This window comes from Rhipicephalus microplus, chromosome 3 (assembly GCF_043290135.1).
Source record: "Rhipicephalus microplus isolate Deutch F79 chromosome 3, USDA_Rmic, whole genome shotgun sequence".
Taxonomy (NCBI): Eukaryota; Metazoa; Arthropoda; class Arachnida; order Ixodida; family Ixodidae; genus Rhipicephalus; species Rhipicephalus microplus.
The window spans coordinates 250,197,498-250,341,676 of NC_134702.1; the positions used below are offsets into that span (position 1 = coordinate 250,197,498).

At 46.4% G+C, this 144,179-nt stretch overlaps 1 protein-coding gene across 1 annotated transcript; it reads left to right on the plus strand.

Annotated features, from left to right (window-relative positions):
• The first annotated feature begins 13,681 nt into the window (after window positions 1–13,681).
• On the plus strand, window positions 13,682–81,035 carry LOC142803187 (testis-specific serine/threonine-protein kinase 6-like). Its single transcript, XM_075888281.1, has 5 exons — window positions 13,682–13,856; window positions 24,676–24,895; window positions 44,397–44,571; window positions 70,636–70,859; window positions 80,859–81,035. Exons 1-5 carry the CDS (start codon window positions 13,693–13,695, stop codon window positions 81,033–81,035), a joined length of 960 nt encoding a protein of 319 aa, XP_075744396.1. The 5' UTR covers window positions 13,682–13,692.
• Window positions 81,036–144,179: the final 63,144 nt, after the last annotated feature.

Below are 144,179 nucleotides of genomic sequence, written 5' to 3' on the forward strand. Positions count from 1 at the left end.
CCACAATCTCTCTTCGAACAGCGGGCAAGCTCGCAAGCCGAAAAGGAAACGCCGACGCCAGCCCCGCAATTCCCCATCCTGCCAACCCTAAGCCCCTGCAGTACAGGGGCCACGCAACACCTCAGCCGTCGTGCCTCGCCCGAGCCCTCCGCCTGCAGGAGAGTACTACCAGACGGTCGTCTCGAAAGCAGCCCGTAGGCGAGCAAGGGCACTGGAAGACACAGCCATTGCTACTGATCCCGCAGTGGCAGGGACTGCACTATACCGTCCCTCTACCTCTGGCGGCTTGTTCCCGGTATCGCCGCGCTTGAAACTCGCGGCGGCGCTCACCAAGCGGCCCGACGTGACGGCGGTGCGTGTTAATCACCGTCGGAACATCGTGGCTGCAGACGCGGCGATGCCGGTGTGTTTATCAGAACTCCTGACCATCAACGATCTCAACGGCATTCCCGTCGTTGCCAGGGAGCCAGCGGATCGTCGCAGCAGCGTCGGCTTCCTCCACGACGTGGATGGAGACCTCACATATTTGGAGCTATCCGCGTGACTCACGTCGACTGTACCGGTCCAGTCTGAAAGCAGGGAGGGACAGACGGCCCGTTTGCGGTTCGCCGGCAGCCAACCATCGGACCGGGTCACTCTCTGCGGTCTCCAGATGTGGCTTCGGCACGCCAGGTCGCGTCCGCTGCAGTGCCGGCAATTCAGGCGCTTCGGGCACGTGTCCGAGGCAAGCCAGCGCTCCGGCGCCGGCATGAGATACGGTCGTCAACACCCAGCCGCCACTACGTGCCGTGCCCGCTGCGCCAACTGCGAAGGGGGTCATTCTGCTGACACACCGACCTGTCCTCGCTGGCAGGAGGAATGGAAAGTGGCCGCGCTGCTGGTCACGGCACCAACACCGCTCTCGAGACAGGCGGCCAAGGCCGCAGTACGCGAGAAGTACCGATAGGTTCGCTCCTATGCTGTTGCGGTCAGGGTCAACCTTCCTGGGAGCACCACCAAGGGGCCCAGCCCGCAGCGCCCCATTCCAGCGCCGCGTCAATCCATCGAGCTATCAGTGAGCCCGTAATTACGAGCCCACTCCCTTCCCCACCCGCTGAGCCCGCCAAGGATCCGCGGGACACCCTGGTCGCCTCCCTGCTCAGTACACTGCGCGCCGTTGGCGACGCACTACTACCGTAACACCCGCTGCGTGCTGTGTGTCTTACCGCGTGCAACGGGCACTCCGGCACCCCCCTGCTCAACTACAAGCTCTGCTGCCGGGGCGGGAGTGCCCCACTACCACCGAGACGCTCCACTGGACTCTCGACTTCACCTGGCTGCTGTTCGTGCTGTGGCAGCTGCCCTTCCGTCCGAGTGTTGTGATCTGCGACCTCAGCTGTCTGCTTCTAACCCTACCTTCCTCTTTCTTGTTCTTTGTTTTCCTGTCCCCGCTCCCCTACAAGACGCTGCGCCATGCTCCCTTAAGGGCTGCAGAAATAAGCCTCTTTTTTTTTCTTTTCTTCACCGAACCACTACCACCACCACCTGTTTTTTCGTGTTTCTTCGACCTTTTTTGCGGGTTTTTTTTTTTCGCGTCGGGAATAAGTGTGCAGCTTCGTGCGCCATTTTGTCTTATTTCTTCAGTCGTGTACTGTAAATACCGAGGGCTCATATACCGCGCGTTCTGCTCGACGCTCCAGCCTAAACCCAGGTGCAAGGTGAGTGTGCTTATGTACTTCTTTCGTCTGTTTACATTCTCCGGTTGTTCATTAAGTTAACACGTCACCTAGTTGCGAGTAGCGAAAAAAGAAATGCTAGTTTTCGCGGGTTGTGGAGTAAACTTCTTTCGCGCGTCTGTGCGAATTTTCTTCTTTCAGTATGCATTCGAGCGACGTGCATGCACCCGACACCGCCGCCTTGGGAGGTGCTTTCACGCTGAGGTTAAACTACGTGCAGCGATTTTCAGCCGTCAGCTTGTCTAATGATAAAAAAAGTCCTATTTCTGTGAAAAAAAGAAAAAGAAAACGTGAGCGTACGAGGAGCATCCGCGCGTGATTTAATGCACTTATCGCGCACTTTTGATCGTGATTGAAAGTGGTTAACGGTGCAAGGACTGGAATCGATTGGTCGAGCGCGTTATCATCTTATGTACCGTTGAATACATTGAGAGTACCTGATGAAGATGTTTCGTAAGCACTTTTTGTTTTTCCTTTTCATCTGTTCGTTATATTACCTGTGCTGTAAGCCCATGATGATCATCAATTTTCTGAGGAACTGAATAATGTGGAAGATACAGCCACGAATTCGTAAAATTATACGTCAACCAGATATAGTTTTTTTTGCTAGTACTGTGGCTGAAAGCGGCACCTCTTCCGCAATTTCTTACTCAGGTTCACTACCGCTAGCCGACATGAAAGGCAGACCTTTGTATCTGATTGCAATCGGGCGATTCTACTCTGATTCGCGAATCACAATCAAAAGTGACCCTAGCTTGTAAATGCACACGGAAGCCTACATAAGTCGCGTAAAAAGGCCAACATGGGAAAAACAGAGTGTATTTTGGAAACATTGTACCCCAAGAGCAATTATGCACGTCCGCTGACTGAATTATTTAAAAGAAAAGTTACTGCCCATGAAGCCAGCAGATATCACTTCGTTAAAACTGACAAACTGGAGTTAAGTGCAGCGTTATCGACTTGTGCAAGCACTTAAAACGCAGTAGCTTTAGGACGAATCTAGTAGATGTGTCAAGTGCTTGCAAGTTTGTATGCAACTTACTGTATGCAACTAATAGAAATCATTACCTGACTGCTAATAGCTTCAATCGTCTTTGGTTGAAAGGCCTGGTCTGAAGGGTCAGCAGACACCTTCTGGCGTTGACGGGTCAGCTTCAAACATATTTGGTCATAGATGTCACTGTAACTTTCACACTGCCAAGCGAGGTATGTACTCAATATCTCACAATTTTCTTTGTTTAGTCTACTTGCTTTACTAGTTATGCTTACACGTGCATTTGTAAAGACAGACCAGATGCTAAATTATGTCTTCTAAACTAATACCTCAAATTGGATTCCAAGGCCAACTCTGCTCATTGGCCTCATTGTAAGGAAGCATTTATGGAAGTCGAAATCTCGTCTTCATTTTATCTTTTATTTTGTCATGTATTTTCTCCTCTTGAACAGTGTGTAGGCTTGTAATATGAACTGCATTATCAGGGGCTTATGTTGAACAATGCAAGGTGGCCCTTAGTAGTTTGGTTATGATGTGTGATTTAAATAGGTATGTCTGCTTAATACAATTTTTTTCTCGGGAAGCTTGGGAATTGCCAGCATGCAGGTAACAATAGCTTGGAGAGGATGCCAGCAACAGCTCTCCCAGCTGTCATTGGTGAGTATGTCATATAGATTTTTTTGCTCAAAACATGACTTCTGTACCTTAGCTTGTTATTCAGGGCAAAAGTTCTTGGAAAGATATAGATGGAAAATTCGAGAACATAGAGTGTCACTGGAACAAATATTTTGAGAAGTAAACTTGTCTTCCTCAAGGCTGCAGCCTTCAACAAGACAAGTACGCTTGTGAAAAGGCCATCTCAAACGACAATGTATGATCATGAAGTTTCCAACAGAAATATTGTTTTTCTATGGTCTGACTTGATCTGTAAAGTGTGTTATATGCAGATGGTGGGAGGGACTTTAGGCAGTCGCAACCTGCTCCACCAATGTATGTCAGGTAGGATGCACTTAAAATTTGAGAATGAGGCTACCTCAAAATGCAAATATTCAGTGTTTTTCTATTTATATGTGAGCATCATTCATGCGCGTCATCTTGTTATATGTACATACTCATCATCATCAGTCTGACCTGTGTTGTGGGGCAGAGGATCGGCAAGTAAAAGAAGTGTCTTGCAGCAAAAACGTTGCCTTACAAGTGGTGGAGAGTGCTTTCTGATCCCCTGTCCTCTCCCTGGCGCGCTTTTTCGTTATCTTCTACTACAAATCATCCAAGGATCTCCACTCGGGTCACCGTCTGCGCAGTCAGCCCATGGTCATGTCGCAAGACGAGCACAACAACACAGCTCCATCCACCTCGCCTACACCCCTGGGCATGCCTTCATGGACTGTCATCGCCCCTCGAAAAATTCCCCCGATGTTCGCTGGCCTTCGCGGTGAAGACGTTGAAGACTGGTTGGATGAGTACGACCGTGTGAGTGCGCTGAAATATTGGTATGATTCTGTGAAGCTGTCTCGCGTACCGTTCTATCTGATGGGGGTCGCTGAGACACGGTTTCTCAACCATAAACTGCATTTCCCGGACTGGCCTACCTTTAGGCAGCAGCTCCGTCAGATATTTGCCAACCCTTCTGTCCATGCAGACATAGCCAAACGAAAGCTTGCTGAACGTGATCAGCACTCGGGTGAGTCTTATACCTCGTACATTGAAGATGTCCTCGCCCTATGCCATCGCGTCGACAGCTCGATGGCGGAACATGACCGCGTTCGCCACTAGCCCAAGCGCATAGGCGCCTTCTCATTTAACGCTTTGGCGGCAAAGAACCCAACCACAGTCGCGGATATCACCCGTACGTGTCAGTGACTTGACGACCTTCAACTTATACGTTTACAACCTGACACAGGAGATCTCAGACCAACGCATGACAATGAGCTCCATGCGTTGATACGGTCCATGATCCCCGAAGAGCTGCAACTCCAGGCCACCTTGTTGTCTTGTGAGCTCCGCGTAACACCTTCTGCAGGCAGCCTCCGCAACATCGTCAGGGAGGAACTGGCATTCATGGCGTGTGAGCAAGTCCCGAGCTCGCATACCACTCCAAAGCCGACATACGCTCAGGTGGTTGCAGCGTCACCTTCTCAGCAATCACCACAGTATGTGTCAACTACGCAGCCCTCACTAAATGTCCACGCCCCAAGGGCACCGCCTCCTTCTTTCCATGCCTGGCATCCATCTTGACCGATTTGATATTATTGCGGAATACGTGGCCACATCTCACGGTTCTCTCGTCGACGTCAACAAGACAAAAGGCGGGGGTATGATGACTTCGAGAGGGATGAGTGCCCCTGCTCCACAACATCGCCACCCACACCAACTGTACCGACGCCGCTCACGATCTCCACAGCACTTCGATGCAGCCAGTACCTTCCACTCCTCGCGCCGTCGTTCCCCATTACCTATGCGCCGTTCCTCGTCACCACTTCGTCCGGCTACCACGGCGTCTGATCATCGCCCGGAAAACTAAAGAGTGCAGCTTCAGGAGGGAAAGCTGCATTTGGCGGACTGCATCAAACTCCTCCGTAACGCCCTTCAAGTGTACTTTCAGTGTGTTGAGGTTATATGGACTGAAGCCTTGGTGGACACAGGTGCATCACTCTCAATTATTAGTGTTGACTTGTGTTCCTGTTTGCGCAAAGTGAAGACACCGTATGATGGCCCTTCCCTTCGCTGTGCTAATGCGGTTTTCGTTCAGCCTTCTGGTGTTTGCACAGCACGAGTTTTTATTGAGGGCATCCTTCACCATATACAGTTCCTCGTTCTGTCATCATGTACTAATGCACTCATTGTAGGGTGGGACGTTCTCTCCTCAGCTTTGGCCGTGATATCTTGCCGTCAGAGGGTCATTCGCATGTTGATACTGCGCATTCGTCCAATAAAGATGCTCATAGCCAGCGCTTCGTCACCGCTGATGACTGTTTTATTGCTCCAGGTAATGAGCATATTCCGACCCTGACATCAGATAAGATCAGTATTGGTGATGTCTTCCTGGCACCGTGTGGACGCTACATCTCTGGTGGGATTACCATCGCTCCTAGCCTGGTGCGCTGTCATGATGGCAGAGCATTAGTTACGGCAGTTAACCCTACTTCTTTGCCTGTTGCACTGTCCCAGGGCACCAGTGTGCTTTGCTTCACACATACCGAACCACTTTCTTTTGTGCCCCGTCACGCAGACGCGCCATCTTTTTCTATGAGTAATGATGACGATGCTACAACGGCTGCTTTAACAGCCACAATAAATCCCGATCTCACGTCAGCGCAAAAGCAAGAACTTTTCGGTATCCTTCAAAAACACAGTGCTTCATTTGATGTCCATTCCAAGCTTTTGGGTCGCACTTCCGTCGGCACACGTCGAATTGAAACGGAAGGCAGTTGAATTGTACGCCGCTGCCCATATCGAGTGTCAACCGAGGAGTGGAAAATATTCGAGAACAACGTTGCTAATATGCTCAACCCGAGATGTTATCCGGCCTTCGTCCAGCCTGTGGGCATCCCCTGTAGTGATAGTCCAAAAGAATGATGGTTCGGTGCGATTTTGCGTCGATTATTGAGCACCTAATAAGATCACGCGCAAAGACATGTACCCAATCCCACGAGTCGACGACGCACTTGACTCTCTGCAAGGCGCTACATTTTTCTCCAGTCTTGATTTACGGTGTGGTTATTGGCAAATACCTATGCCAATGCACGAAGCGGACAAAGAAAAAACTGCCTTTGCAACACCAGACGGGCTGTATGAAGTCAACGTGATGCCATTCGGTTTATGTAATGCTCCTTCCACGTTTGAACGCATGATTGACACAGTTCTACGCGGCCGAAATTGGAAAACATGTCTCTGTTATCTAGATGACATCGTCATTTTCTCCTCTTTTTTTCGACAGCATCTTGATCGTTTAGACGAAGTTTTGATGTGTATTTCTAATGCTGGACTTCAGCTAAACACAAAGAAATGCCACTTCGCCAACAAGAACATTAAGGTGTTGGGCCACCTTGTCAACAAAGATGGCGTTCGCCCGGATCCTGACAAGCTTGCTGCCGTGATACGCTTCCCTCGGCCAGAAAATCATAAACACCTACGAAGTTTCCTGGGCCTGGCGTCCTACTTCCGCCACTTCATTAGCCAGTTTGCTGCCATCACGTCACCACTGCATAAGCTGCTGACATCCGGATCAACTTTCGCTTGGAACGACGACTGCGAGCGTGCCTTTCAAGCCCTCAAGCATGCTTTAACATCCGACCCTGTTCTGTGTCATTTCGACGAGAACGCACCTACATGTCTCCACACCGACGCGAGTGGCCAAGGCATTGGTGCAGTTCTTCTACAGTGGGATGCCACTTCAAGGGAAAGAGTTATTGCGTATGCTAGTCATGCTCTTACGGCTACTGAAAAAACCTACTCCATAACTGAGCAGGAGTGCCTTGCTGTCGTTTGGGCCAAACAAACATTTCGACCATATCTTAACGGACGCCACCTCACAAACTGCTATTACAGACCGTCACGCCTTGTGCTGGCTATCGTCACTGAAAAACTTGTCTGGTTGCCTTGGTCGTTGGGTGCTCTGCCAACAAGAGTACGATTTTGACGTGATCTATAAGTCTGGCAAAAGACACCAAGATGCAGATGCTCTCTCTCGCTGCCCCCTTCCACTGTCACCATCGAGTACGTCAGGTGATTGCTCGTCTGGTGGGCAAAACACTGCGTCACCCCTCAAATTATCACAACTTGCGGTTATCGACACGCCAGCTTCAAATCGCTACACCGAGTTCGCCACACGCCAGCGTCATTATCCAAATTTCAATAGCACTATTCAACGCCTAAATGGTATATCACATACTCCTAACGCTAGATTGCGCCGACAAATACGGCGATTTAAGCTCGATAACAATGTGCTCCATCGTTACGTTTACTCTACTGAAGGACACCGCTGGGTTCCAGTACTTCCGCGTTCTCTACGTCACCAAGTCCTCCAAGCCTTTCATGACGACCCAAGTGCAGGCCACTTGGGATTTCACAAAACACAAAGCCGCATCAGGAAACGTTTCTTCTGGCCTGGCATCTCTACTTTTGTGGCCAACTACGTTGCATCTTGCCATCTGTGTCAACGGCGGAAGCGACCAACTTCGTCTCCTTCTGGCCTTCTACAACCCATCCCGTGTCCCGAGACACCTTTCGCCATCGTTGGTATAGACCTACTAGGACCTCTCCCCATCACGCCAGCAGGTAATCGTTGGATTGTGACTGTTGTCGATCACCTGACACGGTACGCAGAGACTGCTGCACTACGCACAAGTTCTGCTTCACACGTCGCAGACTTCTTTCTTAACGTCATTGTATTGCGTCATGGTGCACATCGCATCGCAAGACGTTCCTGTCCACCAAAATCGAAACCCTGCTCACAACCTGTGGTACAGTACATAAGACGACGTCAGCCTACCACCCCCAAGCTAATGGGCTGACAGAGAGATTTCATCGGACACTAACGGACATGCTATCGATGTACATCGCACCAAACCACGACAACTGGGATACGATTTAGCCTTTTGTGACGTTTGCCCATAACACCGCTGTTAAAAGAACTGATGGCTACTCGCCTTTCTACCTCGTGTACAGCCTTACACCGACGTTCACCATCGACGTCTCTTTTCTAAATGTTCAAACGGACTCCTCGGCAACCGTATCAGAGCAGTTCATCACAAGGCTCGAGGAATGTCGGCAACGGGCTCGCCATAGTACAGAAGCCAATCAGGAAGATCGCAAGCAACGCTACGACGGCTCTCATCGCGACGTCTCCTTCAGTCCTGGGGCTGAAGTGTTGCTTTGTACGCCCATTCGTACTCCAGGATTGTGCGATAAATTTCAGTCACGCTTCATTGGACCCTATACAATCAACGAACAAACGTCACCAGTGAACTACCGTGTCACTCCCAGCGACCTTTCTTCGGATCGTCGCTGTCGTGGTTCGGAGATTGTCCACGTATCGCGTCTGAAGCCATTCGTTCGACGTTCCGTTTCCGTCTAAGACGCGTCCGGGCTGGCCGCTCAAGCGGGGGGGGGGGATAAGTGTGAGCATTATTCATGCGCGTTCTCTTGTCATATGTACATACTCATCATCATCAGTCTGACCTGCGTTGTGTGGCAGAGGCTGGTCAAGTAAAAGAAGCGTCTTGCAGCGAAAACGTTGCCTTACAATATGAATAATTAGGTTCAGCAGCACTTTAGCTTTAAAGGCCCAGCCAGACAGATTTCTGTCGAATACGTTTCCCTTTAAATTGTGCCATTTGACGCATGAATGGCTTGTCTCAAAACATTGTGCCTATGCCAGCAAACGATCTACATTCTGCATTCCTATTTCCTTTACTAATAAGGCTGTCTTTTTCAAGAAGCATATGATAGTTCGTTGCTGCTCAACGTTGTTTTCTTTTTATTTCTCTCGCAATATTTGTTTCAAAAGCTATTTCCACTGACAGGTGTTATGTGTTTATCTAAGGGTAACACCTTGGTCATTCTAAGCTAAGTGTCCCGACCATTTTGGTTGCCTTGTCAAATATAATGGGTCATTTTATATCAAGCTTACCCGGTCAATTTTCAACCATCTCCAATCATGCTGAATTAAGCAGGTATGCGTGAATATGAGTAGTAGTTATTCAGCCATTATATTTTGCAAAATAATTTTGTGTATTTTCGGTATATGGCACTTCAAGCTTTAGGCACCCAAATGGAACTGTGTCACACTAAATAATATATATTGCTACTGGTTCTATCAATAGTAATGCTGCAGTGTTTTCGTTATTGTCAAGTGCTACTCTTTCAAGACTCTAATAGGTTACTCATGTTATCTTTATTTTTACCCTTGGCAAAAAGTTGCAATAAGCTGCATGTTTAGTGTTTTTTATAAAAAAAGTGCAAATTTTTGCAATACTTTAATGTAATAATGTTTTCTATTTATACGTTCCCCTTTTTTCAGCATATGACAAAAACCATTACATTTGCGGCACAAATTTTCTGTCTGGTGTTCTTTAATTTTATAATGCAGTGTCTGTATCACACAGGTTAGAGCAGTTGGCACATTTCCGGCGTTTCACTTCTCAAGCCCAAGTATGAGATTGGCACAGTTTATGGAGCATGGATTTATTTTGTCATTCTATTTTTATTTTCAGGTACAAGACGCACATCATCCCGACTGAACGCTGTGGTAAAGGCAGAGTCAGCCTAGTAGCTCGAAGGGGACTCAGCCTTCTCAAAATTCTTTGAAGAGAAAATGTGCGAGTATTTACAAAAGCTTTGGTTGCATATTTTATGTAGTGCTACACATGTCAAATGACAGTGGCATGGCGGCATAGACTACACTACATTTCATAACAACACAGAATACAATTGTTCTCATGAGCCATTATCGACAATGCATTGACAGCCTGCTGTCACCTTACAAATAAAATGCTACATTGATGGTCTAATAATAGTTTTAATTGCCTAAGAAATGACAATTGACACTAATTAGTAATTACTTTATTCTGAAATTGACAACTTTTGACGTTCAAAGGTTGTCAATCAGACAGTTAAGTTCTCTATGAAGTTCACTAAAAAATGTCAATATGATGAAAAAATACCGTCGTTTGCAAATGACGACTTTTAGTTATTGTGACGTAAATGTTATCAACTTGATGGTTTGCTAGTATTTTGAAATGACAGTGAATACATCGAAATGATAAAATTGTGCCGTCGTTTGAAAATGATGGCCTGTCGTCATTTTGGCTGGCCATTAACTTGCAAATAGAGCTGCCGGTATAGTCTCTATCATTTTGGCAAAATTTTTTTAAAGCGTAAAAGTCGTACCGGCCAGATAGATCAATAGATAGATAGATAGATAGATAGATAGATAGATAGATAGATAGATAGATAGATAGATAGATAGATAGATAGATAGATAGATAGATAGATAGATAGATAGATAGATAGATAGATAGATAGATAGATATATAGATAGATAGATAGATAGATAGATAGATAGATAGATAGATAGATAGATAGATAGATAGATAGATAGATAGATAGATAGATAGATAGATAGATAGATAGATAGATAGATAGATAGATAGATAGATAGATAGATAGATAGATAGATAGATACGCTTAAAGCCGCTAAATTTCGCTAAGAATGCTTCGGCACTCAAAGCCATGACCTCTGAGACCGCGCCAACAGATGAGGAGTACGCTATCCACTGCGACGTGGTTACATATTTTTTGCGCTTGAAATGCGCCTTTTATACCTACCGCTGTTCCCTCAGACCGTTCTTGTTAAAGTGCAATAACGCATTATGACCATGGCCTCCGTGATTAGTTCCGCGAACGCGTCGTTTTTAAGTGTACACCCTATTCGGCGCTTTTCGACTGGATAAGTGCAATTTTTACCACACCCTCAGGTGGCAAGCTTTCCCAAGCGCCGGCGTCACTCATTAGCTCATAGCATCCATCTAACGGAACAGTGCTCCGAAATCTCTGGAACTTGCCTGTTTCTCCTGAAAGTAGTTTCGCGTTACTCACTTACGGCAGCCTTGTGAAGAATCACAGTCGGCTAAAGGAGAGACACGACGCGCGTTGCATTTCTTTTTGGTTGGCAATAGTGTTCAATAATTCCATGCCACGAGTAGGTGATTTAGCCTGAATATTGGTCCAATCAGTCAAGCTACTTCAATTGTTACATCGCTTTCTCTGGTTCCACTCTCATAGTTAATTACCGAAACTTCCCCAAGCGTCTATGACCACAAGGGTTTCTTTATACATCATCGATGGTCGTAAGTTCTTGGAATGAATATGTATAACTGAACGTCAAATTAATGTATCCACCAAAAGACACTTAGCAAGCTGTCTTATATCAACGTACAGTAAACTATCAACTACTTCAGTAAGGGCACGTTTGGCTGTCGTGTTTTAACGATCCCTGCAATGAAGGGATCAGCCATGTTTTTAGAGGCGAAGGTTTTTAGGGCAAAGGCAAGATCCACGTTGTCGTAGCCATCTTCTGTAGTTTTCAGAGTGTTCACTAGATGACGCTGATGTACTTAGTACTATGATTGCGAAAGAGGTGGTTCTCGCTGCGTAGATCGTCAGATGCCGCATTAGGGCTCGAATCTGGTTTGATGGAGGTTCATTGCTCTGGTTTCATCAGACACTGCTAGAGGCGCACCTTGGCTCGAATATCATTGGATGTGGATATTGTTCGAAATTGTTCAATACTGCGAAATATTTTCCCATTTGCGTGCTTCCACTTTCTCCAGTGGTCTGCGCGCTTGTAATATAAGTGACAATGTGAGGGATCAGAGGACTCGGAAAGTATCTGCAGCACGCACTCCCCGACAGGACGTGGAAGGGAGAGCCTGCGAAACCGAAGCTGCACAGAATCTCAGCCAACCGAATCACGAGCTGTGAGCCCACAGGCAGGTGGAAGCGTGCCCACAGGCAAGTGGATCCCAAGGTGGTGCGAGTGTGAGAAGCCGCGGCCAAGCACCTGAAGCGATGACTGCCCAAAGGGGTGGACTTCGTTTCCAGCGGGACTTTCTGGATCGTAGTTCAGCCACGGTTGCTAGGTTTCCTATCTCTTACGAACAATAAAATCATTTCGTTCTGTATATACAATGTTTGTCACGTCTTTGAGGAGGTACTGGGTAAGTTTTTAGTGAAGAGTAACGCTTTACCAATGAACCCTTCTAAGCTTCGCCTACTCAACATCATTCACCCAATGGATATGCTGTGAATTATTCATTTTGACATGAAAGGGGGTTACAGAGCGTAAAGCATACAGACATACAGACGATGGTCTGTGCATATTTCCGCTCTTGACCTTTGAGTGGTGCTAAGTTGTGGCCCAATTCTACGCAAGAGCCTCCTGAGCTACTGATATTTTAATGCTCTGAGAGGGTGCATACAGAACACCTGTTTTCCTTCCACGAGACTGTCGCTGCCGCAAAGAAGAGATTGTTCACGAACGTCGAATAAAGCTTTTAACAATGACTCCTTCTTCGCATTAAGTAGCGGTCCGGATGACAGCTCTCAGGGGGGTTCAGATTTAGTGTGCGCATTTATTACACACATCCTTGTTTTTCATGCATGTTCATGATCATGCATGTGTGTTGCTCATCATCGGTTGATGGCACTTGTCTGTGCCGTGATCGTGTCTTGGATGTGGTCACTTCGCCGTATTTTCTGGGCTTAATAAACGTGGCTTTAGCTGATGCTTCATAATGTAGGAGAAAAAAATGTCTTCTCAAGGTGAGATTTGATACTGCGCCCATACATCCGAAGGCGAGGGGCCAGCAGATCATTGTATAGCATTCTGTATTACAATGTAGCAAGGGGGTGGAAACGGAAAGTGAGGTAAAGGCGACTGATCTGAAGGTTAGGAGAAGAAATGAAGGAGCTGATAGATTAAAGTATGCAATAAAGAGAAAGAAAGTAGGGACATAGTTTGAAAGAAAGGAAAGATAGAAACTCCGGAAAACAAATAGAGACAGAAAAGAAAGTGACGGGTGCCCCGACCTTGACTGCCTCCTCAGCGTTAGTACTATTAGCACAGAGCTGCCCTGCTTTTTCGTTCGCAGTAATTTTGTCTTCGGTCGACGGCATAGAGCCCGGTGCGCCAGCCACGGCACCATTTTAACTGCTCTGCAAAGTTCATTAACACATCTGGAAGATTGCGCTGCGGGTGGTACCGACCACAGAAACTATTCCTAGCGTCATTTATTTTCTTGGAATAAAACTCTAGTAATATTTACTTACATTATGTCTATTTTTTTGCATTCTTAATATTATGTAGTGTTTGGTACTGTTGCTTTGCTTTCCGTGTTCCAGCTTTTTTTTCTAAACTGAATTTTGGCCCTTGTGGGTATTACCCAGTTTTTTAAGGCAATATTAACAACAACAGCGAGGATGGAAAGCACTAACGATAAGAAGAAACCATATAAAAGCACCGAGCAGCCGGAAGAGATCCAAGAAGAAAAGCCGGATGAAGCAGAAAAATCGAGGGAGCTACTGGAGCAGCACGGATACGTTGTAGGCAGCACATTGGGATCAGGATCATACTCCACTGTGAAGTAAGGCATCATTCTTTATTCTGAATCGGTTACCTAATGTCTAGTAATAATAACCGAATTCAAAAAGCAATCACATATTTACATATGCAGTACATGTACGCTAACGACTATGTTGCCGTTTCACGTCTGTGGTACCGTAAATGGTTTCGCGAATTTTTTTTCTGCGACAGGCAACCATGAGCCGCCGTGTGTGGTCTTCATTACACAGAACTGACGTAGGACTTTGTTGATTAATTTGTTTTAGGGAACGGCCCTTTGTATGGCTTGTGCAGGCATGAATGATTAAGAAAGGTAGATAAAAAATCACGCCATATCCACCGAATGAATGATGACAAAAGGGCGAAACTCGAGAGGGGTAGATTATCGTTAAACCGCAACTCTTCTGTTAAAGTAAGCTAATTACATCATTAGAAGGATGTAAGACTGTGAGTGTATTATACAAACCAACTTTCATTTCGAGTTAATCACAGCCATTCGCAAATGCAGCTGCACAATGTCAATACATACGTCATCAAACGTCACTGGCTCCCGGTGAAAGTCAGTCTATTACATCATCATAAAGACGTAAGGTCTTGCGTATATTATACAAATCTACTTTTATTTTGTTCTTGTTTTTGTGAAAAAGTTATTCATAATCGATGAAGTATTGGTCCGGTGATGAGGCGTTGTGAGATGTTTGCAAGGATGACGTAGTGGGCAGTTTGCAAAGGCATCTGGTTTCGAACCGGTCACCGAAAAAGGACAGACCCCTTGCTTTAAGATTTTCTCCCCTAAAACATCGTATTTATGAAGACATTCAATAGTATCCTTCGTCTTTCTAGATCGATATAGTGGCCAAATAGTCAATCACCGAAAAAAAACAGCAACTTGAGGGTGTCTTCTATTAGAACAAGAAAAATCGCACCTCATCTACGGAGTGAATGATGATGAGTTGGGCAAAGCGTTCATGTGTCCGTCTGTGCGACCGTCTGGTCGTCTGTGCTTCTGTCCATCCGACCGTCCATCCACGATTTCGTCCTTCTGCCCATCTGTGCGTCCATCCGTCTGTCTGTGTGTCTGTCTCTCTGTCCATTCATCCGTCCATCCGTCTGCTGGCTCTTCTGTCCATCCATCCATCTGTCCGTCCGTCCGTCTGCCTGTCTGTCCGACTGCTCATTTGTCTGTCTGTCTGTCTGTCTGTCTGTCTGTCTGCCTGTCCGTCCGTCCGTCCGTCCGTTTGTCTGTCCACCCGCCCGTTCTTCCATCTGGTGAACACTCCAAGTACCGCCATCTATCATCAGATAGATGGCTTCAGAGCCTGTCGGCTCGCCTATCTTCACCAGTGCTGCCTTGGCCATCAGCATTTCGGACATGCCTTCCGAGCAACGCAAAGATGCTTGGATTTCTTCTCTTTTGGACTTGCTCTCAAACCGGACGCCCGCTCCAGTTTCCAGGACGCTTCGCCGTCAAGCAGGACACTTCGCTATTCGGGATAACCTGCCTTACCGCCGAAACTAAAGTTCGATGGGTCGTAAGTGGTTGCTCGTCATTCCCCGACATCTGCGCTCTGCCATCTGTGCCACGTTTCACGATGATCCGCAATGTGGCCACGCTGGTGTGTTAAAAACATACACTCGCTTGCAGCTGCGGTACTACCGGCGCGGTATGTACCGTTTCGTTCGCCGTTACGTAAGGTCTTGCCTTACGTGCCAGCGACGCAAAATGCCCACTCAGCATGCCACAGGTCCCTTGCAGCCGTTGCCATTTCCAGCACGAGTTTTCGATCGTGTCGGAATCGACCTTTACGGTCCGCTTCCCTATACTTCGAGTAGCAACCGCTGGGTCATTGTCGCTATCGACCACCTAACGCGGTACGCTGAAACAGCTGCGTTACCTTCTGCTACCGCAAAAGACGTTGCGTGTTTTATAATGCAAAACCTGGTTTTAAGGCATGGAGAACCTCGAGAGTTACTAAGTGACCGCGGCCGCGTTTTTCTCTCCGATGCTATCAAAGCGTTGTTGAGCGAGTGTCGCATCATACACCGCACTACCACAGCCTATCATCCGCAAACTAATGGGATGACAGAGCGTTTTAATCGTACACTTGGGGATATGCTGGCCAAGTACGCTTCATCCGACCAGTCAAATTGGGATAGCATACTGCCTTTTGTGACATATGCTTACAACACTGCAACGCAAAGCACCACTGGATTTTCGCCTTTCTTTCTTCTTTATGGACGCGAGCCATCATCAACAATGGATACTATTCTTCCTTATCGACCGGACCCTTCAGAGATGACTACCGTTTCTCGAGCAGCAGCACACACTGAAGAATGTCGGAAGCTTGCTCGTGCGTTCACGTCACATGACCAGACGCACCAAAAACATCGCCACGACGCATCAGCCACGCCTATGAGCTTTGCACCGAACTCACTGGTGTGGTTATGGATTCCTTCTACTCCTCCAGGACTCTCCCACAATCTTTCGCCCAGGTACCTTGGCCCTTATCGAGTTATACGCCAAACATCCCCTGTCAACTACCTAATCGAGCCGCTGAATGCATCTCCGGACAAGCGCCGTCGGGGCCAAGAAATTGTACACATTTCTCGGCTTAAGCCATACCATGACCCTTCTGTGTACACCTGTCCTTAGGTCACCAGGATGGCTCCCTCGTCGCCCGGGGGTGATTGTAACGAGGGCAGTGGGCATGGAGCTCAAATATAAAAAAGGTAGAAGACTTGCTGTGATCGCAGGCTTGCGTTCAGTTAGCCCTTGCGCTCAATAAAGCTTTCATTCGCCGAACTCCTGCTGGTTCAACACCCTGTTTCATTTTCATCATATATTTATCACATACAAGAACCCCAGGTGGTCGAAATTTCCGGAGCCCTCCACTACGGCGTCTCTCGTAATCATATGGTGGTTTTGGGACGTTAAACCCCACAAATGAATCAATCAATCAAGTACCACCACCAATGGACGTAACGCCATCCAGCGGATTTAACGAGAGGTGGCTACCTACTACTACTACTACTACTACTACTACATACATTGGCGATACACGACCCACTGCTTAAAGAGCCTAAAAGCACGGTATACCAGCAATTTTGTTCTCATCAGATAACCGTTGTACTCGCCTCGATGCTAACCAAACAATGTCATTCGTGTCATTGAGGACACGGTAAAAAAGGCTAAATTAGACTTTTCTTTAAATAAAATCGAAAAATGCCTTAATCTGCTTTCAAGTGGTCAAACAAATTAGCACCGACACCGCAAAATGCTTATTTAAAGTTTGCAAATTGCAATGAGGTAGCTGGCAAAAGTATTTTGCAAACAGTTCGTGAGGTTAGGCTACTTATTAAGCGTCAGGATATATTTTGTGATACTTCAAATATGAATGTAAATATGAAGGTCAATTCAGAAATGAAATTTCCGGGGAGATGCATCCGTAAAGCAAGGTTCGAGGCGAAATCAGGTAACACCGCTGTGTGCGGCTCTTTCCTGGCTCTCGATTTCGCCCGGCTGCGCTTCGCTTTTGGTGCGTTCGCACTTGGCCTCGAAGGGAGTGAAAGTGGTGAAACTCTCCGGAAACTGGCTCGTTTTGCTGACCAGTTAACCCGAAAACCACGCCGCATGGCCGGCGCGCAAGAATCGGTCCGAGACTGATTTTACCGCCACACGAAAACAGATCCCGTTTCCACCTCACGGCTAAGGCTGCGCTAGATCAAACCACGTGACCTAACCAGCCGGCTGCAGATCCGACAAGGCAGCAAAGGCGTTGGTGGTGGCTCACATCGGCTCAAATCACCAACTTCCCAAGCAGCACGAAGAAGCTTGTCGGCCTCAAGGAGAACTAGTTCATCGTGAGCCTGGTTTGTATTATGATTCCCAAAAACTGAAATTATACGGAGCAGCAGCAGGGCGTTGGCATGCCCCAATGCGCCTCGCTTTTATGTACAGCTCGTCGAATTCGCCGCCGCTGCTGCCGGTGCGTTCAAGTCGTTTCTGCTAGCGTATCGCTCGAAACAACGTTAGAAATGGTGCGATATGTTTGTTATCAGTACTTTGCGTAAATAACTAAAATCAGGAACGCACATTTCTGAGAAAAACAGGCAAGATGTAAGGACGGCAGCAGTGGCGGGATGAGGACGAACAAATGTGAACATCTTTGACGTGCGCGATCGTGGTTTTCCAGCCACTCTGGTGTTTTCGTTTCCACTTCACTTATGAAGTTCGATTTTACCCTTACTAAAGTTGAAGCGTGCTCACGCACGGTGCAGCGACACTACGGTGCTTTCTGCAGCGGCCAGCTTGTGGTTTGCATGCTAGGTTCAGCATCTCCGAAGCAAACACCGACTCCGCATTTCATGCCTGCGCAACCCATAACCTGGGGCATGTGGACGACGCTTGTGGAAGGCTGGTGGGGTGCTAAATTCCTGTTGACGAGATCCGCGTACATGGGAGCGTTAACTGCGTTCCCAGACGAGAAAACTCTGTGTTGTGCCTTGGCGGGAACTGGTGCTGCGGTGCCGACGAAGAAAAATTTAGCCACCGAGTAGGCCTAGACGCCATCCTCTAGCTGTGCTTGGCGCGGTGGCAGACCAGCTGGTTTGATGGCCGAGAAAGCGTGAATAGTTTTCCTTGGCAGGCACATCCGGAACGCCCAGGATGCACTGAACAAGCATAGGTGGCGGCTTTCTCAAGGCTTCGTTTTTGACGACTGCGCCTTTGCAATGAATAAACGAGACAGAGACATCACCCTTGCAGCGGGTATGCTTCTTCTCCTCTTCTCACGGCTTTCACCCAATGCAGGAGGTTGGCCGAGTGTTTGGTGCATTTTTTATGTTTCTTCACAATTCTACTCGTATAAGCTATAAGAATAGGTAATGCGACAAATTTAATTACTCAATAATAATATTAGAATGAATAAAAGGATGAAGAATTAGGCGCAACATTTTTATGTAAGACTGATAAATTCCTCCATGACGTAGTTAACATTCCTGTGCCTGTAGCTTGGAGTAGAGGCGCCAATTGGTAGAACAACTGATTTGATTATTTCCAGACCCAAGTTTCGAAGAGGCGGTGCTATTAATATTCTTCTCAATAACGTATACCAGCGACTGAATATAAAGTAATGACTATTTCTTTCCTCCTCCTCCTTACAAAAAGGGCACAGAGGAGAAAGCGCTTGACTTGCTCAATGCAGGTAAACGTTGAGAGAGGTAACCCGGCAGCGAAGTTTGGTTATCGGCACTTCCATTATTCTCGACCGCGATAACTGACTGTTCCTGGGAAATAATAGGTGCTTATGTTGTGGAGAAGCCGTGAAGACAGTGTCTGATAAGTATTTTTTTTGTTTTGTTTTAGGTGAGGAATCGTGCAATATGTAATGTACGCTGTCAGTGGGAAAACTGGAATGATTGGCACCAATAGCGCTGCCTTTGCTAAACAATAGGCGCTTTCGTCCAAAGAAAAACCAAAAAAACCCTTGTGCCCTGGTACCCAAATTAAGTGGAGACGTTGAAGTGCGCGGGCACTATTATTCTGAAAATCTTTAGATGAGGCATTTCATCAGATGCAGAGAGAGAAGAACACACAGATAATTAGTCAGGGATAATTGCCACTACTGTATTTAAGCTGGATAACGTTTGGAGAGCGAATAATATGGCCATTATTTCAGCTATAAAAACTGGGATAAAATGTTGTAGTCGTAAATAAAAAGGCCAGTCCCGTTAAGGGCAGAATATCCATATTCCAGCTTTTCCTCAGTTTGCGATGCATTTGTTGCAATGACCACGTTTGTTGGCAGAATATTAAGATGCTCTTGTAAAAGCCCATTGAAATGTTTGTGAGGTAATAGTTTCGCGCTGTTTGGGAAAATATTGTAGTATACGATGTCTGTAAAATTCGGTCGTATGATTAAAGGACGCACATCGCGAATTTCTCATTTAGGGAATCGAGTAATATTTTAGAAATATGATTTGTGGCTTGAGGAATCTAGGCCAGTGCTCGAAAAAAATGAATCGGGATTGGAGATGGAAATTGTTTAGGTATGATTACACAGTTTTTCGTATAACCATAAGAAACTCTGCACAGTAAGTAGGTTTAATAGGCTTAACAGATGTGGTGTTCTCACGTTCAGGTATAATACTGCCTTCGCCACATATTTTGCAACGCCTAAGCACAACCATTAAGCCCCTCGCTCTATAGGACAAGTGGCCGCAGCTGGTATGCTGGTTCACTGGAAAAATGAATAGAGCCGAATTGTAATGCAGGTCGTACGTATATTTTGTAGACCACCAAAGGTACTACCCAATCTGCAGCTGCTCAGCCTCTACAATACACCCATTGCCCATGCTCCTTTCGTTGTGATATATTCAATATGAGGTTGCCAGTTTAGTTGTTCATTATATATTACTCCGAGGTATATAATCAATTCATTTGCGGGATATGCGGCCTGCAAATGCAGCCTGTCACGCATTCTATAAATCAAAGGTATTCTCACCAGATTGTTAACGCGAAAAGCTAGAATAGCACACTTATTGGTATGAAGACTTCGCTGTAAATCATCTAGCCACTTCTTGAGTTCACTCAAGTATGACTTCAAGGTTTCGTGAAGACGATGTATGTCAGCAGCCATAGCAAAAAAGCAATGTCGTCCGCATAAACGTAAGGCTGCACCCCTGATCGAATAGGTACCTGAAGATGTTAAATAGTGCTGGTGAAAATACTGATCCCTGGTACATGCCTCGCTTCTGCTTGTACATGCGGGAAGCCATCCTTAAAGCAGTAACACCCCCTTTCTTTTAAAAATTCTGTCACTTATGTTACAACATAAGAAGTCAGTCCATGGCACCATAAACAATTTATTAACACTAAGCGTTCGGCCCTATCGCATGCTTTACAGACGTCTAAGGTAACTAAGGTGTCCGCAAGTGGACATGGAGAAGCCCTAATTGCGAAAATAAAAACAAAATAGACTTTATAGTGAGCGAGACCCAGACATCGTGGAGGATGTGGAAGTGGTTGGCAAGGTACGATGCAGTGACCATTGAATGGTACGGTCTCGAATTCGCCTAGACTTGAAGAAGGAACGACAGAAACTAATACGCAGGAAGCCAATCAATGAGCTAGCACTGAGGGGAGAAGTACAGGTATTCAGAGTGTCGCTTCAGAACAGGTACTCGGCTTTTAGTGAGGAAACCAACCTTAGCGTAGATACAATGAATGATAATCTGACGAGTATCATTACGGAGTGTGCTGTGGAAGTTGGAGGCAGGGTAGTTAGACAGGAAATTGGCAAGCTTTCACAGGAAACGAAGAATGTCATTAAGAAGCGTCAAATTATGAAAGTCTCAAGTACAACAGACAAAATAGAACTGGCAGAGCTTTCAAAGTTGATTAATTGGCGTAAGGTATGCGATGTAAGAAGGTATAACATTGAAAGAATTGAACACGCTTTGAAAAACGGAGGAAGCGTCAAAGCAGTAAAGAGGAAACTTGGGATAGACAAAAATCGGATGTAGGAACTATGGGACAAAGAAGGCAAAATACCTACTAATATGGATAGGATAGTTAAACTGGCGGAGGACTTGTACAGAGATCTGTACAGTAGCCGGGATAACCACGGGCTTAATACTATATCAGAAAAGCTTTGAAGAGCATGTAAAGAGGCAAAGCTGCTGGTGAGGATCAGGTAACAATAGATCTGCTGAAAGATGGAGGAGAGATTGTGTTATAAAAACTGGCCACCCTGTTTACGAGGTGTGTCCTGACGGGAAAAGTACCATAGTCTTGGAAAAACGCTAACATCATCTTAATACATAAAAAAGGAGTTGACAAGAACTTGAAGAACTACAGGCCGATCAGCTAGCTCTCTGTAGTATACAAGCTATTTACAAAGGAATTTGCTAACGGAGTAAAGAAAACATTAAAATTCAATCAACCAAAGGAACAAGCAGCATTTCGAACAGGCTACTCAACAATCAACCACATTCATACTATCAATCAGGTAATGAAGAAATGCTCAGAATAAAACCAACCACAATACATAGCCTTCATAGATGACGAGAAGGCGTTTGATTCAGTACAAATATCAGCCGTCATGTAGACACTGCAGAACCAAGGCGTCACAAAAGTGTATATAAACATCCTGGAAGAAATGCACAGGGGATCAACTGCTATTATAGTGCTTCATAAAGAAAGCAACAGAATACCAATCAAGAAGGGCGTAAGGCAGGGGGACACAATCTCCTCAATGCTATTTACCGCGTGCTTACAGGAGGTTTTCAGAAGCGTAGGATGGGAACAGTTAGGGATAAGCGTTAATATAGAGTACCTTAGTAACCTGCACTTTGCCGATGACATTGTATTGCTGAGTAACTCAGGGGACGAACTGCAACTCATGATTACGGAGTTATACAAAGAGAGCAGAAAGGTGGGCCTTAAAATAATCTGCAAAAAACGAAAGTAATGTACAATAACCTCGGAAGAGAGCAACGCTTTGAGATAGGTAATCGTGGACTTCAAGTTGTAGAAGACTATGCCTACTTAGGTAAGTAATAACCGCAGAGCGGAACCACGAGATTGAAGTAACTAGAAGAATAAGAATGTGGTGGCGCACATTTGGCAAGCACTCTCAAATTATGACAGGTAGATATCCACTATCCCTCAAGAGGAAAGTACATAACAGCTGTATTTGCCGGTACTTAGCTACGGAGCTGAAACCTGGAGACTTACAAAGAGGGTTCAGCCTAAATTGAGAATGACGCAGCGAGCAATGGAAAAAAAGTGGTAGGTGTCACCTTAAGAGACAAGAAGAGAGCAGAATGGATTAGGGAATAAACTGGGGTTAAGGAGATCATAGCTGAAATCAAGAAGAGGAAATGGACATGGGCCATGCATGTAGTGCGTATACAGGATAACCGCTGGTCATTAAAGGTAACTAACTAGATTTTCAGAGAAGGCAAGTGGGTGAGGGGGAGACAGAAGGTTAGGTGGGCAGATGAGATTAAGAGGTGTGCGGGTATAAATTGGCAGCAGCAAGCACAGGACCGGGTAAACTGACTAAACGTGGGAGAGGCCTTTGTCCTGCAGTGGACGTAGTCAGGCTGATGATGATGATGATGATGATGACGATGATGATGATGATGATGATGATGATGATGATGATGTTGATGATGATGCTGATGATGATGATGATGATGATGATGATGATGGTGGTGGTGGTGGTGGTGGTGGTGGTGGTGGTGGTGGTGGTGGTGGTGGTGGTGGCGGTAGTGGTGGTGGTGGTGGTGATGAAGGTAACTAAAACAGTGTACTGTTTTTCTTATCGGGAAATCTGAACCCGAATTTCGAGTGCTACGCTCGCTTTCCATGATGAATGCCGAGATCTAAAGCCAATTTGGCTGGGGCTCAACAGCTGTTCGTAATTACCAAAGTTATTATGCGACCATGAAGAACCTTTTCTTACTTTCCCTAGATTCGATGTTGATGCTATTGGTCTTATATGGTCGATAATGTATCCAGCCCCCTGTTTTTGAAGCAGCGGAATGATTTTAGCAATCTTCCACTCATCATTTATCCATGCCTTCTTAGGAAAGTTGTTTATTAGGCTTAACGAATCCTTGGGGATTTTCTGTTAAATTATTTTTAGCATTGAGTTCGTAGTTCTATCAGGCCCCGGGGCGGGGTTTGCCAACCCTGAAATAGCTTGATCTAATTCAGATATCCATACTGATGTGTGCTATCAAATGGCTGGTGTATGACCCGATGTTTCAAGACGTGTTGTGAATCTATTTCTTAAACCTTGAGTTAATTGATTTAGTGTTTCCTCTCACTGTCGTGAGGTGAAATTCACTGAGTCCACATTTGCAGGCGTTGGAGCTTTCTTTGTGCAACGCAAAAAATGGAATAGTGATCGAATATTTTTCATTTGAATATGTAGTGATTCTATCCTATTTCTCTTTCGCGCGTGATACTTTACGTGTAAATATTGCCGTAATGAATTGATAATTCTTCCAATCGTGTGGCCTCTGAATGTGGCCTCTGACAGTAAACTTTGATGTGCTCCCACGAATAATAAATTTGTTACCCTGCCCTTGTGCAACCGAAAATACAGTACGCGAGCATAGTATGGGACCCTTATATAAAACGTAATATATACACTCTTGAGAGTATCAAAAGAAAAGCTGCTAGATTTATATTCAACAAGTACTCCAACTTAGACTCACCCTCAGATTTATAGCCAGCCAACAACATTCTCTTACTGCAGACGTGAAGACAAAGGTAAACTAAAATTCCTTGATCAACTTTTGAACAAAAAATAGCTCTAGACCCATCCCCGTATTTGACATTCCGTATTAGCCAGCCGACCCGACACCACCACCCAAGGGCCTTGATCCCATATTTTGCTCGCACAGACGTACCGAAGTATTTGTACTTTCCAAGAACTATATGTGAATGGAACTGTCTTACTAATGTATGTGATGAAGGAATTACCCCATCAGACAGCCTTCTTTGCCCTTTATCATTTCGTTTCGCAAATATTGTATTTATACTTGTATATGTATTACCACCCTGCTTAGACTTTGAGTCTGTAGTATAAAATAAATAAAAAATAAAAAAGGAAGACCGTTCGCTATAAATATTTATACAAGACGACTCCTTTTATTGTAACCTTGCGCTGAAAATTTATTTGGAGCATTCTTTTTAAAAATTAGCAGGCTTCGACACAGTATCCTTTTGAGAGCAGCTGTTTACATTGCAAATCGACATTGGACGACAAATATCAGTATTCCTGCAGCTTTTCACAACATTTACCTTCAGTTTCTGTTCTTTCCAGGTTGGTGTACAAAAGTGGTCTGGCTTACGCGTGCAAGATAGTGTCGAAGGAACTGACATCAGCGGTCTACCGGGCGAAATTCCTGCCACGTGAGCTCAGGATAGTCGCTGCCATTCGACATCCGCACATTACCTGCGTCAACGAAATAATTGATCTTCCGTCGAAAGTATTCATCATTATGGAATTGGCCACTGGAGGAGATCTCCTGGACAAAATTTTGGTATTGTCAAATGCAGCACCGACATGCGCCCCTGATTTCTTTTAACCAAAGATTTATGAACAAACTTTTTTTGTGGCAACCAGCCTGTGTCTAAGCGCTTCGTTGAAAAACTAGCTGAACTCTCAACTTCTAGCTAACTGCCGACGCTGCAACATGAACTTTGCCGCAGTCTCTAGTTCTAACTTCACCCTTCGGGTAAATCAGCATCTTTCAGCTACCATGACCTTTTGAGGACGGTAACGACTTTTCAAAAGGGTCGATATTTCGTCATACGTTTTGTTAGCTGGGGAATATGGTATAACAGGCTCCTCCGTACATCATATACTCGAGAGTCTACAATAGTGAACAATACCACTAGCTGCCATCCTTTCATGAACAATATTTCCCACATTCGTCATTCCAGTGACGCCCCCGCAGCCGTCATTTTTAGCAGCAAGACAAGAAGCCAGCGGAAAGTCAACCCTGTCCCATCCTGATCACTATTGTAATACCGTTAGCCAGCAGAGCTGCCGTATAGTCAAAGAAAGGACCACGTCAGTTGTGGACCAAAGAATATTCGGTGTTTATTCCAAAACCATTTTTGTAGGCATGCGGTTGCTTGTCCTCTGCTGATTCTGTGAAGCTGATGATGAAGAGAAACATCTAACAGTAGACTTTAACCAAATCGCACAAGGGCATGAAGCTATGGGCTAGTTTAAATGTTCTTACGAGGTCGGTGACTTCTGTACAAACGCAATGACAGAGGAGAAACCTCAGGCAAGAATCACAATGGCTGATTGGCACACTCGCATGCCTGTCAGCTGATTCTGTCCTTCCTCTTCCTTTACTTCGTCTCCGTAACAGGACCCCCGGGCGTTGTAGCACCGTCTTGGCGCGAGTCCGGGGAAGTGCGACAGAAGTAGGGTTTCATGCGCGAAACATGGACAATGTCAACAAGTGACGAACTTGGTGATGTAATGGAGTGCAATGGCGCTATCTCGTAGTTGACGTCGCTAACTTGACGTAAGACTAGGTAGCGTCCTGCGTATCAGCACAAACGTTTTTTTCGAGTGACCTACACGGCGACACGGTGACCAGAGGAGCACACGGTCACCTGGGGCAAACGTTATATTACAATGCCGGTGGGCGTAGCGCGCTTTCTGCATATCATGTGACCTGGTGAAATGAGATTGGGCAACTTAAGGAGCCATGTGAGCCCGATCAATTGCTTCGCGAGCATACTCGGAAGCAGATGGCTTGAGAGGTAAGGTGGTTTCAAATGGCAATATAGGGTCGCAACCATACAAAACATAAAAAGGTGAGAATCCCGGGGTGGTATGTTGAGATGAATTATATGCGAAAGTCACATAGGCCAACGTGGTGTCCCGGTCACGATGATTTCCGGAGACGTACATCGAAAGCATCTCTGTGAGCGTGCGGTTAAGACGTTCAGTTAGGCCATTAGTTAGTGGGTGGTAGGCGGTAGATAGCTTATGCGCTGTAGCCCACGATCGAAGGAGGTCGCCGACAACTTTGGACAAGGAAGAGCAGCCGCGGTCTGTAAGCAGCTGTCGGGGTGCACCGTGGTATAAGAGGATGTCATGAAGAAGAAAATTTGCGACGTCAGTGGCGCGACTGGTTTCCATGGCCTTCGTTATTGCGTAACGGGTCGCATAATCTGCGGCGACGGCAATTTATTTTCCGGTGTCGTCGTCGAAAAATGGTTAAGAAGGTCGAGTCCCACGTGATAAAATGGTAGAGGGGACTTCGATTGGGTGAAGATGTCCAGCTGGCAGCAAAGAAGGTCTTTTCTGGCGCTGGCAGAGTTCGCAAGTGGCGATATGTCGACGCACGCTGTGGTACAGTCCTGGCCAGAAAAACCCAACGTCGCACGTGGTCGTATGTGCGGGAAACACCGAGGTGTGCCGCTGCTGGTGCGTCGTGAAGTTGTTCAAGTATGACAGGCCATAGATGACGAGGCATGACAAGCAGAAACTCAGGGCCTTCAGTGTTGACGTGGTGGCAGTAGAGGATGCCGTCATGCAGCACGAACATAAGGGATTCAGCGTCATGGCTGTCAGACTGGACTGCGTCGATAATAGTGCGCACTGACTCATCCCGTCGTTGTTCAATGCGCATATCACTAATATCAGTCAACGCCATCACGCTTCTCTCCAGGTCAGTCGCCGCGGGATCAGGAGGCTCCACCGGATGACAAAAAAAGAGAGTTTTAGTACTGCGGAATGGTGCTACGTACGCATCACGCAAGCGCCTTGCGGTACGTGGCGTCGTTAGCCACTAATCTGCTTTTAGTACGCCGTGGTACCCGCGTACGTAACGAGCGTGAAGCGTGTTGCGCCATCTGGTAGATCAAAACAGAAGCACGTGTTGTTGACAGTGAATGTGAGCCAGTCCAAGTGTTATAGCCAGATTATGGCCATATTCTGAGCCACAGAGCCAGTCGGTGCTTGCCTTCAATGCCGCCATTTTGCAAAACGAAGTCTCGCGCTTTCGTGAACTTGTTCGAGAGCGGCGCGATCACCTCATACGTACGCACGCACGCATCTCATGCGTGCGTACGTAGCGGCTGCGTACGTAATGCGATACGTGCGCGTTGCGGTCTGCGCATGCGCATTACGCAGAACGTGGCGTCCCTACGTACGCAACGCCGCCACGTACGCAGCGTACACAGTACTAAAACTCTCTAAAGACAGTCTGCGTCCTTGTGCAAACGGCCATACTTGTAGCTGACGCTAAACAAATATTCCTGGAGCTTCAGAGCCCAGCGACCCAGACATCCAGTCGGGTCCTTCAGAGAATTGTCAGCCAGCAGAGGTCATGGTGGTCCGTAACGACGGGGAACATGCGAGCATATAAATATGGCCGGAACTTGGCGACGGCCCAAACTAAAGCCAAACACTTTCTCTCGATGATTGAATAATTCCTCTCAGGAAGATAAAGCAGGCGCCTGGCGTAAGCTATCACGCCTTGTCTGCCATGGTGCCACTGAGCGGGAGCTGCACCGATACCGTGACCACTGGCGTCGGTACGAACTTCTGTGGCACCAGAAGGATTACAGTGGGCAAGTTTGGAGGGCGTAGTTAGGCAGCCCATGAGAGCGGTGAATGCTTGCGCCTGCTCAGGGCCCCATGATAATGTGGTATCCTTCTTTAGCAAATCTGTGATTGGCCTGGCAACGTCGGCGAAGTTTTTCACAACACGACAAAAGTAGGAACACAAGCCCATGAAGTTCCGGGCGTTGGATGTAAAACATGGCACCGGAAAGCTACGGACGGCGCGGATCTTTTCGGGATCTGGTTGGACGCCGTTGGCATTTACAAGGTGGCCCAGAATGATAATCTGATGGTGGCCAAATTTACATTTCTTGGAGTTTTCTTGTAGCCAAGCTGTTCTGAAGACTGCGAGAATTGCAGCGAGACGGGTCTCGGGAGACGGGTGGCTATCGAAAAAAGATGAGAAGACTATCACATTGTCTAGGTAACAGAGACAAGTAGGTCACTTATAACCACGCAAGAGAGATTCCATCATTCGTTCAATATTGGCAGTGGCGTTACATAGGCCAAAGGCATCACCTTAAATTGGTATAAACCATCCGGTGCAATGAAGGCCGTCTTCTCGTGGTCTATCTCACGACAGAAATCTGCCAGTAGCCGGACCGAAGATCAATAGACGAGAAGTACGTAGTGTCGTGAAGGCAGTCCAACGCGTCATCGGTGCGTGGTAGCGGGTGTACGTCTTTTCGCGTGATCTTGTTGAGGTGGCGATAGTCAATGCAGAAGCGCCAGGTACCGTCCTTTTTCTTCACAAGGACGACAGGGGAGGCCCAAAGACTACTGCATGGTTTTATGACGTCTTTGTTGAGCATTTTCTCAACTTCCGCTTGGATAACTCTGCGCTCAGTGTGGGAGACACGATAGGGGCATCGGCGAATGGGACTGGTTTCATCAGTGTTTATGCGGTGCTGAACAGTGGATATTTGCCCTAGAGGTCTGTCGTCGAATTAAAAAATGTCGGTATACGACGCGAGACAGCGATGGATGTTGTTGGCGTGCGCAGGATTGAGGTCGGATGCAATCAGCTTTGAGAAACGATTTGGTGTAAAACAGATGCTGTTAGGTAAAGGAGACCGAAGTAAATCAATCTCGGTGGTTAGAGCCGCTATTTCAAATTGGTCAGCATTAGATAGGCTGGCCAAGAACATGCCACGAAGAAGCACTTGAGGGCAAAAGCTGAAATTGAGAAGTGGGAGCGAGGTACAGTTGTCAGTGACAGTCACACGCGTATGGGGAATGGCGATGTTGCGCTCCAAGAGGACGTCGGCGAGAGGAAGGAGAACATATTGACCATCGGGAACCTGTGGCTGTGCAGTCAAAATGACGTAGGTGGCTGCATGAGGTGACAGTGGTACATCCTGAAGAGAGCACAGGTGCGGCGGGGCAATGTGCCGTTCAGCGACTATCTGAGGCAGCTCTAGATGAAGGACGCCGGTAGCGCAATCGACAAGAGCAGAATGAATTGATAAAAAGTCCAGGTCTAGGATAACATCATAAGGGCAGTGGTCAATCACGGCTAAAATAACGGAAGTAGTGTGGTCCTTTATACCTAAGGGGGCAGTGTACAGACCGAGAACCATCGGCGCGCCGCCATCGGCCACACTGAGCATTTGTGGATCCGCTGGGGTCAGAGCTTTCTTTAAACATGTGCGTGGGTTTGAACTCATCACCGCAATGCTTGCGCCAATGTGTACAAGTGCTTGTACAGGTACGCCATCTACTTCAACGTCTATTACACTTTGTCTGGTGGGAACGAAGAGAGTATTTGCTGCGGAAATCGTCAACTCAGCACCACCTCCAGGGGCTGCATTTCTCAGTTTTCCGAGCCGATGAGGCTGAAAGCCACGGGTGACGAGAAGTGCTGTGGCTGCGACAAACGGGACGATGGGTGACGTATTTGCGACGAACGAGACTGGTGCCCACGTGGTGAAGGCGAGCGACTGTGCCAAGTGTTGCGAGAATGGTCAACGGCATGGGACTCTTCGGTGGGTGAAAATGTACGTGCGGTACCGCCGAAACGGGTATTATTGGTCGTTGCACGAGGTGCCGAAGATCATTTATTGTGGCAGTAACGAGCAATGTGTAACGCAGTGGCAGTTGAAACATATAGGGCGGTCATCTGCAGTTTGCCACTCAGCCTGGTTGCGAGTACGTAGAGAAAACCGTTGGTTGGAGGAGGGCATCGCGAAAGGGAGTTCACTGACTCTGGGCGCGGTGACATGTCACACAGAATGCACTCCGATGTTTTCAAGCTCCTGGCGCACGATGGCTTCAACAAAAGGAACTGTAACAGGCGTGGTATCGTTACTGCGCCAATTGAACGCCGAAGGCGCCATTGCTTACAGTTCACGACGAACAATGCGTGTCAGGTCTCCCGGCGACGACGGTGGTTGTGGTGCGGACTGGTCTTCGCAAGTCGATGTCGCAGCAGTGTTTGGAAGTCGGGGATGGTTTGCAGAATGCGGCGACATTTTACTTACTCAAACTGAAGGTACTTTTTGACGATCACGTCCACGGTGGAACAGCTCTTGCGCAGCAGGAGATAGAACGCGTGGTCGGCAATCCCTTTAAGGACATGCCCTACCCTGTCACCTTCTGTCATGTCGCTGTCGGCCTTTCGGCAGAGGGCCAGCACGTCTTGAACGTAGGCGAGGAATGATTCCCTTGGGGTTTGGGCACGGCGGGCCGATTCCTTTTTTGCGGTGATCTTACGACTGGCAGTTTTGCCAAACACCTCTCGCATCTTTCCCTTGCATTGGTCCAGCTTGTGAGTTCTTCTGTGTTGTTTTCATACCACCCCTTCGCCATGCCTCTCAAGTGAAACAGCACATTAGCCAACTGAAGTGTGGGATCCCATCTGTTCGACTCAATCACTCGTTCGAACATGGCCAACCAATCGCCAACGTCGACGCCATTGGTCCCGCAGAATGTACCGGGATCCTTAAGTGGCGTGAAAACGTATGGTTGCGACGCCGTTTCATTGGAGACGCTAACGTTGACGCGGAAGGCTCAGCATTGGCCATGGTTGGAAAACTGATGCGGCGTCCGCTGCGGAGCTCCGTTGCCTGATTGTTACCCAGTGCCTCCACCAATATGTTATGGGGTCGGTGACTTCTGTACAAACACAATTACAGAGGAACAATCTCAGGCAAAAATAACAATGGCTGATTGGCACACTCGCGCACCTATTAGCTGATTCTGTCCTTCCTCTTACTTTACTTCATCTCCGTAACAATATTGAAGAATATCATGGACGCATTCAGCGTACCTCTAGGCGTTATTTTCAACCAATCTTTCACGACAGGCCTGTATCCAAGCAACTTAAAATTGGGAGCGTGACACTAGTACAAAAAGACGAATGCCCTGAGAAGATAGCACAAAAATGCCCCATAAAAATTTTGTCGTGTGTGTGCACTCTTCTTAAGAAGCTTGTTGCCGAACGAATGATGGACTTCATTACAAAATGTAGCATCCTAACTCCAAATAATTGTGGTTTTAGAGAACAACACAGTACGGCTATTGCGATAGGGTTTCCGGCAGACTAAGCAAATCGTGAATGAAACGGTAACCAATTCATCATCCGTATTCTTTAGGCATCAATAAAGCTTTTCATTCAGTAGACTATAATATATTGCTAAACAAACTCGAATGTCATCGATTCAGGGGAACACCTTCAACGTGTTTTCGAGCTTGATTGTCCGAATGGACTGAGTGCATACAATGTCAATTTTTATGAAAGAGAACACGAGAGAGCGTGCCCTGTGCGCTCCGGCGGCTGCTGGCAGCACATTTAGGTGGGAGTGAGAGCAACCGCAGTCATTTTTCGCGTCATCTCGTGGCGAGCAGAACAACCATTTGTTGCTGATATGGAACCAGCGGCAAGATTGCAGCCCCCTTCCCATTCAAAGCAATTACGCAATAATCCGTAATCGTCATTGTCATGTATGTATTACATACATACATACATACATACATACATACATACATACATACATACATACATACATACACACATACATACATACATACATACATACATACATACATACATACATACATACATACATACATACATACATACATACATACATACATACATACATACATACATACATACATACATACATACATACATACATACATACATACATACATACACAATGTGACTTCAAACTACGTGCGCTAGCCAATACTTGTGCCCTCTAGATGGTTTGCGATGCACGAGCCCAGCTGCGCGCGAACCTTGATTGAAGAAAAGAAGAACGTGGAAGAAGAGGCAGAAGTGAATCCTCGAGACAATCTGGCTGTGTTATTCTTTTCGGGCACAAGTTCGCCTTGCCTACGTCAGTCTACTAAAAGAGTTCATTGAAAAGTGCGTTACAAATCTGGTGGAGGTGCTGGGTGTGATGCCAAGCCCCTCTCAAGTGATGAAGCACAGTCCAGAACCACAGCGATTTCGACCCAATGAGCTGACGCCTGTTCATCAGCGCTGCAGTCGATGCCTACGTGCTTAGGGTGCTTAATTTTCACCTTTATTGACTTCTCTTGGAACATCAACGGCTGTGAACGGGTACGCAACCGACATGACAGCTCAGGTCACTCCAGCTAACATTGTAGTAAACCAGCCAATGCTACCAACGCCTTTCCACGGCGAAAGCTACGAGGACGCAGAGGACTGGCTTGAACACTTTGAACGCGTCGCAAAGGCTAACGGATATGGGAAAGAGCACAAACTTGGAAGTGTTTACTTCGCACTGAAAGATAGCGCACGAACGTGGTATGAAAACCACGAATCTACCTTCCAGTCGTGAAATGATTTTCGACGGGAGCTGCTCGCTGCTTTCCCGAACACAGACCGCAAAGAGAGAGCTGAATCTGCGCTCCAGACAAGAAATCAGCGAAATAACGAAACTGTCGCCATGTATCTGGAAGACAAGTCTCGCCTATTCCACCAAGCAGATTGAAATATGAGCGAAGACAGGAAGTTGCGCCATCTGATGCGAGGCGTGAAACAAGAACTCTTTTTCCGGACTAATTCGAAGCCCGCCGCACACCGTCGCCGAGTTTCGTTCTAAGGCGACTACAATGGAAAGGACGCTACAACAGTGAGCGAGGTTTTACAACCGGGATGCGATCGTCACTTCCTTGGACATGTTGCCACCAGTCTTCGAAAACGGCATGGAAGCACTACGCGAGCTGGTGCAGTCTGTTGTGCGAGAAGAGCTGCAGAAGCAGCGTCTTGACCAGAACGCTCCAATGCTTTCGTCTCTGGTCGATGTGATCCGTGAGGAGGTCAGGCAGGTGGTACGCGATCCTTCGAGCAACGCACAGCCAGGGCCGCCACTACAACAGGAGACGAGAATGACGTATGCTGATGTGCTACTACGAGGACCTCCAGGACGTGCGGACGTCGCGGCGGCTACACCTAAGCAGTACCCGATGCCGCCGAGCACACTGCAGCCAACGCCAGAGAGGAGAATAAGGAAGAGCGATGTCTGGCGCACTCCCGACAGGATACCGCTGGGTTGCCACTGTGGGGAGCCTGGTCATCTCTACCGAACGTGCCACTACCGCCAGGCAGGACTACGTGGTTTTTCTGTTAATGCACCTCGACCACAAAATGGTGAACGTCCCTTCAAAATTGAAGAATACCTGTGAGGTAGTCAAACCTCAAGTGGCTTCCAACGACACCAACCTCGTGCAACGACAACGGGGAGGTATAGATCGCCTCGCCCCCGACCTTCAGCAAGCTCCCCAAGGTCTCGTTCCCCAAGCCCGCGTCGGGAAAACTAGAGTCAGCGACCTGTGGAGGCAAGGCCGCTGTCAACGCTAATGCAGAAAAACCTCCATTGCTGACTCTGAACGACGACCGATTCAGAAACTTGTGCTTCGATAGTGATGCTTCCGATTTACGTGTGTTCGCTGACGGCTACGAAGTCATCAGACTGGTAGATACCGGCGCAAATTATTCAGTGATGAGTAGTGGATTTTCTAAAATACTGAAGGAACTGCTGACTCTTCGGAAGGAACCACAAGTTCGCACAGCGGGAGGGCACCTCATCGACCCTACTGGAATAGGCACAGCAAGAATCGGAATACGAGGTTTCGCGTACGTCTCCAGTTTTATTGTGCTGCCGGAATGCTTAAGAGACTTGATTATCGGCATAAATTTCTTACGAGCTAATGGCGCTGTAATTAGCTTGCTTGAATCTTCCGTCTCATTCTCGACTAGGCACGCGATTGCTACCTTTGAAACGGAAGAAAACGTATATGACCTTTGTATTGCAGATGATGGCGTCATGGTGCCGCCAAGATCGAGCATATCTGTCGCAGTAACCAACAAAGAGTTCAGTGAATTCGAAGGATTTGCTGGCAACAACACTGCCTTACTACTCCGAAAAGGGATGTGCATGGCACGAGGCCTTGTTAAGTTACGTGACGGATGCGCAATTGTTCTACTCATGAACTTTGGAAATGAGGTGCAGCACGTTGCAAAAGGAACCGTCATCGCCAGTCCGAACGATTTCGTCCAGGTTACGGAGCTGCGCACTCTCAAAACCAATGAGTCTGATTTCGAAGACGTGGAGTCTGTTCTTGCTGCCATCTACATCGACCCAGACCTACTACCAAGCGAAATATAGCAAATAGAGGGTCTTTTAAGGGAATTCGTCGAATGTTTCTCGTTGTCTTCTAAGGTTCGATGCACTCCTATCACTAAACATCGCATCATTGTCAACAAGTCAGTGAGGCGAATACACCAGCATCCCTACCGAGTGTCACCAAGAGAAAGAGAAGCTATTGGTAATCAGGTTAAAGAAATGGTCAGAGACGATGTAATTCCGCCTTCCTTTATCAAGTCCATGGGCGTCGCCTATTGTTCTTGTGAAGAAAAAAGACCAAACCTTACGTTTCTGCGTTTATTATCGGAAGCTGAATGCCGTCACCAAACGGGATATTTATCCTCTGCCAATTAATGATGACCCTCTGGATAGGCTGCGAAATGCCAGGTATTTTTCCTCATTAAATCTTAAAAGTGAGTAATGGCAGATAGAAGTTGACGAAACAGATCGCGAAAAGACAGCGTTTGTGACACCGGACGATTTATACGAGTCCAAGATACTCCCTTTTGGCCTTTGTTCAGCACACGCCACATTTCCACGGATGATGGACACACTGCTTTGTGGTCTTAAATGGCAGTCATGCCTGGTTTATCTCGACGATGTTGCAGTCTTCTCTGCTACCTTCGAGCAACATTTGGAAAGGCTCCAGGCCGTGCTCACTGCGTTCAAATCAGCAGACTTGACGATAAAACCGCAGAAATGTCATTTCGGCTTCCGTGAGCTCCTTTTTGTCGGCCATGTCATGAGTGCAGAAAGCGCCCGCCCAGACCCTCAAAAAACTGAGGCCATAGCAGGATTTCCGAAGCCAACAGACGAAAAGGCTGTTAGGCGATTTTTAGGTCTCTGCGCCTATTATCGACGGTTCGTTAAAATTTTTCACGAATTGCTGAACCACTGACGCGGCTGACAAACGAGGAAATGCCTTTCATATGGCTTGCTGAACAAGAGGATGCCTTCAATGAACTGCGAAAGAGCCTTCGAAGCCATTCTGTTCTGGCGCATTTTAACGAGGAAGCGGAAACCGATATCCACATGGATGCAACCAATTTAGGTTTTGGGGCCATGCTCATCCAATGGCAAAATGAACAAGAACGAGTCATTGTGTATGCCAGTCGCACTCTTTCAAAAGCTGAGGTGACCTACTATGCCCCGCCGCGGTGGTCTACTGGCTAAGGTACTCGGCTGCTGACCCGTAGGTCGCGGGATCAAATCCCGGCTGCAGGGCTGCATTTCCGATGGAGGCGAAATTGTTGTAGGCCCGTGTGCTCAGATTCGGGTGCACGTCAAAGAACTTCAGGTGGTCAAAATTTCCGGAGCCCTCCACTACGGCGTCTCTCATAATCATATGGTGGTTTTGGGACGTTAAACCCCACAAATCAATCATCAATCATAAAGGGTGCTTACCAGCGCAAACGACAGGGCAGGAGGGGACAGGAGAAGAGACGAGACAGAGCGCTGGTGAGCACCTTTTATGATGTTATACCAACCTGCCCAATCCGACTGTCTCTTCAATCATCAATCGAAGTGAACTACTCAGCGACCGAGAAAGAATGCCTTGCCATGGTATGGGCTATCAGCAAGTTTCGACCATATTTATATGGTAGGTCTTTTCGAGCTATAAGCGACCATCATTCGCTATGCTGGCTGGCTAATGTCAAGGACCCATGTGGACGGCTTGCACGATGGAGCTTGTTGAGATTACAGGAGTATAATATCACGCTTGTGTACAAGTCAGGTTGCAAGCACGGTGATGCGGACTGCTTGTCACGTGCTCCGATTCAACCTGCCGCTTCTGCATCCACCGAGGATAGTGGAGATTTTATTGTCTTGGAAGCTGTGACACCATCAGAGATGGCACATCAGCAGCGATCCAACCCTGAGATACTCTTCTTGATTAATTATCAACAAGGGCAGTGTGCCGATGTTCCACCACCTTTTGTCCGCGGCTTGTCAGCGTTCGTACTACGAAACAACATCCTGTATAAAAGGAACTTTGACAACAATACAGCGACATTCCTGCTTGTCGTCCCTTCACCTCTGCGACCAGAGATTTTGGAGGCTTGCCACGAGGATGCATCAGCTGGACACTTAGGAGTGAGCAGAACGTTAGCACGCATCCGCACTAAATATTACTGGCCGAAGTTGCTTAGCTCTGTACGACACTTTGTCAGAACCGGCCAGGGCTGCCAAAGACGTGAAACGCCACCGCTAAAACCAGCAGGTCTCCTTCAACCGATAGAACCACCAGAAGCCCCCTTCACACAAGTGTAACGGACTTACTGGGCCCATTTCCTAAGTCGCCATCGAGAAAATGGTGGATAATAGTCACGACCGACTATTTAACCAGATATGCCGAGACAGCGACTCTTGTTAAATGATCAGCCGTTGAAGTAGCCGAATTCTTCGTCTCCAACATAGTACTGCAGCACGGAGCTCCAAAAGCGTTGATCACGGACCGAGGGATTGCATTTACGGCCGACCTGATGAAATGTATTATGAAATTGAAGCACACCAATCATAGGAAAACGACGGCATATCATCCTCAAGCAAATGGTCTTACGGAACGACTGAACAGAACGCTGCATGATATGTTGTCAATGTACGTTGATATAGAACACTGTACTTGGGATAAAATATTACCTTATGCAACATTCGCATATAACACTGCGATGCAAGAGACAACACGCATGACACCATTCCAACTTGTTTTTGGCCGGGCAGTAACGACACCTTCAGATGCAATGTTACCTATTGATGAGACGCCCGAGAATTACTATGACGTTCGCGACTACATACAAAGAGCAGGAGAAGCCAGACAGCTGGCACGATATCGCATTCTCCAAACAGCAGAAAACCGACAGGCATCGATACAATCTGCGAAGAAGAGACGTCCAGTACGCACCAGGAGACAGAGTATGGGTGTGGATTCCTGTACGAATACGTGGCTTGTCAGAAAAACTACTTCGCCGCTATTTCGGTCCGTACAGAGTGTTCCGCCACGTCGGCTCGCTCAACTACGAAGTTATGCCAGAGGGACGGGACATTTCATCCCGATGGTGGCATCGCACGGAAGCTGTGCATGTCGTCAGGATGAAACCATATCACGACAGGCAATGAAACGCTGAAGATACAACGTTCTTTGACGTTAACGACCTCCCCGACGAAGGTTTGTGAATGACTGCCATGCAACCAGTTCGACACAAGCATCGGGACGATGCACTCTAGAAAGGGAGCAATGACACAATGTGACTGCAAATTACGCACGCTAGCCGATACTTGTGCCCTCTAGATGGTTTGCGACTCACAAGCCTGCGGGACTCATCTGCGCGTGAGCCATGTTGGAAAAAAAAGAAAAACGTAGAAGAGGCAGAAGTGAATCCTCGAGACAATCAAGCTGTGTTATTATTCTCGGGCACAAGTTCGCCGTGCCTACGTAAGCCTATTAAAAGAGTTCAATGAAGAGTGCGTTACAATACGTACATACATACATACATACATACATACATACATACATACATACATACATACATACATACATACATACATACATACATACATACATACATACATACATACATACATATATACATACATACATACATACATACATACATACATACATACATACATGCATACATACATACATACATACATACATACATACATACATACATACATACATACATACATACATACATACATACATACATACATACATACATACATACATACATACATACATACATGTAATGAAAACAAACCCAAGCGCATGTCAAACTATTTTGTACTAAGCATATGAACACTTTTACTATCCAGCTTTAACAATTTTAGGCGTCATAAAACTTTCTTTGCTAAACAAGAGCAGCAGTTATTTAACTGGCAAGACTAATTTAACGTCAGTCATACGAATTTTTCTGTCAACAACTCTGGCCGGAACAAGTAGCTAGCTCCTTTAGAGTGTTTGTGACAATTCGGGGCATCTTGAACGCTACGTCTATATCAGATATTGTCAACTCGTACTTTCTAGTTCTACGATGGCGCACGTATGGCCTTATACATTCTTAGTAGGCTTTCTTGTAATTACTTGCGGTGTAGTTTTACTTCTTCCAACAAACTATATACTTTTGTCTAAAACTATACTCTGTTTTTTGGCATTTTCGGTGAACTATGGAACAGCACTTTCAGCGAAAGCTATCATGGCGTCTGCTACGGCCACAGGTGCATTGGGACAACTACTGCTATCATCCTATTTAGAGTTTTCGAAAAGGCTGCCTTCACTTACTCTTTTTGACTGACTTTATCGAGTTATGTTGGCATGGTAACAATTTTCTGAAATCGTTGCACCGAAGTTGAAGCATAGTTTTTGAGCTCTTTTGTCTCACATGTCCGTGTCACATGTCACGTGTCTTACATTTCAATGTGTCTACGGTGGACGTTAACTTTCAATGTCATGCCCCGATTGCCGACGCCCTTACGACAGCCAAAGCCACAACTGTCAAGCAGCTTTTCTTTCCGAGCTAAGTGTCTTCCTACGTATTATCTACCACTATAATTTAGTTTGCCGTAGCCAAGCCAACGCCATGGTTTTCAAGAATTAATGTCGGAAAGATCACACGTGCCTGCTGTCATCGCTATCCCTCTTTCTCTTAGTGTGTTCATCGCTCCCACACTATATCCTCACCGCCCTCATTATCATATATCCGCTTGTCTCCTGTATAACTTGAACCTATTTTAGCTTCTTTTACAATTAGCCGTTTACCCACAAGAGCTGGGAGAGTTCTCCACTGAGCGGCAATAGCAAGCTTGGCATACAAACAAGGTGAGGCTCTTAAGGTGGGTAAACTAAAAGCTTAGTCTTATCGTGGGCGTCACAAACTGCAATTACAGGAGAGGTTCATCACGTTTACATTTGTGGGACTAAGGGAACAAACGAGAATAATAGACATGCGAGTGAATTTCAAACAACATTTATGAGACAATAGATTCTAGATACAATTACGATAAGATTGCAGACATGAACGTATTAAAGGGACACTAAAGTCAAATAAAAATTTGCATCAGAGTGAAAGCTCAATGTATCACAACATCTAAAACGATACTATTATCAGCAACAGTGCCTTACTTACCGAGTAATTAAGGTGCATGCACAAGAACACATGCGCCACAGTAGACATATTCAAAATGATTCCGATGACATCAGACGGACCACCTCCAATTATTCACTAGTAATCAATTTAGCTGCAGTAAATAAGGAACCTTCCGTCATTAAGAGATGCAATGAAGTTCTGCTTGTTCGTTTTTGTTTGATTCATGAAAAAAAAACGCCGGACGTTACTATGCAGATTGGCGCAAGTGGTTGAAAAATTCAATTTTGTTGCGGTTACACGTACCGTTACTGTATATACTACCTCTAGGTAGCAGAGTTGCGCCACTGTTTTCCGGCTGCTGCTCGCTCCACCTACAGGAGTTCAGCACCTCTATTCACCGAGTGCAATCACGTGGTCATAAGTGGTTCATTTGCACCACGGAGAAGCCAAGGCTACGCATATTACGGGCAGATAAAGCAAGGTGGACAACGGCTGTTGTCGTTCTCCCCGCGCTTCTTCGGTAATGTAGCCACGCTGCCTGTTGGTCACAAGAAATGCGGCAACAAATGCATTCTGTGTTGAATCCTAGTACGTAGAGCCCATGCGATCAGACGCGGGTGCAGTGGTTGTTGCTATAAAAAGATCAGTGTTCAGTCGGAAGGAATAAACGCTTGGCCTTTGTCGTCGGCAGGATTTCTCTTGGAGGTGCAAACCATTGTTGCATTGCGGCTTAGGGAGAGCGAGAGCACTGGTCTAGCTTGGGTGAGGGCAAGTGCTGTTGTGGCTTGAGGGGGGCAAGGTGCCCTTTTGCACTTCTCTGCTGATGCCCAAATACTTGGCTTTATTTTATCTGTTCACGGCACTGCAAAACTTGCTCTATTTGTATTAACCACAGATGCAGTAGTGAATACGTTACACATGCAAAGTTGGGAAGCTTGTGTCAGTTCATACGTCCAATTCAGTCTAACGGGTAAAACGTTAAATATAATGGGAAAATTTACACTAGAATAATTTAAATCGGCAAGGTGTTGCTGCTAGTGCGTGAATTGAATGCAGCTTTGGAACGTTCAGCGAAAAGTATGCTGGACACCACAGGGTTGTCGAACGACGATTCACATCAATTGTCGTGAGCCGCGATTGTAATACGATCGTAATACGAGATGCGCGCTTAACGCGGGCGTCGCACGGCCACTCTCGATCGATATCCAGCTCAATTCAGTTGAAGACTACCCAGCTTTAGGTAAATAACTCACATAGTTAACGAATGAGCCCTACGCGATCAAAATATTTCATCCCTGGCTCGGTAGCGATCAAGAGTGAAAAATAGTTTTATATGAGGAAATGGGAAAAACAGCGCAAAAGAAGCCAAAGGTAACGTGCGGCCTACTATGAATATACATATGTACCACTGGTTCAATAAGCTGACGCGCGTTTTTTTATTATTGCTTACCAGAAACGTAAACACAAATTCAAGGTTTCCAGGCATGCCGAGAGCGACTGAGTTTGCCTCGTACTTTCGTAAAAAATAGAAAGAAAAGAAAACAAAAAAATCTACGTTATAAGCGCGAGTGCTGCTCCTACGCGGGTGGGGAGTGGCTTTCCCGCAAGACATTTTAACCCAAGATGGCGTATCTTGGCGAAACTCTGCAACCTAACGGTAGCATATACAGTAACTCTAGTTACGCGGAACAAGTGGGGCCATCTAGCGGGGCGCATTTGAATAAAAAAACGTCTGCAATCTCAAAGCCCATGGCGGGAAATTGATCAATGAGCGTTGCTGCTGCTGTGGCTCCCGCTGCTTTCGGTCTGCTGTTGCTAGTACGGTAAAGCCGGGCAACGTTGTGCATAACAACAGTGACGTAAGTTGGTCCGGTCGGTCCACTTCTTGAGGCGGACAATTTGAAGTGCGCTAGCCCGATGCGGACCACTACAACGTCATTTTATTTCAAAATAGGTTCTTCCTTAGCACAAAAGTAACACTACGAGGTTTCTGGACCGCTATTTAAAGAATCGAAGTCGACTTATTGTTTGCCTTTACTGTCTCTTTAAACAAAACAAAGTCCTTAAAACAACCGAGTCTTTGATGTAGAGAGAAAAGGTGAGTTATCTGACCATGTAGCGAACGTCATCTTCGGGCGGCTACAATCCACGTGTGGCAAGGACCCTTCCGAAGAAAAGTCGACGCACAAAAGTGGCACAAGTCTCGCGTGTGTAGTCAATACTAAGAAAAGGCCTCTGTAAGGCCTCGCGTCTGGCTACATCTTTGCGGCGTCCTCGGTGACGGCGGCTATCAGGAACTAGTCGCCCCTATCCTGTATGTAGACGTAGCAGGAGCCGCGCTACGCGCTAGGCAGAAGGAGCCGTGAGTGCTGGTACCGGACACCCCGGCAGGTACGTCAGCTTCTGGAACTTTTCGGGTAAGTGTGAAGCGTGGCACACACAAAGGACGAGAAATAGATTACGCGAGCGCTTTCTCTATTCTGAATGATTTATTTCGGGTACAAACAATATCATAGTATACCAATTCACCCAAAATCAACGCAATAGTCCTAGACCTCACCAGGAACAGATAGTATCAGCTCCACCGAACAGCTTTGATGCCCTCGCTCGGCGTATCTTGGCTGGAGCCACCGCCAATGTCTAGGTCACTAGGCAAACACCAGGCCCGCGTCAAGCACGGCCAAAAGCATCTCCAAAGACAGCGCCCTTGTTCGGTGTGTCGTTGAGCAAGCTTCGGCTCAGTCCTTTGCGCGTTTCACACACGCTTCTCTTGTTTTTCTTTCTTCCATTCCTTGTTCTATTCTTGTGCCACGGTCACCTGTGCCGCCTGCCACTAGCTTACTTGCCTGTCGCTGTCGTTTTTATTGCCTCTCGTTCACACAAACATTTCAAAATTCCTACGAACGTTCACAAACCCATCACCCTTATGAATTTCGGCCATTCACTACACCAAACCTTTTGTCATACTGTGGTTATTAATGCCAATGTGGGCTTGGCGTACTCGTTTCTGCAGCAAATGAAGTGGACACTTAGGTACAGTAAAGTATAGCTAGCTGGTAAGAAAGGGAAGTAGAGAAGACAAGAAGCTATGAGTGTGGAAAACAGTTGGAAGGAGTTATTTTTTCTATTTCTTTCTATCTCTTTCTGTTTCTATTTATGTGCCTCTCTTGATTTGCTCTTTGTATCTCTTTTTGCCTTCTGTCATTCTTTCTTTATTTTATTGATTTCTGTGATATGATTTGCTCTCTCTGTTCCTCAGCTTCCACTTCCTTTCCATCTCAATTCTATGCTATATTGTTGAAGGCTGTGCTATATTCTACTTGTGTGCCTGGTTTCCCGAGTGATTAAGAGACTCGTCTACAGCTCTTGGGTGCGCGGGTTTTATTCTAGTGTGGCCAAGAAATTCTTTTCATATAAAACTTGTATACGAGCGTGTGTTCCTTCGTTAATGTCTTTTTTTATTATTTTTCTCACTGTATACTCCTTCACTCGCCCACCAAAGTTATTAAATACCATGCCGGACGATTTACTTTTGTGTCCTTAAAAACAAAGCAGAAGATAAGAAAGACGACGAAGATTATAGATATGATGAATGAAGCACGAGCCGCTGTATGAGGATAAAAAGTTTGTATCTACTTCACCCGGTGAATCTCAACCATCACAGTTCTGCTACAAAAGTGCTTCCGGTACATACGTTGCAAATTAGGTGTCCTGCTATGACCTTCTTTCTTGTCCTTGTCCTGATAGTGCGCAGCCGGCTGACAATGCTCAAGCAAAAACCCCAAGTTTTATTTGCGCATTTGAGTTCCCAATCAACCAGGAGAAAAGGAGAAAAACGGCGCTCTCTCTCTTTTCTGTTTCTTTCTGGTTGCTGAGCAAGTTTAATATGCTTGTATGAACCTACTAGCCTGCAAATGAGTATTTACTCCGAGCTTTCCAAGTAGCTGTGAGCTGTCTGTGCCCATCTTGCTTTTGGCATCTCCAGAGATCACGTCTTTGAGGAGTGCGAGGGCGTACAACGCCGTTCCACCAAGTTACTGGTTCTGGCTGACAGGTATAATTTGTGGTCTAGTACAACGTACATAATGACTGTAACCCATGATTTCACATAATATAGAGGTCACTTGACGCTTTGTACGGCTGATCTGGGCGTAACATGCACCCATTTTCCTTCAGTACTGCGATGGTGTCACGTAATATCCAACATGAGCATAGTCTCTGTAGTACGCACCTTCAAGGGTAGTCCGTGGTATATAGTAGCTACTATGCGCAGCTGCACAGGTGTTTGTTCACACGTTACAAACCCCACCCGAGGTGACTATATGAGATGAGTGCTACTAGCTACATCCTTACTTTCAAAACCAGACCACTTTTACATGCCACCATCGCCAGGCAAACAACTCAACATTAGATCACTCAGAGACATGAGCGAAAAATTTCAGTCATAAGTATGCTATAGCTTACCGACCTTGTCATAATTTTGCTATAATTTAAAACAGGCGAACCACATAAAGGAACAAGGCTTTGGAATCAGTGGTCCCGAACCAAGCCCCTCATAGCCTGCAGGGGTATTCGTACATACTAGGCGACGTGAAGTGGGGCTTAGGTGAAACACGTTCCCCACCTCCGACACTTTCCTTCTCGTCTCTCCTTGATGAAGAAGTGCTTTGTTATTGTGCTTCATGTATTTTGTTGTTCAAGTCATGTCGTAGGGTCATGGAATATTGCTTTACCTATGCAGAAAGTGAAGCGATTCAAGGAAAAGAGGGCGTCCCGGTACTTCCTGGAAATGGCTGGCGCCTTAGCCTACCTTCACTACAAGGACATTGCCCATCGAGACCTCAAGTGCGAGAACATCCTACTCACGTCAACAAACCGAGTAAAGTTGGCAGACTTCAGCTTCGCACGTTACTGCAGTGAGAATACTTTCATGCACTTTTTGTATAGCTGTACGAATTTAAGTGACGAGCACTACACCATGAACCTGACAGCGAATACCATGGGAGCAGAACATCCGTGGTAGTCCTGCCACAATCTTACGCGTGAAACGTGTTACCCGTGTAATTCGCCATTTTTTAAAGCACAGCAGGATGAACTATGAGTTCAGTTACAGCTAGGTGTAGTTTCTAGTTCATGCAATGCATGCGTCAAAGTACCATGCGCAAGCACTGCCTTTCGAAGATTGTCTGAACTATTGAGAACAGAATATTTAAAAATCGCTTGAAATACATCCAAACTGAATATTAGTGGCAACCACGTCTACATATAAGCGCTGTTTTATCATTACTAGGTGACGTGATGGTTCTTATTTGGCGAGCTATTTAATTATTGCTTTAATACCTTAGACATTGGCAGTTGATTCAGGCAAAAAGTAAGGAGATGTAAACTTCGAGAGATCAAAAATAAGGTGTGTCTAAGGAGCCAACGTTTCAAACGGCAGCCTTGTCACCATCAAGCCAGCTGCTGCTTTTTAAACCGTCATTGTGCTAAAACGGCCCTCAGTCTCTAGCCGCTGCGAAGTAACTCACCACGGCGGTGGTCAGACCTGTGATGCAGCAGAGGGTCTAAGTAAGGATGTCTGGGTCCGGACCAGCCACCATTAGAACTTGAACTTGGCAATGTTTAACACTAGAATCTTGTCTAGTGAGGTATGTCTAGCTGTACTATTCGAGGAGATAGAGGGTGTTAAATAAGAAATGCCAGAAGGTAGCTATTAATAGAATTCACAGACCGTTATATTTTACGGATCTTGAATAACTTCTACCGAGAACGAAGAAATCGGAAGTGAACGGGGAGGAGCCCTAATGGCGAAAGTGAGAACGAACGAGATTTTATACTGAGTTCACAGCCAGGCATCGTGCAGGAGGTGGATGTGCTTGGCAAGATATGATGCAGTGACCATATTATGGTACGGCCTTGAATTCCCTGAAACTTGAAGAACAAAAAACAGAAACTGTTACGCAAGAATCCAATCATTGAGCTAGCATTGATTGGCAAAGTACAGGAATTCAGAGTCTTGCTTGAAAACGGGTACTCGGCTCTTACCGGGGAAACAAGCCTTAGCGTTGATGCAATGAATGATAATCTGACGAATATAATTACAGAGTGTGCAGTGGAAGTTACTAATACGGTAGTTTTGCAAGACACTGGAAAGCTGTTCCAGGAAACGAACAACCTCATTTAGAAGCGACAAAGAATGAAAGCCTCAAGTACAACAGACAAAGTAAAGTTGGCAGAGCTTTCAAAGTTGATTATTTGGCGTAAGGTATCTGATGTAAGACTTATAACATGGAGATAATTTAACACGCTCTGAAGAACGGAGGAAGCGTCAAAGCAATGTAGGAGAAACTTGGGATGGGCAAAAATCAAATGTGTGCACTAAGTGACAAAGAAGGCAAACTAACTACCAATAAGGGTAGGATAGTTAAAATAGCGGAAGAGTTTTACAGAGAGCTGTACAGCAGCTTGGACAACCACGGCATTGCTATAAGAAGTAGCAGTAACCCAGATGGCAGCCCTCCAGTAATGATAGGAAAAATCAGGAAAGCCTAGGAGAGCATGCAAAGAGGCAAAGCTGCTGGTGAGGATCAGGTAGCATCAGATCTGCCGAAACATAAAGGACATATTGTGTTAGAAAAAGTAGACACACTGTTTACGAGGTGTCTCCTGACGAGTAGAGTACTGGAATCTTGGAAGAATGCTAACATCATCTTCATTCATAAGAACGGAGATGACAAGGTCTTGAAACATTACAGGCCCATCAGCTTTCTCTCCGGCGTATACAAGCAATTTACAAAGGTAATTGGTAACGAAACTAACGGAACTTTAGAATTTAGTCAACCAAAGGAACAAGCAGGATTTCGAATAGGCTACTCAACCATCGACCACATTCATACTATTAATCACGTATAAGGAGAAGGTTCAGGACACAGCCAACCACTATACATAGCCTTCATAGATTATGAGAAGGCGTTTGATTCAGTAGAAATATGAGTAGCCATGCAGGCACTGCGAATCAGGGTGTCCACGAATCCTCTATAAACATCCTGGAAAAAATCTGCAGGAGATCAACTGCTACCATAGTGCTTCTTTAAAAAAGAACATAACACTAATCAATAAGGGTGTATGACAAGTGGATAAGATCTCCCCAACTCTATTTACCGCGTGCTTACAGGAGGTTTTCAGAGTTCAAGAGTGGTAGGTTTTAGGGATAAAAATAATGAAGAGTACCTCAGTAAGCTGTGCTTTGCCGATGCCATTGCTTTGCTTAGCAACTCAAAGAACAAATCGCAACACATGATTACGGAGTTAGACAAGGAGAGCAGAAAGATAGGTCTTAAAATTAATCTGCAGAAAACGAAAGTAATGTACAAAAACCTCGAACGGAACAGCGCTTCGAGATACGTAAAAGTTCACTTGAAGTTCTAAAAGACTACGTCTATCTTGGACGGGTAATAACTGCGGAGCCGAACCACGAGATTGAATAACTAGAAAAATAAAAATGTGGCTGAGCATATTTGGCAAGCCCTCTCAAATCATGACAGGTAAATTCCCGGTATCTATCAAAAAATAGGCAGATAACAGCTGCATTTTGCCGGTACTTAGCTACGAAGCTGAAACCTGGAGACTTACAAAGCGGATTCAGCTTAAATTGAGGACGATGCAGCGAGAAATGGAAAGAAAAATGGTAGGTATTAGCTTAAGAGACAAAAAGAGCAGAGAGGATCATGAAACAACCCGGGGTATGCCGTTTACGGGTATGAAATGGCCGCAGCAAGCACAGGACCGAGATGACTGGCGAAACATGGGAGAGGACTTTGTCCTGCAGTGGAGGTAATCAGGATGATGATGATAATTATGATGATGATGATGATGATGATGATGATGATGATGATGATGATGGCGGTGGTGGTGGTGATGGTGGTGGTGATGCTTATGTGGTGAACACCTTTGTGCCTCACCCCAGCTACATAAGGGTCAGTGGAGGACTTGAAAGAGAGTGCCGAAGGATGAGGGATACACACCAGGAGACTCATTAGCTTGTGTTAAATTAGAAGAGCACGTGGTACAAATCTGGAATAAAAGAAACAAAACATGAAGGGCAAATTTGTCGGGATTGCAGATGGGTGGCGTCAGCGTGGACACAACTTGTTTACATATCTGTTGTGCTCTCGTGTTACTCACTCTTTCCACTTGTCGCATATTATTGGTTCTTGCCTCTCGGGCAGACAGCAGACCGTAACATGTATGGTAGCTACGCTGATACTAGATTCATAAAATGTTCATATCTGTTTCTCAATAATTGTGTCCATGTTTTATGAGATGACCTGCGCTACTTTCCGTTGTGTTCGATTCACAATATCATCTGTGAGTCCGTACTTTTTAATAGCTTCAACCTAATTGCCCAAGGCTACCTTTACTTTCGATACATTATGTTCTCTCGATTGCGTCGTTGAGCGTTTAGCTCCTGTCTCTTTTCTGTGCATGACAGAATAATTTAGCATGCAGCAGGAAGTAATGAAGTGGTATTGACTTTCTCATCTCAGAGTGCTCAATGTATCACCTGCAAGATGCTTACACTCTGATTTTTGTACTAAGGGCATTTACAGTGCTTACACAAACTAAAATTTTCTGCATAGCAGCTACAACCATGCCTGTCTTTTCTAACATAAAATTATTTATGCTAGGGTCCACCACAGCTCCGCTGACATACTTTCGTCACGAAAGTGGCATTGAAAATTATACTAAAAAGTTGCAAAAAAAATCTAGAAGGCGAACATTTCTCCCGCGGAATCGAAACAGCAACCTCTCAATTCTCAGTGCGCCCCGCTAACGAATGCGCCAGGAAGCGTACGTCATCTTGAGTGATAACGGAAAGCCATTTATATACACCGTACACCATTCGGTAACCCTGACAGTGGTCCTGTGCGTGCACGTATCAGACTCGTAATTCGGGAGAGGCCGAAGGTCTTTTCACGTGCTGAACAGTCGCGTTTACGAAAACAGCATGCTGCTGACACATTATGCAGACAAAATTGTGACAGCTCTGCGAGCTTATCCTGTGCATTCTTGTGCGCTGGTTTTGTGCACATTTCGTTCCCTTTTAACTGTGTACTTCACGTGTCGCGCTTTGACCGTTGTTAGTGCACTCTCGTCTTGTGTATGGCCATTTCGTCAATGCTTTCTGTTTGAGGTGTGCGCGGCAAGTTTTGAGATGTTTGCCGTTTGTAACGTGACTGTGCGATTTGTAGCTCTTCCTGAAACAAAGGACAATAAATGATCAACTTCCCCTGTAAAACCACATTTCACTCTCGTGTTATTCCGATACTTATATGGGAGATCAGCCTCATTTTTTGTTATTGTTGTTGTTGCTGTTAGCCACCGAACTTTATTTGCTCAGTCTGCAACTGCATCATGGCGAAATAAGCATAGTCCCCCCGCCGCGGTGGTCTAGTGACTAAGATACTCGGCTGCTGACCCGCAAGTCGCGAGATCAAATCCCGGCTTCGACGGCTGTATTTTCGACGGAGGCGAAAATGCGGTAGGCCCGTGTGCTCAGATTTAGGTGCATGTTAAAGAACACCAAGTGGTCGAAATTTCCGTAGGCTTATAATACAGTGCCTCTCGTAATCATATAGAGGCGTCGGAACGTTAATCCCTACATATCAATCAAGAAGCGTAATCTGCAATGTATCTGGTCACGAAGATGCTACGTCATGAAGTGTTTTTTGCGAAACTTATGTCAATATTCTCGCAGAATCGTTACGCAAACTAAGGCAGCAGGTTGCCCTTTGCAAACTTCTTCTGCTGAACTTGCGACTGCCGAACACCGATTGATTGATTGATTGATTGATTGATTGATTGATTGATTGATTGATTGATTGATACGTTGGTTTTAACGTCCCTAAACCACATTATGATTATGGGAGACGCCGTAGTGGAGGACTCCGAAAATTGAGATCCCCAGGGGTTTTTTTAACGTGCACCTAAATCTGAGCACATGGGCGTAGAGCATTTTTGCCTCCACCGAAAATGCAGCTGCCACAGGCGGGATTCAATCCCGCAACGAGCGGGTCAGCAGCCGAGTACCTTGGCCAATGGACCACTGTGGAAGGGCAGCCGCATAACGAAGCAATGCACACTGTATATACTCTGATATTGGCGTGCAGAGCGTTCGTCGTCGGTAAACTGATATGTGGGAAGGTACGTCGGCATATCAACATGTGGCATTGAACATTGCAATGTTACCGCTGCTGGCTGATTTTCTTGGAAAATAAACTGATCTGAGCACCTTTGCTCGGTCAAGGATATTCAATGATCCTCAAATAATCTGGAATGCTGTCAGTGAAGGAAAGTGTAAAGGGCTCATTTTTTTTCTTAGACACAGTAATAATGAGAACTATCACGCAATGGTGCAAAAGGAAGTCTAAGGGATCTTATTTGAAGTAATTTTATGCATATTTGAAGAAAAAAAAGCTAACGAACAGAAAACTTGCCACCGGCAGGGACCGAACCTGTGGCCTCCGAATAATGCGTCCGATACTCTATCACTGATCTAGACGAGATGGTCAACTCCCGTTCCCTTGATGAAGTATATATGCGCATAAAATTGGGTAGTGTCAGTCAGAGCCACTTCTTGGCGTTACAGCGAGTGTGGAACATTCGTTTCGCATCACGTAGAACGAGATCTTATTAGGAGATGTCTGCTAACCAATAGTCTCTCACATACCAGCTGAAATCATCCAGTCTGCGAGAACGAGCTTCTTGCTATGAATGAAGGGAAGTGTCAATTGAAGGGTCTTCTTTTTCTGGTTAGACAGAATAATATAAGAACTAACAGGCAACGATGCTAAAAAAAATTCGGCAGGTCCTACGTAGCTGGGAATAAACGTTATGCGAAGCATGCGTAGGGAAGGTGACCATGTTGCAATTTTTCATTGAGCGACAGACCTTAAAATGACGCTAAATATATGTAAAAATGTTGCACGCACAGACACATGTTGAAGAGTTTTAGATGTTTATATAACCAGTTGTTTGCACTTGCGCAATGATGCCAACTGGAACATGCGTCTTAGCAACACCAGAAGCTGATAAGAAGCGCTGATGCTCGCGAAGATGCTGGCCCTGGAAAATGCTACATAAATCAACTTAGCGCATGGCACCTAACCACGATTGACCTTAACCCGACGTGACGGCTGTATCAAAGTACGGACGTAATTTTCATAAAATTGGATAAGCAGCACGTGCTGCAAGCACTATTGAGGTTTCACGAAGATTGGCGCCTATTTGCAAAATAGTTACGAGATCTGCCGTCGCTCTGTAGTAAAATGCTTCATTTCCACGCACAATGCTTAGGTTCGATTCCAGCTGGGACCCTGACATTTTCTCTTTGCACTCATCAGGTCGACACTACCGATGTCAGAATTATCTGAACGCTCGCGCATTAAAATTTTCCACGTGTGTCCTCGTTGTACCAAGGTAGATACTAAGTGTCAATCACATGTGGCACATACCCGCATTCCTGACGCATACCTGAATACTCACCCATAGATATGTGCCACTGTTTGGTGGAATGCGTTTGACGACGTAGGCTAGAATATTGTCATATTCTTAATGTCTTCACCAGCGCGTCATATTCGTCGAACCATCTTACCCTCCCATGCTAATTTTGGTTCACAACAAGTTAAGGGGGTGACCACGAGAACCCCCAAACGTAAACGGCTAGATAGATAGGCACGCTCAAAGTCACCGAAGTTCACCAAGAAATTCTTTGCATTTAAAAGTATAGGAGATAATATTCAAGGGTTCGTTTTCTTTGTTAGACACGATATTGAGCTGTGCATGGGCTACTCAGGCGAACACAACTCTATTCTAGTCTTTCTCTTTCTCTGGGCTCCCCTTCAATAGCCGGCCACACCGTCAGTATAATTCACTGTATTCGCCAACCCCTCCCCCCGAAGTCTGAACTAAAAGACAAGCGGCGTGAATTCGAAAGTCACACCACACATTAGGCTTCAACTGGCTTGCATCGGTGGGCAAAAACCAGTTTAGGATTTTGGTGCCTAGTTGCAGAATAACTTCCAGGCGGAACCTGAGAAGACCTGGTGCTTTTAGTACCTGAAATGGACCCGCAAACTGGGAAAGAAACATGCGCCCGGTTACGTTGTGGAACACACTGGATGCGTTGAAGTCCCACTAGGTCTCCTACATTCAAAGAGAGGCGGTTTTCATAAAAAAGCGAGGAAAATTTTGCCTGGATATTCTATGTAGCCAGATGTGCTCTAAAACTAGCCTACCAATGTGGATTCGATGTACGGGTTTCTTCCATATGGTGGTGCACCGTTGTATTCAAACCGAAGCAGCTCTCTTGCGGAACGACTTTTAATAGGGAAGCTTGAGCTGTGACTCTCGTGTGATTTCCTGCAGTGACGCATTGAGGGCAAATACAGCCGGCCGTGCTGACGTATTTGTCGCAGTTATTTTGACGTATTTGTCCCAGCTATGACGAAATTATCTCCTTTTTTGTATGGTTTTTGCGTTCCACCAAACTCTTTCTTTTGTGGTGCTGATGAGTAGACGCCGCATGTCGAAGTCTATGACCACCAGTAGGTTTCTGACTGCACGCGCCGGGAAAGCCATTTCGTGGTCCGTGATGAGGAAGATTAGTATTCCATGTAAAAAACACGTGGCACTTTTTTAGACTACGAGAACATGCTGCATTAAATAGTCAGGGACAGCCTTAACTTTGGTCCACTTTATGAGATAATCTATGGCAGCGCGGAGAAACGCGTTGTGGCGTCACTTACGTAGAAACGCTTCCATGTGGTCAAGTCACGCTACCTCAAAGAATCTTTCCAGAGGAGGGATAAGTTGCATGGGGACTGGTTGTGGACTTGTGGCAGCCTTACGTGCTTGAGAGACCATGGACGACAAAACGTACCGGGAAATGTCACTGTACATGGGTCACCACCGAAAGCTCTCCTTGATGCGTGCCAGTGTCTTGTGAAGCACGAGATGATAGGGAGTCTGGGCGTTGTGACACATTATTAGCGCTAACTGTCACATGGCTACCGGCACTACGGGCACGCACGGCCCATCACGATAATTTCGGGGATAAATTGTTTTATCTTGAGCAATATACGATGCATAAAAACTCTCACGGCTACCCCTGGAAGCGCGTACAACTCTCCGGATAGTTCCCAGGTTATAAAACAATTTTTGCGTCTCTTAGTTGTGTAGTCTGTGAATGAAGCAGTGCAGTTACCGGCGCGACGTCCTTGAAAACTGTCAGGTGGCTATAAATGCAGTCGGCGTCTTGGTGGTGAGCGCTGCTGTGATGGTCAATAAAAATTGTATAATTTTGCAGCTTGAGAGTCCGGACAATTCAGCGTTGAAGTGTTTTTTTTTTGCTTTTTTAGCCAGTGAAGGGCAGCGTGATCACTAATAACCCTGAATTTATTACCAGACACATACATCCGCAGCTCTTGAGGTTACGAATGGCAGCTTCTTGGTCGAGACCCTATTTCCAGCGAATTTTCCACTTCAATACCTCATTGAGACGTGCCGTGCAATAAGTGAAGTCAGGGACAATGCGCCTGAGTTATGAAGCAAAGTCTAATGAGCTTTCAAGCTTCTTATGGTAAAAGGTGAAATTGAGGCTGTGTGTGGATCTTTGTGCAATTATTTCTGATGCCATTGGCGCCGATTGCACGTTTCAAGTAAGTATCTTCCGAGAAGCCACAGAATTCGTAGGCTCGAATCAAAAAGTCAAGTGTTTTGAAGAGCAAGTGCGACTGTTTCTACGTCTTCTGACAATGTTCGTTCAGGAGCATAAGGAATAATTTCTTCAAATAGAACTAAAGCCATCCACCACTTGAGATGCCAAAGAGCCCGGTTTGTTACACGCTCAAATGAATCAGAAGCATTGGAGAGGCCAATTTGAAGGTGTTTAAGCTGCCATAGGCCTCCCGGAGTTATAAAGACGGTCTCGGTGTCATTGGAGTCTTGTTCCACCTGAAATTTCAGGTGAGAAGAACGAGCGTAGTGAGAAAGCGAGGGCTTGCCGGTGGTTGATGGCGTCGTCAAGACGAGGAAGCGGATACACGTCTTGCTTGGTGACAATTTTTAGCCTTCGATAATCAGCACAAAAACGAATTGTGCCCTCTTTTTTTTCAAAGAGGACCACAGGGGACGACCTGGGACTGAGCGAGCATGACATGATTCCGTGTCCAAACATGTCCTCCACTTGCTAAGCGATGCCTGCGCGTTCGGCAGCAGAGACTCGAGGTCAATGATGGCGAACAGGAACTTCAGAGACGGCGCCAATTCTCTGCTGCATCCAACAAGTGCGGCCGAGCTCACTTGGTGATATGGCCCCGCAGTCACGGAATTTTCGTAGAAGTGCTTGAATCTCAGTTTTCTGTGATGCAGTAAAGTTGGAACCGAAGTTGAATTAGTTCTAGTCCAGGGAAGAAGCAGTCGGGGGCCGAGATGTTCCAGGCTGTGCTACTGCTACAACAGCTGGTGCTTCGACGTAGGAACCAAGAACGGTGTCTGACGGCACGCGAAGAATACTGTCGGACTGGTTGAAGACAAGCACTGCAAACTTTTGTGCAACAGGAATGGAGGGCTTGCGCTATTGTGAATTCGCATGTAGGCCGAGAACGAATTCCGCGTTCTACAAGAGTGTCCCAGTCGACAAAGGATTTGGCGTTGCTGTAAACGGCACCGAAGCAGCAGACAACAAAAGTTAGGTAACTGAGGTTGCCGTAATCACAGGATGCAAAAGCGGTGATTATTTTCTAATTTCAGGTTGTTCAGTTATGTTTGTACCCACAGCCGTACACACCCTCGTGGCTATATTGCTGAATCACGACGAAAATTTTGTCCTCAAACTTTTCATCTTCCGGTAATTGGCGGTGAGCACGGGAGACACTTTGGGCGTTATGCAGGATCGCCGCGCTTGGCGAAACTCGCGATTTTTCCGAGCTCTAGCGACGCCTCTATTTGCATGAGCCAGCAATGTTAAAATGTCATATCCACCCTCAGCGCGCTGCGTTTCATTGGTTACGATGACATCTGGCATCGCGTCAAGGACAGTTGACAAGGTTGGGCGGTGTTTTCAAACCAGAGACATCTTAATTCTTTTGTTTGTCTTTCCACTGAGTGAAAAAGTACATTCGTGCAATAAAGGTGTCAGAAGCCATACACTTTAAGGACCCGGGCTGTTTAAATTCATTTCGAAGAATTTCATGCCTGCACTAAGTGCGCTTTACAATGATCAGATCGATGGCCTCTGAGATTCGTTCCGGCCGAGCAGTGCCTCACAGCATTGCCGCCGCAGCTGAACCTGAGCCCGAGCACAGATCATCAAAGTAAGCCTGTGCATTCTAGCGTACTGTTCGGCTGGTGCGCGCCTTCATTGTGTTCATTTTTTGTTAGCACCCGAGCACGTAAGGCCAAAGTTGTCCACTTCGGCCACCACCAGTGTCCGCAACCACTATCACTTGCAATAAAAGATAAAGTCAGTATACAAGAACACCAAGCACACAAAGGGATTTGTACCCAGGTCCCCTGCGTGCCCGACCAGTATTCTGCCACTGTGCCACGCCACTACTTCAAACTCCCTTGAATATAGGCCCTAGGCAGACTTGATGTCAGAAAAGGAATCACGTGTTCATTAGAAAAATAAAGCATTATATAACAGCAAAGAATACACCACGTCTCAGATAATGTGAATTGCGCAAGGAATGGGTCATCGAATGCTCCGACCTTTTACAAAAGCTTGATCCTATTCACCCTGTGGCGCATACCCATGGTGGGGAATCATGGGAATTACAAACGCTTCTGCCATAATTGATTGTTGTCGATAGCCACAACATACAAAAACTACACAACGTTTCTTACAATTGTGTGCCAGCTACCGCGCTTCTCCGAAGAATGACGAAGGATAGCATAGTTAATGCCTGCCAACTACACAATAATTAATTGCATAGTGGGTATCCAGCACTTGGCTTGCAGCAGCTGCCCAAAGAGTGTTAGAAAGGGTGTTTTAAAGGCAGCTCTTCTAGCTGTCGCTTTGACAGTGCTGCGCATTCAGCACAGGTCTTGCGGTTTTCAATTATGGCGGGACATTTTGTGGCACTGTAACTCGCACCACGGACCTCTTGCACGCGGTGCTGATACTTTAAACAATACGCTATCGCTGCTACAAAAGCGTAGGGTATTTTATTAGAAGTATTTGTAATGTAAATGCGAAAAAAGAAAACTGGACGAAAAAATTCGGTTCCTGCCCGTAAGCAGGAACTGAATCAGCGACTTTCGAATAACACTTCTGGTGCTCTGCCACTCAGCTACGGTAGCACTCACCTGCACTCATTTATTGTGATATATAGCTGCATCAAAGCGTAGGAGCGTCATACAGCACCACGTCTAATACCGCGAGTGTAGAACACTTTTTTATGTTTGATGTCTCGTAGTATGTACTCCTATTACAAGTTCACAGATTACCAGTAATCCTTCATTACCACCTCAAGGCCTCCATTCTGACTTAATAAGACCTTCTCGGTGCACGTATACCTTGAAAGTAGATGTTATGCGAAGCAGTCAATTGGAAAGGGCGGAAGGTAACTCTGCTTCATTTTTTTCTAGCGAAACATTACGAAGATGTGCAAGAGAAATGCACAAACGCAGACATTGGCGTACGTTAAGAAGCCCCACATTCTAAATGCGAAGCATTTGTTTGTTTACTGCAGGAACTTGGTTCTATCTATCTATCTATCATTCTATCTATCTACTTGCATAATGATGCCAACAGCAACTTCATCCCTATTGAACACACGTCCACCACAAAAAGGGTAGATCCCACCATCCACCATTTTGATGGATTATGGTGCGGGGAATATTGGTGGCACATGATGGATGGTCGCACATCGTGGATAATGGAGTGCCGGCAATGTTGCAGTGCGAAACGACGTCAAAACCGCTGTGACGAGCTGCCACTAAAAAAATAAACAGAATGATTGTATAGAAAGCAATGCAGAAAGCACCCATAAAAAACGCGACCACAAGGATTCGAACGTGCAACCTTAGGATTTTGAGCTGAGCACGTGTACCACTGAACCATGCTGATTAGTGGGAAGTTTATTGCTAAGTCGCCATTGAAGCTACGACTTGAGCGTTCAACTTCAGTTTTGTTTGTTGCTTATTCGAGATAGACGGGATCTGCACCTGCTACTAAAACTGGCACATTCCATAAACACAAGCATCTGCTGCCTAAAACGATTTCCACTGCGATAATTGCAACAGCGCTACGTTTTTCTTACAATTCACAACTGCAAGGAAAAAAATCGAGTGGACTGAGGACTAGGTAGAGCTTACCAGCGGTTACTGTCAAGTTTATTATCCATTTCTCGCTCGTACTAAAGGGCTTTATCTGCTCAGGCTTTATGACGCCTCTAGGCTCATTTGATAAATACACCCACACAAGTGATAGAGTAATGCGATGTTTTTCGTGCAACGTACAGCACAGTTCTGCCAGCACAGTGCTGTAGCGTTATCATTAGCAACAACTGCACAAACGCTTGGCCAAAACGATTCTACTGCGAGGGAAACATTATATGATATTACTTCAGTAAGCATACTATTAGACAAGTCTGTGTTCTCGCATAAAAGCCACAGAAGTGCCGGCGAGCGCGACCGGCGGCTGTCGATGACGGGCACAGCTGCTGAAAGTGCTGGCACCGCGTCACATTGATGTTTGTCGCTTTTTTCGCGGACACTGTACACTACAAGAATGCTTCATTTAGATTAATTGATGCCACTGCTGTGCTGTATTGTGATTCTTAGTCATCGAAATTGTGTATTCTGAAACCAAGAAGCGCCCATAACACTTCTACGGGCTCAATCGGTCGGCCTAACTTTAAGGTGGAAATCATGGTGGTAGAACAGAAGGGTGAAAGTCAAACTTGCTGGGACTGATCTCGACGTATGTCGAAAGTAGAGGTTTATGCATTTTAGCGTCACACGCACTTTGTTAACTTAGATGTACGGCTCAAGCAGTTGGGTCCACAAGAATTGCGAGAGTTGCGTTTCTAGCTTGGCGACATTAGGCAACCGCTGCATTGCGGTCTACCGTTGAAAGGGGTAATTGCAAACTGAAGCTCATTTATTTCTTGACAACTGCGCAGTGATGTAACACTTTTACTATCGTTGTTCACAGCGACACTTCTAGTCTTCTAAACATCCCAACAAAGCACCACATCCTGCATGTCAAACTGTTGTATACGTGCACGAAATGTGAACATTCACGGCCACATTCTACGCTCCACGAAAATTGAAGCGTTCTTGACACCCCAAAAAAAGAAAACGTGCTAGAAAGCGTAATCAGCAGAGTTGGTTTCTTATGACTGTAAACATATTTTTTGCGCATTCTAGAGTGAAACACTACAAATAATTAGGTTATTTCACATACTGCCATCTACTTTTTTATCATGCCACCATCATCCACCGAGATTCCAACATACCACCGTCATCCAGCTTGTTAAACAAGCCATCTACCAAAGAAGTTGTGAATCGCCATCATCAGCCGGCATATTCTACGGTCGCCACCACCACATCTGCCACCACTTTTCCCGCTCTGACCGTCATCAGCCGGCATTTGCCGCTGACACCACCATTCAATCGCCACCACCACCACCATTTCCCCCCATTATTTCTCTCGCCGTCATCAGCCATTATTACCACTACAGCTTCCACCATATCCACTACCATTTTCATCATATCCACTCTCATTTCCACCATATACACTATTATTTCCACCATATCCACGAATGATACCAGCATCCACGAATCCAGTAATTTCAATAGAGACATTAGCAAAACCAAAAGATGCAAGCTGATATGAAGCGCTGGATCTAGCGAGAATGGCAGCTCTTGACATTGCTACATCAATCAAGTTCAGTGTAGGGTGCCTAAGTACAACTGACGTTAACCCGACGTGACTCCTCTATTACAGGAGTACATAAGTAATACTTATTAGGCTATATAGCCAGCACTGCAACCAGAATGTACGTTTTACGAACATTAGGGTCCTTTTGAAAAGTAGTTCCGACACCTAGCGTGGCTCTGTGGTACAATATACTTGATTGCAACGTTCAATGATGGAGTTCAATTTCTGCTAGTACCTTGACATTCATTGTTTGCATTCATCAGATCAACGGGTCCGACAGGAGGCGCTGACTACTGCAGTTGTACTACTGGTAGTGCGGCTCCTATTAGTACATCAACAGGCCCAGATGGCATTCTAATTATGCTAATAAAGACATTAGGTCCGAAGTGTGAGCAGGCTTTGAGAAAGACATTGAGCAAAATAATAATCGATGATGAAGTTCCCAAAGGATGGAAAATTAGCGTGATGACCATGATCTATAAAGAAAAGAGGGACAAAGCTGACATAAACAACTACCGTCCTTAGAATAGAGGAGCTTAGAATAGAGGAGGTCACACTATAGATAACAGATAAATACAAATATCTGGGAGTATGGATAAGCAATGAGGCCGAGTACCTAAGGGAACACAAAATATACGTGACGATTAAAGTAACAGTAATGCAGCGGTGATGAAAAACAGAGCACTGTGGAATTACAATATATATGAGGTTTGCAGAGGAATATGAAAAAGTGTCATGGTTCCTGGTCTGACGTTCGGCAATGCGGTCTTATACACGAGATCAGAAGTTCAAGCAAGATTACAAATTAAGCAACGTGGAATAGGTAGGCTTGCCTTAGGAGCTCACGGGAATACACCAAATAAGGGAGTACAAGGTGATACGGAATGGACATCATTTTAGGGCAGGGAAGCTAGCAGCAAGATAAAATTTGAGAAGCGATTGAGAGAAATGGTGGAGGAGCGTTCAGCTAGGAAGGTATTGAGCTACTTTTACATGAAAAATGTCGATACTAAATGGAGGAAACGAACCAGTAAATTGACTGGAAAATACTTAGAAGCAGCAGTGGACCAAACAAAAAAGAATTATCTGTTAACAAGAAGATGGAGGAAGCTGAGACTGTTTGTGGAGAATCGGCATAATTAAGAAGTCCGCACTAGAGATCTATCGAACTTTTAAACAGCGAATCGCCAAGGAAAGGATCAATGATAATACTCGGGGTAGTTCTCTACTGTTTGAAGCCAGGACGGGAGTATTGCAAACCAAGGCATATCGGGCCAAATACGACGGGGTAGACTCGGTATGCAGTGCACGTGGAGAGGAATAGGAAACTGCGGAACACTCGATAATGTTCTGTAAAGGGCTTCACCTTATAGTTCAGGATGATGGCGCAAAGTTTTTCAAAGCACTGGGATTTAGGGACACGCAGGGCGAAATAGACTTTAAGCAGGTAGAATTAACTAGAAGTAGGTTATCTGATTGGTGGCTTAAGTCAAGGCATGAGTGAAAATTAAACCCTGCAGTGCAAAGTACGAGTCCTCAACCACACTATTTAAAGGCGCAAAAATCTAGTTTTTGGTTCACTACGTATTACGGCTTGGTGGCATTAGCCACCGCCCGATTTAAAGGGTACAGCCATATCAATTCATCCATTCATCCGTAGGAACGTCGGCTCCTGTTTTACTAAGTGTTTTCGGATGCGACTTTTTGGTCACTGTGGCTGAGCTTCAAGTCCTTCAACGCAGTTTGCGCTACCTATCACACCGAAACCGGACTTTTCTCGGTGAGTGATCCAACTGTGCAATTTCCAGAACTTTTTGCCAGGCAACGTTGAACGCATCCTGTGCCTCTCGTGCCGTGCCTTGCGCGGCCGTGCTTTTGTCAACAAAAACGTGTCTATGCAGGTTGAATTAGAAGGCGTGGACATTACCCCTGAAGAGTGCCTTGAGGCCGGCAGGACAACGGCCATTTCGAAGCCTAAGCAACACGGTGCGTCCAAGCAAGACGCGCATGCACGTTTGATACAACGTGGTGGCGTCTCCGGCAGAGGACGTGCACTAACCATCGTAAAGAAGCGCCTCATCACTGCATCGAGACTGCCTCGCCTACCAAAGGAGCACTATAGAGTCATTGTCAGGCCCCGAAGAGGCATGAACATCAAGAATGTTAGTGAAATCAAACTGGCTCATGCTTTGAAGCCGGCAGCAAAACTCAGCCTGGCCGAGATAGCCGATGACATTGTGTGTCCCAACCCTACGCAGAACATTTTCGTCGTGAGTACTCCGGCTGAAAAGAATGCCCGCGCATATTCAAGAGTCGAAGCAATCAAAGTCGGGAAGGCCAGCTATGAAGTCAGCTTGTACTTGGCCGCACCAGACAACACGTGTAAGGGGTTCCTCAGAGGCGTCGACCTAGACTTCAATCACGAGAAGCTGAACAGCATGATTGTTCAACCAGAAAATCTGAGAGCACTAGAGGTCAAGCGCATAAAGAACACCACAACGATCATCGTTCTCTTCGACGGCTCTAAAGTGCAAAACTACATGATGTATGGGCAAAGTATGTTACAGTGCATGCTTTACGGTAGACAAACCGATGTGTGCTATGCCAGCGAAATGCTAGGCCATCGCGCTGACGTGTACCTGGTGCCAGAAGATGGGATTTGCTGAAGTTGTGGCGAGGCGTCGCCGTCCAAGGATAACGTGCGCCCCCGAGTGTGCCCTATGTGAGGGCCTCACCCTACAGCGGACAGGCTATGCAGCAGGCAATGCTTTCCAGTACCAAATGTAGTTCGCTGATGAAGACGTGATTATCAACGCACCAAGTCCCCAGCGCCGACCGGTACCGAGCACCTGCGGAGCCGCAGCAGATCGTCGTCGAGAGGGCGCACTGGACAACCAGCGCCCCGGTCATCATTCAAGAGCAGTCGCTCCAGACCCAGGGCGATTCAAAGACCCGTCTGCTTTTCGACTACCAACGGCGCCCACCGGGGATACTCGCTGGGCCGACTGTGTCAAAGGAACGCCATCCATGGTAACAAGGGAATTGCCTCAACTGTTAGAGCATGGCACGGCTAGGATTGCACAACTCGACCGTGAAAACGCTTTGCTAAGGAGCGCTTTTGAGCTGCTTCAAGTATAGGTAGCTGAACGAAAATTGGCGATCGCGTTGTCGCGTTCGCAGTCGCCTACCCCATCGGGAACAGCAGACGTGCTCATCGAAATGCTGTCTGAGGCGCCTGCAGACGAACGTCCCGCAAAGAAGAGAGCACTGTCCCAGCCTTCACGAGATGAGGGGCTGGAAGATCTTAAATCTGACTTTAACGAGCTTAAAAACGACATGAAAAAATAGAGGCCCAATTGAGGAACACGCTCAAGTCACTAAGCCCAGCATTCTCTACTTTGAGCATGAGGGCTACTACACTCGAATCTAAGAGTAATAGTGAGTCATCAGGTTTGACAGTGGCAAGTCCTTCATTTTTATTGGGTATCTTCAAAGCTAGGGTCACTCTAAAGGATGGAAAGAAGGTCCCTATACGTAATATGCCGAAAGGCAAATCAAACTGAAGTTGCAATCGTGGCGAGTCCAGCTAGTAATAGTAACATCGTATTTTGGCAGTGTAACTGTTGTGTATCCCTGCGTAAGAAGACGATCCTTCAGCAATTCATTCAGTCTCATAATAACCAGCCGGAGATTTTCCTACTTCAAGAAACATTGACGGACTCATTTACCTTATCAGTCAATAGGTCCCACTGCTTATTCAGGCAAGATACAAGAGGTATCTGCACCCTTGTCTAACGAAGTTCACCACCGTAGTTAACGATGTTTTCATGAGCTTTAGTAAGACTGAGCAATTGTTTATCGAGGTTATACCAAGCGGGCAGCTTCGGAACAGCTTCTTCATCCTGAACATTTATAGTACTCCCAGGGACATAAGACAGCACTTCACGTCGCTAATAATCATAGCAGTAGGAAAGGCAGCTGGGGCCCCACTCATTATTGCCGGGGAATTCAATGCCCCACATCAGTAGTGGGGATATCACCACACTAACTCTAAGGGTAGAGATATGTGGCAGGCTGCTTCCGAATATAACCTAACTCTACTCACGGATCGTTCATTTCCCACCAGAATTGGAAGTTCATGCTCTTGAGACACTACCCTGGACCTAACTTTCGTGGCAACTTCGGGGTTGGTAACCTGGCACAACCTCAATGAAAGTCTTGGCAGTGATCATTCTATTATCGCCACTTCAATTGGAATACAGAGCAGACCTCCAAGGGAATTTCAGTTCACGAACTGGGATCGTCTCTGCGAAATCACGGCGCAGAAAAGTGAGAACCGGGCGTCACCAGATTCCTGCGATCACTGGGTGGCACAGTTAAATGAGGACGTAGCTGCAGCTGCCAAGTCTATAGTTACTGATCTTAGGTTTCACAGAATGGACAGCTATCTAGCGCATTTGCTCAAAGCTTAAAACGTCATTCTCCGCAGATGGAAGGGCCAGAAACTGAACCGTAGGCTGCGAACAAAATCGCTCAGCTCAATTGCCACATTGGGCAACACTATAAGACGCTCTCTAGACAAGAATGGGATAAAGTTTGCAACTCGGTCGATGGTCAGATTCGCACAGGAGGCAGGTGGATCTTCCTGAAGCACCTGTTAAAAGAGTGGAATAGACAAAATCCTTCACATGGCCAAACAAGAAGACTCAAAACAAAAAGTTTTAGAACGCCTCGAAAAGTTATCTGCAAGTGGATCTCTCGTGTGCTGCTCACTATCCCCTTACGAGGGTCCACACGTTGAGTCTTTTGACGAACCTTTCAGCACAGTTGATGTGAGAGAAGTTCTCATTAAACTGAATAGTCGATCAGCCCCAGGGCCCGGACAGTATGTCAAATCGAATTCTGTGTAATCTGGACGATGCTTCCATACAAATACTCACGGACGAGATTAACGAGGTATTGGAACAGGGCACTGTCCAGGAATCGTGGAAGCTGGAGTCAGTCATCTTTATCCCGAAACCGGGGCGTCCACTGAACCTTTGTAATCTAAGACCCATATCACTTACATCCTGCATGAGAAAGGTGGCCAAACACGTCATTATTAGCCGCATTACTCAACACGTTGAAGACCATGGCTTGCTTCCGTACAACACAATTGGCTTCCGACCGGCATTATCGACCCAAGATGCCATAAAGTAGATCAAACACCAGATTATTGACGTTCAAACGAGAGATGTCACGGCAATCTTGGGACTACATTTAAAGAAACCTTTTGACAATCTCTCCCCTACTCATATTCTCAACTGAATCTCTAGTTATGGCTTGGGGCATAAATTTCACACATTCATCAGCTCTTCCCTTGAAACAGAAAGGCCATTATTACGATAGGAGATCTGAAATCAGAACTTTTCGTTCTTGGCTCTAAAGGTACGCCACAGGGTTCGATGATCTCACCACTTCTGTTCAATATCACTATCTGTGAGCTTTCCAAGAAGCTCTCGCAAATACAAGGCATATGTCATACCCTTTTCACCGATGACATGACTGTCTGGTGCACGGGTGGCAGTGAGGGCTGAGTAGAAGATGCACTTCAACAGGCTGTAGAATACATCGAAGCTTTTCTTAGTGGCACTGGACTACGACTCCCTCCAATCAAGTTGGAACTTTTGCTTTACAGACCTGATAGAATGGGTGTAAAGCCTCGATGCTGGGTCCCCTTCCAGATATCAATATAGTGCTTCGCACCAGCTCCGGTCATAACATGCCGGGGTAGAGTTAATCAGAGTACTTGGAATGCTTATAGAAGCGATTAGCACAAATGGACAGACCATAAACAAGCTCACAGCCAAATCAGCAAGCATGATTCAGCTTATCCTTAGGGTTTCCAACTCTAGAGGAGGCTTGAGAGAGGACAACTTACTAAGGCTATTCCATGCTTTTTAATAAGCCAGAATACTTACGTTGCTGCCATGCACTGTTGGCAAAGGCATGAAAAGGATAAGATTAATCTCCTAATCCTCAAAAGCATCAGAAGAGTGCTAGGGGTCCCTTCGGGTTCCAGTACGGAACGCCTCATGCCGTTGGGTATACACAACACGTTGGAAGAGATCATCGAGGCATAGCATACGGTTCATATTGCCAGGCACTCCTCCTCGGCTGCAGGAAGGAGCATCCTGACAATCCTAGAGTATAGTTCGGTAGAAGAGGAACGTAGTCAGTCTCTCACTAAGAAGCAAAGAGCCAACGTTATGGTCACTCCGTTTCCTCGCAACGTACATCCGCAGCACAACGCGAACGCGAGGGCCAGGGATGAAGCACTGCTCAAGAGTGTTCGCGCAAACCCATAGTCTGCATGCTTTGTAGACGCGGTGCAATACGGTCGAACAGCCAACTTTTCGGTCGTAGCAGTTGACCACGCAGGTTGTGTTCTTCACTCCGCGTCTATCAGGAACACCCCTCCCTCTAAAGCTGATCAGGTAGCCATAGCTCTCTCTCTCCTTGACGACTCCCGGCAACACATCTATACAGACTCACGAGCGGCAGTGAAAGCCTTTTCATCTGGATCGGTATCGGCTGAAGTAGCTCGCATCTTAGGTAATCGCGATATTTCAGAACACGCCATAATTTGGTTTCTGGCTCACCTTGGATCGCATCTGGCCTCCATGGCAAACCTAAATGAGATCGCCCACGCCCGAGCACGCGAACTTACTCACCATGCTAGGCAGCCGGTGGGACCTTCAGACTCCAACGTAATGGTCTTTGGGAATGTTCTCCTCACTTTGAACGAGGTGACCAAATATTATCAGCTGGACAGAAGGATTTTCCCCTTCCTCATATACAACTTTGTAGGGCCCAGGCATCTGCCCTCCACATGCTTCAAACCAGGTCGTACCCCACTCTTCGTTCCCACAGCCAGTTGATTTAAAGCATTGATCCAACATGCCCAGATTGTGGCGCCATATCTGCGTTAGAATGCATGCCCTGGCAGTGCCCCTCATGACGCGATTCTCGGCACACGACTGAAGAGGAATGGAGCTTTGCGCTCAGGCGTTCAGAACTTGCACTCAACTCTGGGCTGTCCAGAGGGCCCACGATGCGGCGGTGAGGCTCGGCCTCCACTACGGCATCTCTCATAATCATAATGTGGTTTTGGACGTTAAATCCCACATATCAAATCATCACTAGATAGATAGATAGATAGATAGATAGATAGATAGATAGATAGATAGATAGATAGATAGATAGATAGATAGATAGATAGATAGATAGATAGATAGATAGATAGATAGATAGATAGATAGATAGACGGACGGACGGACGCACGGACGGACGGACGGACGGACAGACAGACAGACAGACAGGCAGGCAGGCAGGCAGGCAGACAGACAGACAGATAGACAGATAGATAGATAGATAGATAGATAGATAGATAGATAGATAGATAGATAGATAGATAGATAGATAGATAGATAGATAGATAGATAGATAGATAGATAGATAGATAGATAGATAGATAGATAGATAGATAGATAGATAGATAGATAGATAGATAGATAGATAGATAGATGTTCAAGGTGTTTACATTACGCAAACACTTAACTGTACGGTACTGCTGAGCATAAGTCGTGCTCACTCATAGCCTTCACTCTGATTTAGTAATTCATTGGTACGCACCGACGAACTTAATTACCTAAATTAATAGAGTTCTGCATGTTCTTCGTGACAGTGAAGGATTCCTTTTATAATGACCTCAATTGAAATTGAGCATAATGCATTACTTTCGCTTATATATTTTCTGAGTTTTGCTTCACAGTAGCCTCTCTTCTAACGGTTGAGCTTCTTAGCCGCACACAACAGCTTAGCGGCATAGCCCCACTAGAAAAGACTGCCTGCCACAGATAAGCGCACCAAAAAACCTTACGCAAGCGCACGAAAGATGAGGCAAGTCACCCGCACACACGATCACTGATAAAATATGCGAAAAGCACGCGGACAAGCATAAATCTTGAGGTGAGCACCTTGTAACACGAATGTTCGTCTGCTTTGAAGACTGAAGTAGTATTGCATTCCCCAAAAAAGCAACCGCAACTGCCAACTCAACAGCGACGCGTTCCTCCACTGATGGTGACTGGACGCAACAGACCACATCTTTTTTTTATTCAGTGGTCGTGTCGATGTACACACTAAGCTAGTACTACTGTGTAAAGGAGCTTGTAGAGCTCTCCTAAGCGGCTCGGGTGTCATTCCTGTACTAATAGAGGTGTCGCGACGGGAGGCGTGAACAGTATTCCCAGTAGACAGGATCCTGTGCGTATCATTGTCTACAGGTGATAGAGAGGTTCCTGTGAGTTGGTGCCCTGGAACCACCGAAAAAGCAGTGACACCGTCCGTGGGTGATTCGATGAGGAAGTGCAGCAGCGGCTGGGTTGTGGAGTTCAAGATCGAGGAAGCATGGACGTTGTACTTTGGTGGAGTGACCCACGCTGCCGACGACCCACGAGTACACGTACAGTGACTTCAAACGTGTGGTTCTATTCCACCAATGTAATGAACGAGACAAGATACAAGGCTCAGTTCCGGGACCGCCTATTCTTTATCTGTGCTTCTTCTTCCTTCACGTCGCAAGCCAAGCGTGCGCGCCTGGCTAAGGCGCCTCCATGACAATACATAGTTTATGCCCCTTAAATACAGATATCTCAGGTGTACAGATAAAATATACCACTCTCTCACGATTACATTATTCCTTAATTTCAATCTGGACCTTTTTCCCCGTGGTTTATAGTTTTCGTTCGCCATACCTTACCAATCCGCCAAAACGCTATGAATTATGCACGGCGTGCCAAAAAGAGAAAAGACTTCGTTAATCCACAAAGTAGGCCGGCAGTTTCAACTGAATGACTTCACGTGGCGGCACCGAGTCCCTACACTCGGGAGGCATCCTCAGCTAGATTGATTGGTTGATACGTGGGGTTTAACGTCGCAGAACTACCATATTATTTTGAGAGCCGCCATTTTGGAGGGCTCCAGAAATTTCGACCAGCTGGGGTTCATTAACCTGCATCCTCGGCCTGTCGGACAGCCCACAGCTTGGCGTTAAAAAATTTCAATGCTTGGAAATGCATGTTCACATCAATACCTCTGTTCATTCTTTCTTTTTTGAAGTGTAAGCTTCCAAAATACCTATTTACGATTTCCTCGTTTTCGGTAAAAGTTATTCAATATCAGTAAATTATTCCGTTCTGCAAATCTAGTAGTAGCTCTCCTCTCGCATTCGCAGTACCGATGCCATAATCTCCTACGGCCCGGTCTTCAGTCTGCTTCTTCCCTACCTTTGCATTAAAGTAAGTGGACACGGAGGAGCCCTGATGGTGAAAATAGGAACAAAATAGACTTTATAATGAGTGAAAACTTATGCATCGTGCAGGATGTGGAAGTGGTTGGGAAAGTACGATGCAGTGACCAAAGAATGGTACCGTCTCGAATTCGCATAGACATGAAGAAGGACCGACAGAAACTGATACGCAAGAAGCCAATCAGTGAGCTAGCACTGAAAGGGAAAGTACAGGAATTCAGAGTCTCGCTTCAGAACACGTACTCGGCCCTTATTGAGGAAACCAACCTTAGCGTAGATACAATGAAAGATAACCTTACGAGTATCATTACGTAGTGTGAAGTGGAAGTTGAAGGCAGGGCAGTTAGGCAGGACACTGGCAAGCTTTCCCAGGGAACGAAGAATCTCATTAAGAAGCGTCAGAACATGAAAGTCGCAAGTACAACAGACAAAAAAGAACTGTCACAGCTTTCGTAGTTGATTGATAAGCGTAAGTTATCCGGTGTAAATTGTATACCATAGAGAGGATAACACGCTCTGAAAACGAAGGAACCGTCAAAGAAGTGAAGAGGAAACTTGGAATAAGAAAAAATCAGATGTGTGCACTCAGGGGACAAAGAAGGCAAAATGACTACCAATATGAATAGGATAGTTAAAATAGCGGAGGAGTTTTACAGAGATCTGTACAGTAGCAAGGACCACCACGACCTTAATACTATAAGAACTAGCAGTATTCCAGACTACACCCGACCAGTAATGATAGAGAAGTCAGAAAAGCCTTGGAGAGCATGCAAAGAGGCAAAGCTGCTGGTGAGGATCAGGTAACATCAAGTCTGTAGAAAAATGGAGGACAGATTGTGTTACAAAAACTACCCATCCTATTTACGAGGTGTCTCCTGACAAGAAGAGTAGCAGAGTCTTGGAAGAATGCTAACATTGTCTTAATACATATGGAAGGAGATGACAAGTATTTGAAGAAATACAGGCCGATCAGCTTGCTCTCCATCGTACACAAGCTATTTACAAAGGTAATCGCTAACATAAATAAGACAACATTGGAATTCAATCAACCAAAGGAACAAGCAAGGTTTCGAACAGGCTACTCAACAATCAGCCACGTTTATACTATCAATCAGGTATTAGAGAAATGCTCAGAATATACCCAAACACTATACATAGCCTTCACAGATTACGAGAATGCGTTTGATTCACTGGAAATATCAGCAATCATGCAGACACTGCGGAATCGGGGTGTCTATGAAGCATATATAAACATCCTGGAAGAAATCTACAGGAGATCAACCGCTACCGTAGTGCTCTATAAACAAAACAACAGAATACCACTCATGTAGGGTGTAAGGCAGGGAGATACCATCTCCCCAATGCTATTTACCACGTGCTTACAGGAGGTTTTCAGAGCCCTAGAATAGGAACAGTTAGAGATTACAATTAATGGAGAGTACCTTAGTAACCTGCATTTCGCCTATGATATTGCATTGCTGCGTAACTCAGGGGACAAGTTGCAACTCATGATTACGGAGTCAGACAAGGAGAGCAGAGAAGTGGGTCTTAAAATAATCCGCAGAAAACGAAAGTAATGTACAACAACCTCGGAATATAGCAGTGCTTCGAGATAGGTAATAGCCCACTTGAAGGTGTAAAAGACTATGTCTACTTAGGGCAGGTAATAACCGCGGAGCCGAACCACGAGAATCAAATAACTAGAAGAATAAGAATGGGGTGGAACACATTTTGCAAGCACTCTCAAAATCTGACAGGTAGATTGCCACTATCCCTGAAGAGGAAGGTATATAACAGCTGCATCCGGCCGATACTTATCTACGAAGCCGAAATCTGGAGACTTACAAAGGGGGTTCAGCTTGAATTGTGGAGGACGCAGCGAGTAATGGAAAGGAAAATGGTAGGTATTACATTAAGAGACAAGAAGAGAGCAGAGTGGATTAGGGAAGAAACGGGTGTTAAGAGTATAATAGTTGAAATCAAGAAGAGAAAATAAACATGGACCGGGCATGTAGCACGTAGACAGGACAATCGCTGGTCGTTAAGGGCAACTTACTGGATTCTCAGAGAAGTCAAGTGGGTTAGGGGGAGACAGAAGGTTAGGTGAGCTAATAAGTTTGCGGGTATAAATTGGCAGCAGCAAGCACGGGACCAGGTTAACTGGCAGAACATGGGAGAGTCCTTTTGTCCTGCAGTGGACGTAGTCAGGCTGATGAGGATGATGATGATGATAAAGATGAATTTGAAGATAATGATGATGATAATGATGATGATGAATCTTCCAAAATGAGTTTCTTCCTCATTCTCCAGCTCAATTATGGCCGTAAATGATACGCTAGCCATGACCGTTCAACCAATTGTCCGTACAGCGGCGTAGTGTTTAAACCTCTAGTCTGAACAAACTTTGAAAAATGACCTAATTTTACTTCCAGTTCAGTTACCTAGTGGGAAGATAACGTGAGAAACAGTAGTTGTTCAATGAATACAAATAACATCAGTAGAAGAAAGAGCACATGCAACATATTTTTTTTTCTGGGTGATAACCGCTGACGTATCCATTTATATAAAAAATCCATCCATTGCAATTACTCAAACTTTAGAATTTGTTTTCGTTACTGCAAAAGGTGCAGAATATAGTGTATTTTGAAAACGGTTATCCCGTTGTTTGAACTGCAGCAGGAGAAAGCGGGAACCCGAAGGAGTTGAGCGCCACGTTCTGCGGTAGTGAAGCATACGCGCCTCCTGAAGTGCTGCAGGGCATTCGGTACCGACCGAAGAAGGCAGACGTGTGGTCACTGGGCGTCATACTTTTCGTCATGGTCACCGGGCTCCTCCCGTACGAATCTGAGTGCGTGCCTCACCAAGTTCGACTGCAGATGACGCGCACTGTGCGCTTTCCGCAGGTATTATTCAAGATCACGTATTCAGTGACTAACGCATGTTTTGTACTCGCTGATTGAAATGACACAATTTAGAGCAAATTTTGAGAACATTTTGTTACCGCCGTCTCAAGTTTCGATCATATCGGCGTGATTGCGACCGAAAGACAACATTGTCTTCAAATAGCAGATTTACGCGACCTCACCTGGCCTTCTCAAGAAGCTACACATATGAGTCGTTTTACTGAAGAATTTGGTGTCACGTTTGCATCCACGCCTACTGTAGTTAAAAGAATATGACCAGTAAAGATGGTGCGTAGCTTCCCTTGTAATAAAGGGCTCCTGAAACTGTTTTTTCACATTCTGTTTTTGATTAGACCACCATTGGAGCAAATCATTGCCACTATAATTCAATTGACACACCCATCATTAACGGAGCTAAGAGTCCTGAATAGGCACCTTCCTCCTCTGCTACGCTTTTCACCCTCAACTTTTCCTTCGAGCACTCAGAGCTAAGCTCCACCTTCACGGGGCCTACGTACGACGTGACGAGGGAGAACGCATGCATGACGTTGTGTCGTCTACTTCCAGTAAGTAAAAGCCAGAGCAGAGCCACTGGCAGTCAGGCGTTAGACCGCGGCTGGGCAAGCTGAGGTGATCTACTGTTTGTTCGCTCAACGCGAGCAGCCTGTAGTTTGTTTTACGGCGCTTTGAACCACTGCTCACTATGGACCCAGGACTTGAAGAGCGTTTGCGCCGAATGAGCGAGAAAATGGTTAACTAACCATACAGCGACACGCCGCTTCGCGATTCTGCGCTTTGTTCGGAGGATGATAGCAGTGATCCGCTGCCACCTGACTCACCGGACTTCCATGACGGTGTAAACAATCACGGGTAAGTGTAAATGATTTAGGTAGTCCTTTTTGTTCGATACTTGTTCGTCCTCGCGTCCACGTTTGCTGTGCCGCACGTGTAGCTTGTACGTTGTGCTGCGTAATCACAAGCGTAGCAACAATTTCGTCATTGTCTTTCATTTCGCGGTGTTTGTGCGGTGTCCAGAATAACGATAACTTGGGTTGATTTTAGTGATTGCAGGTGCGACTGCGGGCTTTGTGGAGCAATGCCAACGGCCCTTGAACAAGTCGGCTGTCGCGACATACCACAAGTTCTTTGGGAAGTCCGGGCTGCTGCATAACTTGGCCTCGAATTCCGAAGTGTGTGCCTGAACTCCTCGGTACTGCGTGCTGGAGAACGGCCTCGTGGTTGAAAAAGAAGTGCACAGGTAATAACGTATCAATCAAACAAACAAAGAACATTTTGAAGTTGCAGTTACAGCAACGTCATCTAATGCCTTCTTCCAGGAAATATCACTTTCTCGCGAACCGCTTCTTCACGCGATGGATTAGGCAGAGGCTTAGGTAACGCAACACAGTTGAATTACCTGCGTGCGTAGTCACCACAGTCCTAAAGCAGTTCCCGTCAGCCGACTACGTGGGCTTTTGGTATAGTTCTTTGGACAAGCAAAAGCTTTTATATCTTAACTTGAAATCAAACTGCAAGCTGCCCATGCTCTCAACAACGCTTCAGTGATATCCACGCATAAATGATTTCCACATTCATGTCCTTTTAGGTTAACCTGTTTTGCACAGGATTGTGTTTTTCAATGAACTTGTTATGCAATCATTCGCTCCGAAATTGCTGTTTTTCATGCATGATTTTTAAGAGAATAATATGTAGGGCTTGCTATCGCATTGCTTATGATGATAACCGAAGACTATTTCATTAGTCAACCGTTAAAAAGTAGGTGCACAATTGCCATACAGAAGCAACTGCCCAAGACAAGACTCACCCAAACAAGACATGAGGGGCATTTCTCAAGTACTCCCGTCTAGTCATTCTGTCAAACTTCTGATGTCATTTCAAGTAGAATCAGCTCTGTTTGGACTGCCTCTCGTAACACACTGACGCGGAATTAAGATCTAGTTCTCTCACTCTATTCACACAGGGGCACTTTGTGAGCTGCTAGCCGTAGCACACATGTAAAAATAACATTTCACGGCACATCACAACAAGCAATCATGGCTGCATCGTGCCCGACTACCAGGAAGGCAGTTTCTCCAGTCAAATGTGGCTGTCTCGCTCGATTCACCAGTGGCTCTCTGTGTGCTGCCATCCGTATAGTGCCCCGCCGTGGTGGTCTAGTGGCTAAGGTACTCGGCTGCTGACCCGCAGGGCGCGTGTTTGAATCCCGGCTGCGGCGGCTGCATTTCCGATGGAGGCGGAAATGTTGTAGGCCCGTGTGCTCAGATTTGGGTGCACGTTAACGAACCCCAGGTGGTCAAAATTTCCGGAGCCCTCCACTACGGCGTCTCTCATAATCATATCGTGGTTTTGGGACGTTAAACCCCACAAATCAATCAATCAATCATTGGTATAGCCCACACGTTAAAATAACATTTCACAGCACTTTCCACAAATCACTCATCGTTGCATGGTTGCGCAACTGCCAAGAAGGTTTGTTCTATAGCACTTTCGTCACAAGACTTCAGTTGCGTCATCGCTATGGTTGCATTCTCTCTGCTTATTCGTTCTTCTGGCGTTGCCCCATTCACCATTGTGAGAAGCATTCAGCTGTGTCGCCTCTGCGAATGCATTCTCTCTGTTTCACTGAGCTTTCGACGTTGCTTCGATTCAGTGTAGCTCTCTCGCTCAATTCACACAGTGGCTGTCTGTGTGCTACCAGCCAGAGTAAACGCACGTGAAAATAGTTTTGATGCCAATTTGATGCTTGATGCTCTGCTAAGTATCGGTGACTACCCGCCACGGTGATCTAGTTGTCGTGGTACTGAACTGAGAACTCAAAGGACGCTTAATCAAATCTCGGCCATGGCGGCTGCATTTTCAGTGGAGGCGAAATTGGTTCAGGCCTTCTCCTCAGATTTAGGTGCACATTGAAGAAAATCATGTAACCGAAATTCTTGGCGCCCTTCACTACAGCGTACCTCATCATTATTGCGTCATGGTTTTGGGGCGTTAAACTCAAACCAACGTCATCAGAATAAATGCATTTCAAGGCTGGTGCACACCGGCGACTAGGAGCGGTGGCGCGACCATTTGCGACTGGCGACAAAAAGCGACTGATGTTCACACCGGCAGGGGCTGCATGCGAGCGACCGGAAGTCGCAAAAGCGGAGAGTCACGTCCAGATCTCGTTATCAGCGAGAACAGAACTCTCGAGACCAGCGCTGATCAGCTGATCGCCACCAGCTGAGTGAGCGGAGAAAAGCGGGCGCGCCACATTCATTGTTTTCATCCGTTCTCGCAGAGCGTTCCCATAAGCGTCGAGTTCGATTCAAGCGAAGAACAAGACATTGTCATGGCGCTAATGGGCTGTGCCAGGGTTTCAGCGCTGACATCACAGTTGCCTCCCAAGAAAAAAAATTGATTGATATGTGGGATTTAACGTCCCAAAACCACCATAAGATTATGAGAGACGCCGTAGTGGCGGGCTCCGGAAATTTAGACCACCTGGGGTTCTTTAACGTGCACCCAAATCTGAGCACACGGGCCCAAGAAAAAAAAAAAGCCGGTAGTAGGTGTGACCGTCCTTTCGATCGTTGGAGTTGGCCAGCCATGCACGCCGCCTGCCTCATGAGCTGCTCTGAGAGGAGGAGGAGGAGTATTTCTGAGCTTCGCACGTATTCAGAAATAGTCCTTGAATTTAAATTGACCTGCCAAAGCCTACAATACAGCTCAAACGCGTCTCGAATGCGGCGTCTCAAGGCGTTGCGAAGGCATGAAGCACAAACGCGTTTCAAACGCGCTGCATTAAAGGCTGGGACAAGTGAAGCGCAAGACAAAAAACGTTTTTGAATATGGAGAAAAGATAGTGCAAAATTTATTTTCTCAATACTTTGACGGTGTTTGGCTTCTTGCGAATGCCACCGCGTAAATTCGACACTTTGCTCGAGCTGCTGCGCCCCGCCATCTCCAAGCCAAGTATTCCGTGGTGGCTACGGTGCCACAGACCCAGAGGAATGTGCTCGTTTGTATCTGGCGGCAGGAAGCCAGCGCAATAAAAAAATAACAAAAATTGAGCATCGCTGATTTGCAGCTTTGCGACTGCAGTCACGCGACTGAAATATCGGTCAGGAAGGGACTAGCAAAAGCAGTCACTTTGTGACCGTTCGCGACTGTTTGCGACCAGTCGCAAATGGTCGCGTGAACGCTGCTAGTCGCCGGTGTGCACCAGCCTTCACACATTCGGGGTTGATAGCGTTTAAAAGCGTGTGCACCTCCGAGCAATGAGCTCCTCCTTAGATGACCATTCATGGGTGAGGGATATATGCCCTGGCTTTGCTGCCTCATTGCTTGAAAAGCTCTTGTTATATGGTGAGAGTTCGTGGAGGTCCATAGCATGTTCCAACAGCTCTTAAAATATCGTGCATGGTGAAGAGAAACAAAGTCACTATCATGCCAGGACACATTACGAGATAAATGTAATTACCATATTTCTTTTAAGGTGGGTCAACCTATTTTATGAAATATATAAATCCACATTTTGGGGGGAGGGGTTTATGTGACAACAAAAAAAACTATCTGGTGCAGCTGGTGACGACCACTAACATGAGAAGCACGCATGCTGTGGCATGGTTACAACCTTATATTTCCCTTCAGGCTCTGCTTTTGGGATATATTTATAGCACGCTTGTTCTGAAGAATTTTTTCTTTCAAATATTACCTTGCCATTGCTTCTCAACTGAAGTGCCACAGTTTGTTAGAAGCGCATCTGTTCAATTAACTGCCAACACTCCTTACCGGAAGCGCACGCCTTTTTTGAACTTTTATTGCTATCTGCACCAGCTGAAAGCTCTTCTACAGTGGAGACATCCCATAAAGTTGAGGGTCACCTTCAAGCCTCATTTTATAAAATATTGAAAACTAGCTGATACAGAAACCAAGAAAGGTATATAGTATGTCAATTGTGTTCTTTTATTGGTACTATGGTAGTGATTGTGTGAAAAGTGTGAAATAAACAGAGACAAAGACAAGTTTGTACTTGCAGTAACCAAACCTACAACCCTCAGATTATATGCCTGATCATTTGAATATTTCAAACTGCACTGCCACGTATCGAATTTTCATGTACAGTACAGGGACTTGCTTTTAATATGATAGCATCACAGAACTCACATGAAAAAAAATTTGGTGTCAGCTCCGCTTGGGGACGCGCTTGCTCGTATAGTCAAAACATGATTGAGCAGCCAAAGTGGTGATGGCGGCTAGTTGTTTTGAGTCACTTGTGTTCAAATTTGAAAAAAAAAGCAGATGCAGACATGAAGAACACATACGTAGCACCAGTGCTCGCACTGTGTGTCAGTTTAATTGTGTCTGCGCCTGTTTTTTTTTTTTCGCTAAAATACGAAGAATGCAATACAAATGTTTCAGCAAATGTTCTGTACAAGTTTCTCTAAAGTTACACTAGTCCAAAGATTTCTATAAGCTAGTATGTTAATGCTGGTTGTCTTCGATATTTTGTCTTCGATATTTTGTCTTCGATTTTGTCTTCCATTTTGTCTTCGATATGGTTGTCTTCGATATTGGAAACTTGCAAGTTCCAAGTGCGTCTACCATTATTACAAGTTAACAAGCCAGTTTCTAAGATATTACTCATATGTAAATATCAGCCTTCTCAGGTAATTTATCAGAATGGGCCGAATTACGCTACATGTGCCACACTAACTTTAAAAACAAAGCACATGCTTACCTTTACCAACGTGCCAAACATCATACCAGTGTGGCATGTCTGGCTTGTGTTTGCGGCAGTATAGCTTGACACTATGATGTCGATATGGGAAAAATTATGCCTAATAAGCCCCTTGGACATGCAGTTACTGGCACACACAGTGATTTCTACTAGAGTGATAAAACTTCTATTTCCTTGCATCCAACATTCCTTCTTGAAACAGTAATTTAACGATTTCACATAAAGATATACTTTTATTAACTTGATGTTTTTTAGATTCACTTCCAAATTTCGCACAAACATATGGTACTTGTTGTCAACGAGCGTATGTAGATACATAGATTCTCCACAGCAGTCAGGCAATTAGCCAGTCTGCTTTTCCATGGAGACATTGTAGGGAACTTTGGGTAACTGTGAACAAAAGTGTAGCAAGAGGTCTCTTGTTAGCACTTGAAAAGTATACTAGTAGCACTGCAAGCTTACCTCTCCGACATGCACCAGCTCAGTGTCTAAGTGGCTGGTTCTGAATTCTAAAAAATGTCGCTTTGGCGAACGTCAAACTCTCGTGCTGGGGCACTTGGTCGACAAGGATGGCGTCAGACCCGATCCTCGCAAGATAGAAGCAGTGAGCTCTTTGAAATCACCGCAGTCTGCACGAGAACTTCGCTCATTTGTCGGCCTATGCTCATATTTTCGTCGGTTTGTTCCACGATTTGCGGAGATCGTGTATCCGCTGACAAACGTCTTGCGACAGGATGCAACTTTCATTTGGACACAAGAGTGTGACGCCGCATTCTCACAACTTAAGTTTGCACTAACGTCAGCACCACAGTTGCGTCACTTCGATCCATCTTGCTCGACTGAGGTCCACATGGACGCTAGTGGTATCGGTGTAGGTGCGGTGCTTGTACAACGTCACAATGGCGCAGAGCATGTCGTGGCATATCCCAGCCGTTGCCTGAGCAAATCAGAACGCAATTACACAGTTACGGAACAGGAATGTCTGGCAGCTGTTTTCGCCGTACAGAAGTTTCGTTGTTATCTTTACGGGAGGCTATTTAGGATAATTACCGATCACCATTCGTTATGCTGGCTGGTTGGTTTGCGTGACCCCTCTTGCCGCCTCGCACGTTGGGCGCTGCGACTTCATGAATACGACTTTACGGTGTCGTACAAGAGTGGCCGTCGTCACGCTGACGCAGACTGCCTCTCTCGGATTCTTTGCGACTACTGACTGCGATGCTGAGAATTTTGACGACTGCCTTGCTGCTGTTACAAGCACGTTCCCCAACGCGGCTGATTTCCAGAGAGAACAACGCAACGATCTCAACTTGGATCCTCTTTTTGCCGCCGCACGTGCCACCCAACACAGCGGTCGCTTTACTATCCGAGACAAGTTGCTCTATAAAACTAACTACTCCAGACCTGGAGCACGCTTTCTTCTAGTTGTCCCCGAGAGCCTTCGCTCCGAAGTTCTACGTGCCATGCATGACGATGCGACGTTCAGTCACTTCGGCTTCATTAGGACGCTGAACCGCACGCAGGAACGCTTTTACTGGCCCAAGATGTACGAAACAACGAAGCGTTACGTCGCTAGCTGCGAGACGTGCCGACGTCACAAGCGCCCGGCCACCGCTACACCAGGTCCCCTTCAGCCGTTAACACTACCCAGCACCTCCACCACAACTGTAACAGCGAGCTGTGATAAGATGGTTTTATTTACAGGAGGTGAACGATGGTCGTTTGCGGCAGCACACTGCGGTCGTGCCAAGACTCTTCGTTTTCCTCTGCTTCTCTTCTCTACCTTTTTCTAGTATGTTACAATACAGCCATTCTGCATGGCCAGTCCATTGTACGTGAGATGCTTGGCGCTATAGCCAGGAGAGTCACAGCGCCCATCACCTGTCAGGTCAATTAGCGGGTCACCGAGTGCATCAACCATGGCTGCTTGTTTTTTAGGAAGAGCTGGAAAGACAGGTGGCACAATGCATAGGTTCTTTTAGTATTCCACAGTATAATCAGAAGGCGGAAACTCCCTGTACCTGCCATGTATTCGCTCTTGGCAGCAGAAGCGCTGATTTGACCACTGGCAGTTGCCGGGCATCCTAATATAAATGAATCACGAACAGAAAATTTCTGTCATGACGTCACTGGTGAGGTCCCAAATAGAGGCAAAGGACAAAAAATTAAGAGGAGAAGGCTTGCCACGGAAGCACTCTTTTCCTACTTCGCATGCAAACAGAATGCGCTCGTGCCTTCTTGCAGGTCCGCTGGCCGCTTGGGCGACGCGGCCATAAAATGTCGGTAATATTTTTTTTTTCTTCATGTTTGTGAAAAGGAAAAAGTTAAGCTGACGGATTTCACAGTAAGACTAAACTCGATCGACACAATTGAAATGCTTTTATTGCATGTTTTGCATAAAAACAGGTACATGCACGTAGTGAAAAAGTCTCAACCTATAAATGAAGCTTCAATTTACAACTGACAAATGAACATAATGAGCAAACGTTGAACCCAATATCCGAATTGACGTTAAAATTGTCAACAATCATGGATAGGACACGTATTTGACTCAATCACATTTGCTATGAGGACGGGCATAAAAATTGAGTACCAAACGAGACTGAAGCTCACAGACACGAAGAGACTTGAAGCGATAAGCAGTTCTTCGAGAAAGAACGTTGCTGGAAACATTGTTTCGGCAAGCTCACTTATCCTCATGAGAGCAACAGTGCTGCTTTAACGAAGCAAAGTTCACTTGTCAAAACGTTCCCTCCATCGACAATCTCTCTAATAATATTTAGAAGTATCTAGTACACCACGTGTATTCGAGTCACACTATTACAAGTAAGGACTCACAAGATTTGAAACTATGACTACAAGAATTTTATAAGCAGAAAGTGACCTATACTTATTTCACATCATTTGAACTAGTTGCCAAAAGTAAAAGTAGCTAATACTAAGTAGCCAAGCAAAATCGAATCCAAGCCTTTCAATAAACCCATTTTCTCGGCAAAAGCTTGGCTGCCGTCTTCACCAACTAGTCAAGTTACACTTTACTTCTCTCAGTCCAGTCAGGCTTGCAGAGAACTGGGTTTACTCAAATGTACTCATGCAAAGTCAATACCTGCTCCAATAATTGGTCCCAGTTCTTGTGCTCACCTGTTCCTTTTAGGAAACACTGAAAAACCTCCGCGCAACTAGAAATCCGTGGGTTAGCACACCGCAAATCTACAAAAAACATGTGTTGCCTGATTAGGTCATCTTCGACGAATGCATGGTTAACTTGTTCGGCGTAGCTCACTGTGGTCCATTGTCTGCCCGCCACAGCTTGCCGTTTTATCTTTCTCGTAGTAGACAAGGCAACCGATCGAGATAGCTGAGCGAGATCCAGCTTATAATATCGCTGAGCGAGAGGCAAGAAGGAGCGGAGGCAAGCGCTACGAACGCAAGTCAATCACTCTCCGCGCTTAACATGATTGAAAATTCACAAAATAAGGAATAAGAAAAAACATATAAACAAAAGCGAAGTTCTTTATGGAGCGTAAACTTTTTTGTTTGTAAAAACTTGTCATGGCCAATAAATGCAAACATTGAGATCAATCTCACTCTGTTCAACCAGATCTTAGGATGCCCAGCAACCGCTACGAGTGTTCATGTTCTTTGAAACTGAAACTAGCGCCGAGTTTCCGGGGACTGGTAAAATATCAATGATGTTTCATGCCAACATGCCCACTTCTATTCAACCACTGCTACATTTTTACCACTGTACAAGTTCATCAACTCAAACTCAGTTCTATCATGAGTATTCGTATTACACAGTACAACAAATAAGGCAGTATGCTTAAACTGTTTGTAGAACTATAATTTTTCCAGATCACTGGTTTCTGAATTTAAATATTAGCATGCAAAACTATTAGGCTTCTCTTTCGCATTGCAACCATAAATTATATGGGCTAGTTTTGTACAAGTTTTATACAAAATGTTTCATGTTCTGAATTTAGATAACATTGAGAAAGATATACAGATGGAAGCAAATGCTTTGCAATGTGTATATCTGTGGCAAAATTATGTTTAAAAAATATGATTCACTTCTAATGCAAGACAAGTATAAGCATTTGTGTTCACGCTGCCTAATATGTGTACAAGTATTGCTATAGTTATATAAAAAGTTTGATCAATAGGTGCAGCTGTTTTACTGCAGAGAGCAAGTAGGCCTTCTGGTAGTTGTAGAAGGCCTACTTGCTCTCTGCAGTTGTAGAAGGCCTACTTTCCAGCAACTCCGTGATGACCTGAGCACCAAGGCATCGGATAGTTGCAGCCATCACGCAGCCCTAGTAGGGCATGCCAGCGGCCTGGAGAAAGTTGCTGGCTCCAGCTTCACTACCTCAAACAAGTGGATGGCTTCTCCACCGGAGCTTGTGCAGTTGCTCGCACACTCCCTCTACAACTAGAGTTCCCATGACGCTGAAGATCAGGTTGCCAACTGCTTGGCCACATGTGGAGCAGCTAGTGAGCAGTTCATGAAGGGAGCTCTCAAACACAATAAACTTTTGTTGCCTGGGAAGAGGCTCTTCCATTGTTAGATTTCCAGTGCTGTTGTCTTGATGGATACTACAGATGAATGAGCCCACAAAACCTGTTAGTGCCTGTCTAGTACATAGTATTGCACAATGAACAAGTCACATGGCTTGAATGAATGAAAGAACTGATAATTTTAAGGCTTCATTTTTCTTTGCTAGACATAATATTAAGGAGAACTAACCTACCATAATGTCATAAAAAGTATAGGAGACAGTACTTATAGTAAATGTGATATAAATTAGAAGACATTAAGGTGGACGAAAAAATTGCTTGACAGGAGGTGGGACTGAACCTGCAACCATCACATAACACATCCGATACTCTACCGAATAAGCTAACACGGCGGCCATTCCCTCATTCTCTTTATCTATTATATATGTGCATTTACAAGTGGCAACGTGAGCCAACGCTACTAGCAACCATGACCGCGAGTATCAACCACCTCTTCTGCCTGTTTGTGTCGCGTAGCACGCGGTGGTGCTGATTAGTGCATTCGCATTTAAGTGGACATATGTCCCCATAAAGTGTACGAGGGAGTGGCCACCGCGATAGCTAAGTTAGTAAAGCATCAGATGTGTTATTTTAAATTCACAATTTCAGTCCCAGCTCCCAAAAGCAATCTTTTCATACACCTCTACTTTTTCACTTTTACGCTACATATACAACTAATATTGTCCCCTATACTTTCTTTGGCACTAATTTTTTTAATTCTCATTAATGTGGCTTCGTTATATTAGTGGTAACTGACAGACAATTGTGCTAAGAAAAAGTATAGGAGATGGATTAAAGTAATTATAATGTAACTATAAAGAAAGGTGGACGAAAAGATAACTCTCCGTAGGTATGAACCAAACCTGCGACCTTCGAATAACGCATCCGACACTCTACCAACTGAGCTACTATTCCGGCCATCCCCCCGTCCACTCTATGGGATATGCATGTGCATTTAAATGTGGCAGTGTCCGTCAGCGCTCCCTGTTGCCATTGCAGCGAGTGTGGGACACTCATTTTTTGCCTATTGGTAACATGCGACAGGTGATGTTCTTACGGATGGCAGCTGACTAATATTCCCTGGCATACTACACGACAACATTAAGTCTGCCAGAACAATACCCTCGCTATGAATAAAAAATAAGGGTATATTTAAGGGCTTCTTTTCTTTGTTAAACAATATTATTGAGAACTGACTGACAATTGCGCCAAGGAAAGTATAGGATGTGTTAAAGTTATTATAATGTAGCTATGAAGACGTTTTAGCCGCAATCATTATGTTGCCTGTAGCATCTGTTGGGTTGCTTAGCATGTGGGTGCTTGGCACGTGGGAGCGTTGCACAATGCGACATAAAGTATATAAAAAAAGCTATACCCACCAGTGCAAGATGTCCTTTGACCCCTATCTCCTCAATACGAGATAGCCTCCTATTTTTTTAGACTGACACAAATAAACTAAGTTTTTTCAGTGTCCTTGAAACACATGGTCTACCCTTCTTGTATTTCACCTTGCAGGAAATATAGTTATCAGTGCTAATACTAGGCAACCTTCGAGAGCAGTTGCCTATGTCAATCAGTAGAGGGAGCACTGTTATACCAAATAGGTGTCAACATCCACTCATCTGAAGCCATTACTTCACCGCCAAGCATACTATATATAATACGATTTTTATTGCTTGTGGTCTCAATTACCTTAATTTCTCAAAATCCTTCTTAGTTTTTACTGATTATCAGTGCACTGGAAAAAAATTAAATGGCCGATTTAGGTAGTGTCATTGTAGTGAGAGATTCAACTATAATGTTGCCAATTAGCTACTGCTCAATCGTGCATTAGTGACAGTTGCATTCTCGATGAGATTAGGAAGAAAAGCACTGCTAGAAAGCATGTAGCTTTTAACAGTCATGATGCAAGGTTAATACCTGAAATCATGGTGCTTATTATTATATTGTGCTGTAGCAGAAATGCTAACGCGGCTTCAGTTAATCATTTCAGGGACCAAGTTAGGTGCATCTCTTCACAACCATCTAAGGAAACGTAATTGGCGCACACCATTTCAATATTAACCGGAAACGCGGCACAAGTATTCTATCGCAAAGCAGTTACTCCATGAGCTAAGTCTAGCTTTGTTGTCATCGCTTCTGCTCATGTGGTGAAGCACCACACTGTGTCTGCACTGTAGATTCTGTGGTGAAGGCAGCTCCTGTGTGTGTATTAGCCGAAACAAGCAGCTTCCGGGTCATGTTCACCTGCGAAGCTGAGCTGGTTATGAAACACTCAAACAGAACTTCTTCAATTCATGTCATGCCCAATTGTTCATCATCATGCATTATTTACTGCTAGTTTTCTTTGTTTAGGAGCTTAGGTGCGAGTCCTGTAACTGAACAGCTAGTGTACATTTTATGCCTCATACGTGCATTTGTCAACCTTTAGGTGAACTCACCAACGGACTGGCATTACACTGTCTTCCAAGTGGTCACTATACTCGTGGTTGCCTTGTCCACAGTTTTTTGTGTGGTTGTCTGGATATGAGGTGTTGAGAAAGCGTATTATGTTACACCTGCACTTTGGATAAACTATATTTTAAACATCACACTGTCTTTGTGGCCATGTGGCATTAAAATCACTTTATATAAAGTGGCTTGTGTTTGTTTTAAATAACAACACACTTAGGAATGTTGAAATGCTTGTGGTTGTTACGACAACTTCCCTGGTGCCAAGTTATGTTTTAAAAATGAATAAATTAATAAACTTATTTAAAGTTTGGCATTTTTACTGGGCGAGGTGGGGGGATTAATCCCTTGGGGGGAAGAGGGGATCAACCCCTTTGCATTCCCCCTCTCTGTCGATTATGATGGCGGTGCCTCTGGTGACCGCTTGAAGTCCTTGGACCCGAGCGGCATCTCCAGCTTGCCGGACGGCCCAAAGCTGGTCGACCAGTTTATCACTGCTGAGTGCCGCCTCTCAACGGCAGCGCAGCTGACGCCACCGATTGGCAACAGTGACCGCAGCCGCGGTGGAGGCCGGCCCCTGCCCTCACGCGGTGGTGGCAGCAGCAATTGGTCTCAGAGTTCGTCCCTCCCTAACATGCGTCGTGAAGGGAGCGGCGGCAGTTATGTTAACTTTTCCAGCACACTCCCAAAGCATGTGCTGCAGTGTGGCTCTTTCCCCGCACGCTTTACACGCGTCCGTCGGCTATAGGTGAGGATAATACAGGTGTAGGATCCCCGGGGTGGGGTATGTATTTGTATGTAATAACCTCGGAGTTAGGACCTGCCTTTTATCCAATTTGTTGTGTGGTGGTGGGTATTTGCGTCTGTTAGTCGGTAATGTTTTGTAATGTCGTTGAATGTGGTCAGGCGATCACCCCACAACCATTCCAGTTGTTGTTACGTGGATAGTGCAATCACCCCGCTCTCGGAGGTGAAGGCGGCCATCAAATCAGCCGTGCTCTGTGAGTGATATTTCGAGCCGCGGTGTGGGCCATCTGGTTACCTGCATGCGGGGCGCTGCTGTGAGCTGGAGTCTACAGAAGGCATTCGCATTTTCAGTTTTGAGATACGAGGACGACGACACCGAGGCCATCGCTCCTCGGAGCTCGCCACCGTCCTTCTTGCCATTACTTGATTGTAGTATCCAGGGCACCAGGCTCGAGATGCGACCGCACACGAAGCCACGGATGGCAGCTTGCGAGTCGCTGATCACGACTGCAGCCTCCAGTGCTGCGACCAGTGCAAGAGCAACTGCCGCCTCTTCGCCCACCTCTGTGTGTTCCGTACGCACCATGGCACTCGCGAGGCGTTTGCCTGTGCGATTCACAACGGCGATGACGTGAGGACGCCTTCCCTCTGGGTATCGCGCGGCGTCCACGTACAGCGCTTCGTCGCTGTTGCCATACATTCTTTGGAGGTCACTCGCGCTTTGTTATGGCGCCCGACGTAGTGTGTCGGGTGCATGTTCCTGGGGAGCGGTGGGACGATGAGACGGTCTCGGACAGTGATAGGAACCATCGTCTTCTCCGCGCATTGCTTGTGGTATGCTATGCCTAGAGATTCGAGGATGCGCCTACCCGTCTTGGACAATCGCTCGTATTGTGCAATGTTGTGCGTCTCGATCAGTTCGTCCAGGGTGTTGTGCAGACCCAGCTCGTAAAACATGTCGGTGCTCGTGTTGACAGGTATGCCAAGCACCCTCTTGAAGGCCTTGCGAATCATGTAATCGACTTTGTTCCGTTCGGACACCAGCCATTTTAGATAAGGGGCGACGAACGTTATGCGACTAATCGCGTACACCTGTACGAGGTGGATCGCACAGCTTTCCCGCAAAGCGCTGCGTCTGTTTGTTATGCGGCGTAAAAGTCGAATCGTGTCGTCTACCGAGCGTTTAAGTCACCTAACTGTCTCACCGTTGTGACTGTTGGCCTGCAGATGTAGTCTCAATATTCTTATGTTTTCTACACTCGGTATGGGAACGCCTTCCGTCGTTATACTCTTCTGATCTCCCTCCACCAAGAAGGGCGGTTTTGCAGCCCCTTCTCGTGGGTCTGTGTATCAATAGCTCGGACTTAACCACTTAACATTCGAGGCCCGTACCTCTCGAGAATTCCTGCACCATGTCCTCGCCAATCTGCAGCATTCGCTCCACGTAGCCATCACATCCTCCTCCGGGACCCAGAGGTTGATGTCGTCCGCGTGAAGGCTCGCCCCGCCGCGGTGGTCTAGTGGCTAAGGTACTCGGCTGCTGACCCGCAGGTCGCGGGTTCAAATCCCGGCTGCGGCGGCTGCATTTCCGATGGAGGCGGAAATGTTGTAGGCCCGTGTGCTCAGATTTGGGTGCACGTTAAAGAACCCCAGGTGGTCGAAATTTCCGGAGCCCTCTACTACGGCGTCTCTCATAATCATATGCTGGTTTTGGGACGCTAAACCCCACAAATCAATCAAATCAATCGCGTGAAGGCTCTGATGCAGACTCTCCATTGTCGCTAGTTTCTCGGGTAACCCAAGAAGGGCGAGCTTAAATAACACGGGCGACCCGACGGAGCCCTGCGGCGTAGTCGTAGCACCCGTTTCAAATTCCGGTGATTCTGCGTTGCCGACAACGACGCTCGCATGCGCGCCACTGAGGAAGTCGCGCATAAAGTTATAAAATGTTTGGCCTCGACTCAGCGATTGGACATGGTCGAGAATCACTGCATGCTCGACGCTGTCAAAAGATTTTTTCAGGTCAAAGCTGAGAATTGTTATTGGTGTTTCATGACTTCATTCACGCAGGACGTGAGTAAGATCGGCCTTAGGTTATCGATTATCACCTGCTTGCCGAGTGCGGGATCATGACCATGCGGCCCTTTTCCACGCATCAGGGAGGGAGCCCTCTCGCCAGCAGTCGTTAACGTATTCCGTCAGTTACATAATTGACTCATCGTCCAGGTTGCGTAGAGCGTTGTTGGTTACCAGATCCGGGTCAGGAGCAGACCTGGTGTTCAGGTTCCTGAAGACTGCCCTAATTTCAGCTTCACATAACTCCGCGTCTCGCGTCTCATTGTTGCCTCCGTCATAAATTGCGTGCTGTGTTCTTTCTCCTGCTTTGAAATAGCGCTCGCGAACGGCCTCAAGAAATTCACCTGGCGTGCCCCCAAAGTCACGTACGAGCCTGCTAACCTTGTGAACTTGAGCGTATTGGTCTCCTCCGGTTCCAGAAGGTGCCGGAAGAGGCGCCAAGCGTTCGCACCACGCATCTGTTTCTCGAGGTAATTGCACGTCTCTTCCTATTGTGTGTGGCATGCCTGAAAAGCGTGTTCTTCTGTATTCTTGTCCAGTTTGGCTATGCGTCTGCGTAGCGTCCTAATATTAATAGCCTTTGACGTTTCTATCTCTTATGCAAACACTTTTTGGCCTCCCACATGTGCAGGAGCCGGCTATCCATCACGTAAAGGTTTTCCTCAGGAGTTACCTCGTGCGTTGCTGCCTTCACATCGGCCCTGAGCGACTCGGTCCATTCTTCAATGTTCGTTACTGGTTCGTCGCCTCGCTCACGTTCTTTGCGTGTCTTACGGAATGCAACCCACTCCACGAGACGGAGCCTGCGTACTCTGGCCTTCCCTTCGCTCTCCAACTGACACCCGTTACCACGCAATCCTATGTCTATTTTAATCTCTCTCAAGGAATGATCACTTCCGCGATCCTCCTGCATGTTGTGCCACTGCGCGTTGGATATGTTCGCTACGAACGCAAGGTCTGGTCACGTGTCAGCGCAGGCGCTGTTGCCCCTGCGCGTGAGATCAGCAGGGTTTGCGATGAGCTCTAGTCGCTGGTCTGCCAGTTCCTCCAACAGGAGCCTGCCCTTGGGTGTTTCTCGTGGATATCCCCAGGCCACGTGAGGCGCGTTGAAGTCTCCCGCAACGAGTAGTGATCGATCGCCGGTGACTGCACGTGTCTTGTCGAACAGCTCCCCAAATCCAGCAAGGGCTTGCTGTATACTTTCAATACAAATAGTCCTTGACCCCTCCTCGGAATTATCTCTATGAACATGTGCGGCATCTTCACCCCTTGAAGTTCACGCTCCACCACTGTGATGTTGCGACGAACGAGCATCGCAGCGGCCGGTGGCGTCACCTCAACACCAGTCGACGCAACTCGGCGTCTCCTTTTCCTTTGATCTTCGCTAGGCGTGGCCGCATCTATGGCTTTGTAGCCCGCTAGTTTGACCTGGTCATTTGTTTCCTTTAACAGGATCACGTACGGCTTTTTCTCAAAGTTGTAAACAAAGAACACAAACTATATCCTCATCTCGGAGCTGTTGAAATCGAGCTGTCTTAACCTGCATCAGCTAGTTGCACAATGTGTGGCTGCATAAGAAAGGTGTTACTGAGTTATTTTCTATAATAAGCAACAATGCTATACAACACATACACATTCTACTCTAATTTTGTGCAATTCCAATGTACACAAACAGAGCAGGACTAAGCTGGCTGGCAGAAGGTACCAAAGCTGTGCCACTCTCTCCGACACTTTTCTGGGGCAGTGTGTGATGCTGAAAAAAACAGCAATTTGTTTTACCACAAACACAATTGATGATGATGGTTTTAGGTGTTGTCTTTGCATTTATATTCACACAATTTATGTGCAATAAATTCATATACATTGTAGGAATTGTTTTATGGGTGTGTTCCAAAAACATGCTGCCAAAAATCTAGTATACTACTCAAAGATGCTGGTGAGTCCATTGTATTAGTATAAAAACTAATTTGGTATTTTCATTTTTTTTCACAACTACGTTGGAATAAGCACATTAACTCTGCATGCAGTTCTACTAATAAGCAGATTTTTCGTTCGATAAGCTGCCACGTTTTTGTTAAATGGGAAGTGAACATTTCGTGGCGATGCTGTGATTTGGTGATCATGCATTATGACGTAAACAACTAGAGTATTGCAGTTATACAAATATTTATCAATGAAGAGACACTGTGGTGCAAGTATTTCTAGGCTTTTTCGTTTTCCCGCATGATATGCCGCAACTTATAGGTGCATGGTTTTAATCGGCCCCGTAAGCAGCCATAAGCTTATTGAATGAATTTCCCCAAGCACAGTCGATGAATTAAACCACCCGTCGGCACGCATTTTCTTGCAAGGCTGCCTTTACACATACACAAATGTGCATTCACACCAGCAAATAAATGAAAAATAAAGCATATGTGCTACAGTTGAAGCATAACCTTCAACGCACTTTGGACGCCGGCACAGCGAGATGATTGTCTAGCGCACCGTGCTATTGCTATTCGGCATGAACACAACACAATCAATCAGGCCATACTCTATCAACGCCGTCGAACACGTCTTGCACTATTGTGGGGCTTTCTTTTAGCACATCATGTAAAACATGCATGCTGTACATTTTAATGATTTGAACCATTTGAACCAACGTAGAGCCAGTTGCATTTTACAGATGGCCCTACGACGTATACACTTGTGAAAAAAGGCAGCCTGCCATTTTATAATCGGTTCTGGAAATCGCTAACCAGCAATTTCCAGAACCAGAACGTGTCTTCCAGCGTTTACATAATTATTGCGAAGTGGATCAGATTCCTTCGAAAAGACAGAGCCGTTATAGTCATAATTAACGAGGTTTTATAGAAATTTCTGACCGCACACGTGCGAACCGCGTTTTCAGTGCGTGTCGCACGACCCGAATCGGCGGTGAACTTACATTTCCACCAGGAAGGAACAAAGACGGCGGTGCGTTGGATTTGAGGGATGCCTCTTCACACCGCCGCACAAGCACAGAATCGCATTCGTAGTCTTCCAGCTTAAACTGGCGACCACATACGCGTAAATACCGCCGCCGATCTAACACAGGCAATCCGATGCGCTGCAGCCACTCAGTGCGCCTGCTGCCTTTCCCAGGCACACGGTGTCGTATCTTCACTTGTCGCCAATCAATGGACTTGCAGCCCACAACGAGGCAAGGATGATTCATGGTGTCACCAGAGTATAGGTGTTCTGTGGTGTCACAATGACTGCGTGATGCCCACACGTTCCGCAGCTCACCTCAACAGGGAGCGTGTGAGATCCAAGCAGACAACGTTCGCCGTGTGCCGGATGTCCCAATGCTTAGTTGTAAACTGTGATCGTCTTCGCTTTCTTTATAAAATGTTTTTTAACAAAAGAAGTTGTAAGGTGTTTTACAAATTACGAACAACATTTGTTCCCTGTTTATTTGAAAAGAAATACCTGTGCTGCGTGTCCCACATCTTATCAGATCAGCTGAAAACGATGACATCAATAGGGCAGATCGTGTCGCTTGATGTGTGGGTGGTTGAAAACTCATTTGGCTGAGTCGCAGCGATCTTCAGCAATCAGGAGTGATTCGCAAGTTTAAAGCTTCGTAATTATTTACACAGTTTACGCAGAGAGCTCAAGACGGTCTCTAAATTAACCTTGGGACTTGGTTGACCGGCCAAATGTGTTAGTAAAATATCGCCGAAATCGTTTCAGAGTCCCTATGAATGAATGCTTTCGTCGCTATACCTGATGTGCCCGGCACTGCTCTGGCTTGCACACTCACACTTACACACACACAAGAGAACTAACCACTTGATATTACTGCACCTTACAGCCTCCACGACGCGCTTCCTTCCTTGACTCCCTGTTATTTCCGATCAAATTTAGAGGGACGGGTACACTTTGCTTTGTATGTATAGGAAGAGTGAAGCCGAGCAGGATTGAGGGCGTGCTTAAGGTAGGTCCCCATAATCAAAAACGTGTTTTTTAAAACATATGGGGGAGGGGAATTTCACATTTTTGAATTCTCTGTTTATTCAAAAATACTTCGAGAAAAGCTTATGAAGCTCTCTTGAGACACTCGAAAGTTATCACTAATTTTTGAAACCCTGATGGATGCGTCCGAAACCGAAACTGAATGTTCACGTTTCGACAACACCTACTATCTCGTCATAAATATTTTTCATAGGCTTATTGCCCATTGCTTACTTATTTAGGTATACTTTAAAAGCATGCTGAGTATAATGTTTTCATTTTATTTTAAAACTTTGGCAACATGGTTGGAGCCCTCAAATATTCAAATTGGGTGGGATTTCATCCAGCAGTCACTATTGTTTTCTATCCCATTTGGAGTTCTTGGTTTAATTCTAGCTTTTTAAGGAGAAATTTATGATATTTCATGAAACGTGGCGAAGTATATAACGAAAAAGAAGCGTAAATGCAAGTTTAGCTATTTAATACGCCAAGCGTGATCCACTTTGGAGTCCAAAAATGAGAGTCACCTATAGATACAAAACAACCTAGAGAAAAACTCTCCTTTCGTCTCACTCAAAAAAAAGCTTGTATTGCTTCAAAAGAGGTGCCAAACGATTAGCCTTCCGAATTTTAGGCGTATTCAACGTTTTTTGTTACATGGACGTTCGCCTGAAGTCTTAAAGCCATTTTTCTCAAAATGTGATACTCTCCAATCTAGCCTTTGGCAAACAATGATACCTCTGCTTCTATTATTTTCACATAAAATTGAGCCTGCGGTTCTCTTATAGGCGGAGCTATACATTTAACCATAATTGTTGATGACAAGCGATAACTTTTTCTCACATGGTAAACTGCGTGCAAAACAAACTTGCCAAATATACCATTTTTCAATCTTGTTATGTTAACGCGCCTAGGCCTAAAGATATTGCCGTGACAGGTTGGCAACGTTCAAGTAGCCCGACGCAATCACCGTGGCACGAGCAACAGCAAGACCCGGCTGGTATGCGCCACGCATTCGTGCGCTCGGGCTACGAGGAAGAGGAAGATAGTTGAATCTGTGCAACTCGGCTACTCGGACTCAACGACCATAGTCATTAGACTTGTGGGCACAGTTCCGCCCTAATAAAGATGCTTGTTTTTTAGCCTGTCTGCCTCAGCATCGCTACATTTCTAGTGGAGATGCTCGGTAATGAATCGAAGCCCCGCGAGCTCAAGACAGCGTAGGCCCGACGACCAGCGTGTCAACCCCGTGGAAGTGACTCCTGTACACCAGAGGACAAGTCGCCATCTTCAGGTGACTCACCTCAGCTCAGTCATCTTCGCTTCACACCAAGGGGAACTCAAACAATGGACGCCGCTACTATGACTAGCCAGGTAACACCGGCACAAGTGTTCATCAGCCTACCGCGCCAGTCACCAGTATTCCACGGCGACTCGTACGAGAACGCCCTCTAAGCCAAAAGGGAGCAGCAGAAGTATAGGGTTGCTCCTTTCTAGAGTAAATGCATTGCTACTCGCAATACTCCCCTAAAATGAGTAACTGCAGAGGGACTAACCGTTGCTCTCCTTTCAGTTCCTTCGGAGAATGAAAAGTTACTCCCTCCAGTTGCTCTCTGTGGACCAACAGTTACTCCAACCGATTGCTCCCTGTGGACCAACCATTACTCCCACCAGTTGCTCCCCTAAGACCAACGGTTAGTCATAACCGTTCCTCCCACGTGTTCGCAGTTGCTCTCTGAGGACCAAATGCACATGCAGTTACTTCATGTGGAAATAAATATTTATCTCGAGTATGCTTGTCACACGCTTAACACATGGCGAGAGCTCCTTGGAAGAGCAGTGCTTGGGTGCTTCTAACACAAAAGTGAACAATATTGAAAGGAAAAGAAATGCTTTATTGTTTTCCTTCTTTTTTTGAGGCGACGTGGGAGCCCACGTTGAAGTAGATTTTGCCACACTACTGACAGCACTAACCAAGCGCCATAATACATCAAAGGTTTTCTGCGTCTTCTGTGCAAAAACAGTCTTGAATGTCTAGCACAGGGCAATCTGTGGCGTCATTGGAGAGAAAAGGGCAACTTCTCCAATTGTGAAGGACTCGAGTTTAGCAGGACTGGTGTTTCTATCAGGCTAGCGCAGCGGAATGTCACCGCAGGCATATGTGAAGCATCTTATTGCTGCAAGAAAAAATTGAAGTGTGAGGTTTAACATGCCATAATCAATACATAACAATGAGTCGCACACACTGCAGCAGCGTTTACATTCTAGGATGTCTACCGCAAAACGAAATGGGGAAAAAATGGGACGTTTGGCCAAACGTTATTTGGCAAGTCATATAAATGCTGGTGTGGTAGACGCTCTTCACATGATAACAATATTCTGGAAGAAAATGGGCGGCACCTCAAGAAGGCATTATATTTGTAGCAGTTAAAGCTACCCTTAGTTTAAGTTAACTTGTTTACTATATACAGCTGAGTGACATTTCTGTGAGCCCATTCACCAATGGGCATTCTAAGTGAGATCATGTTTGTGGCAAATAACACGTACCGTCCGCTCATGTTAAAATACATATTTAGCTCGTGCACGTAGTTGCTCTCGATTCTGCTGTTCTATCCTACGCTGCTGTGTTATGAATTGTGCAATACCTGTAGGCACAAGGCAAGCATGCAAAGCTTGCTTGAAAGCAACCATTTGCAGAGGCTACATGATAATCTTCAGTATATTTCCTTTACCTGACGTAAACGGCTGGACAAAACTATAGACACAAATAAATATAGACTGTGCTACTTTCAAACAATGCTTTAAATTTAGGAAACTAGGGCGCACTTGTTCACTCGGTTGACGAGTCACAGCCACGAGATCTGTGAACGAAGCAATATATCCTATGGCATGCACAGATCTTCTCATTCTTTGTTTGACAGTGTCACAGATAGCTTGCAGATACACATATATCTGAGCACAACAATATGTGAAGCTTTTATTTGTTCAACGTCTTGTTGGTTCACAGCCAAACAGGTTACTGCTCTATCGGACAAATTGGAATAAGCGCACCGTGGTTTCCAAAAAAAAGCAGTATTAGAAGTTAGCGCCAAGTGCGAATGTCTGCCTATTTATTTCGCACTGCCTTCTACATATGCCACAAAGGCATTTGTTGAGGATGTGCTACCATTCAAGCCCACATCGCATACTTAGTCAATGTGATGGAAATACAAACATTGGGAACACCGCCACCTCTAGTAAGAGCATAACACTTCAGGATTTTGGAACAGCAAGGAGGTGCACAAGAAAGTTAAGCACACTCTTTTGAATTTTTCAGAGTGGGAGAGGTGAACATGCTGTGGCACATTTAAACACACGAAACATGCGCAGAAAACAGGGTAAAGGCGAGTCAAGAAACGCTGTTACAAAGGCCTGCGCACGGACAGCTTTGTGAATCTAGGTCTAAGTGTTATGCTTTGTGCAAGCTAAAACCTCTGTAAATAAGAAAAACGTACTTTTAGTAGCACCAGCGTAAACAAATCTTGGCAGTTGGCTTTCTAGTACAAACAGCAATCCCTGCAATGAAAACATAACCATTTTATCTTAACGGTAACAGTGCCAGCAAACACAGGGCCAGCAGAGCCATGTCAAATTGTCAGTGCCAGTGTAACCATGTGGCATGATACACTATTCGCTGGCCAACAAATGCAGACTTTGCCCCCAAAAAAGCGATGCTTTCAAATACGTAGTACAAAACGTCTGCACTTATCCTAATTCACTTGCTTTCTGTACTTTAGCATCATTGGAGGCATCATTATCTGCAGTATAACCAAATTTGTGTCATGCACCTGAAAAAAAAAGTAGTAAAAGACATGCATCAAATATTGTTTCATTTGGTAGCAGTGAAGTCTGGTTAAAGACAGCCAAGTAAAAATTAGCCTTATTATGTGCATGCGGCAAATCCCAAATTTTGTCGATTGGTATTGACGTCAAAATGTGACTTCAACGGCTTGCCTAGTTTTCACAGCGCATAAAGATTCCTTGATGCAGAATAATGACAATGCTAAAGTGAACCTACAGCATTCATGATTGTCTTTCACAATATTGAGTTTTGCGATGGTTTCGCATCACTAAATAAATCCGAAAGATTTGGGTCATTTCTCCTCCTATTGTTCTGTCAGTATGCAAAGTGCTCGCTTGATGGTGCGCTTATAAAATAATACGTTCTGCGTAGAGGTGAATAAAATGACGCAGTGATGTAGCCAGATTTTCTTTTTTTTTGGAGGCGTGCAGGAAGGGGGGGGAGAGGGGGGTCCGCTTATCTGAATCGGAGGCCGGGCAAGTAAATATGGTCGTCATATTAGGCTCCATATGCCCGGCCTAAAAAAATACCGTGCACCACCACCTGACTATGCCAGTCAAGTGATGCGAAAATGATTTGTTCACGCGAAATGATTTGTTCGCTATATATACTCTACAGCTCTAAAAAATGCGACCAGCGGCCCCAATGCCCAGCGGTTAGCGTTACATAAAGCCAATGATATACAAGTACCAGTATAAAGGCACCTACAACCCTGCCCCAATCTTTTTTCGAACTAGGTATTGTTGCGGAAAGGAATTTTTAACAGCAAAAGTACACTGACACTGCAGTGGTGACAGAGGCAGCAATGGGTTATGCAGGCGGTAATAATAGAAGTAACTTAGTCCGATACGACTAGCAATAATACGGTGAATAAGGAAGAGCAAATCATTTTTCTTTTGATAGCGCAACCACTCAACAGTGTCTTTGGAGAAAAAACAATGAGCCAGCTGTTGGAGAACTCAACATTTTTCACAAGCTGTGAACAAGCATAAATTTGGGGTTGAAAACGCCCCAACCAATGTTAGACTGTAATTGCCCACACTGTAAGAGCAATAAATGTTGCTGGAAATGCCACTCGCCTGCATGCTAATGCATGCACAGTCTTTTGTCCAACGAGTGAACATGTTCGCCGATAGCTGAAGACGTGTTTACGTTGTGTTTGTTCCATCCAGCAGCAAAATCCACAACAACATTGCGCTCTCTAAAGATAAATATACACTAACCTTCATCACAAATAAGTAGAAACGCAAATCTGCAACACACATGAACATCAAAACATTGCACACAAGCTCGCAGGTTCATGTGCTCGCCGACCCCAAACCATATGAATATGAGTAGTGCGAACACGAACCTAGTTGCGCCGAAAAAAACGTCGAGCACGGCAGCACAGCCGTCAGCGCAATGCTTTCAGTGTGTTCTCCTAAAACACTTATAAAAAAACTTAGGTATACTAAAACTCATAATTATTTATAAAAACTGAGTTCAAATTATATTTAGTGCTAGTACGCATAAACATTGAATAATAATCACTTTGTAAACTTCATTGCTTACTCTAGTTGCACCGCACTTGTCGTGCGGGTGCTGATGGTGCAGATTTGTCATCCTCCCCTCAAACTACACGTTGAATCGTGCTACTAAGTTTTACGGCTGATGAAATGTGCGTCAGGGTCTGTTTTTTTTTTCGTTGATATATTTGGGGGGGGAGGGGGGCTTTGTCGGCTTTGACGCCCTTCCCTAGCAGATGAACGGGGTGTCAGGCTTTTTTTTTAATATCCTTGTTTTGCACGTGTTTTGGCGTTTGGTCCGCTTTGATCGACGTGCCAACTCTCTATGCTGCTGCTGCGTGTGTTAGGCACTTGCGGTAGCTGTATTCTCAGGCCTTCTGTGCTTGGCCAGAGCTGCTATTTTATTATCTGCGGATGCTAAAATAAATCACTGCTTTGGTTTGGTGAAGTTCGGCACACAGATCAAATAATAATCTGGCCCATGAGTATCAATGTGGGCGGCGTGCATATTTGTGTGCGGTGTTCTTCAGGGGAGTAATCATTGCGTGACAAGAGCGTTTACAGCGGTTCCTCCTTCCGTTGCTCTTTTCCAAACTTAAGACTAATACTGTTGCTCCCCCGTTTTCGAACATGTCGGCCATCTTGTTCAGCTTGGTTCTTTCGGGGAGTAACAGTTGGTCTGAAGAACTAAAAACAGCCATTGCTTTCGTTTCGGCCGTTCTTGGCTTCGAGTGCGTGGAAGATTTGTTGGACCTGTTCGAGAGAGTGGAAAGCTTGAATGAATAGGACGAAACAGAGAAGCTCCGTCGCGTATAATTCGCCCTGGAAGACTTCCCAAAGACTTGGTTTGACAACAATGAAACCTCATTGTCTACCTGGGAGGTGTTTCGACGACAAGCGGTGGCCACGTTCGCGAACATTGACTAGAAATAAAAGGTGGAAGCTGCTCTTCAATCCAGGAACCAGCTCACAAACGAGACTGCTGCCATGTACATTGAGGACATGGTCTGTTCAAGCGTGCGAATTACAACATGGCTGAGGATAAGAATGTGCGCAACCTAATGCGCGGAGCGCAGCAAGAGCTCTTCGCCGTTCTTGTCTACAACCCTCTAAGCACAGTTGCTGAGTTTTATTCGGAAGCGACGGTCGTCAAAAAACTACTGGAACAGCGGGTTTGTAACTGCGCATCTGCACAGGTATTCTCTGGAGGTGTGCGACACGAGGTTGAAGTCCTGTGAGAGCTCATTAGATCAGTTATTAGAGAAGAACTGAGCGGACTGTGAATGCCCCAGACTCCAACTGCACTATTTGCAACAGACGTTGTTCGTGACGAAATGAGGCAGGTCATGCGAGAGCCAGAGCGTGAGCTGCAGCCGGTTCGACCTATGCGAACATACTCTGAAGTTTTCAGACAACCCACGGTACGCAGCAATCCAGCGGTTGCGATGGCGGCGACTCCTCTCCCACCTGCAGCACGCAGCGCACCTCGTCCACGGGAACCAACGGCTACCTATTTGCCCCCAGGAGCCCGTCACACACATCGCTATGTGGAGCATAGGCCCAGGAAAAATGACGTCTGGCGTAATCACGAGCACAGGCCTCAGTGTTTTGATTGTGGCGAAGCGAGTCATCTGTACAGATTCTGCCCTTACCGGCAGGCGGGATTAAGAGGCTTCCCGTCGTATGCACCGTGCCCCTGAAACGGCGAACGACCAGTGGAGATTGAGTAGTACTTTTCCACGCGCCAGAACTCGGCACCACTACGCCAACATCGGTCCCAGTCACCATCGCCCATGGGCTGCCGGTCATTCAGCCCACGTGCACCTTTAAGACAGCCTGGTCATCGCTCTCCAAGTCGACTCCCGGAAAAGTGAAGCAAGCGACCGGTAGAGGTGAGGCCGCTGATAACGTCAGTTACGAATATCCTCCAATATGGTTTGAGGGCGACGACGGTGTATTTCAGGTAAATGGGTGCAGCAACGAAGGCGTTACTTCAGATTTGCGGTTGATAATGGAGGTATGGGAGCTGAATGCCTTAGTCGACACCGGTGCTGATTATTCAGTGATAAGTAACAAGATGGTGAAGAAGCTAAAAAACAAAGTTTGACGCAGTGGAGTGGATCACAGATACGCACGGCAGGCGGTCACATTATTACGCCCCTTGGCAGATGCACTGCAAGACTTGAAGTACGGGGCTTTATTTACGTTGCCGATGTCATCGTGCTACCAGATTGTTCAAGGAAACTCATTATCGGAATTTATTTTTTTGCGAGCTAATGGCACCGTAATTAACCTGCGTAGATCCAGCGTGTCGTTTTCGACTGAACGAGCTATACCTGTGGAGAAATATAAGGAACGACGCCTAACTGCTCTACGCGTTGTTGATGACGCAACTGTTCCACCATGCTGCAGTGTAATGATGCTCGTAGAGAATGATGCATTGTACAATCGCGAAGGCATAGCGGATGCAAGTCTAGGGATGTTTTTGAACAAAGGTGTCTGCGTAGCTCGGGGTCTTGTTCACTTGACGAATGGCCGTGCAGATGTCCTACTCAGAAACTTCTCCAATGAACTTCAACACATCGCTCAAGGCACGGCTATTGCCTATTTACACGACTTCTGTATGGCGACCCAACTATGCAGCTTAACGACGTCAACCACTCGAACAGTGGCCTGCAACATCGACACATCCAGGACCGTCAACCAGAGCCTTCCGGACAGTCAAAAGAAGCAGATTTCCGCCTTGGTAAAAGAATTTTCTGATTGCTTTTCAACCGCTTCGAAGGTCCAGCGCGCGTCAATTACGATCCACAGAAGTATAACGCAGGACGACACGAGGCCTATATGCCAGCATCCATATCGAGTGTCACAAAAAAGAACGAAGAATTAACAAGAAGCAAGTGGAGAAGGTGCTTTCGGAGGATGTCATCAAGCGTTCGAATAGTCCATGGGCGTTCCCAGTAGTGCTCGTTAAGAAGAAAGACAACCGACACTTAGATTCTGTGTCGACTACCAAAAACTGAACAGTGTAACTAAACAAGACGTCTACCCCTTGCCACGTATCGACGATACACTAGATCGGCTGCGATCCGCAAATTTTTTCTCCTTCTTGGATCTGAAAAGCGGATAATGGCAAATAGAGGTCGACGAGCGGTACCATGAAAAAACGGCATTCGTAACACCAGATGGCCTCTACGAATTCAAAGCGCTTCCATTCGGTCTCTGTTCCGCGCCAGCGATGTTCCAGCGAATGATGGACACTGTCCACACGGGATTGAAATGGCAGTCATGCCTAGTGTAGTTGGATGGCGCGGTGGTATTCTCTGCAACGTTTTACAAACATCTAGAGCGACTACGCACAGTATTGCAAGCATTCCGGTCAGCATACTTGACAATCAAACCCGAAAAATACCACTTCGGCTTCGAATAGCTGCGATTATTTGGACATGTCATAAGTTCTGACGGTGTTTGTCCTGATCCCGAAAAGACAACCGCTATTCAGAGGTTCCCTACACCCAGAGACAAATTGTCAGTGCGTCGATTTTGGGGTATATGTGCCTACTATAGGTGATTTGTAGAAAACTTCTCAAAGGTTGCGAAACCTCTTACCAAACTATCAAAAGACGACGTGCCCTTCACATAGGAAAGCGAACAACAAAAAGCTTTTGCCGAATTAAGAAAACGGCTACGGGGTTCGCCAATATTTGCCCATTTTGATGAGACAGCCGATACTGAAGTCCATATTGATGCCAGCAATGCCGGCATAGGTGCCATCCTGGTCCAGTGGCAAATTGGTCAAGAGAAAGTGTTAGCCTATGCCAGCCGCAAACTCTCAAAAGCTGGGGCAAACTATTCTGTAACCAAAAAAGAGTGCCTCGCAGTCATCTGGGCAATAAACAAGTTTGGACCCCACCTTTATAGTAGAGCGTTCAGAGCTGTCAGTGACCACCATGCTCTATGCTGGCTGGCAAATCTCAAGGATCCGTCAGGTCGACTAGCAAGACCGAGCCTTAGGCTGCAGGAGTGTGAAATTACTGTAGTGTGCAAATTTAGAAGGAAACACAGCGATGCCGACTGCCTGTCATGCTCTCCCATCAATCCAAGTGTACCTGAAGAGGAAGACTTTGCGTTTCTAGGCGTTGTCGACGCATCCGAAATCGCTCAACTACAACGAGATGACCCGGATTTTCTGGCGCTTATACAACACCTGCAGGGTCTCGACGTTCAAGTCCCTCGCATATTCTCCAGAGGGCTCTCAACGTTCTGCCTTCGAAGAAGTGTCCTTTACAGGAGGAACGTCGAACCTAATGGTGAAACGTTTTTACTAGTCGTGCCCGCAGCCATGCGAGAGGAAATTCTGCACGCATGCCACGACGAGCCAACATCTGGACACATGGGTGTGAGCCGAACATTCACCAGGATTCACCCGAAATACTATTGGCCTAAGTTGCTCGCATCAGTGCAGCGCTACGTGAAAACTTGTCGTCAGTGTCAACGGCACAAAACTCCACCCGTAAAACCAGCCGGCCTTCTCCAGCCAATAGACCCTTAAGATGCCCCATTCCAACAAGTCGGCATGGGCTTCCTCGGACATTTCCCGACATCGTATGCAGGCAAGAAATGAATAGTCGTAGCCACAGACTATCTGACCCATTATGCTGAGCCTGCCTTTATGTACAGTGCGGCAAACCAGCTGCCGAACTCGCCAAGTTCTTTGTGAACAAAATAGTGCTCAGACATGGTGCGCCCATCGTCGTTATTACGGATCGGAGCACCGCATTTACTGCACACTTTATGCAATGCCTGATGCGCATGACGAATACCGATCACAAAAGAACAATGGCGTTTCACCCTCAGTGAAATGGCTTAACCGAACTCCTCAACAGAACTCTGACAGACATGCTATCAATGTATGCCGATGTTGAACATCAACAGTGGGATAAAATACTAGCCTACGTAATATTCGCATATAATACAGGTGTTCAAGAAACAACCCACGTTGCCCCTTTCGAACTAGTATTCGGCCGAAGAGTGACCACCCCACTGGATGCCATGTTACCACTACAGGACGAAAGCAGCTATCCACCTGACTTAGATACCTTCTTGCAAAGAGCCAAAGATGCACGACAAATGGCAAGATACCCAATACGCCGCAAACAGCGCGTCGATTCTGGTCAGTACAACAAGCGACGCAGTGACGCACTTTATCTTCCCGGTGACAAAGTTTGGATATGGATCCCAGTGCGCCACCGCGGACTCACTGAAAAGCCTCTTTGCCGATACTTTGGCCCTTATGAAGTACTCAACTGTATCAGCAACGTCACTTATGAATTCAGATCCGCTGGACACGTGACCTCAAGACGCCGCAATCCCACGGAAGTGGTACACGTAGTCCACATGAAGCCCTATCATGACAGAGCATCGGAAAACGAATGAGAGTGCGCATGTATCTTATCACTGCCTCAACCATCAGGACGATGCGTCTGAGGAGGGGGATAATACCGCGACAGGTTGGCCACGTTCAAGTAGCCCACCGCAATTATCGTGGCTCGAGCACCAGCAAGACCCGGCTGGCCTGCGCCACGTGTTCGCGCGCTCGGGCTACGAGGAAGAGGGAGATAGTTGAATCTGTGCAACTAGGCTACTCGGACTCGAAGACCATAGTCATTAGACTCGTGGTCACAAGTTCGCCCTGATAAAGACGCTTGTTTTTTAGCCTGTCTGCCTCACCATCTCTACAATATGATGGTTGTGGAGGTTAGGTGCGCAGGGCGTCGTCCTCACTAGATAGCTGCCAAGTCACGTTTCTGTTGCACCAATTTTTTTTAATTATCAGTGTTGGTGCAACATGCATAATTTAATGCTTTATTATGTTTTATAAATTTAATTGTTTACATTTTAGGTATTTCATTATCTTAATCCTAAAACAATTGAAACCAATAAAAGCCATAACCATAAATGTAACTTTTGGACTAAAACTGGAAATTTTTTTTCGAAGATGTTGACAATTCCTAATTTCATATGAAGGTCAAATGAATCGGAAAAATTAAATCCGCCAGGAGACCGCACAAAGATCGAACTAATAAAGCGTGTGCGTATGTGTATTTATCAATTTATTCTGCCGCGCATAATAATTTAGTCTTTGAGTACAGACATACATTTAAAATCTGGCCTTATGAGTTTTTGCTCTCTTAAAGGCTTAAACACTAATTAATCTTTCTAGCTTGTATTGTACTCTCAAACTTCATTTTATTCTTGATGATTTATATGTAAATAACTTACTGTGCACGTTTAAAACCAGCCTATATACCCACTCTCACTAGTGCCACTCCTCTAGAGCACGTAAGAGCCACACACGACAAGGCAAACAACCGTAGCATATTCTGCCCTGTCTCGTGTTTTTATTGGTCGGCACCATGTAGCGCAAATGTTTTTTTTTGCATTCATAACAAAATATGGTAGTAGAGGCACTTGGAGACAAAGATATATAATAGGATATTTAGAGGGGCATCATGTTTCTTCTTGTGCAGTGCTGGAGGTCTCCACAAAAATCTTATGAAAATTTAAAAAAAAACTGAGGTGAAAGTAGACACGTTTTACTGAAGGGTAATTTTGTGTTCATTCAAAAATCATTCACCTCAGTGTTAATACCAATTAAAAATCGGCTACTCAATCTTCATTAAAGTTCATTTACAGACAAATATTCGAATAGCAGTGGACTTCAGCCCCGCCGCGGTGGTCTCGTGAATAAGGTACTAGGCTGCTCACCTGCCGGTCGCGGGATCGAATCTCGGCAGCGGCGGCTGCATTTCCGATGGAGGCAGAAATGCTGTAGGCCCATTTGCTCAGATTTCGGTGCACGTTAAAGAACCCCAGTTGGTAGAAATTCTCGGCGCTCTCCATTACATCGTCTCTCATAATCATATGGTGGCTTTGGGACGTTAAACCCCACTTATCCATCTAGTAGGGGATTTTGTACTAAAGCAAATTGTCCAATGGCAACTTTTTGTGAGAGGTCTTTTGAACGTCTGTTGCGTTGAATGACAATAATATTTGAGCTGTTGTTTAGGCAGCATTAAAAAGTTCTGAGATACTACAAGTCTAAATAGATTATGTTTTGATAGTTATTGATTTTTTGTGAAGTTGCGAATGAAAGTACTCTGCGTCAGCACAAACTATGTGTACTGAGGCGTGTGTGTTAGTAGGCATTCTTCAAGAGGTTATATAGAATAACCTTAGATTCACAATGCCTTGTGAGGCACGAGCCTCAGTAGGCATTGTCCAAGAAGTCTTACACATAACCTGTTGAAACATTTCTACTAATGCACGTCATTACAACACTTCAATTTCGCATTGCACTCTTGTGGTTCATATACGCGTTTCGTAACTTTAATAAAAGTAGCTATAGTCTCCTTTACCACTTTGGTTCAGCCCTAGCAAAGATACGCGGTGTAAGAAAGCCACAAGCTTGCGCAGTGAAACATAGTCCCAGATATAAGTGCCTCGAAATTGGCTGGATTTTATAAAATTGGCGTTAGTTTAGTTTGTGTTGCGCCACATCGATGCGCGATATGTTTTTCTTCATTGCATTTATTTCCTACGCATTATTTATATTTGTAGGCTACCGGTGGTAGCTTTATGGCAACATGGCAGAACACATGAGGGAGCTACCGCCCGCCTCGATCCTAGCTCTTGCTAAACGTCCACAGTGCTGACAGCTACAATTAAGTATTGAAATCAGCCATCGATTTGTTTCATCTTACTCTGAGGATGAAGCATCAGGTATGCTTGGTCATTATTAGCGAGATATGTTGCTAGCGTAGCCGTACCTGATAAGCCTAACGCGCCGAGGCCAAGGCTTGGGCTGTGTCGCGGGACTCAAGAACGCTGCATTTCCAAATATCGCACATGCAACCTCGTACAGCGTTCACCGCGCGTCCGAATGTTCTTCGGTGAAACAAAAAAAATGGCAGATTCCACGTACGCTTGTAATCGATGATATGCGCATCGCGAATGAGAAAAGTTGCTGTCACTTTAAATCAGCACAATGTTACGAGGTTGAGGAAAATGACGTCGTACATAACTTACGTGTAATGATTATCATGCTTGGATGCGTAGTTAACTTCGTCATCTATTCACGTCACGTTATACCAAATTCAGTAATGTGGAGCTAGCAAAACGGCCGTGAGCACCATATGAGCGTGGTATGTTGTCGTGTTCTTACATGACAAGCTTCTCACGATTATCATGTTTGCACGAGTTGTACACTCTCGTCATTCATTCACGTCACGTAGCATGAAATCCGGTACATGTGGAGCTTGCAAAACGGCCTCGAGCGCATTATGAAAAGCCCAATATACTTCAATGTAGCGTTGGCGCACGCGCACTCTCAGCACAGCGACGTATACGTTAGCAAAACACGAGCACTCTATAGTCTTACGCCAGGCGCAACCGGTGCGAACAGCGTCTGTCGGCGCGGCCTGACGGCAACCAGCGCGAAATGCGACATGCTGCATTTCGCGCCGATGCGTTACCCAGACAACACTACATCTCCCTTTTTTCGTGGTGGAGGGACGCCGGATGCACTGAAACGCTCATGCGTCAGAGCAACACAGCGTGGCGCGCGCCTGCGAGTACATATATGGTAGCACAGGTGCCTGGCGTGGCAACGCCGGCATGACGCGACGAAATGGACGCCGGCGAGCACGCACACCGCGTCACGTCGGAATGTATTGGCGCCTTTACTGTGGCATGTACTGATGTTCTCACGTGGCATGCACCTTATGATTATGATGTTTGCAGCAGTTACATACCTTCGTCATTCATTGATGTCACGTAATACCAAATTTGGCATATGTGAAGCTAGCTAAACGGCCGCGAGCGCATCATGAGAGTGGCATGTAGTCATGTTGTTACATGACACGCACGTCATGATTACCACGTTTGGATGTGTCATTTACCTATGCCCTCCCGTCGCGTCACGTAATACGGAGTTTGGTACATGTGAAACTAGTGAAACAGCCGCTAGCGCATCATGAGCGTAGCATGTAGTCATGTTCTTACATGACACGCATCTCATGTTCATCATGTTTGCACCAGTATCCTACCTTCGTCATCCGTTCACGCACCATAACACCAAATTTGGTGTAAGTGAAGCTAGTGAAACGTCCGCCAGCGCATCATGAGCGTGGCATGTAGTCATCTTACATGACAAGCATCCCATTATTATCATGTTTGCACCAGCCACATACCTTCGACATCCATCCACGTACCGTAATACCTAACTTGGTAATTGTGAAGCTAGCGAAACGGCCCTGAGCGCATCATGATCGTGGCATGTAGCCAGGTTGTTGCATGACACGTGTATCAGATTGATTGCACACGTGCGTTGGCATCTCGGCAACCAGTGACGTTTATTATCAGCGGCATGCTTTTAGACAGTCGTGGCATGTACAATGTTGCCCGCTTGCATTGATACATATGTTACAGGCTCTGTTTTTTTACAAACAGAAGCAGTGTTATTTACAATATAACGAAACATAAGCTTTAACAGGTTAATTGGTTTGTCAAAATTGTTCATCGTAGTTCAGACGGCAAGGCTGTCGTTCTTCCCTTGTTGGCCTGCGGACCATGGGGCTTGAAGGGCCGCGGACAGCCTGCTCGTCCGGAGACTGAGGCTGTGCCGAAAGCATTGTTGGAGTCATTTTCTCCCTTCTGCACGATGAACCGTTGTATTCAAAGGGCAGACCTCCCCTAGTATCACATCCTTCCCCTGTCATGCGCACAGATGTCTCGCTGTTTTCCGCCGGCACGAGCAGCGGTGTTTCGCTGCTTCCCGATGGCGCCCTTGACAAGGTGGCACTGCTTTCTGGCGAGCACTCAGTTGTCGGACTGCTTTCAGATGAAAAATGCACCAGGGACGTCTTCTGCTCGTTGAAAGGTTCAGCTGATGTCTGGGTGGTTTCTTCGCAGCAGTCTTTCCTCTTCTGTGCGAACAAAGTACGAACGTGCACGGACACACTACCTTAAGCGCCTTCGCTTTCAAGCACCAAGAGTTATGGTCCATAACTCTGACAGTGTCTCTTTGTTGGAGTACTTGTAGCCGCGTGCCTTTTTGCACGTTTTGTCTATGCGTCCCGGGCTGCGATTCTGTAGAATGTTGAAACTCGGGAAGTGATGTACGAGGGTTTCGGTTCATCAACAGCTCTGCTGGTGACTTACCGTCTTCGCGTGGTGATGTTCTGTAGTTTAATAGCCCCAACCAGAAGTCGCTCGCTGCAGCTGCTTTTTTCAGCAACCTTTTGATGACCTGGACTCTTTTCTCTGCGAGGCCGCTTGATCTAGAAAAATAGGGACTGGAAACAACATGTTCAAAGTCAAATAGCTCAGAAAAATCTATGAACTCTATCGCAGCGAATTGCGGCCCTCCGTCCGTGCAAAGTTGTTCGGGCATGCCATATCGAGCAAAGATACACGATGACTTTTTGATGACTGCTCTTGCAGAAGTTTTTTAGAGCTCCTCAAAGTTCGCAAAATTTGAGGGGGAGTCATACAAAACAAAGTAGTGTCTCCCGGCATATTCAAACAAGTCTGCTCCCACTCGGTCCCATGGATGATCAGGTGTATCCCATAAAAGCAATGGTTCATCGGCTTGTCTGTACGCATGCACCTGACAAAAAAGGGCACCGCTTTATCATATCAGTTATGTCATCGTTTATTCTAGGCCAGTACATGAGCTGCTGTGCCCGGGCTTTGCACTTGGCAATGCCAAGGTGACCAAGGTGGAGGCGCTCTTGCGTTTGTTTGCGCATTGAAGTGAGAATCACAACTTTCATTCCCTTAAGCAGTACGCCTCTGACAACTGATGAGCTAGCTCATTTGCGCGCCTTTTGAGCTCACCTTCGATGGGCTGCGAAGCTTCCAGCCTTTTATCAGAATCTGCAGTTCGGGGTCTGCTGCGATAGCCTCAGCTAGTTCTGCCATTGTTTTGGGGCTTACTCGATCAGACATGACGCTTATAGTGCGAATTTCAACGTCCTCAAAAAATGCACCTGGCAATTCTTTTCCCTGAATGCACGAAAGCACGTCTGCTATTATCAGCTTCTTCTCAGGAACGTGCTGCAACTGATAGTCGTACTTTATCATGCACAAGACAAGTCTTTGCAGTCTTGGCGGTATATCACCGAGCCTTTTTTTGAGAAATGGCTAGCAAAAGACTGATCAGTTTCTATGGCTATCTGCCTGTCCACGACAAATTCGCTGAACTTTTCACACCCAAAAACGATGCTCAGGGCCTCCTTTTCTATCTGCGCGTACCTACACTCCGTGTCTGTTAACATTTTGGAAGCATAGCCAATCGGACGCCATTCTTCCCCACGCCTTTGGAAGAATGCAGCTCCTACAGCGAAAGCCTATGCGTCGGCAAATAGCTTTGTGGGCAGTGAAGCATCATAAATTGCAAGAACAGGGGCTTTTCTGAGCAGGTCACGTACGACATTCCATTCTGTCATGCTTGTCTGTCCATTAAAAAGTGACATCTGTCAGCAATGAACGCAGCGCTTTGGTGCGATTGGCCAAGTTCGGCAGGTACTTGGAAAAGTACTTCACAGCACCTAAATAACTTTGCAGATCTCTTTTTGTTGATGGCGTCGGGAACGCCAAGACGCATTTTATTAATTGATTGATATGTGGGGTTTAACGTCCCAAAACCACCATATGATTATGAGAGACGCCGTAGTGGAGGGCTCCGGAAATTTAGACCACCTGGGGTTCTTTAACGTGCACCCAGATCTGAGCACACGGGCCTTAACATTTCCGCCTCCATCGGAAATGCAGCCGCCGCAGCTGGGATTCGAACCCGCGCCCTGCGGGTCAGCAGCCGAGTACCTTTGCCACTAGACCACCGCGGCGGGGCGCGATGCATTTTATTAGGATCGCGTTTGGCTCGATTCCAACAGAGCTGATTTTAACAGCTATGAAGTATATTTGTGACGTCGCTATCGTGCACCTATCCCAGTTAGGAGTTAAGCCTGCGGCTCGGCAGTGTTAAAAGTGCTGTAAAGCCTCTCGGTATGTTCTAGCGTGGCTCCCCAAAATATATAATCCCTGTACACTCACACGCCAGGCAGACTGTGAAATATTTCTGTCATCATCCTCTGAAAAACTTCCGGTGCCGAGACTATCCCAAATGGCAGCCGTAAAAAACGGTAACGCCTAAAAGGGCTGCTGAATGTGCCAATTCGGGAAGTTTTCTCATCAAGCGGGATTTCATGAAATCCGCTATTTGCATCCAGTTTGCTAAAACGTTTCGCGCCTGCAAGCTCGCTCTCAATCTTCTCTTCGTGGCAGTTGGAAGTGCTCCCTCTTTATCGCCCGATTCAAGTGGCGGGGGTCCATTCAAATACGCAATTTTCCGTTCTTTTTACGGACAACTACTAATGGGCTCACCCAGTTGAATGGTTCTCTAGCTTTTGTGATAATACCAGCTGCTTCCAGGCGGTGCAGCTCTTCCTTGAGTTGGGGCCGTAATGAAAGGGGAACCTTTCTCGCAAGCTCCGTTACTGGCACGGCTCGTCCTTCAAGGTCACTGTATTCCCGCTGCAGCTTGCCGATACCTGTGAACAAATCTTTAAACTGGGTTTGTGTGCGTTTAGACAGGTTGCTCTCACTTTTGACGTCGTCAACATTCACCAAACCGAACTGCTAACTCGCTACAAGCCCCAGTACAGCCTGACTTTCTTTCTTTACGACAAAGAACTCGACCGAGTGACTCTGGAATACTAGTTGAACAACCAGCCGACCTTTTCCCGAGTGTTTGATTTCACTTCCTTCGTAGCTGTGCAGAATGGCTTTTGTTGGTAGCGGAGGCTGTCTAGAATGCAATGTCTCAAATATACCAATGGGAATTAGGTTGGCTTGAGCACCCGTGTCAACTTTCAGCTATACATCACGGCCAAGTATGCGAGTGGCAACCAACCATTCTCGCTTTGAATTTGTCTTTCTACTGCTGCCAGCCACCGAAATTTAGAGCACGTCGAAATTGCTGTCACTGTCCCGTTTTTCATCACTTCCCTGGTCCACGTTATCTACCTTTGGCGGTTTCGTTCTGCAGCACACAGCAAAGTGGTTTGCTTTGTTGCATTTTATGAAGATTTTACCATAAGAAGCACATTGCCTAGCCTTCTGCGCTCTGTCAGAAAAACCGCATCTGCTTTTACTTTGATACCTATACTGGGATTTCTCTTTGCGTTTTTCGGCGGCAACACTTCTTTCCTCGTACCAATTTTTGCTGCGTGCAAGTGCAACTTCTGCTTTTGCTCCCTCTACGGCCATCTCGAGGGTCAACTATTTCTTGGCTAACAGCTTTTCTCGCATACGCTTGCTTGTAGTATCAAAAACTATCTGGTCTCGTAGCATGGACGCAGGCAGTATGCTAAAATTACAGCCCCTAACTTTCAACTGTAAATCGCTGTAGAATTGTTCAAATGGCTCGCCATCCGCTTGCACTCTGCTGCGAAAGACGTACCTCTCATATGACTTCTCGGTTTGTGGCAGACAGTAGGCTTCTAAGGCTTCCACCAGTTTGTCGTAGTCGACTTTGTCTTCTTCACTGATGCTCAATGTGTCGAACACAACGATGGCCTTTTGACCGGCAAGATGAAGGAAGGTAGCCGCTTTCTGTGCCTTGATGCATGGTTTCTGTTGCTTGGTGGTGGCAAAGTAAAGCTGTATACGCTGCTTGAACTTCAACCAGTTGTCAGGAACGTTCTCACCAAGCCGCAGTTGTTCCGAGGGTGTAAGCTCAGCCATTGCTTTCGAAAAGGGCGTCGACGCGGCCGGCCCACTTCTGACACCATGTATCAGATTGATTGCACACGTGCGTTGGCGTCTCGGCAATCAGTGACGTTTATTGTCAGCGGCATGCTTTTATACAGTCGTGGCATGTACGATGTTGCCCGCTTGCATTGATACATATGTTACAACACGCATGTCATGATTTTCATGTTAGGTTCTGTCGCTTGTGTTCGCCATGCAGTCATGTCATAATATAACAGTTTTGCAACATGCAATGTGAACGAAACCACCGCAAGAGCTGCAGGACCATGTAAACCATGGCATACACATCGTGATTTTCATTTTATGACTAGTCAAATGTGTTCTTACAGTCACGCTATGCCGTACCAAGTTTTGTATAATACCATTATCCAAATGGCTAGGAGAGAGAAAAGTGGCAGGTGGCGGGATAGACAGACAGACAGACAGACAGACAGACAGACAGACAGACAGACAGACAGACAGACAGACAGACAGACAGACAGATAGATAGATAGATAGATAGATAGATAGATAGATAGATATATAGATAGATAGATAGATAGATAGATAGATAGATAGATAGATAGATAGATAGATAGATAGATAGATAGATAGATAGATAGATAGATAGATAGATAGATAGATAGATAGACAGACAGACAGACAGACAGATAGATAGATAGATAGACAGACAGACAGACAGACAGACAGACAGACAGACAGACAGACAGACAGACAGACAGATAGATAGATAGACAGATAGATAGATAGATAGATAGATAGATAGATAGATAGATAGATAGATAGATAGATAGATAGATAGATAGATAGATAGATAGATAGATAGATAGATAGATAGATAGATAGATAGATAGATAGATAGATAGATAGATAGATAGATAGATAGATAGATAGATAGATAGATAGATAGATAGATAGATAGATAGATAGATAGATAGATAGATAGATAGATAGATAGATAGATAGATAGATAGATAGATAGATAGATAGATAGATACGCTCAAAGTCACCGAAGTTCGCTAAGAAATGCTTCGCATTTAAAAAGATGGAAAAGAAGCATTGCAGCCAGAGACGGAAACGACCGTGTTGGCCAAGCCGCAGTCATGACACAGCCACAAACAGCATCGGAGAGCATCAGAGACCACGAACAGCATTGGAGAGTTATCCACCGGCATGAGCGTCTACCGATCTTCTGTAGAACCTCAAATCATATTGTTAAGACGCCGAACTTTCTGAAGTGGATGTGTGATGGCGTTTTCGCCAGTTTTACTAAACTTTTAAAAAGTAATAAACTACCCATCTTATAACAAATGAGCGTGCAAGAACAATTCAATGAGCAAACGCCGTCAACATTGTGGGACGGCGACACCACGCGGATGAATACATGTGGATTGGCTAATTGTCTTTTCTGTTGGCTGGGGCTCTGTAGCTTCTACTGTGCTGGAGGGAACTTCCGAAACAGAGTATCAGTGCACTTTCGTGGGGGACCTATGTGAGTGAATAGGTGTGCGGATGCACTGCTGGTGCATGCTTACAAAAAAATGTATAGAAAGCCTGCTGTACTTCAAGTTCTTGTGACTAACGATGCCATCTCGTACTCCGCACGGGAAACAGAAAAGCGTATATACACAAAATCAAAGTATATTTAAAATAACATTTGAAAATACTTCACTACAGCTGCATTACACTAAGTAAGCGTACATTCGTGGAATCAGATCAAGCTTTCAGTAACCGCACAAGCAATTACAGCTGTGCGCCGCCGCGTCACGTTACCCCTGGTTTTCTTTCACCCTGGCACTGAACTTTCTGAAGCGACGTTGCTGCTGTGATTAGAAGACTAACAGTGGTGCGCCACCGTTAGTCTTCTATTCAAAACCGAGTGGGGTATGTAGGCATAAAATACATTACACCGGATGAAGTTTTTTTAGTTTGCCCATATAATGAACAGATCGACCTCTCTTTCTGTCTCTCGAACGCCATTCTGACTTGCGAGGTTTTCACAGTTCTTGAATAAAATTACCTGAACAGAATCCGCTTCAACCACCGAATGAAAAAAACAATACCCACCACACGTAGCATTTCTAAGCCAACTTTTCTTGAAGCCACTACCCCCTTGGGCTAGTGACACAATTGACATCGTACTAATGTTTGTTTTCCTTTTTCTTGATAAGGTCACGGGAAGAAAAAACGAAAATTCGTGTGTGTGCGCCTCAGCTCTACAAAAAACAATCTCAGAAGTGACTTCTTCTTCGTGCGTCATGCTTTGGTCTGTTTCATGCATTTTTCTCTTTCTTTTTTTTGTCTGCGGAGTTAATTTTGGCGTGTAATACTAATATACTGCCCATTTCCGCCGCAGCTAATTGGCTGGAATATGGAAACCGACTCATCTCCTGTTTTTGGACTTCTCCCAACACGTCATTTTGATGTTACGAAGCTTTCACAACTCTCCACAGTGATGAGAGAAGTGGAATTCGCTTCAATGCAACGAACGCGGCGTCCAAACACCTAATTTGGGCGTGATCCGCTGTTGTTATGCAGGTGTTACAAGGCTTGACTGCTGACCGGCAAGTAGTGGCATTGAGTACTGACCACGGCAGCCACATTTTCGATCAAAGTCGAAAGGCTTGAAGCCCGTGTGCTAAGATTAATGTGGACTTTTCCAAAATCTCGCGTGATCAAGTTTCTGGAGCCCCCTACTGCAGCGTCTCCCACAATGACATCGTCGTTTTGGAACATTATACTCCAACAATTAGTAATACAATTGTACGGAACTATGCAAACGACGACGAAGCAGCAAGAAACGGCAAGGCACAGCGTTGTTGCACACGCGCGACCCGAGCTTGCGCTTGTTTGCATTTTCGGCCTGTTGACGTTCCTCGCTCTTCTGGCTTTCCTCGGCTTTCCAGTAGGTCTGTACGTAAATAAACTACGTGGCATCTGGTGGAGGTGTGTGGACTCCCGTACAAACCTGGAACTTCGCTCCCGTAAGCTTCCCCCTCTACGTGACACGAACATGGCCACCGAGATGCCTCTGCAGGTGGGACCTTCGACCGTCCATGTCACTTGCGACACCGTGTATCCTCAACGATATCCTCCTATCTTCACGGGCTCCACTGAGTCGGACGTCGAAGATTGGTTGGCAAGGTACGACAAAGTCGGCGCAAGTAACAAATGAGACGACCCAAGTAAGCTGGGCTACATCACGTTCTACCTTGCGGACACCGCACAACTGTGGTTCAATAATCACGCAGCTGACATTCCTACGTGGTCTGCATTCAAGACTGCTATATTAAGGACGTCTTTGGACGACCTGTGGCACGCAAGCTTCAAGCCGAGCAGCCTTTCCATCACCATGCGCAGCAACCAGGCGAGACCTACACGGGCTACTTTGAAGATGTGTTGCATCTATGCAACCACCTCAACTCTACCATGCCTGAGGAAGAAAAAGTCAGGCACATTTTGAAAGGCATTAACGACGGTGCCTTTCAGATGTTGCTCGCGAGAAATCCCCCCACAATTGCAGTGCTCGTTTCCCTCTGTCAGAGCTTCGATGAGTTGCGTAGACAGCGCGCAATCGCTCGTCAAGCCCTCACGACGCCAGACACTCTTGCAAGCTTGCACCTAGCTGCCCATCCTACCGATCAGCAGCCGCTGCTTTCGACAATCAAGGACTTCGTCCGCGAAGAGGTAGCGTGCCAGCTGTCACTGCTGCCTTTGACACATGAGCCCGTGCAAGCTTTGGCACCGGACCTCCAACACGCCATTCGGACTAAAGCCGCTGAGGCCCTTCCACCAATGCATCAGCAACCACCTGTCACTACGCCTCTCACGTACGCCGCCGTTGCTGCTCGGCCTAGCAACAGTGTAAACCATATGCTCAACCTGCCACGCCGCCCTATGTCGTGCCTACAACTCCAATTGCTGCGCCGTATCCCTTCGTGATATCTTCAGCTCCGTTTTACTGTCACTCAGACGCTTGGAGGACGCCGGATAATAGGCCCAACTGTTTCGCCTGTGGTATCGCTGGACACGTCGTTCGCCACTGTCGCCGAGATCCCCCTCTAGTCGACACCGTGGGCAGGCTAATTGCGTCGTCGTCTAGGACGCCATCAAGGTACACCACTGACGGTCAACGACCCTACGCAATCCATTGGTCACCATGGCCCCGACGACGCTCCCTGTCACTTATGCGTCGCCGACCTGCTACGGAAGAGGGAAACTGATCGCTGCAGCTCCGGAGACAACACCTGCATACAATTCGAACTGCTTTAGGCCTTCATCTTTTTCGCCGCAAAACGTTATCGACGTCGATGTTGAGGGGACCACCGCACAAGTGCTTATCAACACAGGGACCACCGTTTCCATAATCTGTGAGACCTTATGCCGCAAGTTGAAAAAGGTGACGACGCCTCTCTGGGGCCTGATGCTCTGCACAGCCAACTCGCAGTGCATAGAACCTACAGCTGTGTGCACTGCACGTGTCATTAGCCAAGGTGTACTTTATGCTAGAATTTTCTAGAACGTTTCCTAGAATTTTTCGTGCTGGCATCATGTTCCCACGAAGTCATTCTTGGATGGGACTTCCTTCGCCTCATTGGGCCATCATAGACTACTCACGTGCAGAAGTTGCCCTTACACCGCTGCCAACCTCTTGTTTCGTAGATTCTCTTTCTGAACCTTACAAACTTGTCGTTGTTGCAGACACGGAAATAGCACCGAGAACATCCACCCTTGTGGCCCTGACCTGTACGGCTGCTCCTGCCGAACTGTTTTGTTCATTCCGTCTGACGTATTTACCCGCCACCGTAGCCTACACCTGTCCTTTGCCAAACTCACCGTGGAATCCGGTGCTACCGCCATGCTCGTTGCGAACTCGCTATCGCCGCCAGTTACCTTACTTCGTGGAGAATGTTTGGGTAACATACAAGACGTTGACCCTTTGCGCCCTCTGGAGTTTGCCGAACACCCAAGTCACCTCCTGCTCAATGCTACGACGCTACCTGTGGCCACACTGCCCACGCCAGACTCATTCCAGTCCTCTGCTGCCGCTGAGCTATCGCCGACACAAAGACGCGAACTTTTCTCCCTTCTTCGAGAGTTCCGTTCTGCCTTCGATTGCGCTCATTTATCTTTGGGTCACACAGCGAACATTAAGCACCACATTGACACCGGTACTCATTTTCCCTTACGCCAACGACTATATCGAGTTTCAGCGGAAGAGCGCCGTGTTATCAACGAACAAGTCGACGATATGCTCAAGCGTGGTGTCATCCAGCCATCGCAGAGCCCTTTGTCGTCCCCTGTTGTACTTGTGCGAAAAAAGGATGGGTCTATCCGATTCTGTGTCGACTACCACCGGCTCAATAAAATAACTCTGAAGGATGTGTATCCTTTGCCACGCATCTACGATGCTCTTGATTGCTTGCAAGGAGCAGAATATTTCTCCTCTTTAGATTTACGCGCAGGATACTGGCAAGTTCCAATGACTGATCCTGACCGATCGAAGACTGCATTTGTAACACCTGACAGGCTGTATAAGTTTAACGTGATGCTGTTTGGACTCTGCAACGCCCCAGCTACCTTTGAAAGGATGATGGACACCATCCTTTGCGGCTACATGTGGAACACGTGCCTCTGCTACCTAAACGACATCGTCGTTTTTTCTTGCGACTTTTCGACTCACCTTGTTCGTCTTCGTGCTATTCTCACGTGTCTCACCTCTGCTGTCCTTCAACTTACAATCAAGAAGTACCATTTTGCCGCACGTCCGCTCACTATACTGGGTCACGTCGTCTGCAAAGAGGGTGTTCTCCCGGATTCGGCGAAACTCCGCGCCGTGCCGAATATCCGAAGCCCAATTCTATCAAGGTGCTTTGAAGTTTTATCGGCCTGTGCTCATGCTTTCGTCGATTTGTGCGCAACTTCTCTTCCATCATCGCGCCTCTTACCAACCTGTTGACAACTTTCAAAGGCATTTCTTCTCGGTCAAAAGGTGCGACGAATTCTTCACCACGCTTCGGCGGTTATTATTATCACCTCCAATACTACGTCATTTTGACCCTGATGCACCTACGGTGGTCCACAACGACGCCAGTGGTGTCGGTCTTGGTGCTGTATTGGCTCAACGAAAACCAGGATACCAAGAATACGTGGTCGCTTACGCGAGTCGAACCCTCAAGAAAGCCGGGTGTAATTATTCCGTCACTGAGAAAGAGAGCCTCGCAATTGTCTGGGCTTTGACGAAGTTCCGCCCATACCTTTATGGCCGCCCTTCGAAGTCGTCACGGACCACCGAGCTCTATGTTGGCTATTATCGCTTAAAGACCCATTGGGGCGCCTTGGTCGTGGGGTGCTTCGCTTACAGGAATACGACCTTCGTGTTCTATAACAATCCGGCCTCAAGCACTCCGACGCTGATGCGCTATCCCGCTCGCCGCTACCGGCTGACTCAACCTCCTCGTCACCTTCTTCAGCTGTCATAACAGCAATCGACTTCACAGACATGGCATCGGAACAACGCAAACATGAGTGGATTTCCCAACTTCTCGCCTTTCTCACTGATCTGTTAGCTTATTCGGTCTCAAGAACAATCCTCCGTCAAGCCACTATTTCGCTATTTGAGACGACCTCTTCTATCGACAGAATTACACGTCTGAAGGTCGGAGGTGGCTGTTAGTGATACCCAACCACATGCACTCGAAAATCTGTACTGCTTTCCACAACGACCCGCAAAGCGCTCACGCCGGCGCTCTCTAAACGTACAACCATCTACGTCGGCGGTACTACTGGTGCGGCATGTACACATTTGCTCGCAAGTACGTACGTGCTTGTACTGCATGCCAGCGACGTAAAGCCCCACCTCAACGCCCTGCCGGTACACTTCTGCCTCTGCCTTGTCCAGCGCGTCCATTTGACCGTATCGGTATTGACTTATACAGACCACTTCCCACGTCGTCTTCTAGAAATAGGTGGATAATTGTCGGCGCGGACCACCTCAAGCGTTACGCGGAGCCGGCAGCACTACTCGCAGCAACCGCGAGGGAAGTTGCGCTTTTCATTTTGCGCAACTTTGTTCTTTGCCATGGATCTCCCCGCGAATTTTTGAGCGACCAGGGGCGTGCTTTCTTGTCCGACGCCATTTAAGCCTTGCTCACTCAGTGGAACATGGTTCACCGCATGACGACAGCATATCGCGCGCAGACGAATGGCCTCACAGAACGATTTATTCGCACTCTCGGTAAAATGTTGACGATGTACACAGCTTCAGACCAGACCAATTGGGACACCGTCCTTCAATTCGTCACGTATGCGTATAACACCGCTACGCACGCGACAACAGGGTATTCCCCTTTCTTTCTGTTGTACGGACGTGAACCATCGTGCACGCTGGATACTATCCTCCCATACACGCCGATTTCTCTGAGTACACTGCAATTTCTCATGTTGCCAGGTACGCAGACGATTGGCCCGTTCACTGAAAACCGAGGACCAAGGCCATCAGAAGCTACGGCATCACACCGACCTACATCTCTCTACTTTCACGACTTGTGCTCTCGTTTGGCTCTGGATTCCACAGAGTACTCCTGGCCTTTCGTCGAAATTACTGGCACGATACCACGGGCCCTACCGCATTCGCGCCCGTATGACAACAGTAAATTATGAGAGTGAGCCTTTGACACAGTCTCATGACTTACGCCGTCGTGGACGAGAAATTGTGCATGTGAGTCACCTGAAGCCGTATTACGACCCCGCTATAGTGACTACGCCTTAAGTCGCCAGGTTGGCTACGCTATTCACCGGGGGCCAATGTAGGGAACTATGCGAACGACGACGAAGCAGCAAGAAACGGCAAGCCACAGCGTTGGTGCACACGCCCGCCTCTTTTGCGTGACTCACGAAGGCCTCAGCCGCACGTAGAAGGATCTCCTCAATTTGGCCGTCTGAGCCCATAGTCGTCCACAGCGTGGCGTTGTCGGCTAGATAATATGGGGGAGGCCCAGTATCCCATGACAAGGTCAAATAGGAATGGAGACAAACCCTATCTTTTACGGGTGGCAGTATCTCCAAATGTGAGCATTTAGAGACACAGCCGGTGGTAAACAATAACTTGGGGGTTTGGATTGAGAGTAAGACGCTGACATGTCCGCTCCTCTGGATCTATGGCAGCAAGGTTTGAGGTGATGTCCTTTTGTCACACCACGCCTAAGGTATTATAGAGATTGAGACCATACCCTACGCGAGTGCAGATTTTGCCGGGGTTTTACGGAGGTCGAGGTTTAATAATTGCGAAACACTTCCTAGCGAAATTTGGTGATATTGAGCGTACCTATCATTAAATATATATATAAATATATATATATATATATATATATATATATATATATATATATATATATATATATATGGGTGTGTGTGTGACGCTATGATGAATGGGCGACGTGGCCTGGCTCATACGCCATGATGTTTATTCCTTTCTCACTTCTTCCTCCTCTACTTCTCCTAACCATCCCTGCCTTCTTACGCCACACAATTCCCCCTCCCCCCGAAAGATGGCACCGTTTTTAACCTACAAAAAATTGAAGCCAATAAACAGACAATGTCCAAATTCGCAGTATCACGTCCCGACGGAGTTCCACAGTCTCTTTAATTCAAGCCCGAGGGAGCAGTCCGGTGAACTCTATAACAACTCTGGTGGGCGAGGCTGACTGTTGCGTTCCAAGCAGAGCGGGATACACGTGAATACTGACAGTACTGCTAGAACTCTTGTTCAGGCTGACCAAGGTTGGAACGCCTTGTTGCATCGGCAGCTCGGATGTCGTCGGGGTTGTATTTTTCGCCGTGAATGGTGCAATCCTGATGCTTCTTGCTTGCGTGCTTCTCGACAGACTGTGATGGAGTGCCTGAGTGCTTGCGGTTTGCAAGCAGTGCTTCCACGTCTTTCTCGGCGCTTTCTGTGGTGTTGCGGTCTGTGTAACTGCAGGCGCAGGGACGTCTCTGGCGACTTTCCTCTGTGCGAGAAATATTGACGTCTTGGAATACTTTTTGGGTTAAAGGTCTTATTTTGCGCTGTTCTTCAATTGGTGAGTGTGCTTCCGCTGAATTTCACGTTCGTCGATGCCTTCGTTGCAGTCTATTTTGTTGTCGCATGAGGTTTCGCGCTTGGCTATGCTTGTTTTTCTAATGCTGCTCAGGAGATGGCTGTAGTGGCAAGCCTTCCGGAATGGGACATTCATTTACTTTGAGGTTTGACGCGTCCTGTAGACAGCTGATGCATGGTGAACAGGTTTCTTGCTTATCGGGCATGGTTGGTGGTGCGTCATCATTGCTAGCCTGCTCTTCAGAGGCTTCTGTGACGTGGTTGATTACGGACGCTTCTGAAAGACAACTGTGTACAATGTTTGATGTATGATTTGCTTCTGAATTGGTTCGATTCTTGGATTGGTGACCTCTGCATGAGGGTACCACATGTGACGTCGCATCACCAGGTTGAAAATGCAAATTTTGGCAAGTCTGCGGTGCCGTGGAAATGAACTCTTGCGACAAAAAACATTCAGAGTTGACAGATAGTTCATCAGGGGCTTCTTCTTCGCGGCTCACTATGAGTGGTTCTTGCGCCTGGTAGCATGCGACGTTCGATGCGTCTGAGCCTTCTGTGTTTGGAGTTTCTGGTGGCTGCGCACTGGACGGCAACATTGTAACAGGGGTAGTTTGGTAAGGTTTGAGTTGTGAATAGCCCTCTTTCTGTGCAACTAACGATGCGAGCTGTTCTGACGCATGAATTTGGGTGGTAAGTCCAGGGCTTGGCGTAGCATCGTCCAAGCTCCGCAGCTCTATCCCGACCATTGTGAGCGTGCTAGATGTGAGATGGACATTGTGAGTAAACGAAAGAGCCAAGCGATGGAAAACCAGGAGGCGGGCCAAGTCTGCGAGATGGGGAGTAAGCTGCTCCAATGCGTGAAGACTGATTTTCACTTTTTGAGTCATCTTGGCGTTGTTTGGTATTTTCCCCACGTGTCAGCTGGTCTACCATGAACAAGGCGTCCTTATGTACCATGAATAGTGACTGTTAGGAGCAGAGCTGCGTCATAGAAAACAAGGTGGTGGACCATGTATGCGAGACGAAGCTTGAAAGGCATCAGTGGGGTGAGCGACGTCTCATGCCGTATGTTGGTGCCACGACTTTGGAAATGCCGACTTTCGTGCACAAGGGAGCTGCGCTTGACGGTTGGGTTTTTCCCAATATACGCATGGCCTTCTGTAAGTAAACGCATGTGCTACTTCGTCTTGAGGCACTTGTCGATTCGCGCTGGACTTTCAAATGCTTGAGGACTGGTCAGGAAATTGACGATAGTGTGCAGTTGTCTTTAGATGGTTGGCAATGAGTAAGTCTTGGTCATAGTCATTAAAACGGGTAATCATCTCGTCTTTCATTTTTTGCCATGACTCATCGTTCTCGAATATGTGAATTGGGTAAAATTTGAATGCCTCCCCGGAGACGTAGTCACTGAAGTTCGTAACAATCTCCGGTTCCGACCAAGATGCAGCGGTAGCGTGGAGTTAGAACAGGTTGAACCAGTCCTGTACGGGTCTGTCGTCCGCTGATCCGGTGTACTTGGGGATATCGAGGTCAGCCGATGGTTCTGTCATGGTGCTGGTCATTGTCCTCCTAGGCGATGATTCGGTAGTCAATGTACGGTCAGGGCGTCTTCTGGGGGAACTGCGTCGATGATGAGTGACTGATGAAGGGGCAGGCAGGTCTCTATCCTGTCGACTCGTGTGACGCTATGATGAATGGGCGACGTGGCCTGGCTCATACGCCATGTTTATTCCTCTCTCACTTCTTCCTCCTCTACTTCTCCTAACCATCCCTGCCTTCTTACGTCATATATATATATATATATATATATATATATATATATATATATATATATATATACAGTATAAAAGGAGGTCGACAAACGTGCGAAAAAACACTAGCTTTACTAACGTTTCGGCAGGTGGGCCTGCCTTCGTCGGAGTGAATGGTTACACATGGCACACAGGGCACATATATAAGCCGCTTCTTTGCGTATCACACGGCTAAGTCATTATCAGTAGTATAGGAAACAAGATTATATATCACCAAAGGTACGTGGCTATAGTGTATATACAGCTGAAAACGCGTATCATTATACAATAGTGAATTGGCACGTATTAGATACCCTACAACTTGTGTGGAATGAAACAGATCAGCAAAATAACAATCTGCGCACGCAGTAGCTCACTTGGTCATACGTTCTGCGGGATAAACACAGCCTAAAAACATTCAGTAAGCCTTTAAAAAAGAAAAGGAAGTTTAGAGAGAGAAACAAAATCACAAAGCAGGCAGAGCAAAATGAATGCGAGTAAATGGTGAAGCGACAAAGGTCACCTACATTATGTAGGTAATATTTCACAATAGGCCAACATCGTGCGAAGAATATACACTTGTCAGTAAAACAAAAAAAAAGCGATTTACTAAGGCAATATGCAAGTAAGTGTACCCGGGCTCTCGTTCATGCCGGCAGATAGTGTTTTGAATTTATGAATTAAAAATGACTCTTTTACTTCGCGTTCATGGTGTGATTTAAAACCCGATTCCAGTATTGTAGCTTTCATGTTACTGAATGAATGACCTGCCTCGGTGACATGCCTTGAAATCGGTAAGTTAGTAAGGGCATGCACATGAGCTTTATGATTATTGAAACGCTATCGAAAAGCAGTTTCAGTATGACCTATGTATTGTACATGACAGATTGAGCATTCTAGCAAATATACGACATTTGCAGTATCACAAGTAAAACTGCCCTTAATTTTGAACTTGAAGTTCGTCGCAGTAGTGGCTGCCAGTGTTGTTGTCGTCACGTGTGCACACACTTTACAGCGGGGCTTTTTACAAGGACGGCAACCAAGTGCTTGGTCGTTATTTCTCTGTCTGGTTTTAGAGGAAGTTAATAAATCTCGCAAATTTCTGCCTCGTCTGTACACAACACGTAGGGGTTCTGGAAACGCTTTTGCAAGGCGTTCGCTCTGCATAAGTATGTTGTGGTGTTTACGGAAAATTGATGCTAGGTTAGGTGCCGATGCGTTATGGGTTAAATCCAGGTTAACCTGTGAATGACTTTTAGGATTTTTCTTGGGGATGCAGAGTGCTGTACGGTCTTGTGCGTCGGCACGCCTTACTGCGTCATCGACTAACTTGGGCGGATATTTCTGTTTAAGAAGTGCAGTGCGTAGCTGGTTACAGCGTAGCTGGTTACAGTGCGTAGCTGGTTACAGCTGGTTACAGTTACAAGCCGACTGATAGACAGAGGTATTTACACTTTCAAAGCAGCCACAAAAGGCACTGCAAATCCAGCATACCTTACAGCCAGGCCTTACGCTTTAAGAGAATTTGCTCTGAGCAATCTGACTTTGATAATAACTGTAACTAGCTACGCACTGCACTTCTTAAACAGAAATATCCGCCCAAGTTAGTCGATGACGCAGTAAGGCGTGCCGACGCACAAGACCGTACAGCACTCTGCATCCCCAAGAAAAATCCTAAAAGTCATTCACAGGTTAACCTGGTTTTAACCCATAACGCATCGGCACCTATCGTAGCATCGATTTTCCGTAAACACCACAACATACTTACGCAGAGCGAACGCCTTGCAAAAGCGTTTCCAGAACCCCTACGTGTTGTCTACAGACGAGGCAGAAATTTGCGAGATTTATTAACTTCCTCTAAAACCAGACAGAGCAATAACGACCAGGCGCTTGGTTGTCGTCCTTGTAAAAAGCCCCGCTGTAAAGTGTGTGCACACATGACGACAACAACACTGGAAGCGAGTACTGCGACGAACTTCAAGTTCAAAATTAAGCGCAGTTTTACTTGTGATACTGCAAATGTCGTATATTTGCTAGAATGCTCAATCTGTCATGTACAATACATAGGTCATACTGAAACTGCTTTTCGATACCGTTTCAATAATCATAAAGCTCATGTGCATGCCCTTCCTAACTTACCGATTTCAAGGCATATCACCGAGGCAGGTCATTCATTCAGTAACATGAAAGCTACAATACTGGAATCGGGTTTTAAATCACACCATGAACGCGAAGTAAAAGAGTCATTTTTAATTCATAAATTCAAAACGCTATCTGCCGGCATGAACGAGAGCCCGGGTACGCTTACTTGCATATTGCCTTAGTAAATCGCTTTTTTTTTTGTTTTACTGACCAGTGTATATTTTTCGCACGATGTTGGCCTATTGTGAAATATTACCTACATAATGTAGGTGACCTTTGTCGCTTCACCATTTACTCGCATTCATTTTGCTCTGCCTGATTTGTGATTTTGTTTATCTCTCTAAACTTCTTTTTCTTTTTTAAAGGCTTACTGAATGTTTTTAGGCTGTGTTTATCCCGCAGAACGTATGACCAAGTGAGCTACTGCGTGCGCAGTTTGTTATTTTGCTGACCTGTTTCATTCCACACAAGTTGTAGGGTATCTAATACGTGCCAATTCACTATTGTATAATGATACGCGTTTTCAGCTGTATATACACTATAGCCACGTACCTTTGGTGATATATAATCTTGTTTCCTATACTACTGATAATGACTTAGCCGTGTGATACGCAAAGAAGCGGCTTATATAAGTGCCCTGTGTGCCATGTGTAACCATTCACTCCGACGAAGGCAGGCCCACCTGCCGAATTGTTAGTAAAACTAGTGTTTTTTCGCACGTTTGTCGACCTCTTTTTATACTGCATTTTCCACCGGATCCATTGAATATCACCCCACTATATATATATATATATATATATATATATATATATATATATATATATATATATATATATATTGTAACGGGGTTTATTTGCAGCGCAGAACGCAGAAAGTGAAGCAGTCAGCAGCGTCCGGCCAAGCGCAGCAAGCACGAGCTTATGCTGATGGCGATGCCCCTGATGCGCCGAGAAATGCCGCTGAAGCTCCTCTTCTTCACTACAATCGCCCTCCGCACAAAAAGACGCCATCCTGGCGGATTTGGGAGAAGAAACGACTAATGGGTCGTAATATGGCTTGAGACGAGAGACGTGGACAGTGTCGCGGCCGCGGTAGCGTAGGTCTGTGGATGGGATGATGGGCTCCACGATATAGTTGACGAGTGACGTTCGCTCTACAACGCGGTATGGCCCGATGTATTTGGGAAGAAGTTTTGCAGAGCGGCCAGGTGCGGTAGCAGGTGCCCAAAGCCATACCAATGAACCAGGTGGAAAGTTTGGAGCCGAACGGTCCCCAGTCTGGCGGGATTGCTGCTGCCACTGGTCCTCGGTAGAAAAAGAGCGGGCAAGCTGGCGGCATTCTTCAGCATGTCGGGCAGCTTCGGACAGAGTTGTACTTTCGGACTCATAAGGTTTATATGGAAGAATAGTGTCTACTGTATTTGAAGGTTCTCGTCCGTACAAAAGAAAGTATGGCGAAAACCCAGTAGTAGCTTGTACGGCAGTATTATACGCGTAGGTGACGAACGGGAGAACTTGGTCCCAATTTGAATGATCAGAGGCGACGTACATCGACAGCATACTGCCAAGAGTACGGTTGAAGCGCTCCGTCATGCCATTTGTTTGAGGGTGGTACGCTGTACTTGTGCGGTGCACGATTCGGCATTCGTTGAGTAATGCCTTCAAGGCGTCAGAAAGGAAGGTACGGCCTCTGTCACTTAAGAGCTCGCGAGGGGCACCATGACGCAGAATGAAACGTTGCAACAGAAATGTTCCAACTTCACGGGCTGTGGCAGTCGGCAGAGCGGCTGTTTCGGCATAGCGTGTCAGATGGTCTATCGCAACAATAATCCAGCGATTACCAGCTAGAGTTGATGGTAGTGGTCCGTAAATGTCAATGGCGACGCGATCAAAAGGTCGACTAGGACAAGGAAGAGGTTGTGACGGGTATACTTGCCCGGGAGGTAACTTTTGTCGTTGGCACTGAGCACACGAGCGAATGAACTTTCGCACGTAGTTATACATGCCACGCCAATAATATCTAAGTCGAAGCCTAGCGTATGTCTTGAAGAGGCCTGCGTGGGCGCACTGCGGGTCCGCGTGAAAAGCTTCGCAGATAGCAGCTCGAAGATGGCGGGGTATCACAAGGAGACACTTGCGACCGTCAGAAAGGTAGTTGCGTCGATAAAGAAGATCATCCCTTAGGCAAAAGTTGCTAGCCTGGCGGCGGAGAGCGCGAGACGGCGAAGGAGTGAGAGGATCAGAAAGAATGCTTATGAGGCCACTGATCCAGGGATCCTTTCGTTGTTCCACCGTCATGTTGCGCAAGGCGGATGACGCAAGTGCAGGCTCGAGGGAAGAGAGGCAAACACCTTCATCCGATATGGGTGAGCGAGAAAGGGCATCGGCGTCCGTGTGCTTACGACCAGATCTGTAAATAACGCGGATGTCGTATTCCTGAAGTTTGAGCGCCCAGCGAGCAAGTCGTCCGGAAGGGTCTTTAAGTGTGGATAGCCAACAAAGGGCGTGGTGGTCAGTGACGACGTCGAATGCGTGACCATACAGGTAGGGGCGAAATTTTCCAAGGGCCCAAATAATAGCTAAACACTCTTTCTCGGTCACGGAGTAGTTAGCCTCGGCTTTCGTCAAAGTACGGCTTGCGTAGGCGACGACATATTCATCAAACCCTGCCTTTCGTTGCGCGAGCACAGCGCCAAGTCCAACACCGCTGGCATCAGTATGAACCTCCGTGGGAGCGGCAGGATCGTAGTGGCGGAGGATGGGTGGTGAAGTCAGCAGCTGGCGTAATTTGGTGAATGCATCGTCGCATGCTGGTGACCAGGTGGAAAGGTCCTTGTCGCCGCTAAGAAGGTCCGTAAGGGGCGCACATATGGAAGCAAAATTTCTAATAAAGCGTCGGAAGTATGACGACAAGCCGACAAAACTTCTAAGTTCCTTCAAGTTCTTTGGCTTCGGAAAATCGGCGACTGCTCGAAGCTTGGCGGGGTCGGGAAGTATGCCGTCCCGCGATACGACGTGGCCAAGAATGGTGAGCTGCCGAGCACCAAAACGACACTTCTTGAGGTTGAGTTGAAGGCCGGCGTCGGTGAGACGTGTGAGGACGTGCTCGAGACGATTTAAATGGGTGTCGAAATCGGTGGAAAAGACAACTACGTCATCGAGGTAGCATAAACATGTGTTCCACTTGAGGCCTCGTAAAATAGCGTCCATCATTCTTTCAAAAGTGGCTGGAGCGTTACAAAGCCCGAAAGGCATAACGGTAAACTCGTATAACCCATCAGGTGTGACAAATGCTGTTTTCGGTCGGTCAGATGCTTCCATAGGAACTTGCCAGTATCCAGACCGTAAATCCAGCGAAGAGAAGTATTCTGCTCCCTGCAAACAGTCAAGGGCGTCGTCCATTCGAGGTAACGGGTAAACGTCCTTGCGGGTGATCTTGTTTAAACGTCGATAGTCCACACAGAACCGAATGGAGCCGTCCTTCTTCTTAACAAGAACGACCGGTGACGCCCAGGGACTGTTAGAAGGCTGTACAATACCCCACTGGAGCATGTCAGCAACCTGGTCGTCAATAACACGGCGCTCCGACGCTGAGACTCGGTAGGGGCGCTGCCGTAGAGGCGTATGGCTTCCTGTGTCAATCTTGTGAGATATACACGGCACATACACGTCGTAATAATATGTTCGATGTGCGACTGAGGCCAGAAGCGTGGCTGTCAAAAGAAGTACGAAACTTTTGCAGCAGGTTCACTAACTGGCTTCGTTCTGACGAAGACGTTGCGACATCGATGGAGCGGTGGAAAGCGTCAAGGAGTGACTGGTCAGCAACAGAGTCAGAAATGAGTGCGCTGAGGTCCGTAGAAAGTAAACTAGATTGAGCGTCAAAAATGTGACGGGCGTCGATCGGATGCACGTGACCGAGACATTCACCATAGAATAAAGGTAAAGGCCCTTCTAGCGTATTGTACACGAGCGTCTTCGTGACGCCATGGTGGAGAGTAAGAAGAGCAATGGGCAGTGGAGAACATTTGCGTTGAATGAACAGGGCAGAGGGCGTAAATAAAACATCACCGTCGGAAATAGCGTCACATGACACAGTCACCAGCAGAGAAGAGCGCGGTGGTACGGTGGTGTCGTCGGAAACAAACAGTTTATAACACGGCAGGGAGGCTTCGACAGCGTCAACATCAGGAAGTGCAGATAGCTCAAGTTCAGCGCGACAGCAGTCAATGACGGCATTATTCGCAAGGAAGTCCCAGCCGAGTATCATGTCATGGGAACACGAGGGCAGCACTACGAATTCGACGATATACACAATCCCTTCGATGACGACTCGTGTGGTGCAGGCTGCGAGAGGTGTTACACTTTCTGCGTTAGCCGTTCTAAGAGAGAGGCCAGATAATGGCGTCAGAACTTTGCGGAGTTTGCGGCACAGGCTCATGGACAGGACGGATAGAGCGGCTCCGGTGTCAACAAGCGCCATGACGACGATACCATCGACTGACACTTCAATTACGTTAGCTGGACAGGAGCGAGGACTTGTGCATGACGACGGGGACGCAGTTCGTGCCTCGGGAACTGCGGCCGTTAGTTTTCCTGGTCGGTGGGTCCGGAACGGCGACGCATAGGGGAAAGGGAACGTCGACGTGGAGATGGGGAGCGGCGGGTCGGGCCGTGTGGACGATCAGAAGGAAAGGAAGAGGAAGGAGGGCTTGAAGGCGTAGACGAAAACTGAGGGTCAAAAGAGGGCATTCGTCGAATGTTCTGGGCAGCCTGGCGACGACGACAATAACGTGCCACGTGGCCAACACCACCACAAGCAAAACATAAGGGACGGTTGTCGTAGGTCCGCCATTGGTCGGAGTAGACTCCGACTTGCGGCTGGGGGGCAGAAAACTGCGGCCGAGGTGGTATCGGCATAGGCGGCGGTGAATAGGTCGGCGGTGAATAGGTCGGCGGTGAATAGGTCGGCGGCGAAAAGGGCGGCGGCGAATACATAGGCGCTGGCTGGAACGCAGGCTGTCGTGGTCGAGCAACGGCTTCGGCGTACGTGAGAGGTGCGGCGACTGGGGGAGGTTCACGGGCGGGAGGAAGAACTTGTGCGACCTGGTCTTGAATGAAGTCGCGGAGTGTAGACGGCGATCTGCGTGGCTGATCGGGTACACAGGACATCAAAGAGAGCTGACGAGCGACCTCAGCGCGGATGAACTCTTGGATCTTGGAGAGAAGAAGGGCATGGTCTTCTCCTATGCCAAGGGTGGAAAGGCTGGACGAAGAGTCGTCGAGCACCGAGGGACGTCGGGTGGAAAGACGTTGCCTGCGCAACTCGTCAAAACTCTGGCATAACTCGGTCAGTTCTAGGACAGTGCGAGGACTCTTGGAAAGCAACATTTGGAAAGCGTCGTCCTCAATGCCTTTCATGATATGCTTGATCTTGAGCTCTTCGGACATTGACTCGTTCACTCGCTTGCAAAGGTCCAGAACGTCCTCAAGATAGCTTGTGAAATTCTCACCAAGCTTCTGGGACCGAGTATGTAAGCGTTGTTCGGCACGGCGTTTGCGTACCTCAGGCCGCCCGAAAACTTGTGTGAGGCTCGTTTTGAAGATCGACCATGTAGGGAGTTCCGCTTCGTGGTTTATAAACCACAGCTTGGCCACGTCCGACAGGTAGAAAGAGACGTAGGCCAACTTGGCGGTGTCATCCCATTTGTTGTGAGTACTCACTCGCTCGTACATTGAAATCCAGTCGTCAACGTCCTTGTCTTCTGTGCCTGAGAAGACAGGGGGATCTTGCAGACGCAGAGAACCGGCGCAGAGAACAGTAGGCGGTGCCGGTGGAGGAGTTGGAGTGGCGCTTGCGTCGGTAGGCATAATGGACGGTAAAATGCGATTCCGAAGCTCCAGGGTGATCGAAACCCAGCAGAATCCACCACTTGTAACGGGGTTTATTTGCAGCGCAGAACGCAGAAAGTGAAGCAGTCAGCAGCGTCCGGCCAAGCGCAGCAAGCACGAGCTTATGCTGATGGCGATGCCCCTGATGCGCCGAGAAATGCCGCTGAAGCTCCTCTTCTTCACTACAATATATATATATATATATATATATATATATATATATATAGCCGCTTACGATTAAGCGCTCTCGTGGTCACCCCTTTGGCTTGGCGTGAACCGAAGTTAGCATGAAAAGGTAAGATGGTCTGACGAACATGAACCTCTGGTTAAGAAGACATGAATAATCTCACAACGCCGTCATGTACGTCGTCAAACACATCCCGCCAGGCAGTGGCACTTATCCACGGGCGAGTATGTGCCGCTAGTATGAGGGTATGTGCCACAGGTGATTGACACTTGGTATGTAGTCAGGAACGACGAGAACACGAATGGGCTATTTAAACATGTGAGCGTTAAGAAATACCCGACATCGGTAGCGTAGACCCGACGAATGGAAAGAGCAAATGTCAGAGTTCCAGCTGGTATCGAACCCAAGCATTCTGCGTGACAATGAAGCATTTTACTACAGAGCTACGCCAGGTCTAGGAACTACTTTTCAGATAGACACTAATCTTGGTGAAACGTTCATAGTGGATGCAGTGCTGCCTACCCAAATTTATAAACATTACATATGTACTTCTTTGATACAGCTATGACATCAGCTGAACGTTAACTGTGGTTAGTTGTCATGCGCTGAAATTGATTTATGAAGCAATGTCCAGGGCCAGCATCCTCGCGAACATCAGCGCTTCATATCAGCTTCGTGTGTAGCTAATATGCATGTTCCAGTTGGCATAGTTGTGCAAGGGCAAACAACTGGTTATATAAACATCTCCAACTCTTGAACATACCTCTGTGCGTGCAGCCTTTGTACATATATTTAGCGTCATTTCATGACGTGTCACTCAATTAAAATTGCAACACGGTCATCTTCCCACCACAAGCTTCACCTAACATTGATTCCCAGGTACGCGGGATCTCCTGAATTTTTTAACGGGTGCGTCTTGCGTCTACAGGTTGACATGGAATCCGAGTGTCTTATGAGAAAGAAGTCATTTTATTCAACATTGAATTGTAATAGGGCAAAGACTGTTCACCGAGCTTGCCAAGACAAAAGGTGAGGAATATGGGGTGTAGGTTGGTGATGTGCATCTTCTTGCTTTGTGTTGGAATAAACACAAGCTTTGAGTGTCTCCATTTTGGTGGTATGTGGCCCAAGCGCCACGCACTCTTCACGTACTGCGTGAGCGGTGGCCGCCGATTTCGCATGAATAATTTCGAGGAACTTGTTGCTTACGCCTACAGTGCCAAGGTTGTGGGAAGTAGAAGCATGACAGCCTAGAGTTAGGCCTATGTGATATTTTCCTCTAGTAGATGGTTCGATTTTCCGCTGTACGTGGCAGGTCCTCTGAAGGCTAGCCTGGCGAAGCGAGGCTCGCCTAACGAACAGTGAGCTCGAGCAGCCCTGCGTCCGTACCATCGGTAGCAACGTAGGAGACGTTGCACCTGTTTTTGTGCAGGCGACAGTGATGTGCCTTGATCGATCAAGTGCCGCAGTAGGTTCCACGTCCTCTTGAAGCTCATCTTCTCACTGAGGCTATCACGCAGCTGACCTTATGGCTGTCATTCGAGGGTGAGGTCGTAGTTCTCGATTTAGCGCGCTAGCGTCTCGGTGCAACGGCATATCTTCTTATTGGGACGTTGCTGTCGCCACCTGCTCAAGAGGTCAGTATGTGCGTCCCACATATGGAAGACACAAGAGCCGGCTATAGGCAAGCTCACAGTGGTGTGCAGCTCCTGGGTTTGTCGCTCGTATCTGCTCTTGCATGGAATCGATCCATACATTGAAATCTTTTAATGGTGTCGGGGGCTCTTTCTTCACGCAGCTGGTGGAAATTTGGCAGCTCGGCTTCTTACTTAAAAAAGCCTGCGAGAATGTTGTGGCCACTGCCCGCTAAAAGTCCTTGTTGTGCCAAGCTCCGCACGTCAGATTTCGGTACAGCGTCAGGTCAGGCGAGATGTAGTGACACACACTGTTGCCTACTCGTGTTGGTGGCTGCTGCAGGTCATTAAAGAGGATAAGGCGAACTTTTTAGACATAAAAGCGGAAGATATTAACATAGACGAGAAAAGCTGAGCCACAACTTTGAAGGTGCTAATGGTGTCGGGGGCTCTTTCTTCACGCAGCTGGTGGAATTTTGGCAGCTCGGCTTCTTACTTAAAAAAGCCTGCGAGAATGTTGTGCCACTGCCCGCTAAAAGTCCTTGTTGTGCCAAGCTCTGCACGTCAGATTTCGGTACAGCGTCAGGTCTGGCGAGATGTAGTGACACACACTGTTGCCTACTCATGTTGGTGGCTGCTGCAGGTCATTAAAGAGGATAAGGCGAACTTTTTAGACATAAAATCGGAAGATATTACCATAGACGAGAAAAGCTGAGCCACAACTTTGAAGGTGCGCGTCGAAATGGTCAAGGCAATGTAACCTCGTGGCACTATAAAAAGGCTCACCCCTTCCGTTAAAACACATCAACACTCACCGTCACCCATTTGAAATCGTTCTAGAATAGCGCACACAGGCTATGGTTACCTAGTAATAGGGGTGTGCAGGAAGGAAGACATAACTCGGCCAGTATATTTTCTAATCTGAAAATTCATTGTAGTGGCGCAATAAACCACACAACACCCCAATTAATTACTCCGATGTAGTTATGTCGCACAAGCCTCTTCTCAAATGCCAAAAGTAATACATACCCTCGAACGTAAACGTTAACGTATGGTTTGAAATAAGCTTCAGTAAACCCGCAAATGAAAGTTAGTATGCTCGAAAGTTAACAAAAGTACTTATCTACAACTGTTAGCTCAATTCAATTGAGTAGACCTCCACCCTGAAACAGTCTAGTGGTACTTCGGATACATGTCATGCATGGAGCCACCACTATCGGCAAAACTACCATGATAGGTACTGGATACCCCGGTAGGCGTAGTTGAAATAATAGTGGGTATAGTGGAAAATTTGGTGGATATGGCGGGACATACTGGGTGGCATGGTGTGCGGATAATGGGTAAATTGGAAACGATGGTGAGAAGTAGCGGCTAGATAGTGGGCAGTCATGGGAGACTCTGCCCACCATTGCGTTGATGCTGCGAAGCACTAAGCAGATGATGGGTGGTGCTTATTATGGTGGGTCACATGGTGTACCAAGATGAGAAGCTCTGCCCACCATTGCGATAATGCTGAGAAGCACTAAGCAGATGATGGGTGGGCTTATATTGGCGGGCAATATATGTGGTGTGCCAAGCTGGGATCTGTACTCTACTTGTTCTGTCACTATGATTTCCACCAAAGGTTAGGCCTACTGACCGAGCCCGTAGAATTGTGTTATTTGCGCTTATGAGTTTCAGAATACACAATTTTGGTGAGTATAAATGGCAATACAGCACAGCCGTGGCATCAATTAAAATAAATGAAGCATATTTTATAGTGTACGGTGTCCGCGAAAGAAGCAACAAAAATCGTCTGCGACACGATTCCAGCCATAGCCTCCTTTATTTTCTGTGACCGCGCAGTCAGTCCGCCGGGCCCGTTCGGCCGCCTCCCGCATCCTCCTCTCTTTTTGCGTCTGCTGTCCGCCAGAGGCGCTCGCATCCCAGAATCGGGAAAACAGGTTTAGCCGGTTCAACTGTCGCAAGGCCCAGCTTCAGCGAGGTAGTGGTGGGGCAGGAAGGGAACAAAGCAGCCAGCGTCACAGGTGCAAGTAGCCCCCAGGTGCAGAACACTCCAGCGGAAAAGTCACAGCATGTGATAATCGCCGGGGACTCAAATTTAAATCGATGCACAGAAGCCATCAAAGAGAGGGTAAGAGGTGACAAGAGGGTGGCAGTAGGGGCGTTCCCAGGACGCAAGCTGGAAGCAGTCATGAAGCAAGCGAGCGCAAAGCTCAAAACGACAGCTGATAGACGCAACCTCGTGATAATTTCAGGCGGTTTAAACGATGTCCTAAATGAAGATGCAGCAGGACTAGCAGCCACACTGGCGAAAGGCGTCGATGACATGCGCGCCACTTCTCCTAAGGTGCAGGTAGTGATATGCACGATACCGGAGGTACCGGTGCGTGATAGCAACCTGCAAAGAGCGGTGGTCAACGCAAACCAAGAGATATGGCGGATGAGTCGAGAGAAAGGCTTTGAGGTGGTAGAAATAAACAGGGAGGTGCATAGAGGGGGGGGGGGGGGTTTCAACGAGACAGAATTCACTTCGATGGGCGGCTAGGTCATGAGGTGGGTTGGCGACTTGCAGGACGCGCAGTAGCTTTTTTGGGGGGCAAGCGAGCCCTTCGCGGTGCAAGATAGCTAGTAACGAGGAAAACAACCAGGGAGACTCTTCGACAGGTGGTATGGACAGATACGATTCCAAAGTGGCACCAATATCTAAGATACGTAGGGTCCGGGGCCAAAATAGACGTAGCCACGAGCGCCGAGCCAATTCAGACATAGGGTATATTAACATGCAGGGTGGTAGGAACAGGCTGAAGTGGGAAGAGATAGAAGAACAGCTAAGGGAAGAGAGGCCGATGGTATACGGTTTTGTAGAAACACATCTCAGGGACATGGAACAACCTCCGAACAATCCGGACTACGCGTGGGAGTATTGTAATAGAACAGTAGGCAGCAGAAAGGGGGGTGGTATTGGGGCATTCATTCATAAAAGTACAGACTGGCAAAGGGTCAAGCAGGAGTGCAGGGAACATTTATGGCTAAAAGGGAAAGTGGCAGGTCAAATGACACTCCTTGGTTTCGTGTACTTGTGGACAGGAGCAAAGGCCAGAGAGGAAAACCACGCAATGGTAGAGTGTATATCAAAGGACATTCAGGAGTTAGGAAGAGAGTGCGAGATAATTATACTAGGAGACATGAATGCGCACATAGAAGATATAGATGGGTATACCGACCCGACAGGCAAAATGATCATGGATATGTGTGAAAGGCTTGATTTGATCATTTGCAACAGTACCGAGAAGTGTGAAGGGCAAATAACATGGGAGGTAGGAAGGCATCAGTCGACGATAGATTATGCACTGATGTCACATAGGATGTATGATAAGCTCAGGGAAATGCACATAGATGAAGGTGGCTCCAGAAGTCTGGGTAGCGATCACAAACGTATCAAGCTAAGTTTTGGAAGAGCAGTGAAAGTGGGAAGGAGACAAGATGAGCAACTACAGGAAAATTTTTATCCAGAAAGGCAAATTGAAATAGCCACTAAACAAATTGAGAAAGTAATCACGGAGGATAATAAGACAGTGCAGACATACACGAATCTAATTAGACTCTTTGAGATAGAGCTTGCTAAGACGCGTGACAAGTCACCCCGGAAAAGAAGACACAAACCCAAAAGTTGGTGGGATGAGGACGTTAAGAGAGCCATAGCAAAACGCCAGGAAGCCTCTAGGGAACACAGACATGCTAAGCAGCGGGGTGAACCGACAGATGATGTGGAAAGAAAATGGGCAACCTTTATAAGCTGTAGAAGGGATGCATTCCTTCTGATCAATGAAAATAATAGAAGGAAGGGAGCTCAGTGGCTGGCAGAAGTACATAAAAAAGATAGAAAGGCAGCTGCGAAATTTTGGAACCATCTAAACTCCCTAAGAAATGAGACGAGCCTAGAACAGAACTTTATAACTACAGCCCAAGGTGCTAGGCTAGAAGGGGACGAAGCTATTGAATATATAAGAACAAGGGTGACAGAAAAATTTCAACAAAGAAGTACTTTATGCACCACAATAGACAAAGACGAATCAAGTGGTGCAATGGCTCCATTTTCACAACAAGAGTGGGAAAGGGCTGAGAAAAGGGTTCCTAGTAGTACATCAACAGGCCCAGATGGCATTCCAATTAGGCTGATAAAAACATTAGGTCCGAAGTCTAAGCAGGCTTTGAGAGAGGCAGTGAGTACAATAATAATCGATGGTGAAGTTCCCGATGGAAGGAAACTTAGCAGGATGAGCATGATCTATAAAGGAAAGGGGGACAAAGCTGACATAAACAACTACCATCCTATAACAGTGACATCAGTGGTCTACAGGCTGGCGATGCAGATTATAAAGGAAAGACTGCAGGCGTGGATAGAGGATGAGGGGGTGCTGGGGGAACTGCAGAATGGGTTTCGGAAACACAGGAGGTTGGAAGACAATCTGTTCTCACTGACGCAGTGCATCGAAATAGCAGAAAAAGAACACAGGCCCCTGTGGCTAGCATTTTTGGATATCAAGGGAGCGTACGATAGCGTGGTTCAAGAGGAATAGTGGGGAATACTGGACACACTAGGCGTGGAACATGTAGTCACTAATCTTTTAAAGGGTGTCTATAAAGGTAACAAGGTAGTTATAAAGTGGGAAAAACAGGTATCCAAGCCTGCAGAGGTAAAACGGGGGCTTAGACAGGGGTGCCCCCTGTCAACCTTATTATTCATGATGTACCTACAAGGATTAGAGGCAAAATTAGAGGGAAGTGGACTGGGCTTCAACCTCTCTTTAGTCAAACAAGGAAAACTTATTGATCAGGCACTACCAGCATTAATGTACGCAGATGATATAGTACTAATGGCCAACAACAAGGAAGATTTGCAGAGATTGATGGACATCTGCGGTAATGAGGGAGATAAGTTAGATTTTAGATTCAGTAGGGAAAATCAGCAGTCATGATTTTCAATGACAACGAAAGTAGTGAGCTTAGAATACAGGAGGTCACGCTAGAGATAACAGATAAATACAAATATCTGGGCGTATGGATAAGCAATGGGACCGAGTATCTGAGGGAACACGAAATATACGTGACGACTAAAGGTAACAGGAATGCAGCAGTCATGAAAAATAGGGCACTGTGGAATTACAATAGGTATGATGTTGTGAGAGGAATATGGAAAGGGGTCATGGTTCCTGGGCTGACGTTCAGCAATGCGGTCTTGTGCATGAGATCAGAGGTTCAAGCAAGATTAGAAATTAAGCAACGTGGAATAGGTAGGCTTGCTTTAGGAGCTCACGGGAATACACCAAATCAGGGAGTACAAGGTGATATGGGATGGACATCATTTGAGGGCAGGGAAGCTAGCAGCAAGCTAAAATTTGAGAAGCGATTGAGAGAAATGGGGGAAGAGCGTTGGGCTAGGAATGTTTTCAGCTACTTGTACATGAAGAATGTCGATACAAAATGGAGGAAGCGAACCAGGAAGTTGACTGGTAAATACTTAGAAAACAGCAGGTGGCCAAACCAAAAAGAACCATCGGTTAAGAAAAAAGTGAAGGAAACGGAGACTGACATGTGGAGGATGGGCATGATTAAGAAGTCCGCACTAGAGATCTATCGAACTTTTAAGCAGGAAATTGCCAAGGAAAGGATCTATGATAATACTCGGGGTAGTTCTCTACTGTTTGAGGCCAGGACGGGAGTACTGCGAACCAAGACATATCGGGCCAAATACGAAGGGGTCGACACAGTATGCAGTGCGTGTGGAGAGGAAGAAGAAACTGCCGAACACTTGATAATGTTCTGTAAAGGGCTTCACCCTATAGTTCAGGATGATGGCGCAGAGTTTTTCAAAGCACTGGGATTTAGGGACAGCGAGGGCAAAATAGACTTTAAGCGGGTAGACTTAACTAGAAGGGGCTTATCTGATTGATGGCTAAAGTCAAGGCACGAGTGAAAATTAAACCCTTCACTGCGAAGTACGAATCCTCAACTTCATTATTTAAAGGAAAAAAAAGATAAATTTAATGGTTAGTTCTCTAAGTATTAAGGCTAGGTGGCGTTAGCCGCCGCCCGATCTAAAGGGTACAGCCACATCCATCCATCCATCCATCCGAGTCGGCGCTTTCAGCCGCAGCGACGCATCTCCAGGAAACCTTTGTTCGTGTCGCATACGTTTGCAACACCAATTATTTACGACCAAAACGGTACGCAGTACTTTCAGCAAGTATAATTGTAACTGTTGCTTCATTGTGTTGCGTGAGCAGATGACACGCGGCATTAACTGAGTGCGTATAAACAAACAACGTCGTTTGTCCCCCGCGTTTGCACGGGCGTTGTCAAGCGCGGCTATCATTTTTCGCGCTTCTTTCTGGCATTACTTTTCTGCGCACCTATCTTCGCAGCATAGTACTTTCAGCAAGTATGATATTTAACTGTTGCTTCATTGTGTTGCGTGAACAGATGACACGCGGCAATAAGTGAGTGCGTGTAAACAAACAACGTCGTTTGCACCTCGTGTTTGCAGGGCCGGTTTCATGCTTTGCTATCATTTTTCGCGCTTCTTTCTCGTGAGGCTTTTCCGCGCACCTACAGCGAATTTCGCTAAGTAATCAGGAATTTTAGTTTACGGTTTCTCTCGTTTCTGTCTCGTGCAGCGGCCTACGCACACAAGTCTCCGTGGTTCATTCGGCTGTGATGACCCGCGTCAGGTGCGATGGCGTACTGTTGCGTGCCCGGTTGCAAGTCTTCAAGCAAAAAGAAGGAAGTAGGAATTTCATTCCACGAAATTCCAAGCGACGAGGAGTTGCGGCAAAAGTGGATAAAAGTCATTTAACGAGACAATTGAACGCCGAACACCACTTCCTGCAACTCAACCGTGTGCAGTCGTCATTTCGCTGCTTCTGATTTTAAGCAAGGATGTAAAACACGAAGGCTTATGAAAGGTGTGGTGCCTAGCGTATTCAAATAATATCCGCGCTACTTGCAGCCTTCGACAAAAGCCCCGAGAAGTGACGCGGCGATCAGAAAAAAAAAATTGTGATTGCTAAAATTGTGATTGCTGCTTGTGAACAGTGTCAACGAGGGTACTAAAGCTCGTCAGACTGTGTGCGTGTGAGGAACGTTTCGATCGACGCCCTCTTGTTCGTTTCCGCAGGTTGCGAATGAATTAATACGCAATAAACAAGTTTCTCTGCCGTTTCCTTGAAGGTATGGTGTTCTGTTCAATGTGCTATTTTGCGTACTTATTCTTTCTCTCTTGCATATGTTCTCTCCTAAATATTTAAGTGGCACACAGGAGTGGTATCACACTTTTGTTTTTTAAGCTTGCCGCGCTTACAAACGCGCAACGAAGGACCCACCCGTCAGTGCCGGCGGTAGCACCGGAGTCAGTGAACAGGCTCTGCCGATGGATGGATGGATGCTATGAGCGTCCCCTTTATAACGGGGTGGTGACAAGTATGCCACCAGGCTCGACAAAAAAAAACCTTTTTTTCTTTTTTTATGTTGCCCTAATGCCTCTACTTCGATAAATTCTATCTTAATGGAAAAAAAAGGGTAAATTTTCAGCTTAAGTTCTCTGCCATTTACGGCACACTGTCCATATTTTATTTTTCCAATATTTATTTTTGTCCTTTCTCTCTAATTTTCTGCCGCAAATTCTGCCGGTTCTGGGAAGGCAGCGCCGCCTGGTGGTGATTGCGGGAACTCAGCCTGACGGTCGGCTCCCTTTGATCCCGGCGGCAAAGCGCAGGCACAGAAAATAAAGGAGGCTATGTTCCAGCACTTCCAAGGAACTTGCAACTCCCCTCACTTACAGCCACCAGTCTGCACCAAAATGATAGCATAATGTTTCCGGCGCACTGCGTTCGTTTTGGCCAAGCCGTTATGTAGGTGTTGCTAACGATAGAGTTACAGCAGTGCGCTTGTTCGACTGCACTTTACGTTGCGCGAAAAACGTCGCTATACTCAATCAATTATGTGGGCGTATTTATCGAATGAGCATAGAGGCGTCATAAAGTCTGAGCAGATGTCGCGCTTTAGAACGAGCGATAAGCGGATATCAAACTTGACATTATAGCCGCCTGTAAACTTTACCTGCTCCCCAGTCCACTTGTTTGTTTTGTTTGTTTGTTTTTTATGCGGTTGTGAATTGTAACAAAAACATAGTGCTGGTGCCAATATCGCACTGGCAATCGTTACAGGCAGCTTTCGCTTGTGTCCAATAAATGTGCAAATTTTCGTAACAGGTGCAGACCTCGTCTTGTCGAGTACACGACAAACAAACCTGAAGTTGAACAGTCAGCTCGTATGTTTACTAGCCATTTAACAAGCATGTTTCGTCATGTCGGCATGGCGCAGTGGTGATTCTGCTGCCAGCAGCCGAGCTGAACGGTTCGCTGAGTCATGTGCTCCAGCGGAGTGGCTACAGCGGCCACTATGGGTCGCGGAAACAGGAACAAGGATGACAATTATTAGTTCATTATTCCTCATCTGTCCTAAAGAAAACTTGTTACTAACACCGTGTTTTTGCACGGGGATGTCTGAGCCAGGCCCTACAAGGTCGAGGATTTCCAGGATGCACTTACGCCGACAAGCCTGCTGCCAGATGTGGTGAACCTCGGGGCTTATCAGATCAACCACTTGTGGGCGGTGACATTCAACGACGCTGCTCCCACAAAGCGCTTGAGGAACTTCAGGTGAAAGGGTGGCGTTGCGTCGTCGTTGACCCGCAGGATGAGCAGGTGAAGCTAAAGCTGCACCGGCTGTTTCACAGTGTAAGTAATGAAGACGTGAGAATAGCTTTTGTCAACTTCGGAAAAGTGGTTGAAGTGAGCCGTGAGAGGTGGCACGTCCCCGTATTGACCGAGAAATATTCTACAAGGACGGTGCTGCCCCAGCTCAAAAGCGGCTACAAGGTTGAGAACCTGCCTCATCAAATTGTGTCGACGAAGAGTTGGCCTTGGTCGTGGCGCCTTGCCGTTCATTGCAGTGCCTGCGTTGCCAAGGCCAGTACCTTGGCAACGCGCCACGTCCGTCGCGAGTGCAAGGTCCCCCGCTGCTCCCACTGCAGACGCCTCGGACACGTCGAAGCTGACCTTGTGAGGACGTATGCTTCGGCAACTGGAACAGCGAAGAACGATGGGGTGGCCGAGCATGTCATAAACGTGGCCGAGATGAAGGAAGCCGCTGAAGGAACTTGCAACCCAGTAATCCTTGCGAAAACCGGGCAGTCGGCGCCGGGTCATGAAAGCAAGGAGGCCGGAACTCCTCGGCACTGGACAGCACCTGCCATCAATGGACGAGGCTGAACGACGACGAGGCTGTCAATGGACGAGGCTGAACGTGCCTTGAACGGCTGCCCGTGGGCAAGGTCGACGCAACAGAAGCCTAGGGAGAGACGTCGGACAGCGAGGAGATGAGTGTCACCAGTGCCACGTTAAAGCGTTTGCGCGACGAGATAAGTGAAAGTGGCAAGACGTCGATGGTCAACAGCGAGGAGCCCCCTGCAAAGACTCCTCGAGGAAGGCGGTGGCGTTTGAAGCTGAGACCGAGCATTCATTCAGACCAGATTCCGGACCAGGCAAACGAAAAGCACGCTGGAAAGCAGGATAGTCCTAGAGGTGGCTAGCCGATGGCTGCTCGTGAAAGGTAAGCACCATGCTACGGGCCTACTTTTTCAGCGTTTCAGTCACCATGGCACCAACTGTGTCACTTAGCATACCTACCCTTAACGTCAGAGGGTTGGCGGCTAGGCGTAGACAAGGTCAGAGCTTACGATTCGTCACTGACCGAGACATAGACGTCCTAGCCGTCCAGAAAACTAAGGTTGACGAAGAAGAGGAGAACGGGCGCATGGTGTGCCGTTTCACTGAGTGATGCTATGCAGTCGTTAGCCATGTCATAAGAACGTCCGCGGGGTGTGTGCTTTTTGTTAAGAAATTGCAGGACTTTACTGTCCAAAGCGTATTTTCATGTCAGTCAGGAAGACTTGTTTATTGCAATTTTGTATTCAACCTCGTAGAATTCCGTGGTTGCATATACGCACCAAATTGTGTAGAAGCGCGTGTCCAATTTTTTTGAAAATGTTCTAGCGGACAAAGTGTGATAAACTGGTTATTTTGTTGGGGGATTTCATTTGTGTTTTAAATGATCATGATAGATTAAATAGTACTGGTACTCGTGATAAAAGCAGTGATGTGTTAAGTAAACAATTAGCGACCATGACATGGGATACGTGTACAAATGCATCGAAGCAAACCGGGCAGCCATGTGCACACAATCTCAATGCACTTACCATGCGTGGTTAGACCGCGTGTACTTATCGCTAGACATTGCGATGTGTCATGGCTGCTCGGTAGTGCCAGTGTCTTTTTCAAATCATTGCTCGGTTGCGTGCCGCATAGGCATGAAGCAAAAATGAAATGCCTTCAATGGCAGCTATAGAAACTGAACACGTCATTGCTAAGTGATGTGCGATTTCTAGAAGTGCACAACGGAGCCATTAATGAAATACTTAACAAAGAAACACAACGTGGCAGAGACATGAGAATGGTTAAAACGGAAGGTAAAAAAGAAAATCACTAGACAGATTGAGCTCGCTAAAATTTGAAGCAAAATTGAAAGAAGGAAGTCCTAATAAAACACTGCAGCAGCTGACAGCCCTCGAAAGCAAAGGGCCTGGGACCTGTAGAGTCGAGGTGTGCAGTATAAAAGAAAAACTTGAAGAATATGACAAGCAGCGTTACAAGGGTACCTGGGTTCGCGCTCGTGCCAAAGAACTATAGTAAAGGGGGAGGCGCCCAAAAAAGAGCGCTAGGGCTGGAAAAAGCGCAGGGGCGGCGTAATCACATCGATATGGTTTTTGCTATGGCACACTCGAGAGTGACGAAACCATAGAGTGCGCGTTTTTTGCTTATTATCAGACACTCTCTTCAGCACGACAAGCGAATGTAGATGGGTTTAAAGAACAGTTTCTTCGGCGCATGCCTCGGCTGAGTGATGACACGAGAGAGCTTTTAGAAAAGAAAATAGCCGGAGGCGAAGTTGAGCGCGCGATTAGTCAATAGGTGACCAGTAAAAGAGCGAGCGATTGAGGGATGCACCATCTGCTACCGGCTTCTGGTTCGAGAAGAGTAGACGACGGTGAACCGCTTTGCCGCAAGCCTCAGGTTATACGGGATTCGCGCGCGCGGTTGCCCGTTTATCTCCGTCCTGACAAAACATGGACGGTGGTTGAGCTGGAGCTGGAGCAGCCGTTGGCTGCTCCAACTCAAGCGTGAAAGGCAAACGCATAAATCGATTGTCATGAAACGAAGAAAGACAAATGAGATGGGCCGTGGCTGGGAAGAGAGCCACGGCGACAGGTAGCCTTTGAGTATACACCGAACGTTGAATCCAGAGTGTGTGAAAAGAATTTTAACACTAGTGTGTATCCCACACTAACAAAAGCTTACGTATGAATTTGCTGTGAATATTATATTGAGAAATAAATTTTGTGTGGGCGCGCCAAACAAAGATAATATGGGAACGCGCGGGTAAAATGTAGCTGCTATACGAGATGAGAACCGGCCATTGAACCCATATATATGACACAAAAGGCAAAAGCTTCACTCAAGAGTAAGTTTAAACGAAGTGCTGGAGGAGTGCATTTGCGTTAATCTTGGTCAAACTGTGCGCCAGGACGCCAATCAAAAGAAGTGCTTTAAACAAGCGCAGGGTTCAGATTATTCGGCGCCGTCTATGTTTGACTGTATTGTTTATGAGCCGCCATGCCACACGGCTTGATCATGATCGGCGTTTAAATAAGCATCTGGCTTCGACTAAGAAATGCATCCTATATAGCGCGCAGAAGGCGAAGAAAAAAGATATCTAAATGCGCTAATAAATGCTGCGCTTCATGCCGATTGATCGACGATGTCGGCCGAAACAGCAATCACGAAATGAACTTTTAGCACAATACTACAGTCATCCCCATCTCTGAGATCTTTATTATGGTGATTTTTATCTGCAGTAACTAATCATACGTTGAAAACTTTTCTGTATCGACTTTTCTGCTAGCATAAGTGACAGTACCCCCGAGCAGCATAAAAACATTGCACATCATTTTAGTGCGATAAAAAAGTTTCTTTACCGTTCGAGGCTTTCATAGCTTGTCATCGTCACAATCACGGTTATCAAAAAAAAACAACTTCTAAAGCACTGACATCACACGGAGAGGTGTTCGTGTTAACTCAAAAAAAAAAAAAAACAAAAAACGTACAATTTGTGTAGGCGTAAACTGTCGAAGAGACACAAAAAATGTCCTCATGTTTTCTTACTAGTTGATTCGTCCACAATTTCATGTTCTGTCAAGTAGTTCAGCAGTTTTGGAAGTCTATAACGAGTATCTGCGCACTCATAAGTAAACGTGTATAGGGAATGATCCAATTTTCTGTCTTTCGGAAAAAGTATAGGTGAGTTTTCTTCTTAAGCTGGGCTAATGTACAGATTGTTCTCAAAGAAAGTTTAAGATGTTTGTATCTAAGAGCTAGGTTTTATGAGTAAAGGTTCTGAGCAGAAATTATAGAAAAGCGTGTAAATAGTGATTCGGTGTGTGCTCTGTGGTTCTCTTGTAGTATATGTAGTCTGTTTATGTTTGTCTTTGTCGTGGTGCCCCAAACAATAAAAGACTAGCTAATCTGAGAGGAAAACAATGCGTGGTAGAGCTGTAGTTTAACACTACTTGGAAGCAGAAATTGTGATTCTGCGAGTAGATTTACGGTTTTTGACATGCCGCTAACGAGATGGTTGAAATGTGTATCCCACGACAACTTTTTAAGAAGATACACTTCATGAATTTTGACGCTGTAAACAATATCTATGGCGCATTTTCTAAAAAGTAAATTACCCGTTACAAGAAACATTCATTTGTGGTGCTGAAAGTATGATTGCTTTGTTTTTGGTCACGTTTATTCGTAATAAATTTAGGTTAACAATCACAGGTTTCAAGGCGTGCTAGAGTGCTGTGATGAAGCGTTACGTGGCGCTGCTGTGCTCCAGCTCGACCTGGAGAAAGTATTTCATTGTGTTGCGCATGATATTTTGTATGGCATCTTAGATCATGTTAGTTTATTTCCTCCTCCTCGACTAGCTTCAACACTAGCTTAGGAGGAAAGATGTCTGAGGTTCGGAATGGGTCCTCTCGATGACTCGAGTGCACGGTGGCAGCGCGAGGGAAGAGCCGTAGTCCGGTGAAGAGACGCTTTATCGAGGCCTCAGGCTACTGCCCGAGTCCAAGCCCGAACATCCGCTTGTGAACCGTGAGAACTAAGAAGTCTCCCTTCTTTCCCGCCCGCGGGGCTTCCGCGTTCGCCTTAGCGGAACCGATCAGCTTCCTTAGTTGACGGGTCGGGAACTGGCTACGCGCTCTACATCAGCCGCATTAATTGCGCTGCGCCCCACATGCTGGTAATTCGTGCGTCATACTGACTCCTCCCCCTCAAGAGTGTTACTGGATACTCGCTGTCCAGTAACGCGATACAAAACAAACAAAAAAATCGCTCAAAATAAACTTACTCTCGGTGCACGCACATGCTTGAACCGATTATCACTTCCATATCAACAGAAGAACTTTCGCGTCCTTCTGCGAAATAGACACAGTAACACATATACATAATGCTCTCAAATGGTCCTCCGACAGAAAGCACTCTCGTAATGCAGGACACTGAATAATGCACTTAGTATGAAGTCCACAGCACTAGTCAGTTCGCATTACCTTGGCACAGGGCACACGCACCGTGGATAGTCTGGCGGCATATTGTCTTTTAAACTCGAAGAGAGCGACGA

What these genes read in the sequence shown, in the direction of transcription:
- LOC142803187 (XM_075888281.1), top strand. Translation starts at nt 13,693, where the DNA reads ATGGAAAGCACTAACGATAAGAAGAAACCATATAAAAGCACCGAGCAG. An exon ending in GGATCATACTCCACTGTGAA is followed by an intron (nt 13,857 to 24,675) that starts GTAAGGCATCAT and finishes TGTTCTTTCCAG; the next exon opens with GTTGGTGTACAAAAGTGGTC. An exon ending in CAGCTTCGCACGTTACTGCA is followed by an intron (nt 44,572 to 70,635) that starts GTGAGAATACTT and finishes GAACTGCAGCAG; the next exon opens with GAGAAAGCGGGAACCCGAAG.